The 131152-nt window shown below is 47.8% G+C and overlaps 16 protein-coding genes, 1 long non-coding RNA gene and 2 pseudogenes across 24 annotated transcripts; 14 read left to right on the top strand and 5 right to left on the bottom strand.

Moving 5' to 3' along the window:
* The first annotated feature begins 25993 nt into the window (after window positions 1–25993).
* Window positions 25994–28903, top strand: LOC112899721. The gene is made up of 9 exons (XM_025968299.1): window positions 25994–26612; window positions 26717–26868; window positions 27010–27105; window positions 27354–27416; window positions 27570–27638; window positions 27736–27838; window positions 27985–28056; window positions 28253–28341; window positions 28465–28903. The coding sequence occupies exons 1-9, from the start codon at window positions 26291–26293 to the stop codon at window positions 28615–28617; spliced, it is 1119 nt and encodes a 372-aa protein (XP_025824084.1). The 5' UTR covers window positions 25994–26290; the 3' UTR covers window positions 28618–28903.
* Window positions 28904–30274: 1371 nt separating this feature from the next.
* LOC112899722 (dCTP pyrophosphatase 1-like) lies at window positions 30275–32682 on the bottom strand. Its single transcript, XM_025968300.1, has 2 exons — window positions 32422–32682; window positions 30275–30693 (listed from the first exon to the last, which is right to left on the bottom strand). The coding sequence occupies exons 1-2, from the start codon at window positions 32608–32610 to the stop codon at window positions 30460–30462; spliced, it is 423 nt and encodes a 140-aa protein (XP_025824085.1). The 5' UTR covers window positions 32611–32682; the 3' UTR covers window positions 30275–30459.
* A 2340-nt stretch (window positions 32683–35022) lies between these two features.
* Window positions 35023–37217, top strand: LOC112899983 (60S ribosomal protein L14-1). The gene is made up of 5 exons (XM_025968672.1): window positions 35023–35159; window positions 35260–35361; window positions 36533–36662; window positions 36749–36861; window positions 36950–37217. The coding sequence occupies exons 1-5, from the start codon at window positions 35157–35159 to the stop codon at window positions 37007–37009; spliced, it is 408 nt and encodes a 135-aa protein (XP_025824457.1). The 5' UTR covers window positions 35023–35156; the 3' UTR covers window positions 37010–37217.
* Window positions 37218–46330: 9113 nt separating this feature from the next.
* LOC112901710 lies at window positions 46331–46897 on the bottom strand. The gene has a single exon (XM_025970679.1). It carries the CDS (start codon window positions 46864–46866, stop codon window positions 46381–46383), a length of 486 nt encoding a protein of 161 aa, XP_025826464.1. The 5' UTR covers window positions 46867–46897; the 3' UTR covers window positions 46331–46380.
* Window positions 46898–47804: 907 nt separating this feature from the next.
* Window positions 47805–52948, top strand: LOC112899611 (putative pentatricopeptide repeat-containing protein At3g23330). Of its 2 annotated transcripts, none has more exons than XM_025968146.1 (3): window positions 47805–49959; window positions 51438–51515; window positions 52085–52948. In XM_025968146.1, the coding sequence occupies exon 1, from the start codon at window positions 47891–47893 to the stop codon at window positions 49823–49825; it is 1935 nt and encodes a 644-aa protein (XP_025823931.1). In that variant the 5' UTR covers window positions 47805–47890; the 3' UTR covers window positions 49826–49959; window positions 51438–51515; window positions 52085–52948. The 2 variants fall into 2 exon arrangements, with proteins under 2 accessions (XP_025823931.1, XP_025823930.1); XM_025968145.1 differs by having other exon boundaries at window positions 47805–50168.
* A 367-nt stretch (window positions 52949–53315) lies between these two features.
* Window positions 53316–58260, top strand: LOC112899612 (casein kinase 1-like). Of its 2 annotated transcripts, none has more exons than XM_025968147.1 (14): window positions 53316–53848; window positions 53950–53990; window positions 54708–54777; window positions 54861–55009; window positions 55136–55231; window positions 55617–55687; window positions 56400–56461; window positions 56706–56769; window positions 56856–56940; window positions 57068–57194; window positions 57275–57348; window positions 57437–57497; window positions 57600–57697; window positions 57782–58260. In XM_025968147.1, exons 1-14 carry the CDS (start codon window positions 53773–53775, stop codon window positions 58058–58060), a joined length of 1353 nt encoding a protein of 450 aa, XP_025823932.1. In that variant the 5' UTR covers window positions 53316–53772; the 3' UTR covers window positions 58061–58260. The 2 variants fall into 2 exon arrangements, with proteins under 2 accessions (XP_025823932.1, XP_025823933.1); XM_025968148.1 differs by having other exon boundaries at window positions 53321–53848; window positions 57600–57694.
* Window positions 58261–61277: 3017 nt separating this feature from the next.
* Window positions 61278–71845, top strand: LOC112899614 (annotated as a pseudogene).
* LOC112899613 lies at window positions 67545–68475 on the top strand. The gene has a single exon (XM_025968151.1). The coding sequence runs from the start codon at window positions 67598–67600 to the stop codon at window positions 68237–68239; it is 642 nt and encodes a 213-aa protein (XP_025823936.1). The 5' UTR covers window positions 67545–67597; the 3' UTR covers window positions 68240–68475.
* Window positions 71846–71982: 137 nt separating the features above from the next.
* Window positions 71983–73766, bottom strand: LOC112899615. Its single transcript, XR_003230081.1, has 3 exons — window positions 73648–73766; window positions 72542–73508; window positions 71983–72448 (listed from the first exon to the last, which is right to left on the bottom strand). It is a non-coding gene; the product is annotated as an uncharacterized LOC112899615 (long non-coding RNA).
* A 282-nt stretch (window positions 73767–74048) lies between these two features.
* On the top strand, window positions 74049–78375 carry LOC112899609 (disease resistance protein RPS2-like). The gene is made up of 2 exons (XM_025968144.1): window positions 74049–74820; window positions 76006–78375. Exons 1-2 carry the CDS (start codon window positions 74191–74193, stop codon window positions 78169–78171), a joined length of 2796 nt encoding a protein of 931 aa, XP_025823929.1. The 5' UTR covers window positions 74049–74190; the 3' UTR covers window positions 78172–78375.
* A 145-nt stretch (window positions 78376–78520) lies between these two features.
* On the top strand, window positions 78521–82050 carry LOC112899608 (pentatricopeptide repeat-containing protein At3g09040, mitochondrial). Its single transcript, XM_025968143.1, has one exon. The coding sequence runs from the start codon at window positions 78807–78809 to the stop codon at window positions 81858–81860; it is 3054 nt and encodes a 1017-aa protein (XP_025823928.1). The 5' UTR covers window positions 78521–78806; the 3' UTR covers window positions 81861–82050.
* A 971-nt stretch (window positions 82051–83021) lies between these two features.
* LOC112901718 (protein disulfide isomerase pTAC5, chloroplastic) lies at window positions 83022–85756 on the bottom strand. The gene is made up of 6 exons (XM_025970687.1): window positions 85123–85756; window positions 84676–84771; window positions 84490–84582; window positions 83944–84187; window positions 83471–83508; window positions 83022–83365 (listed from the first exon to the last, which is right to left on the bottom strand). Exons 1-6 carry the CDS (start codon window positions 85654–85656, stop codon window positions 83264–83266), a joined length of 1107 nt encoding a protein of 368 aa, XP_025826472.1. The 5' UTR covers window positions 85657–85756; the 3' UTR covers window positions 83022–83263.
* A 1644-nt stretch (window positions 85757–87400) lies between these two features.
* On the top strand, window positions 87401–90639 carry LOC112899735 (beta-glucosidase 18-like). The gene is made up of 11 exons (XM_025968324.1): window positions 87401–87732; window positions 88139–88205; window positions 88455–88513; window positions 88596–88671; window positions 88763–88837; window positions 88915–89255; window positions 89353–89468; window positions 89559–89811; window positions 89915–90017; window positions 90115–90223; window positions 90318–90639. Exons 1-11 carry the CDS (start codon window positions 87595–87597, stop codon window positions 90496–90498), a joined length of 1518 nt encoding a protein of 505 aa, XP_025824109.1. The 5' UTR covers window positions 87401–87594; the 3' UTR covers window positions 90499–90639.
* A 1502-nt stretch (window positions 90640–92141) lies between these two features.
* Window positions 92142–95129, top strand: LOC112899734 (beta-glucosidase 18-like). Of its 5 annotated transcripts, none has more exons than XM_025968319.1 (11): window positions 92142–92426; window positions 92626–92692; window positions 92888–92946; window positions 93039–93078; window positions 93172–93288; window positions 93393–93733; window positions 93824–93939; window positions 94036–94288; window positions 94369–94471; window positions 94560–94668; window positions 94789–95129. In XM_025968319.1, exons 1-11 carry the CDS (start codon window positions 92283–92285, stop codon window positions 94967–94969), a joined length of 1530 nt encoding a protein of 509 aa, XP_025824104.1. In that variant the 5' UTR covers window positions 92142–92282; the 3' UTR covers window positions 94970–95129. The 5 variants fall into 5 exon arrangements, with proteins under 5 accessions (XP_025824104.1, XP_025824105.1, XP_025824108.1 ...); XM_025968320.1 differs by having other exon boundaries at window positions 92146–92426; window positions 93035–93110; window positions 93214–93288; XM_025968323.1 differs by lacking the exon at window positions 92142–92426 and having other exon boundaries at window positions 92665–92692; window positions 93039–93110; window positions 93214–93288.
* Window positions 95130–102548: 7419 nt separating this feature from the next.
* LOC112900008 (beta-glucosidase 16-like) lies at window positions 102549–107366 on the top strand. Its single transcript, XM_025968704.1, has 12 exons — window positions 102549–102744; window positions 102930–102996; window positions 104060–104121; window positions 104234–104309; window positions 104768–104842; window positions 104976–105063; window positions 105181–105433; window positions 105592–105707; window positions 106047–106296; window positions 106385–106487; window positions 106590–106692; window positions 106869–107366. Exons 1-12 carry the CDS (start codon window positions 102604–102606, stop codon window positions 107080–107082), a joined length of 1548 nt encoding a protein of 515 aa, XP_025824489.1. The 5' UTR covers window positions 102549–102603; the 3' UTR covers window positions 107083–107366.
* A 160-nt stretch (window positions 107367–107526) lies between these two features.
* Window positions 107527–111404, top strand: LOC112900009 (annotated as a pseudogene).
* Window positions 111405–111578: 174 nt separating this feature from the next.
* Window positions 111579–121211, top strand: LOC112900007 (probable inactive beta-glucosidase 14). Its single transcript, XM_025968703.1, has 13 exons — window positions 111579–111710; window positions 112645–113043; window positions 118207–118273; window positions 118384–118442; window positions 118653–118728; window positions 118822–118896; window positions 118980–119067; window positions 119146–119398; window positions 119544–119659; window positions 119757–120012; window positions 120178–120280; window positions 120605–120713; window positions 120813–121211. The coding sequence occupies exons 2-13, from the start codon at window positions 112756–112758 to the stop codon at window positions 121021–121023; spliced, it is 1701 nt and encodes a 566-aa protein (XP_025824488.1). The 5' UTR covers window positions 111579–111710; window positions 112645–112755; the 3' UTR covers window positions 121024–121211.
* A 3125-nt stretch (window positions 121212–124336) lies between these two features.
* Window positions 124337–128595, top strand: LOC112899831 (beta-glucosidase 16-like). 2 transcript variants are annotated; one of them, XM_025968455.1, is made up of 12 exons: window positions 124337–124766; window positions 125192–125258; window positions 125894–125952; window positions 126097–126172; window positions 126329–126403; window positions 126526–126613; window positions 126725–126977; window positions 127076–127191; window positions 127296–127545; window positions 127645–127747; window positions 127906–127966; window positions 128093–128595. In XM_025968455.1, the coding sequence occupies exons 1-12, from the start codon at window positions 124650–124652 to the stop codon at window positions 128307–128309; spliced, it is 1482 nt and encodes a 493-aa protein (XP_025824240.1). In that variant the 5' UTR covers window positions 124337–124649; the 3' UTR covers window positions 128310–128595. The 2 variants fall into 2 exon arrangements, with proteins under 2 accessions (XP_025824240.1, XP_025824239.1); XM_025968454.1 differs by having other exon boundaries at window positions 124487–124766; window positions 127906–128014.
* Window positions 128596–129125: 530 nt separating this feature from the next.
* On the bottom strand, window positions 129126–130608 carry LOC112899832 (uncharacterized protein At4g13200, chloroplastic). The gene is made up of 3 exons (XM_025968457.1): window positions 130231–130608; window positions 129988–130142; window positions 129126–129486 (listed from the first exon to the last, which is right to left on the bottom strand). The coding sequence occupies exons 1-3, from the start codon at window positions 130388–130390 to the stop codon at window positions 129331–129333; spliced, it is 471 nt and encodes a 156-aa protein (XP_025824242.1). The 5' UTR covers window positions 130391–130608; the 3' UTR covers window positions 129126–129330.
* Window positions 130609–131152: the final 544 nt, after the last annotated feature.

Raw genomic sequence — 131152 nt, 5'->3', positions numbered from 1 at the left:
GCGGGGCCGCCGTGGCAACTGCGAATCATGCGCCCGGTAGACGCTAGCGCGCACGGGACATGTACCAGAACTTCAGTTCGTTTCTGCGTGTAACGCAGCTGGGAAGGATTTAGCATGGCATGACACCGCGCACTGACTAAATTTTTATGCCTTGCAACAAATTGGTTTCAGTTGTCATATACATACTCACTGAAATATACATGGGATAGATTGAAGTTTAGTATACGTACGTCCAGAGAGACACTCCTTATCCTGCTACTTCTTTCGGTTAACAAAGGGTAATTGTAAATTTCAGAGGAAGCTTATTAACTCGGTTGCATATGTAGAGATGATTAAAAGAGTTGTACGTATCTAGTGAAAGGAGGGGCTTCTCCGACATGCATATCCACCAACAAGCCAGCCTACTAAAATTTTCAACCTTTATATGTAACTCTTGTTTTCGTTTTTGTTTGGGGCATGCACAAGTCTAATTTGACATAATGAATATATAGGATAATTTTTTGCAGGTACATTGTAGGATTATTGCCTAGTAAGATTCATCCTACAAGTAGCACAAACAACACATTCCGATTTTGGTAGCCATAGTACATTTGCTTATTAATTAATTAATTAATTAATCAACACATCAAGAAGATGATCTGTAGTACATGCAACAACAACACGGATCAAATATCTCCTATCAGTGGATAGATACAAACTAAAACAACACGGGCAAGGGAAGAAAATGTGTTGCAATAATGTAACCTTCTTTTTTTTTACAAGATCAAACCTTGATTGCATTGGCCACCACCTTAGTAGTATAGCGTGTGCATCTACAAATGGGATTTGGATGAAGTGAAGCTGCACGCGTACGTATAGGGCCCCATGCATATCGAAAGCGTGTTCTAATGATATGTGTATGTACGTGCATGTGTTCATCTAAAAAAATGATATCCAGTTTGGAGTAATAGTGCTAACCCAACTTTAAAATGGATATCTAATGACCATGACAAGGTATCCATCATGAGTTCATGACTACACAAACCCTGGTGCATTCTTTGTGGGACGGATGCTGTAAATTGTTGTATGTGTCCTTGACTGGGGTATCCATATTTTAAATACCCCATTATATGTGGACCCATATATTAAATAAGGAGAGTAGGATATAGTTAGTCCATTTTGTTGTCTAATGTGCCATCTATAAAGATGCTAACTAAGTAACTAGTAGTTGCCTATGTTGCCCGAGATGTACTTCCAATGGACAGTTACAAAATGATCTCCTAATTTAATATGGTTCCATGTTTAATAGCTAGCGGTGTAGTGTTAATGTCTAAGTGGGTCTTGAGTAGGTTAGATTGATAATCTTAGTATAGCTTGCAACATTCTTTCTTAACTTTCCTCCATGCAAGACACTCTCTCTCTTATCTAGGTGACGACATCTTATTGGAGACGCACTTTGATATAAGCACAATTAATCAATTGTTGCCTAGTAGTCAATAAGAAAATTATACATTCACTCGTACGTGTCTTGTTCTCCATGCATATAAAGCAAACGGATAAGAGAGCGAGAGGAAGTACTTGCTTCCAAAAACATTGAAACATTGAGATGTGGCTAGATTCAAGAAGAGATCAGCGAACCTGTCTCTTCATGCACGCGCGTGCATGGACACCTCGATTACGTGCTCTGATCAGGTGGACGAATGATTAAGCCGGCCGTTCAATCGGCTGGGTTTTATGAGCATCAAGAACGAACAAAGTAAGCTGCATATGGACTCATATGCTGTCATCATTATTCCCTGGTGCCGTACAGCATGTACAGGAGTAGATCAATAATACATTATTGAATCGACTATAGATTTTCATCAAATAATGTCGATGACATTGGGCAGTTATTATGTGCAGAAGACTTTTGGTGCAACTGCGCAGGGAGCTACAGCAACTACTGGGCATATGGACGATCAAGTTAACTGAACCAACCAGAATCCAATGCAAAGAACTCCATTTCTCCTGCGAATTGTTGCGATCATGCATGTTGGCAGCGCCATGATCCTTATTACGACGCTACCGCCAATGATTTTAGACGAGAAAGTGAGATTTGCGTACTTAACAATCAAGGAAAAAAACCCTAAACATTGTACATAGACCCATTATGCCATGTTTGTGATTTTGTTGATTGTGTGACAACATAGTCAATAGGACTAATGAGTTTGTGAGTTTAAGTTTGTAGGATTTTTAGATTCCATGGATGGAGTCCAATCTATATACAAGGTTCAGTATGATTACAATAGCGGGTCGGTGCTTTGGTGAGTTAATATGACGATCAAGTGAAGAAATCATAGTAGCTCCGGTTGAACCGATACTGTAAGAATGGAGACGTCTATGCAATAAGGAGATGACATGGCAATCAAGTGAAGAAATGATAGAGACACCGGTTAAACCAGCGGTGCAAAAGAAGACGTCGGTGCAAGTGTGTTGTGGTTACTCGGTACGTATATTTTGGTGCAAGCAAAGTCTTCAACACCAGTTGAATCGACGGTGCGTCGGTGCAAGGCGTCGGTGTAATGACGTCAGCTGAGAGTAAGGCATTGCTGCCTTGCATGCTGGTTCTTGAGTGAACCACAAGTTGTATCTCATTATGCCGGCCCTTTAGAGTCTTCATAGCTTGTCGGCAAGTCATCGACCCTCCGGCTTGGTGTGGAGCGGTGACGATGGCTTCATGCGGGGGACGTGGAGACCCCCTTCCTTCATGGAGAAGCTTCTTAGTGGATATGGTATCGAGGTGATCAGGGACTTGGCGAGATCCTTAGTGGCGAGTCAAGAAGAGTCCCGGAAGAGACTCGATGACTGAAAAGCAATACTCTGAGTGCTTCAACAACATGAACTAGGGATGGCCTTGTGCCTACCGATACTACGGGATAAATCTTTGTGTTTTGCTTCCCCTCATTCTCTTTCTTAAAGTTTCCGCATTTCTTGATGTATGCCTTTACATTCTTAGTGTAGTAGGTTGTAAAAAATTTTAGGATAAGATTTTTACAGTAGTTGAACCCTAATTGCACATCTAGATAATATATTTTAGCTTATATTTTGTGCTAACTAGTTTGAGCTATAGATTAAAGTTTTAGAATTGCCGAATTCACTCCCTCCCCGTCTTAGCCTACGAGCTCAGATTTTTTCAAACATCGTGATCGCGGTCAACAAACCAATCCTGAGAATCGGAGAACGAGCTCATGTAGCTCGAAGCATGAGTAAACGCGAAATGATGGAGAAGCGCCATTTCCGCAGAGCAATCAGGAAGGAGAAATCTTGATCTGGAACACTTTGGGGGGGTCCCGGCCACGTACATCATATTCGCAGCTGGAGCAGGTTGCTGATGCAGAAATCAGGACGATGGAAGAAGGCCCTACGGCCAGATCAGAATAACGAGTAGTGCCCTTGGTCATCAAGAAGAACAATGTGAATCTCTCGTGGACGGTTTTCGCTTCTGGAAATAATCGTGATCTGAATTTCCAATCCGGATTGATTGGCCTGGCTAGCTGCAACAGAGAATATCATGAGCGCGCGCACAGTGGTCGGAAAGGATGTGTGAACATAAGTGGATATGTGTTGCAATGTCGGTTTTCATGGTGTGGCGAAATGCGAAAGCTATCATGTCCATGGAAAAACTTTTGTTTCTGATCTCCCATAAGGATAGATCTTCTATGTTTACATGTCTTCACATACTGTATCTTTGAATATGATGGGTGATAAATAGATCAGCTACAAGAGAATTATAATGCTAGCTAGGATCTTGTCGCGAACATGATAGAAACGATGATATATGTCAGAGCATGAACGAATTGCCTATTTTATTCTCATCGGCTCAATGTCTGGTATCAAGATCAGAAGTCTAGAGGTTGGATCTTGGCTAGAACCTGATCGGGGCCGGGGAGCTTCCGCATAATAGTTGGCAACAATGTACCTCAATAATATCATTAGTTGTAAGCTCTCTTATTTGCTTTCTGTGAAAGCAGGAGGTCGCTCTGTTTCTAAAAATAAAAATTATCATTAGTTGCATGCAGATGACGTACGTATGATCCGGTGTTGAAGTTAAAACAGAATTTTAGACTGGGTATCAAACATTTGTTCCCTGTAGTTACAAATAGTTATCATTTTAAACAGCCATGCGGTCTCCAAGCTACCACTAGGTTATATAAATCAAAATATAGAAAATTTATAAAACCATACTTTTGGAAACAAATCCAGTCATACCATTTTCTTTTTTTCCCTCAAAAACGCCGTACCATTTTCAAAAGCCCTTCGAAAATAAATTTTTTTGAATGGTCACCGGGGGAGAGCATCCCCACCTGAATTATATTGATAAGGTGTGGTAGGCCACGGATCAAAGACCTCATTTTTGAAAGGGAAACGAGGCAAAAACCCTATATCGCTCGGTTAATTTGAGGAAACCAGACTAAAACCTCGACAACGACCTAGCTAAACTGGATCTAAACCAACAGCGAGCCCAAATCCAAATACAAGGGCAAATTTGTGGCATAACCACGAATAGAAAAACACCACACCCCAGCATAAGAGTGAAATTGTGGCATAACTACTTGTAGCGACCATACGCCCTAGCACAAGAGTGAAAATATGGTATAACCACTGATCACACTACTACGCTAACAACAACTAGCTAACAACAACTAGCTAGCAACAACTAGCGTAACAGAAGAATCATCTGGAGGTTGCTAGCTGCAGTTCACATATCGTGCGAAGTGCGAAGGTGGACAATGGGCACCTCCTCTCGCGCCGGGCGCAGTACTTTCGCTGCACAGCTTTTGTGTTTTTACTGCAGAATCCGAGTGGCGGTGTGGAAGTCAAAATGACAACGCCTCCATCGAGAAAATCGGCACCCTTAGACGTCGACGTCGTCGCTCGTTGGTTGAGCTAGGCTTTCGCCGGCGACTCCCACAATCCGCAGACGTCAGGCATCCAGCGTTCGCGTCGGCCCAACCTCCCCTGCCTGAAACCCGACCAGGTGCCGCACGTCCCATTGCTTGAGCTAGCACTGAGGCGCACCTTCTTCCTGAGGGTGAGAAGCAGCACGCCTGACCTGAGTCCGGCCATCGCGTCCCGCTGCTTGAGCCCACAGCAGCTCGCGCGAGCAGCAAGAGAGATAGCCGCACCCGTACATGCCTCAACGCCGTCAATGGCAGCCGGCCCCTAACCGTCCCCACGCCTCGCAGCAGGAGGCGATGCCGGCACCCTAGCAGGGCTTGAATCTGCCCATCCGGACGCCGGATCTACCCTTGAGGACGCCGGATCTGCACGACCCATGCAAGGAGGAAGCCCCGCCCCGTAGCTGAAGAAGCTTGCAGCTACGTGTTGACTAGCACACATATTTTAAAAGGACAATTATTATTTGTGACAGGAGGAAGTAATAGTTGATCCGCAAGTGACGCGAATACCCTCATGCTGGATACTCCAGTGATCCAATCAGTAGTGGATGTCGCCGTTTTATTCGGAGGAAACACTACTGAGCTAGTAATAATCCATTTTGCATAAGGAAAGGGAAACACAGGTCCGACATCCATTTCCCTCGCCAACAACCGCCTCTCATCCTTCAGCAGAACTCAATAAAATCTCAGCTGATGAGCAAGCAGCCAAGGCGACGGCACATTCCGAGCGAGGGATGGAGCGAATGATCCCGGACGGAGCTCGCATCCCTATCCCTCCGCAGGATGCATGCCCTCACTCCCTCAGCAACGGCTTGGCTGCTATAGCCCATTTGGCAGCCGCGGGGCCCGGCGCCGGACAACGACGGCCAGCCTCAGCCGCTGCCGCGTCACGGCAAGCCAAGGCCTCGCTCCAATTCCGACTCGATCGTCTGAGCGGCGCGTGCGTGCACAGGACCACTTGCACACCGGCGCTTCTGTCACGAGCAGGGGACTGGCACGGACGGACACGCATTAAATTATTGGCGCGCGCCGGGAACGCGGCAAGCGAGGGCCCGGCCGGGAGGCCAGGGGCTCCATGATTGGAGGGGCCCTCGCTCGCGGCGCGCGGCGCGCCATCTGGATCGACGAGAGGCGGAGGGGCCCCGCGGCTGCCATGTAGGCGTGATGAGCACAGGCGCAGCGACGAGCTAGCTAGCTGCTTGGGGTTTAATTTGTTTGGCCATGGAGTGACGGCTCCGTGCTCTCTTCCTTGCGGCAACCGGTTTTCGTCGGGTGTGGTGGGTCTGCGGGACGCGCGCCGCCGCCGGTCGCCCTCCGATCGTCGGGAGCCACCAGAAAGGGAACAACCGCGCGCGCGTCACCCGCGGGGCCTCGCCGTGCCCGGGTGTCCGACTGCGATTTGCCTTCTTGTCCGAACCCACACACTAGCTAGCACACAGCGATCGAGCTACTGGATCATGGAAGGATATATCCGGAGCCATGGAGTGGTGGACGAGTTGGCGCTCAGGGCGTTTCGTACAATTATATGCAAAGCTCATGATACCCGCAACGACATATCTCGGATTCGTACGAGATCTGAAATGTCTCGAGGAAACTAAAATGGCAAAACTTTTGCTGCTCCAGAGTCTAGATTCACATTATGTATTTTTCAAAAAGACAACTGATGCAAATAATATTGAAAAGAAAGCTATATATGGTGACGATTTGACAAGGATTGATGGTCTAAGAGCATCTCAAGTGGTTCTCCCAATAAGATACTATTCGAATGTTCCAATACCACTTTTACAGACTATTGGAAGAGATACTTTTATAGTTCCCTAACAATCTCATCCCAACACAACTAATATGTTGGGAGAGCTAAAATTCTCCCCTTATTTGAGAGGAGTTGGGATAAAATACTGGTACAACCCAATAATTATTAGGGAAAGGGAGAGTTTTGGGGAACTGCTGGAGTACACCTTCTTGTCAATATTGTTAGTTTATTAAGGAAAGAAAGACGACCGGAGATGCTCTAATTGGTTCAGAACCATAGATGGACTGTAAGTTTATATGGGTAGATTGGATATTTGGAAAGGTATTTTTTGACAGTAACCATTTAAAAAAAAAACAGCTTCAGCATGAATACACACAAGGTCTTTTTTTTTTCAAGAGGATGAAGCAGACATACAGGATTATGGTGAATAGATAGTAAAGTAGAAAAAGTATGCGTGTGTGATGAAAGTTGAACAGGAAAACTACTAGGTGATTCATTGAAAATATGTTTACAATTTCTGTGAAGTAACAAAAGGGTAATATAATAAAGGAAACTAATATTATAGTCCTATCATAAACTCTAGAAAATCTACGAATCAGCAGCTAAATTGGCAAACTGAGCTTCCGTATTTGAGTTCTAGACTCCGTAAGACTAATTGTATTTTCATGGATTTATTCCTAGTACGGTTTGTGTATATAAATGATTGTGTTTATACCTCTAGATTTCCTTTTCAGCATAGAAAATATGTTTTTCAAAGAAAAATAAAAATTACAATAAATGGGAAAATTACCATGACTATTGCAATCTGCAGAGTTATATTAGGTGGAAATAGATAGATAAATAGAAATGGAAAGGCCAAACAGGTTAAAGGTAAAAAAAAATCCTTGCATTTGCCAAGAACGGTATACTGCATTAGTGTTTGGATAGGAAGTATTAATATTTGAACTTCAATATTACCTATTAATTTTGGATGCTAGTCATCTTGACAAAATTGATGAAAAAATTGGTTATTAATGAAGAAACAGCTATTTTATCATGAGCATTTTTGCTGCTATTTTAGGAATTGAAAATAGCAGCAGAAGGGCAGGTGTATTTTTTTTCATAAGGACGGACACCATAACTGACCATCACTTCTTGATTCTTTTTTTTTTTGCAAGTTATGACGTATTCCTCTGACATGATCTTGGACTCTAATCTGAATTTCATCGGATCACATCACTTTTTGTATTGAACATGAAAAGTATATCGGTAGCTCCTTCATGTTTTCTCACTCCATCAGTTGATATGAAAGAAGATATGGCTCCTTTAATTGTTCTCCGTGCAAGCTTGTTAAGTATAACTAGCTAGACTACAACTCAAGGTTTTGAGTATAAGTCGATTATAACTCAAGATCCACGGTTAAAATCATTTGGGTATGGAAAGCTCATAAATGCATTGGATGGTTTGAGTGCATGGTTGTACTTTGAGTCATACTCAAAGCATTTTGTCAAACCTAGCTAGCGATTAATGCAATTTCTCTAATTTAGCATGACTTTATCAAATAGATGAAAACATATACTTATCATAAAAACATTACCTTGGCCTTTAAGAAAAGCTTTGAAGGAATCCTGTTTGGCAGAGCTTATTTCGGCTTTGGCTTCACCCTTTTTACGCAAATCGAGACACTGTAGCATGAAGCTGCTAAAATTTTGAAACGAATCAGGCAGAAGAGCTGCCAATTATATTAAAAGGAAGAATACACCCAGACTAGGTATAATGACAAACAGAACAACAACACCGGCCGGTTAGATTGGGACATCAACATGGCCGCACAATTCAACTCGACACCACTCAAAACCCCACGCCACACCACCACAAAACCCGGAAGAAAGCCGCCAAGTAGCCCTCATCACAAGCATTGTCATCACTGACGATGTCCCACGCCAACCAGGCGCTACCATGCAGGACTGGCCGCCGCAGTCCGCTGCAAGGCAAGAAGCTATCACGACTCCTCCGCCATGCCGCGGTCGCAAAGCCTCTGCTAAATAAACTAGAAGTCGGGTAAAACCACTTTTCTTAGCTTTACCGGCAACTAGTGAAGTCGTTTTGGGAGAAACTTTTCCAAACGGTCCTAGTGAAATTGATCGGGTTTATTTTTATGGTGATGTTATAGGTTTACAATCTAGTAATTCATCGATATATATCATTATTCTTCAGGACCCCAACCCTAGAACATTATTATATATTTCATACGTTTTCGAGTCATATCCGTCTCCTAGGCCTGAAAGCTAATCCCTGGTAAACGGGGGCTTATCAGTTATCAGACAGCAACATGGCTACCAAATAAACCGACAGGTTGTGCTATGCACCCGCGCGATGGAACTGGCAGCCTGTTAAGCAACCACTAGCGCATGCATGCTGAGTTGCTGAGGCAGACAGAGCCTCTCGATCGCTATCCCGTCACGGGCTCCTGTTCCCAAATAATGTTCCCACACATACACACACTAGTGGGCAGCATCAGATCTCACGTCACTACTACTAGCTCTCCGGCCACTGAAAACGATGTTCTTCAGCTCGACATGCAGCGCTAGCAGCTGGAGCATGCAGCAGCACAGTCACTTGCCATCGCGCCGTTTATTTCGGCTCGTTCCCCTGCCGCACCTGCATGGTCCTTTTTTCTTTCTTGTGCTAGCTCATCGCTATATTACGTTATCCTTCGCGCTAATGGCAATTGCCTGCGCTGCTTGAGCTAAGGATCTGGTTACGCGACAGATTATCGGGTGATTGGTAACATGATCGATCGACTCGCGACACGGCAGGATTCTGCCACCACTAGCTAATAAGCTAGTAGGAGTAGCAGACTAGCTAGCTAGCAGCAGCTACCCAGTTGATCATTCCAAAAGGGCAACGGCGATCCAGTAGTCGTGGACGGAGGAGGCTCCCATAATTGTGGCGACGACGTGGATGGAGGGGTAGCAGCATGAGATGTGTACGTACTAGCTAGTATACTCTTAAAGCGTGTACCGGTCTCCAACAATGATGTAGAACCATGTATTATTGAAGTACAAGGCGATAGCATATATATAGTTTTTCTTCAGGCAAGTACAAGCTAGTGCATAAGTTAATAACGAGTGTGTGTGTCTCTCTCTCTCTTTCTCTCTCTATATATATGGAAAATCCATTCTACACGCACTTGTAGATACTCCCACATGTGTATCTCATAACGTAGGACGTTTCTGACTCAACGAAGAGCATGTAATATATAGAACAAGTTTTATCATAATTATATAATATATATACGACGAGTTTTATCTACACTCGTGTAATATTCCATGTTAGAAATTATAGAGATTGTTTAACAAAATTTGGGGATTTCAAAAATTTTTGTGAATGGACTAGATTTGAATAGCTATTGCATCTTACTTGAATTGGATTTTCGAATTTGTTTGATTTCTTTGTGTGAGATTTGAATTTGGAATGGGCATTCAAATTCAAATCTAAACTTCTAAACCCTAAATACCCCCATGGGCCACCAGCCCACGCAACCCGAGCCCATCTGCCTTCTCTCTTCTTTCCCCGTGCGCGCGAACCAGCCCACGTGAGCCGGCCCAGCCCATACCGCGAAGCATTTCGCTCTCTCCCTCTTCCTTCGCCCGGGGCAGCTGACGGGCGGGACCCACCCGTCAGCTTTCCCCTTCCTCTCGCCCGCGCCCTCTCCTGGCTCGCGTCGCTCCGCCCCGCGTCGCCGCCGCTCCCGCGTCGCGACAGGAGCCGCAACCGCCCGCTCCCTTTTCTCCTTTCTCCCCCGGCCGCGGCCCCGCTCCCCTTGCGTCACCTGGCAGCCGCGCTCCCCTGTCCCCGCTCCGCGACAGCCGCCGCAACCGCCCGCGCGCGCTCCCCTTTTTCCCCCGCGCCTCGGCCGCCCGCGCAGCCGAGCCCTAACCCTAGCCGCGCCATGGAGCCGCCACGCGTCCCGGCACGGACGCCCAAAAGCCCAGCCGCCGCCGGTCCCAAGCCCTAGGACCGCCCCATAAGAAGCCCTCGGCCACCACCCCGGAACCCTAAACACCTGCGCCATTTTCCCCAATCCGCCGTCGCACCCGAGGAGAAGTGAAGGGAGAGGAGGAGAAGGAGGAGAGGAGCCCGGAGGACGCCGCCGCCCGGAGCTGCGCGAGGAGGAGGACACCGCCGCCGCACCGGAGCTTCACCGAGCCGGCGCCCCGATCGTCCACGTCGACGTTGCTGCTCACCCTGCATGGCATCAACCCACCTGCCTCGCCTCTCCGCAGCCCCAAGTCCCCTCTTCCTCAGCCCGCCGGTGAGCACCACGGCCGCCGCCCTTTTTCCCTTCCCCGCTGCTGCCGGCCGAGCCGATGAGCCCTCTGTAGGAGCCTTAGGGACCCCCGCTCCCCTCCGGCCGCCGTGCCACTTTTCTTGCGGGAGCCCGTCGCGCCGCTGCTCACTCCCGCTGCCGCCGTCGCCCCTCGCCGCCGCGTCGTGCCGCGGACCCGGGCCGCCGGTGCTCCGCGCACGGCACGGCCACGCCGCGGCTCTGGAAAACCAGAATCCGCGCGCGTGCGCGCGCACCACACGCACACCCGAGCCGTGCCCACTGCCTTGGCCCCAGCTTCGCCACGTCCGCGCCGCGGCCTCGCCGTGCGCGTCCACCCCCGCGACGCGACCGCAACGTCGCGTTCGCGTCGCGACCCGGCCGTTGAGGCCTTTTCCCGAGCACCTTTCGGGCGCCACACACACACGCACCCATACACTCGCGTCTGCTGCACCGGATCCCGCAGACGCTGACGCCTGGGCCCGTCCAGTCGGAGAGGAGAAGGAAGCGACGCCGCCGGCCCGCGAGGAGGAGAAGACGAAGAGCCAGCCCAGCCAGAAGGAAAGAGAGGGAGAAGAGAAGGCCCAGCCTGTGGAGGAGAGGAAGCCGGCCCGCGAAGGGAGCCGAGCCGAGTCAGCCGCACGCCCAGCCAGCCCACCTGCCGGGCCGGCCTGCTGAGCCGCAGGCCGAGCCGAGTTTCGAGCCGAGCCGAGCCTTCTGGGCCAACCAAGCCGGCCCATCACCCTTTTCGGCCCAAAACCGAACCGTGGCCTTTCTTTTAATTGCCACCTGACCCGAGGGGCCCACCTGTCAGCCTCGTGCTGAGGCCGACCAGTGGGGCCCGACGCCCGCTGACCACAGCCCCCTTGACCATTGACCGTTGACCGGTCAACGTTGACCGGTCAACGCTGACGTCAGCAGGGCCCACTGCTGACGTCATCACCCGGGACCCCCTCTGCTGACGTCATGATGACGTCAGCATGCCACGTGGCACGCCCTAGTGCTGCCACGTGTCCCTGTTTTCAGGCATGTTTTTCTGAAATCCTTTTATTAATTTCAGAAATAGATTTTTCCTTAGAAAATTCATAATAAATTATCCGGACCTCCGAAAATTATGAAACCAGTTTCATAATTCTTCTAAAATCATGAGCCACCTGATAGAGTAGGTTTTGTGATGATTTGGATCTTATTTGCAACCTTTTGTGCACTTTTGCACTTTGGACCCTACTCTTACTCGTATTTACGAATAGGACCCGTCCGCGAGGAGCTGACCGACGACCAGGACTACCCGGAGACTCAGGAGGACTTCGAGGAGACGCCAGGTTCACGCCCATCTATGAATTGAACTCCTATTAGGCATTTGCTTGTAGATATGCTATTGCTGTATGTGTATATATATATATATCGAGACAAACCTGCATGGCCTCTTTACGATCCTTACTCCTTGTCAACCCATCTTGAATTGTTTATTATATGTTATGCCTTGTAAATCCTTGAAAGTGTATGTGTGGGATATGGGTGGATAGTCTTGGCGTGTGTGAAGAGGTTCCCATCAGGAGTTGGTGATTAGGGCTTAGCCGGGAGTGGGCGACCCAACTCGATCGTGGATCGAGGGCTTGGGGTGTGTATCTTGGCACACCCTACGGAGTACCTGTGGCGGGTACAGTTTTGTTTTCGTGTGAGGTGTTTGGGGCACCCGTTAAGGGTGCAGTTGCGGACCACCGTGGTGGATACGCGTGTGACGAAGATGCCCGCTCCGGCAGATAAGGACCGGGTGAGAGTAACCATGACTTGTGGGACTTTGTAAGCGTGCACACCACTTACCCATTATGAGGGTGGGCCCGGTCCGGACTTAGCAAGCGCGGTACCAAGCCGGTAGGAGGATCGAGTATCGGTGCAGGGGAAGGAGGTGCTGACCTCACGTTCCCCGAGACGCAGGGGAGGCTTCACAGTCCCGGGGCGACCTCTCGCGGGAGGATGCGCCCAAGACCCAGGAAAGCCGGATGGTGCCGTGGCTCCTATTTCCGTTTCGTAGACCGGTGTTTCGTATACTAGTCGGCTGATCTCCGGCTAGTGTCGATTCGAGTGGGACCAGGTGTACAACCCCTGCGGGGTGAAAACTATACGTATAGCCGCGTCCTCGGTTATGGACATCCCTACTCCTCTGTTGCTCTTATTAGTTAGTGTTACTCATGATCTCTACCTCCCTCTAGAATAATGTCCTGCCAGGGGGCAGTTGAGATGCGGGGAGAGGGAGTCCTCGCATCGACTTGGTGGTGTTGGAAGGTGTGTGTGACCGGGAGTCCGGAATGCCGGAAGGGCCCGAGTCAGGAATGAAAGGAGATGTGTATTCTTATATAAATTATATTGCATGCATAGGGAAACCCCCAGCTTTACCCTTGAACTCTGTTATATCCGTAGTATAGACCACATAAAGCTTGCATACGGATGGTGACGTGAACCTATCCTAATCCTTGGGGATAGCCTGGTACGATGCAGGATCCGACCCGGAATTCGACCCCAACGACGACGGATGGTACGACTGAGGCCCGAGCTACGCTCAAGTCGCCTGTGGAGGTGGAACCCGAAGATGGAGGACGGCCGAAGACCTAGCTACCGCTATGCGCTTTCTGCTTGTTCGATTTAGCCGAAAGGCTTGTAATAAATTCCGTACTACAGATCCTCTGGATTTATGTAATAATTAAACCCGTGAATGACCTCTTATGAGTATGACTGTGATATTATGCCTGAAATGAGTTCTGTATGTGATAGCGCTTGATCCAGGGACTATCACGACGATACAGGGAGTCGGATTCCTCGATTCAGGAATCCGGTTCATTTCAGTTGGTATCAGAGCCATGCTTGACCGTAGCACGAGCCTTAGACATGGTCGGTAGACTTAGGGAAATCTATACGATTCCATCCACTTATTATAATACCTTGGACTATTTTCCGTCGACACCTTGACTCAGTTTTCCTCCACTCTTGAGTTACTCTCTTACCTACGCTGACTCAATTCTCGCGTTCCTACGCAGGGTAGCAACCGCGATGGCAACTACGATGGAGAGCGTGACCCACGACCTCGCGCTGTACGAGGAATACCACCAGAGAGGCGTCTTCAGGTGGTTCGAGCGGGTGGTGGAGCACATCGGCATCGACCTAGCCTACATCAAGCTTTCCCTGAAGTCGACCACCGCTCCCCCATACTACTCCAAGATGGCCACGCTCGTCGTCTTGCCAGACCCCGCAGTGCCCGCCTTCGGGGGCAAGATGATCCGCAGCTTCGGTGTACTCACCGAGACCGCTGTCCAGTCAGTCGCTCGGAAGATGACGATGGAGCTGCTCGCCCAGTTCTGGCAGACCAAGTTCGCCGACTCCTCTTTCCGCCTGCTACCTCGGTCCGTCCTACCCAATGAGGATCCCGAGGCCGTCTACCTGGAGATGTACTCTGCCCCGGTTCAGGAGACCGGAGGGGACCAGCCCATGATCCACACCACCGGCTCTTACCTCTACGACCTGGACCACCTAGCTGTGAACCTCTCCTCGGAGAGCGATCAGCTACACCTGGGTTTCTACGATAGTGTGAGGCACATCTACGTCCTGCAGCACGAGATTCAGGGGTGGAACCAGCTCTACACCACGGCTCAGAGAGAGGCCCGTCGCAACCAAAGGAACTACATGGAGGCGCAATTGATGCGTCAGACGGAGACCCAGCTGAGGACGGCCGCCGAAGCCAAGCTACTCCAGACCGAGACCGAGCTCCAGAAGCTCCGGGAGGAGAAGGCCGAGTGGAAGCTCAAGGAGAAGGACTATCTCGACACCATCAGCAAGCTCAAAGACCGAGCCACCGACAGTGAGGCTGAGTGCCGCCAGCTGCAGACTCAGGTGGACGACCAGCAGGACTTCATGACCCTGCACGGTTACTTCGAGGCCAAGACCGAGGACCGGGTGAAGGAGCTGGAGACCCGGCTGGAGAGGAACAAGAAGAACATCGCCTTGCTGACCCGCACCGCCGTGTACCTCCGCGACAAGGCCGCACGCGCCTTGCAGACGTGGGAGATTTCCGACTCCATCCGCGTCGACGAGATCCACGAGCTGAGGAATCAGCTACCCGAGGAGAGACAGCCCCTGGTGAGGAAGGAGGATTTCAAGCTCATCCCCACAGAGCTTCGCCTACACCTGTGCCCCCACGAGGAGATGCCGCCCGCGATCGAGACCGAGGAGGTGGTGGAGGCCGTCGCCGCCATCGACGCCATCTTCCCGGAGGACTACCCAGAAGCGTACAAGCGCGTGCTGACCTACAAGAAGCCACGCGTCACCTTCTATTAGGGCGTGAGTTGGTGTCTTAGGTAGGAGTAGGTGTAAGGTAGGTAGCCGCCGATGGTCCATTCCGGCGAGAGATTCTCATGAGTCGTGTTTTGAGCCGATGTCATGTTTCCGGCTAGCGTCCTATGATGTCGCGAGTCTAGGTAGACACGATAGGAGTCACCACTCTTTTGTAAACATTCACGATGTATTCTTAGAGTGTGAGTTGGGGGTGTTATCTTGAAGGCTTTCGTGTTGACCTCGAGATAACACCGATGATTCCTTGTACTGCCTGTTTGATGTCTGAATGGATGGACGTTATGACTCTTCATTCTCGCATTATTTTGTTCGATCATTATTCTCATTTTAAAACATTATTGCCTTTATTCTTGCATTTTTCTCGGATAATTGGCATATTTGCCTATGTGTGTATTCTTTTATTTTGGGTGGTGAGTGCCGGCGTTTACGCGAGAGAACTTCCCCCTTCACCCTATACAGGAAATGTCGATCCGGAGGTCTGATCGCTTGATGGCTCGTTTCGAGCAAGCCGCCCAGGAGGAAGCCGCAGCCGAAGCACGCGGACGAGGTCGCCCGTTTGGCCGTGGGCGCGGACGTGCTGCCCCAGCACGTGCCCGGCAGCAGGGCGTGGAAGAGGCAGGGGACCTGCCGCGGGTGCCGCACCCCGCGCCTTTGGAGAGGCACGCCGTGGAGACGAAGCTGGTGAGGAGGAGGTCGATGAGGAGATCGACGCTGAGCCAGCACAGCAGCCACCGCCACCACCGCCAACACTCGCAGAGATCATGGACAGGCAGACGCAGCTTCTTCAGCGCCTGGCCGAGTTAGTCGACCAGAGGAACCATGGGGCCAACCGCCATGGCCCGCCCGAAGAGGACCTCCAGCGCAAGATCGAGAGGTTCATCCGCCTGAAAGCCCCGACCTTCAGCTACGCCGAGGACCCTTGGAAGCCGATGACTGGCTGAGGGTGATCGAGACCAAGTTGGACCTCACCAACTGCACCGACGAGGAGTGCGTCGCACTCGCCGTCCACCAGCTTGAGGGTACCGCCAAGTCGTGGTGGGACAGTTACTGCGACTCCCACCATGACCCAGCACACATCTCGTGGGAGGAGTTTGCCAGGGCGTTCCGTGAGCAGCACGTGCCCCGGCAAGTGATGATCCAGAAGGCTCAGGAGTTCCGTACCATGACCCAGGGTACGATGAGGGTGGAGGAGTACGAGCGTCACTTCACCAAGATGATGAGGTACGCTGCAGATGACACCAACACCGAGGAGAAGAAACAGTTCTGGTTTCTTCGAGGACTGCACCACGGCATCCGTCAGATCGTGACGGGATGCGAGTACCCATCCCTTCGCAGCTTGGTCAACCGTGCCATTGCTGTGGAGAGGGAGAGACTAGGATGGGAGGACCGTCAGCGCAACAAGAAGCGCCAGACTGACCACCAGGTACGAGACCGGCCCTTCCAGAAGACAAGGAACGCGCCACCTCTGCCACCGAGGAGCGGTTTCCGTCCTGGCTCCAGTCAGCCGAGCAGGAGCTTCGGTGGAGGAGGCAACCACTACTCCAGCAACAGGACCCACGGAGGACAGAACCAGGGAGGAGGCAACTACCACCGCCAGCAGCCGGCACAGAGGACCAACAGTGGCTCGACGCCGTTTGTTTGCTTCACCTGCAACAAACCGGGCCACAAGTCCTATGAGTGCCCCGAGAAGAAGACCTCGACCCCAGCTCGCGCGCCTGGCTCCACCGGCAGGCCCGCTCAAGCTCCGCGCTCCGCAGACCGTGGCCGCCTCACCCACCTGACTGAGGAGGAAGCCCGGGATGCCCCCGACGTCGTGACAGGTGAGTATCTTATCAACGGCTCTAAAGCCTTGGTGTTATTTGACTCTGGAGCCACTTGCTCCTACATCTCTTCTAAGTGTGTTGCACAAAAATCCCTTCCGATGACCCCGAGAAGCCATCCTATCATCACTAGCTCCCCGCTGGGGGATCATAGGTGCACATTAGCATGTAAAGGAGTGAAGATCATGATTCAGGGACTGCCATTCACAGCTGACCTGACAGTACTGCCGTCAGAAGGGATAGATGTTATTTTGGGAATGGATTGGTTGACAGCACATAAGGGTGTCATCTCTTGCTCACCCAGATTGGTGACCCTGGAACACCCTAGTGGGAAGAAAATCGAGGTGGAACCGTTGAAGTCTCGAGAAGTACCTCAGGTGTACAATCTGAACAGCTTGGAGAAGAGGACACTCAAAGATGTACCAGTGATTTGCGAGTATCCCGATGTGTTTCCCGAGGAGCTACCTGGCCTACCGCCGGACAGGGATGTCGAGTTCGTGATTGACCTTGTGCTAGGGACGGCACCGATCGCGAAGCGACCCTACCGCATGTCCGCGGAAGAACTCACCGAGTTGAAGAATCAGTTGAAGGATCTGCTGGATAAACAATACATCAGGCCCAGTGCATCGCCATGGGGATCACCCGTGTTGTTCGTAAGGAAGAAGGACGGAACCATGAGGCTATGCATCGACTACCGATCGCTGAACGCCGTGACCATTAAGAACAAGTACCCGTTGCCCAGAATCGATGATCTGCTTGACCAGTTGAGAAAGGCCAAATTCTTCAGCAAGATTGATCTGAGATCCGGATACCATCAGATGAAGATTCGGGAAAGCGATATCCCGAAGACAGCGTTCGTGACCAGGTATGGCCAGTACGAGTTCACCGTAGTATCTTTCGGACTGACCAACGCACCCGCCTACTTTATGAACATGATGAACAAGGTGTTCATGGAGGAACTGGATAAGTTCGTCGTAGTCTTCATCGACGACATCTTAGTCTACTCCGAGACAGCCGAAGAACACGCTGAGCACCTGAGGGTAGTACTCGAGAGGTTAAGACAGAACCAGCTGTATGCTAAGTTCAGCAAATGCGAGTTTTGGCTAGAGAAGGTTGCTTTCCTAGGCCACGTGTTAACTGCAGACGGGGTTGCCGTAGATCCCGAGAAGATCGAAGCAGTGTCCGAGTGGCAACAACCGAAGAGCGTTACCGACATCCGAAGCTTCCTGGGTTTGGCAGGTTACTACCGGCGATTCATCGAGAACTTTTCCAAGATTGCCAAGCCCATGACCGAGCTACTCAAGAGCAACGTGCCGTTCGTATGGTCACCCAAGTGCGAAGCCAGCTTTCAAGAGCTCAAGTCCCGACTTACAACCACTCCAGTTCTCACTCTTCCGGACATCCGGAAGGACTTCGTAGTCTATTGTGACGCTTCTCGTCAAGGCTTGGGTTGTGTGCTGATGCAAGATGGCAAAGTTGTGGCGTATGCCTCCCGGCAGTTGCGGAAACACGAAGAGAACTACCCTACCCACGACCTTGAACTCGCAGCTGTTGTGCACGCCTTGAAGATTTGGAGGCACTACCTTATTGGCAACAAGTGCGATATCTATACCGACCACAAGAGCCTAAAGTATTTCTTTACTCAGGCAGAGCTGAATATGAGACAGAGGAGATGGTTAGAGCTGATCAAGGACTACGACCTGAACATTCAGTATCACCCCGGCAAGGCTAACGTCGTAGCGGACGCCTTGAGCAGGAAGCTCTATTGCAGCAATCTGCTAGTTCGAGAGGAACAGCCTGCTCTGTGCGATGAACTCGAGAGACTGAAGTTAGAAATAGTAGAACAAGGGCACCTGAACACAATGACAGTCAAGTACGATCTGGAAGATCGAATCAGGCAAGCACAGCGACGATGCCCGGAACTTCAGAAGCTCAAGCGAGCAATGCGAGACGGGAAAGCGACCGACTACCGGGTCGACAACCAAGGAACCATATGGCTGAAAGATCTCATATGCGTACCCCAGGATCAAGGGATCCGTGCCGAGATTCTGGATGAAGCGCATAACCCAAGTACGCCATACACCCAGGATGTACGAAGATGTACTAAGACCTGAAGGACCATTTCTGGTGGAACGACATGAGAACGGACATAGCCGAGTTCGTGGCTAAGTGCGATATTGTAGAAGATCAAGGCAGAACACCAGCGCCCTGCCGGTTTGCTGAAACCACTTGACATTCCCGTATGGAAGTGGGACGATATCTGCATGGACTTCATAACAGGGTTACCCCGGACTCTGAAGGGCAATGACTCCATTTGGGTAATCGTTGATCGCCTAACCAAAGTGGCACATTTTATCCCCGTCAAGACCACGTACCCCGTGAGCCGACTATCCGAACTGTACATAGAGAACATTCTGAAACTCCACGGGGCACCACGAAGCATAGTATCAGATCGAGGCCCTCAATTCACCGCAAAATTCTGGCAGAGTTTGCACAAATCCCTAGGGACTCACTAGATTACAGCACCGCCTTTCATCCCCAAACCGATGGGCAGACCGAGAGAGTGAACCAGATACTCGAGGACTTGCTTAGAGCATGTGTGCTAGCCTACGGGAGTGATTGGGAGAAGAGTTTGTCCTATGCTGAGTTCACGTACAACAACAGCCATCAGGCCAGTTTGCGAATGTCACCTTTCGAGGCACTTTATGGCAGAAAATGCAGAACACCGCTGATGTGGTCAGAAACCGGAGAGAGATCGTATTTTGGTCCAGACTCTATATTAGAGGCTGAGGAGAATGTCGCCAAGATCAGGGAGAACCTGAAATAGCGCAGAGCAGACAGAAGAGCTACGCCGACAAGAGAGGAGAGACCTCTCGTTCGAGGTCGGAGACCACGTATACCTGAAGGTGTCACCACTCCGAGGCACCAAGAGGTTTCATGTCAACGGGAAGCTAGCCCCGAGGTTCGTTGGACCGTATCCGATCATTCAAAGGATCGGAGGTTTGGCGTACAAACTAAAGCTACCAGAAGAGCTTGCTGGAGTGCATCCAGTTTTCCACGTATCCAGTTACGCAAATGCTTGCGGGTACCGGATGAGACAATACCCCCAGAGGCAGTGGACTTGCAGGAAACGCTTGAGTATGTTGAGTACCCCGTGAAGATTCTAGCCCGGGCAGATAAAGAGACTAGGAGGACCTCCATTCCCTATTGCAAGGTTCTCTGGAATAATCACACTGAACGGGAAGCCACTTGGGAGAAGGAGTCCGATCTGAAAGAGAAATACCCACACCTTTTCGAGGACCAGGTAAACCTTTAATCTCGGGGACGAGATTCTTGTGAGGGGGGGAGTCTGTAATTCCATGTTAGAAATTATAGAGATTGTTTAACAAAATTTGGGATTTCAAAAATTTTTGTGAATGGACTAGATTTGAATAGCTATTGCATCTTACTTGAATTGGATTTTCGAATTTGTTTGATTTCTTTGTGTGAGATTTGAATTTGGAATGGGCATTCAAATTCAAATCTAAACTTCTAAACCCTAAATACCCCCATGGGCCACCAGCCCACGCAACCCGAGCCCATCTGCCTTCTCTCTTCTTTCCCCGCGCGCGAACCAGCCCACGTGAGCCGGCCCAGCCCATACCGCGAAGCATTTCGCTCTCCTCTTCCTTCGCCCGGGGCAGCTGACGGGCGGGACCCACCCGTCAGCTTTCCCCTTCCTCTCGCCCGCGCCCTTCCTGGCTCGCGTCGCTCCGCCCGCGTCGCCGCCGCTCCGCGTCGCGACAGGAGCCGCAACCGCCCGCTCCCTTTTCTCCTTTTCCCCCGGCCGCGGCCCCGCTCCCCTTGCGTCACCTGGCAGCCGCGCTCCCCTGTCCCCGCTCCGCGACAGCCGCCGCAACCGCCCCGCGCGCTCCCCTTTTTCCCCCGCGCCTCGGCCGCCGCGCAGCCGAGCCTAACCCTAGCCGCGCCATGGAGCCGCCACGCGTCCCGGCACGGACGCCCAAAAGCCCAGCCGCCGCCGGTCCCAAGCCCTAGGACCGCCCCATAAGAAGCCCTCGGCCACCACCCCGGAACCCTAAACACCTGCGCCATTTTCCCCAATCCGCCGTCGCACCCGAGGAGAAGTGAAGGGAGAGGAGGAGAAGGAGGAGAGGAGCCCGGAGGACGCCGCCGCCCGGAGCTGCGCGAGGAGGAGGACACCGCCGCCGCACCGGAGCTTCACCGAGCCGACGCCCCGATCGTCCACGTCGACGTTGCTGCTCACCCTGCACGGCATCAACCCACCTGCCTCGCCTCTCCGCAGCCCCAAGTCCCCTCTTCCTCAGCCCGCCGGTGAGCACCACGGCCGCCGCCCTTTTTCCCTTCCCCGCTGCTGCCGGCCGAGCCGATGAGCCCTCCGTAGGAGCCTTAGGGACCCCCGCTCCCCTCCGGCCGCCGTGCCACTTTTCTTGCAGGAGCCCGTCGCGCCGCTGCTCACTGCCGCTGCCGCCGTCGCCCCTCGCCGCCGCGTCGTGCCGCGGACCCGGGCCGCCGGTGCTCCGCGCACGGCACGGCCACGCCGCGGCTCTGGAAAACCAGAATCCGCGCGCGTGCGCGCGCACCACACGCACACCCGAGCCGTGCCCACTGCCTTGGCCCCAGCTTCGCCACGTCCGCGCCACGGCCTCGCCGTGCGCGTCCACCCCCGCGACGCGACCGCAACGTCGCGTTCGCGTCGCGACCCGGCCGTTGAGGCCTTTTCCCGAGCACCTTTCGGGCGCCACACACACACGCACCCATACACTCGCGTCTGCTGCACCGGATCCTGCAGACGCTGACGCCTGGGCCCGTCCAGTCGGAGAGGAGAAGGAAGCGACGCCGCCGGCCCGCGAGGAGGAGAAGACGAAGAGCCAGCCCAGCCAGAAGGAAAGAGAGGGAGAAGAGAAGGCCCAGCCTGTGGAGGAGAGGAAGCCGGCCCGCGAAGGGAGCCGAGCCGAGTCAGCCGCACGCCCAGCCAGCCCACCTGCCGGGCCGGCCTGCTGAGCCGCAGGCCGAGCCGAGTTTCGAGCCGAGCCGAGCCTTCTGGGCCAACCAAGCCGGCCCATCACCCTTTTCGGCCCAAAACCGAACCGTGGCCTTTCTTTTAATTGCCACCTGACCCGAGGGGCCCACCTGTCAGCCTCGTGCTGAGGCCGACCAGTGGGGCCCGACGCCCGCTGACCACAGCCCCCTTGACCATTGACCGTTGACCGGTCAACGTTGACCGGTCAACGCTGACGTCAGCAGGGCCCACTGCTGACGTCATCACCCGGGACCCCCTCTGCTGACGTCATGATGATGTCAGCATGCCACGTGGCACGCCCTAGTGCTGCCACGTGTCCCTGTTTTCAGGCCTGTTTTTCTGAAATCCTTTTATTAATTTCAGAAATAGATTTTTTCTTAGAAAATTCATAATAAATTATCCGGACCTCCGAAAATTATGAAACCAGTTTCATAATTCTTCTAAAATCATGAGCCACCTGATAGAGTAGGTTTTGTGATGATTTGGATCTTATTTGCAACCTTTTGTGCACTTTTGCACTTTGGACCCTACTCTTACTCGTATTTACGAATAGGACCCGTCCGCGAGGAGCTGACCGACGACCAGGACTACCCGGAGACTCAGGAGGAATTCGAGGAGACGCCAGGTTCACGCCCATCTACGAATTGAACTCCTATTAGGCATTTGCTTGTAGATATGCTATTGCTGTATGTGTATATATATATATATATCGAGACAAACCTGCATGGCCTCTTTACGATCCTTACTCCTTGTCAACCCATCTTGAATTGTTTATTATATGTTATGCCTTGTAAATCCTTGAAAGTGTATGTGTGGGATATGGGTGGATAGTCTTGGCGTGTGTGAAGAGGTTCCCATCAGGAGTTGGTGATTAGGGCTTAGCCGGGAGTGGGCGACCCAACTCGATCGTGGATCGAGGGCTTGGGGTGTGTATCTTGGCACACCCTACGGAGTACCTGTGGCGGGTACAGTTTTGTTTTCGTGTGAGGTGTTTGGGGCACCCGTTAAGGGTGCAGTTGCGGACCACCGTGGTGGATACGCGTGTGACGAAGATGCCCGCTCCGGCAGATAAGGACCGGGTGAGAGTAACCATGACTTGTGGGACTTTGTAAGCGTGCACACCACTTACCCATTATGAGGGTGGGCCCGGTCCGGACTTAGCAAGCGCGGTACCAAGCCGGTAGGAGGATCGAGTATCGGTGCAGGGGAAGGAGGTGCTGACCTCACGTTCCCCGAGACGCAGGGGAGGCTTCACAGTCCCGGGGCGACCTCTCGCGGGAGGATGCGCCCAAGACCCAGGAAAGCCGGATGGTGCCGTGGCTCCTATTTCCGTTTCGTAGACCGGTGTTTCGTATACTAGTCGGCTGATCTCCGGCTAGTGTCGATTCGAGTGGGACCAGGTGTACAACCCCTGCAGGGTGAAAACTATACGTATAGCCGCGTCCTCGGTTATGGACATCCCTACTCCTCTGTTGCTCTTATTAGTTAGTGTTACTCATGATCTCTACCTCCCTCTAGAATAATGTCCTGCCAGGGGGCAGTTGAGATGCGGGGAGAGGGAGTCCTCGCATCGACTTGGTGGTGTTGGAAGGTGTGTGTGACCGGGAGTCCGGAATGCCGGAAGGGCCCGAGTCAGGAATGAAAGGAGATGTGTATTCTTATATAAATTATATTGCATGCATAGGGAAACCCCCAGCTTTACCCTTGAACTCTGTTATATCCGTAGTATAGACCACATAAAGCTTGCATACGGATGGTGACGTGAACCTATCCCAATCCTTGGGGATAGCCTGGTACGATGCAGGATCCGACCCGGAATTCGACCCCAACGACGACGGATGGTACGACTGAGGCCCGAGCTACGCTCAAGTCGCCTGTGGAGGTGGAACCCGAAGATGGAGGACGGCCGAAGACCTAGCTACCGCTATGCGCTTTCTGCTTGTTCGATTTAGCCGAAAGGCTTGTAATAAATTCCGTACTACAGATCCTCTGGATTTATGTAATAATTAAACCCGTGAATGACCTCTTATGAGTATGACTGTGATATTATGCCTGAAATGAGTTCTGTATGTGATAGCGCTTGATCCAGGGACTATCACGACGATACAGGGAGTCGGATTCCTCGATTCAGGAATCCGGTTCATTTCAACTCGCGTGTAGCTACTCTCACTGTCAGTATACCACCGTGCGTATGTCCGCATACTTATTTATTACTTTGAGTATGTTCATATACTAATTCTAACATACTTCAAAGGGATAAGTACGAAAAATTTTAAAAACACCCCTATCTTTTAAATATATCATAATTATACATTAGTACTAGTATATAAATATGAGTATGTCCATATACTCTAAGTATGTAAGTATGGTAACATATTTAAAGTATATACCATCACAGATGGTCTAGTATGATCACATACACCTTGTACGTACCTTTTGTTGGGTCAGATACGTCCTACGTCATGATTAGGTAAAAATGGTGTAGAATAAATTTTTCAAAAATATATAGAGAGAGCACGTGCGCGCATATATTTCTCATCCATCCATACACTCCGATCCGGGGCCAACTAATTAACCAAACAAGTTGGCAACATGCATGTTCCCTGGCCTCCTTAGGCTAGCTACCTGGCTAGCTCTACGTGTTGGGTCGGGCGTGCGGGCGAGATCCTCCGAGCTAGAGATGCCCCCACCCCACCGTGCGCGGTTGGAAACTTGGATCTCGTCTCCGATCGATCCAGATGATGTATCCAAACTCCAAATTAATTAAAGAGAGGCTCATAAAATGCAACTGGCTAACCCATGAGAGAGGGAATGATGAATGATTAGCAAACCAATCGAATCTCGGCCGGGGGTTAGTAGCGTGTGCGCACGCTCGAAATGGCGGCGACGTACGTACGTCATCACCAGCTTTGGTCTCGCGTGCAGTCCGATCCTGCCGTCGTGCTGCGTACCAGGACGGTAGCCAGGTGCGTGCGTGCATGGATCGGACGAGGGGCTAGCGGAGAGCAACGAAGAAAGTGCCATGTGTCACAGCTAGCTAGCTAGCTACTAGGTGCAGCGCAGTAGTGGTAGCACGCGTACGAAGATGCACACGACTCCTCGATGGTGCGGTGGAGCGAGCCATGGAGGATGGATGGCAACAGCAGGCCAGGAGCCCGCCCAGGATCGATTATTACTGGAGAGAGATCTCGATGGCGCTCCTCCGCGTCAACGATGACAGGCCTGGCAGATCGATCGATCGATCGATCACTTCAGGATCAGTCCATCGTCGTCGGGGCCCCGGCGCGGCGCCATCGACGGCATCCACTCGATTGATCGATCCAGTGCACATCGAGAGAGAACGAGCTGGTGCTCGTGGATCTTCTTCTCCACTCCCGCGGGCATAAATGGGCCGCGTTCGTTCTCAGTGGCCGCTGTTGTGGGCCATTAAGACGCTACCCCACCCCAAACCAAAATCTTTGGGCAAACAAACAGGCCTTAAAACTGGCCCGCTTTGCTTGGGCTGAGCTGGGCTGGTAGATCACCCCGACCGGCGGGAAGTAAGGAAGGAATCCTGGACCGCCCATCTGGCCCAACCAAAAAGGTTTGAGCCGGCCGGTTGCCGCGTCATCCGGAGCTAACCGGATGACCTTATCGCGTAGCGGCCGACGTGGGGAGCGCCGATTGGCGGCCGCAAATCGCCTCTCATCTGGCGCTGCCGCCGGCGGCGGCCACACGCCTCCCGCCACGACCACCAGTCACCGCCGCCGCCGCACGACGGCCTTGGCCACGCCAAGTAAGCGCGCGGTCATCGTCAAAACCAGACAAAGGGACGAGGAGGGGCAAACTAGAAAACTAACGGCGGCCGGTGGAAGAGAGAGAGCCAGCCCCGCGCCGCTGCCCATCATCGTCCACCGATTTGTTTCCTTCTTCCCCCGTCAATTCTATTGCTTATTTACTCCTCCACTTCGTCCCTCCAGATCATCAGAGGGCCACCGGAATAATCTATCCCGGTGGCGGTGATAAACAAAACACAAAGTATCTTCCCTGTCTGCCATCGCCAGCTCGCCCCCTCCTCATCTTCTAGTTCTTCCTCCTCGCGCAGCAGAGGGAGGCAGAGAGGGATTCATGGAGCTGGGGAGCCACCACCTGGCGGCGCACAGCTGCAGCTACACCACCACCTACACCCACTGCTCCGTCGGCTTCTCCCCGCGGGTCCGCGCCGGCGCCCGGATCCGCGCGGCGGCCGAGGGCGGCGACGGCGGCGGCGACCGGCGCCGGAGGGGTGCCAGCCTCGCCGCCGATGGCCCCAGGGTCGTCGAGGTCACCGCGGCCCCCGTCGCCGGCGGGGCGGCCGGGGCGGCCGGGAGCGCGGGGTTCCGGGCCCGGGACGCCGAGCTCGCCATGTGGGACAAGCTCGGGGCAGTCGTCAGGCTCAGCTATGGCATTGGTCGGTGCTCCGCCATCCCCGCCGCTTCATACAATCTCTTGCATCGCCACGGGCGTGCATGCAATCGGTTCATCCTCCTGACCAATCTGTCGATGTCTGGACAGGGATTTACGGTGCCATGGCGCTCACCGGGAGATTCATATGCCAAATGGCCGGGATAGACTGCACGGGGGGCTTCCACCCGTCGCTCACGGCGCTCGTCGAGGGGCTTGGCTATGCAGCTCCGCCAATCATGGCTCTGCTGTTCATCCTCGATGTATGTGCGGCGTCCTCCGCTTTTACAGCTCAGCTGGCCCCACTTCAATTCCTTTTAATTTGGTTTCTTATTTCTGCGTGACTAGTAATCTAGAATGCATAATTTGCTTGTGGTTTCAATTTAATTAATTTCTGATTGCAGGATGAAGTAGTCAAATATTCGCCTCATGCGCGCGCCATCAGAGATGTGGAGGATGAGGAGCTTCGCAGCTTCTTCTACGGCATGTCACCATGGCAGGTACTGTACTTATACATGAAGCACGCACGGTTAATTACTTTGTCCCTCTCAGAGATCTCCACGCGTTGCTATGAATTTTTTCCACTCTAGTTTCCAATCCTAAATAGATTGTAGCGAAACGAGGAAAGCGTAATTGCTCTAGTAACATTATACTCGATGGCGTTGTTATGGAGATTGGCTTGGAGCTCCATATTAAAATTAAGCCCAATATGAAATGGAGAGTGTATAATCATTTCTTACATTTGCAGTTCATGCTCGTCGTGACTGCTAGTTCAATTGGTGAGGAGCTGTTCTACCGAGCAGCTATCCAGGTATGTGCAGCCTGTCCAGTCTCCTTATGGTTATTAATTAACTGTACTTCCTTTGCAACTGTGTGAAGGAAACAGTAATCTTTTGCAAGTAATTGGCACATGCTTTTCACTTCATTTGCTCATATTGCTGAGGTGAAAAACACTGAATTGTAGGGAGCATTGGCTGATATTTTCTTGAGAAGCACGGAGCTCATGAAAGACGCTCGAGGGATTGCATCCCTGGTATGCCTTCAGCTGAACTGAGATGAAATTAAATTTTGTGATAATCCACGCCTAGCTAATATTGGTCTAAACTAACTGTATCGGTGCACTGATGCAGAGTGGAATTGTTCCTCCTTTGGTTCCATTTGCTCAAACATTCGCGGCAGTCATCACTGCAGCCCTCACAGGATCCCTCTACTATATCGCCACCGCTCCGAAAGGTGATCCATGTTCTACTGACAGTCCTAATTTGCATGTGCTATTAATTATTCTTTCTTTCTTTTTTCTAGCAGAACAATGGTATTCCTCCTGAAAAATAGTGAGCTATTTATGTGGAGTAACATATATATATTTGTTTAATTCTCAGATCCTACGTATGTGGTGACACCAGCCACGCGTTCACGCTCAGGGCGGGAGAACCTCAAGAAACTATTTGCAGGTATGTCTGGCTGTATATATATATATATATATAATCATTTGTAATTGTGCTGGTATATACAGTTGCAGAGTAGTTCATTAGAATCTGCTAGAGATATAAAAACAAGCCTCCAACTCCAACTGGAGATTAATATCAGCAGAGTAGCATATGCGAAAGTAGTATAACTGAATCAGCTTCGCTTTCGATGGATTTGCAGCTTGGTACGAGAGAAGGCAAATGAGGAAGATATACTCCCCGCTTCTAGAAGGGATCTTGGCTTTCTACCTTGGCCTCGAGTGGATCCAGGTATCCATAGTATATATAGTAGATCTATGCATGAATAATGGACACGAACATATTCAGCTTTGTGTTCAGAAATATGATTCACGAAACGACTGACAGTATCCGTGTGTGATGGGTACAATGCAGACCGACAATATCCTGGCACCTATGATCACCCACGGCATATACTCCGCCGTTGTCCTTGGCCATGGGCTCTGGAAAATCCACGACCACAGGAGGAGGCTACGGCAGCGGATTCAGCAGGTGAGAAGCCAAGGGAAAAGTTCAGGCACGTTGTAACTGCAGCGTTGCGTATGATCGACCGATCGATCTCAATCAGAAGACCAAGCGTCTGACAAGTTTTGATCCGGATAACCAGCATAGGTAATTAAGATAGGTACAAGATTGAGGGAAAATATATATGCTCATGTAATGTAGATAAAGTCTGTACATATGCTGATAGATATGCAGGATGAATCAATATGGTAGGAAGTAGTATAGTGTACGACTCCAAGTGTGTACTCCTATTGCATATGCAAGGGAAATAGATAGTCCAATCTATTTCTTTTTTTTTTTGTCCCTCGCAGTTGCAAAGTTGCATGTTTGATGCTTTTAAAGATGCATGCTGCACTGGATTTCCAAGGATAAAACAAGTGATTATTTGCATGTAAGGAAGGGAGAACAGAGGATGACTGACCAGTGTTCACCACTGTAAAAGATTGGCGTTTGACGATTGCTGTAATATTTTTTTTTCCATTGCGATTGTTGATTGATCACTCCAAAGGGAAAATGGTTCAGAATTTCCACCGTTCACATATTCTTGCAAAAAAAGAACTTTTACAAAGATTTACTCCCATGTAACAAAATACTCCCTCCGTCCTAAAATAAATGCACTTCTAGAGTTTAAAATTTATCCCAAAATAAGTGTATCTATGAATGGGACAACCTAACCCTAATTATTTTTTCTACTTTCTCTCCTCTCAAGATGCAACGATTACATCTTTATAGAGGTATATATGCAATTTCTCGCTAGCATTGGTCTCCGCACCCCACCTCTAGAAGTGTATTTATTTTGGGACCGAGGGTACCGTACAATGTAATGTTCAGGCCTATTTTTTTTAAAAAAAAAGATGAACCCCTGGCTGCCAAAGCCAGCAGATGTGCCAACCAAGCGTTGGCAGAGCTCGAGACAGAAAACTGAAATGGAAGCTACCAGAAACATGAATGTACGCTAGCACACCTGAGGTTCCAACTCCGACCACGTTGCATGCCTTCCAGCCCTGTTGCCGGCTCCGGAGCCCTGCAACACTTGTACTCCTACTAGGGCAGATACAAATATCTGCGTCACTTTCAGCTCCTGTAAGTTCAGTTCTGTCCTTCTAAATACTGCATGCATTATAGTTGCAGAGTGAACCTATATGCGGTCCAGTCCATCCTTAGCTTGATTGTTCGTTCATAAATATTGTAACGAACGATGGTTTAGAATAATGCTGCCTTTGTCCAAAAAAAATACTGTAACGAGTAGAAAGTGTCTAATCTCGCTTGCTCAGTTAGACTCGGATCTTTTTTTCCTTTTTCGAGACGAGTAGAGAAGATGACTGACGACTGCTCTCACTGTCTGGACTCCGAAAGTCCGAAGGAATGGAATGCGCCTGTTGGGCTTTTCTTTAGATAATAGAATGGGCCGTATGGGGCTGAGCCGGGCAGTCGGAAAGAAAGCCCGCTAAGCAAATGAGCTTTGCAGGCCTTAGTGGCAGCTGGCTGGCCTGTTTCTCTCTTTACTGTTCTTATCTTCCACACAATTTGCTGGTAGTCGCCGCTGCAGTTCCCATTCCGGCGTCCCCAGTCACCATCAGGCAGTGGCAGTCGTCTACGCATGCTCTTCGGTAGCGCCAACCCGCTGCTGGTTTCTTCCTACCACAGGATCACAGGCTCACAGCTCGTACTAGTGTACTACTTGTGTTCATCAGCGCATCCATTGATTATAGGTTCTGTTTCAGACACAACAAGGTCGACCAAAGAGCTACCGGACTCGCCACAAGTGTTCACCAACAGGAATGCTTCAAGCAACAGTTCGTGTAGGACCCTGGTGCCACCCCCAAAGCACCAAAGGAGCATGGTCGGTCGGCATTGCATCGTTCTTCAGGCGCCTTCCTTGGACGGCGCCGGGTACTTGGCGGCGTTCTTGACGATCTTCCTGGTGGCGGCGTCGCCGAGGTCGACGCCGCAGATGTCGGAGAGGCGGACGAGGTAGAGCAGCACGTCGGCGAGCTCCTCGCCGAGGTGCTCCTTCTCCGCCTCGTCCCAGTCCGCCAGGCCCCTGCGCACCTCCCCTTTCCACATGAACAGCTCCGACAGCTCCCCAACTTCAGCGATCTGCCAGGCGCAAGCAAAATAGATTCCCCCGTCAGCAAAAGGAACGAAAGGAAAAGTTCTTCCACTCCACAAGTTGTTTCGATCTGCTCTGTCCCAACTAACGAGAATGTGGTTCACGCCTTTTCAAAATCGGAAAGAAAAGCGTTCCAGACATAAAAAGAGCAACGGAAAGAAGAAGTGCGAATCGCATTCCAATATTCCATCCAGGTCCAGAAATTCCAGTCGCAAGCTGACAGTGAGCCTCACGTCTGAACCAGTATAAACACATCGGACAGCAGCGATCAGCGTCGACCCGACTCTCCGACGGCGACGCCGGAAATGAGCATCGACAGGGGGGGCGACCTGCGGAGCCCGCACCACGTGGCATCCAAGATGTGACGCATGAAAGCTGCATCCCCGGTTCAGGAATCAGGCCATGAGCAGTGAGGACACTGGTTACCTGTCCCGTTTCATGCCCCCATGAACCAATACCTGGACTGCATCATCTTTTCAGGAGCAGCGCGCTAAAAGTCCCCGGAAAAAATATCAGAGGCCGGCGAGCAGCTTTTGAGTTGAACGGGACAGGGAAATAGCTCGCGTCCCTGTCATTGTGGTAATGAAGCATCTGTACTTCTTGGCAGATGTATTGTTGTATTGGCATCACTTCAAGATCCATATACATCTGGGCAGCTAGGAGGTTGTGGTTTGTGGATGAAAGTTGGAAAAAAAGGAAGTGCCAAATCAACAGAAGGTACACTGTTCGCCATCCACATGCAAATTGTTTATGTGAGAGGAATAAATCGGATAGATCTCAAGAATCTAGTAGCACTACAAGGATGAAAAAAAAACTAATGAACGAAGAATCTTCTTGAACAGTTGGTCAAAAGAGAACGCATTTTTTACGATAATTTAGTCTGTAGAACATAATAAACTCAAAGATGCTACTAAGATAACAACTCAACGATGATGCCCTCGGAATGAAGCATCTTCTTATAACAGCCTTCCGCTAATCTAGTTCACTCCTTTTCACGGTTGGAGACATTGTTTATGTGCCCATGATGTTCTGGTCTTCTAGAGATGCTGACTGCTAACTGATGTGTACTTTTCTCTCGAGATGTGCAGCGTTAACCAAATATTTAATTGCAGCAGTAAGTAGTACTATCTATGGCCTGAAGTTACTATAATTCATAATCAAAGTTACCATGGATAATAATAACAAATATGCGCAAAGCTCATGGAAGTTTTGGACTGAAAAGTGAAAAAGAAGAAGACATGAGGTCACTCTGCTTTATGGTGCCATTTGTAAGTGCACGTATATAATTTAGAGCAGAAGATTATGCAAGATCACGCCTTGAAAGCTAAAGACATGCTTCTTTTCCATGATTTGTCATGCAATTTGCAGTAATACTCCAAACATGTATTGCTGGTTTTTTTCCATCTCCCCTATTTTTTCAAAAAGAAGAAAGACTCGATGGATTCCTGAAACCATTGATCGCTCAGTGTCGCAAGGAATAAGAAGCATATGCTTCCGTAGACTGAATATTGTGGGGGCGTAACTCTTGAGATTGTAGTAACTAACGAAAGAAACAGAGCCAAACCGGGGGAAAAAGGCGAGGAGACAACAGACAGAAAACCCTAAACTTTTCAGTCCATGTAAGGAGTAAATGTTGCCATGTTGGTGATAAACGCCAAGAAGAGGAGCGACAGAAGATCAAGCGGTGGCCGATGAGGGAAAGAAACGATGCGAACCATGGCGAGCAGCAGGTTTCTGGGGCTGTGGTACTGCTCCCAGTCCCTCGCCTTGGCGAAGTCGTTGAGCTTCCTGGACAGCTCCATCAGGCCCACGTCGCCGGCGGCTGCCTCCTCCTTCCTCCCCACCTCCTCCGCCGCCGCCATGGCAGCCGCCTTCTTCTCGATCCCACACTCCATCTCCTCCATCTCGGCGTCTACCCGGAGAAACCCTTAAACAAACAACCGGCCTCTCTGGTCTGGTGCTTCCGAAAGCAGAGGCGTGGGGGATTTATATACTCGCAGGCGGGCAGCAAAGTTGGCAGGGGATTAAACAGTTCGGGGAATTGTTAATGGCGGGCGAGAGCGACGCTAATTAGTGCCTTGTTAGTGGGCATCATCCAGCTTTGCTGCCTGGGAAACCACGGAGGGGCGCAGTCACTTGACGCCTGGGATACACTGGGCAGTGATCAAGTACCTACCATGCATGACCGGTTCAAATTTCTTCAATTCAATTTTTCAAATTGGCGCAAACAAATGGAGCCCATCTACGTGTTTGTGGCTCTGCACATCGCACGCGTTTGTCTTGTGTAGGATAGGACTATACCTATATATGCGTCGCTCGGAACAGACGACTGTGCCGTGTGGTTTTATGCACGTGCCTAAAAATATTTGTGCTTTTCACGGTAAAAACGTATCTCCTCCTGCCAGTGGCGAATCTAGGATGCGAATTTAGGAGGAATTTATTTTGCTCCTTATTCTTCCTCCCTTCTATCTTTTTCTTCTTCCTCCTCCTCCTTTTTTCTCCCCTCTTAATTTATGGTTGAAAATTGTTGGGAGGGCTCCATTGGTTGTACGGGGGTAGAGGGGCTGGAGCCACCGTGCACCCCCTTGGATCCGCCCCTGCCTCTTGCAAGTGCACTATGTGCTACAGTGTGGAAGCGGGTCCGGCACACATGAGACATCATCAGTTCATGAGCTTAGGCTATCTCCAGCGGGCGCCCCTAAAACGTTCTGTTCTCCAAATATAGAGCTTACTGTGCCGCTGCACAGCTCCATCGCTATCCTCCATCGGGTCCGGTAAAATGGAGGAGGACGAGTGCGTCCCGCACAGATGAAGGGGGAACCGGCCTCCTCCATCCCTGTCGCCCCTTCCGCGCGCGCGGGAGGAAACTGCCGGCCAGGGGAGGCGGCGGGCGCGGAGGAGGGGGCGGCGCGCGGCGGGGCAGGGGCACGGAGGAGGGGGCGGCCGCGGAGGAGGGGGCGGCGCGCGGCGGGGCAGGGGCGGCGCGGGGCGGGGCAGGGGCGCGGACGGCGGAGCGGAGGGGCGCGGGCGGGCGGCGGGGCAGGGGCGCGGAGGAGGGGGCGGCCGCGGAGGAGGGGGCGGCGCGCGGCGGGGCAGGGGCGCGGAGGAGGGGGCGGCCGCGGAGGAGGGAGGAGGGAGGCAGGAGGCGGGGGCGGGCGCGGGCGGCGGAGCGGGAGGCGGGGCGGGCGCGGGAGGCGGAGCGGGAGGCGGGGGCGGCCGCGGAGGAGGGAGGAGAGGGGGCGGCCGCGGAGGAGGGAGGCGGGAGGCGGGGGCGGGCGCGGGCGGCGGAGCGGGAGGAGGGGGCGGCCGCGGAGGAGGGAGGAGAGGGGGCGGCCGCGGAGGAGGGAGGAGGGAGGCGGGAGGCGGGGGCGGGCGCGGGCGGCGGAGCGGGAGGAGGGGGCGGCCGCGGAGGAGGGAGGAGAGGGGGCGGCCGCGGAGGAGGGAGGAGGGAGGCGGGAGGCGGGGGCGGGCGCGGGAGGCGGAGCGGGAGGCGGGAGGCGGGCGCGGGCGGCGGAGCGGGAGGCGGGGGCGGCGCGCGGCGGGCGCGGGAGGCGGGGGCGGCGCGGGCGGCGGAGCGGAGGGGCGCGGGCGGGCGGCGGGGCAGGGCGCGGGCGGAGGGGCAGGGCGGGCGGCGGGGCGCGGACGGCGGAGCGGAGGGGCGCGGGCGGTTGCGGGTGGGGAAAGGGTAGTTGGATGAAAGGATAAAAAATTGAGATCGTGGGGTATAGAAGATGGAAATAGAGGATGTTGTTGGAGTTAAATTTGGTATAGAGAATGAAGTTGATATGGAGGATGGATATAGAGGATGAGATTTAGGGGATATTGCTGGAGATAGCCTTAGTTGGATGAGCTGAAGCCTAAAGGATGAGTAGCAAACCGAAATGGAGGCAGGCAGGTACCGCAAGAAAAGATGCATGTGAGAGTAGTAGTACACACCTGCAGATTGGGTCAGCAGGAAGTCCATTTTGTTTGAGGCCATGACAATTCAAACTCTAACAAAAAAAAAAGGAATGAATGGTCATTGTTTGCGTTTGGTTCCAAAATTTGACTCTCATTTATTTGGATGTGCCAACATTTGCTTTGCTGCCTATGGCATGTCCGCCAGCAAACCGAAGTCTCAGACTCTGAACTGAATTGATTCGGCAGCCACCACCCTTTTTTTTTCTTTCGAGAGAGAGGAATTTGGCAACAAACAAAGGCCAGGCCGGCCCACGAAATGCGGCCATTCAAAGCCCAATCCATCACCCCAAAGAACCTCCAAGTACATACTAACCTAGATCGGACGGCTACAGTTCCTCACCCCAAGATCCATCGGCTCACCCAGAACCAATCCCGTCGGCTATATACATCTGTGTCGTCTAAACCCTTCCCTCTCCAGCCGCACCCCGCCTCGCCGCCTCGCTCGCTCCCGCTTCGCCGCCGCCGCCGACCACCCCCCCTTGCCGCAAAAATGGTACGGTGGCCTCGCGACATCCCCCCGGCAGCCTTGTGGTTTTGCCCTTCGTCTGGCGTCGGTCGCGTCATCTAATGGTGCACGCCCTGTGGTTTTGCAGCCGTTCAAGAGGTTCGTGGAGATCGGGCGGGTGGCCCTGGTGAACTACGGCAAGGACTACGGCCGCCTCGTCGTCATCGTCGACATCGTCGACCAGAACAGGGTGAGTTGAGTCGGATCTCTCGTAGTTGATATGCTTGGGCTGAGGTGTCGATACCGGTCTAGGTGTTCGGATCGTGCCGTAGTTTCATGAGCCCTTCCTTCTCTGGTGCGCACGGGCGTTGTATTGTTGATCACTAGTCGCTTGAGCGATCGGGGCAGGGCACATCTGGAGTGGTTGCATTAGACACGTAGCTCGCCCTGTTTACTGATCCGCGCTGTATAATTAGCTGTTATGCAAATTTCTGCAGTACAAGTTTCAACAGTATCACTGTGGCACAGTTGGCACTGCAGACTTTGGATATGGTCTGTTTCGAATCTAATTAAGCTTCTCATGAAAATGGTTGATCGACCATTATCCTGTTCAATCTGTGCTCAGTCTTTTAAACGAATGCTTGTGGAATAGCCTTACCTTACTCATCTTAGTAGCCATTTCAACCATTTTACTTAATTGATAGCAATATTCACTGTCTAGTGATGTATTTAATCATTTATGCCATTTGTAGTTAAGCTGCCAAGTGAAGTATATTCTTTTACTACCCCAACAAATCGTCTGAAACTTTATCATCTTTGCCGCTGAGCCTTACCATATGCTCTGACTTTTGTGAGTGAACACCATTTTTTTTCCGACACCATTGATTGTATGCCAAATATTAATGTTTTGTATATGATACATCGATGTTTATTGCAATGTGTTCTGTCATGATGTGTCCTTAATAAGTGACAAACCAACATGTAGCAAGTTATCGTGCTGATATATATGGAGCTGCTGAATGTTGATAGACAGATATAGGATTAGTGGATAAATTCTTTTCCTTCAACTGCAATTTTACACGATACCTTGTCATTGAGACATCAATGTCAAATCAGGAATTGCCTCTTGATTGGTCGCTTCCTTGCAGAAGGAATCAACTTGTTTGTACAAGTCCATTGTTTGTTCGGTGATTATTATTAAGATAATCCATCCATTGCATCATTTGAAATATGTGATAGTGTTGCGTATATTTAGTGTTTGAACTTGTTTCTGATAGAGCTCTGCTTATTGTTTAAACATTATATATTTTTGTCTGGCATGACATATTACTGGCTTTTAGTTTCCTGGTAGTCATGTATATATATTTATTTACTAACAGCTGGTGATGGAAGATTAAAGCATCTTTTCTGTCTGATATTAGGCCCTTGTGGATGCCCCCGACATGGTCCGTTGCCAGATGAACTTCAAGCGGCTTTCCCTGACTGATATCAAGATTGACATTAAACGTGTTCCAAAGAAGACTACATTGATTAAGGCAATGGAGGAAGCTGGTGATTAACTGTTTCTTTCACCATTTTTTCAATCTATATGTATTTCACTATGACCGCTGTTTAAATGGACAATATCCTGATTGCAGATGTGAAAAACAAGTGGGAGAAGAGCTCATGGGGCAAGAAGCTGATTGTCCAGAAGAGGAGAGCATCACTCAACGACTTTGACAGGCTCAAGGTTATGTTGGCGAAGATCAAGGTTTGTCATGCATATATTCTCTGAATTGTTAATTTCTGTACTTGACTGCTTATGAACTTACCTAATGCTATGATTTTGATCTGCGCAGAGGGGTGGTGCTATCAGACAGGAGCTTGCTAAGCTTAAAAAGGAGGTTGCTGCTGCTTAGATTGCTTTGGTGGTTTAGATTTTGGTCGGCTATGCTTCAGTATCTGAAAAAGGAACATGTAATGTGCGAATTACTCCGACGGTTTATCAGAGCTTGTCAAAATGATAATTTCAAACATGGCTTGTTTAGAAATTTTGCCCAGATTGCTTTCTCTGAATCTGAGATAGTTTGACAATATGAAAGATATCTGGTGCTACTGCTTTATTTCCTCGTTGCTTGCCACCTTGCCGGGTGCCTGTCGGTTGTTACTCATGTTCGGCGTTGCTGCCTTAACTTATGGAATTTGCACTGCGAGTCCTGTTGGTTTTTACCCATGTTTGGCGTCGGTGCCTCAACTTGCGGAATTTGAAATGCCCGTCCTAGTGAATGGGATAGAGTGATGTTATGCTCGGATGGATCCATAAAAAAGTTGTTTAAACGTCCAAGGTTTTTTTTCGTTTCTTGTAAATTATGAATCCCATCCTGTACTTTTGGGTGCTATGCGGCAAATTTCCTGTTGCGACGACACGTTTTTCGTGCACTTGTTTTTATTTCTACACCACAAAACTACTTAATTAGGTCTCGCAGACCGTCATAGGCATTGTGGTGGGTTTGGATCAAACTCAAACTTGGGCCAAGCCATATCAGGCCTGGGCCTGGCCAGCCTGCTGGGCCGTGTCCGGTTCAGGGCTTCCGCTTTCTTCTCAGCAGGATCCAAACATTCAAACAACATTGCTCCAGACAGTATCGATCCGACCCGTTTTCAATTTTTTTTTCATACTATTTACCAGGACATATACTCATCAAATTCCTGCGTCCAAATAAAATCGTAATCTTAAACGTTCAAGCGAGTCAGGTGCACATCCAGATTATTACTTTACTTGTTGCGCACAAATTTCGCGCTCGCGGCGTCGCCGCCGCCGAAGCGGCCATGGAGCACGACTTGGAAACAGGGTCGTCGCCGTCGCCCGCACCCGCCGCCGCCGCGATCAAACCCGAGCTCGTGATCGCGTGCACCTTCGTGTCAGCAGTCGTGTTCATCGGGGCTTTCATCGCTTTCTACCCGCAGGCCGCAGGACACCCTGCTCCCCACTTTCTCCGTTGACGTCGCCGCGGGCTTCGACGGGCTCGACGGCGGCGGGCCGGCGGCGAACGCGACGACGAACATTTTGAATCTTGATTTGTGTTTCTTCACGCTACAGTACAAAACAGTACTTACATAGTATCACTATAGCACCATTTACTATAGCGCGGAGCTCGAGCCGTTCCCGGCGAAACCATGCCAAAAAAAAAACCCTTACGTTGCCTTCCGGCGCCAGAAAGAGGAGGTCACCAGCGGTGATGTTCCATGGTTTAATTTGGACCTAGAAGACACAGGCCCATGGCCGTTTGGAGTGGTGCTCCTCGTCCTCGGACGTGAAACGGATGCGGAAGAAGCCCGATTTGACAAGTTTCGCAGTACAATCTTGACGTGATCGATCGATTTGACCGTAGTTTCGCGGTAGGACCCTAGGACAGGAACTGTCCGGTTTGAACTCCTCTGAATAACCGATTCTCGTAGCTACAGGCCTCTGAATCCTAAATGAACTCTGCATAGTCAGGATTCCTGAATCAAATACGTTCGATACCCAAGATCGGTTAACTATTTATTACGTCTATTATTACGCTTGCCATGACATCCTCAATTGCTAGGAGTATAGCGGCTTGCACATCCATCGAGCAACCATGGACGCACGGCTCCTGAGCGGCCGGAGCGACGACGAACTTCCGTCGCACCGGGAGGAGGAGCCTACGAGCACGGCGATCGCCGTTGCTGCATTTATTTCCCTGGCCGTCCTCGCGTGCGGAGCCCTGCTCCTTGTCAGCCTTCTCGCCTGGGGGATCTTCATGATGCTGACTACCCGGCTGCCGGTGTTCTCTGTCACCGTCGACAGGTTCGCCGGGCTCGAGGACCGCGTCCCGCGGGCGTTCAACCTCACCCTGGGCATCGACAATCTGGGCGGCGAGTACGACGTCTGCGTGGGCGGCGAAGCGGTGGTCCTGTACGGAGGCGTCCCTCTCGCCGTCGGCCGCGTGGAGGAGCTGTGCGTTCCGCGGAACGGTGCCGCCGACCTGGCCGTCGTCGCCGCGAGCGGAGGTGTCGGGGTGCCCTAGGCACTCGCCGAGCTCATGGCCGGCGAGAAGCGCGCGGACGGCGCCGTGCATGCGGAGGTTCGTGTTATCTCGGCGAAGCACAGCTGGTTCTTGTCCTCCACAACAGCGTTGGAGAAGGGAGCGGCGCGCCCGTACCCGTGCAAGAAGTCTTCATTGGTCGACGAGTCTGACGGCGTTAGGCCAGATAGCAGTAGTGGTACACCTGGCGCCCCGCTTTAGTACAGCACGCACAATTAAGGTATATCCATGGTGCAAAAAGGGTTGGCATGTACACCCTCCGTAAAAAATACAATTTTAATTTATCCTAAATTAAACCATTATAAGTTATCAAATTTATAGAGAAGAGTACCAATATTTATGGTACAAATGATCATCATTAGATTAATTATGATATATATTTCTATAGTATACTTATTAGCCCACGTTCAATTCTATATCTTTCTATTATACACCTTAGGTGCAGCTACACCTAATTAATTACTGAATAAATTTTCAGTAATAACTACTACATGTGGTTACTGACCCTCTTTTACCGAACATGATTCAATAATACGGTAACTTGGTTCACTATTGACTGTTGGGTGTATAATAACCGCTAAACCTAGGGTGTTGAATAATATACTCTACCTAATAGATGTTACAAATGTTGATTTTATTCTCTATAGTTTTGGTCCAACATAAGAAAATTTGACTTAATTGTATTTTTCAGGACGGAGGGATTATACCTAATTTCTATTTGTTTTTATTGGAACAATTACTCTTATTCCCTGACATGCCTAATTAACCATTTCTTCTCCTTTTTTCACTCATTGTCTCTGCAATATTGAAGTCTAAAAAATTGAAGCCCCAAATGCTCCTTCTATAGTCACATCTAACATGTATTCTTTCGAAATATAGGAGGGGTGAGCACGTTCATCACCCATATGAATATATGTATGCACGGCTTATCATATCTTGATATTTTTTTTGATGGGATCATATCTTGATATTGGTGAAGAGGAGTACGTTGCATATATTAATTGAGGGTAAATCTTATGAGAGAGGGAATATATGAGGAGGAAAATATGTTTGATGATGGAGAACTTCACTTCATGTACGACAGTGCATATGATGAGTTTGAGACAATACATGATTTGACACCTTACTACAAGCTACTCAACCAACTCTTCCGCTACACCCTGTATCCTAAAAGTGGTGATTCGGATAAAATCTTCAATTATCCAAGAACTTGCTTGCTAGGATGGCTCCCAACGAGCACGAGTTTAGCGTCTTTTACTTCATTTGGGAGAAAATCATCATCTGATCTGTTTTACCGAAGAAAGGCTGTCACTATGCACCATACATCTTTACCATGATCAAAGAAGTGACCGGTGTAAATATCTTGACCGACAAGGGCCATCAAGTATACAAGTCTAAGAAAGGTCAACTTCAACGTCTTCTCAAGCTTGGAGCTCATGCACCTCGCTGTTCCGCTCAAGGACCATCACATGCTCCTAACTCTCATAGTCCATCTAGCTCTCAAGATCCCTCGAGCTCCCATGATCCTCCTCCTCGTGCCCCAAAGAAGAAAGAAATTCTAAGTTTCATCTCTCAAGGCTTATTTGCATGCTTCAATGTGGGTCGTCACAGTGCACAAGAAATCTATAACCATAAGAAGCATGTGGATGAGCAGCTCCTCAAGATTGAGGTGAGACAAAAGGAAATCATGACCAAGTATGACATGCCTCACTCACCTCTTCGTGCTCCCATGGACTTTCCTTCTCCACCGACTCTTTACAAACCTTAGGAAGAGATGGGTGGATATTCCATGATATTTGGGGTTCCTCAAGATGATGAGAATAAAATTGAAGAATACTTAGGTGGCCATGAGGAGTCGGATGAGAAAGAAGAAGAGGATATTCCTGCTGCCGGCACACCCACATATGAGAAAGATGAAGATGACAACGATGATGACGAGTAGTGGTTATGGAAGGGCCTCTCTTTTTTGGCGCTTGATGCCAAAGGGGGAGTGAGCTTACCATAGGCGCCACTTGGGATGGATTTGGGCCACTTTATCTATCTCAGCTTCATCGTTGAACGTGCTTGTGGACATGTGAGACTTGTATTTGTGTAATGTGTGGTGTGCCAAGTGAGACTTTTAACTTTATAAGATTTATTTGAGATTATCTATGCTAGTGCGATCTTATAACCTTATTGCTTTTGTGATGCTCTTGACTTGGTGCTTGTTTATTTCCACTTTATTGTTGTGATATATCTTGTCACATGCATCACGTTGATATTTATCATACATTACACTCCACGAATGCAATAATATAGAAAAAATCTTTCTTAATATGTGCAAATGGCATTTGAGGCAAACTTTTGATTTTATCTTAATGAATGCACATATTAAGGGGGAGTTCAACTATACGATTGAATTTAAAATATTTTATTAAATTTATTGCGAGCCTTAATTGTGTTGTCAAGAATCATAAAAAGGGAGGTTGAAAGTGCAATTGGCCCCCTAAGTGGATTTTGCTACGGATGACATATGAAATTAAGAAGCTTCCTTAGTGGAAGTAAACTTCGGGGACAAATCTCTTGTGTCTTGTGCTTATTGCATTTATTTAGTTAGAGTTTGTTTTATGCTGATCTACGTACTCGAGTTGTTGTGCTTGCAAAGATCACCTGCAGAAGTCTCATAGTATCATTGTGCAACTTTTGATTCAGTCAGGTTCTGCAGTTTCAAGTTTAATTTTAAATTTCGTATAAAAACTTTTCTTTTGTCGGAAGTTCCAGTCCAATCTCGGAAGTTCTGATCAGTCGGAACTTCGTACATAGTGTCGGAAGTTCCGACAGATTTAATTGTTTAGAAGAATTTTTTAGATTTTACAGTTACGCCTATTCACCCCCTCTAGGCATCACCAAAATCCTTTCACCGTCATCGCATCTCCGGACGGCGGCCCCGCTCCCTGCCGTCACTGCTCCGGGTGCCGCCCCCGCCCTGCTCCTCGCCGTCCCAGCTCGAGTCAGCACCCTCGCCACTCCCCCGCCGTCGGAGCTGCGGTCGGCGGCCCCGCCCCCGCCTTGCTCCCCGCCTTCGCTGCTCCGGGCGGCGCCCCTGCCCTGCTCCCCGCCACTCCCCCCGCTGTCGCAGCTGCGGTCGGCGGCCCTGCACCCGCCATCACAGCTGCGGCCGGCGGCCCTACACCTGCCGTCACAGCTCCGTGGATCTTGGAGATCGCATCCATGGTAAGCACATCTCCTTTCCCACACTAGTTCTAGGGATTTATGCATATGGGTTTTTGATTGGATTTGAGTAGTTCATGGCTAAAAGTTGGATGAGCGTAGGTAGATGCATGGGTCCGAGTACTTGTATGTTGCTTATTGTTGGAGTAATTTTGATAGTATAGATGGATAAAGGGAAGGTTTTAGATACCAAAATATTTTGCCAGATATGCAAGGAAGAAACTCTAGCTGGGAATAGGCTAGGGACTATCTTGAGTACTATTGAGTTCTACTGGGTACGAGAACCTTGAGGTTTTTTCTATCACCAAACGACACTACCCATATGGAAAATTGAAGAATAAATGGGATGATTTGAAGCCACAGTATAACTTGTGGTTGGATTTGAAGAGGGCTGCAACCGGTCTTGGTTACATGTTGTAAGGGGAACAATTACAGCAAGTGATGAATGGTGGGAGGAAAAGATAGCGGTAAGTAAAACTGAAAGTTGTTTATTTTTTTATCCTTCAAACACAAGTTCTGATAACTAATACATAAGACTTATCTTTTAGGAAAATAAGAAATATGCAACCTTTCGTGAAGCATCTATGGAGAACCTAGATGAGCTTGAAGTTATGTTTCAACACATCAATGTCACGGGTTTATCTTCGGTCGTTCCGAGAGTTCAAAAAACTACAACTCCCATTGAAATTAGTGATGATAGTAACGAGAATGAAAAGAACAGACATATTTCACAGGATGCTAAAAAGGAAGGAAAACGCAAAGCAAGTGATGTTGACTTTCCTTTTAGCCCAAAGAAGAAGTGTAGAAATCCTATGGTTAACCGAGTGTCATGACTTATCAATGTGCTGTCTGCTAGTAAGAGAAAAAATGAACAAAAGGTTGAAGATAACATCATAGAGCTTATGAATCAAGCTGTGAAAACCGTGCAGTGTTTCGTTCCATAAAAACTAATGAAGGAAAGGTGGCTTGGCTGAAGAGGATGTATGAAGAGAGGAAAAAGAAATAAAGTAGTGTCACTCATGTGTATCCTTTGTATATAATGGTACCCTTTTTATTTCAGCTGCATTTATGTAATGCTATCTTTTTATTTGCTGAACCATTTGTTTGTTCTACTGCCATTTGTACGTTGTACTGCCTTTTTATTTCCTATTGGATGTGCTAGCTAAATCATTTTGTCCTATTTTTTAGATGAGCACGTCAAGTGAGAGTGAAAGTGATGATTCATCTAGTAACAGTGAGAGTGACAGTGCTGACACATCAGAATTATTGGTAGCATCAATAGTCACTCTCATTGCTATGGTTCCCAGTGAAAAATATCTTGGGAAAAGAAGGAGACATCCTCCTCGCCAATTTGAGTATCAATGGGCCATGGATCAGCTACAAATCAATAGAGATTGCTACAACATGTTCCGTATGAATCTTCCTGTTTTTGACAGGTTGCATGAAACATCCCACCGGTTGTTTCATTGTAAGGAATGCACAAAAATAATTCATCATCAGATGATGTCGATATGTGTGCATTTCATGATTTTATTGCGCACTCCTTGATGGCAGATAGAGGGTAATACAGTTGTGATGGTGCATAAATCATTTTGTATGTAAATAGTAGCCCGTTGGTATTTTGTATGGCTTGAAAAGCGCTAGTCATGCTTGGGATGTTCTTTTGTGTAAGCTCAATGAAACAATAGAAATAGTATGATTATATAAACTAATTTTACTATTTAATTCCTTATTTTAATATGAAATATTAAATATTAAGCTATAAAAAAATAATTCCAAATTGTTCGGACCAATCATTACAGTTCACAAGTAATCATGCGTTTATTATACCAGAGGGTATTTCAAACTTTCCACTCCTCAACTCAGCACCTAGCTATCCAAAAGCTAGGTTACCAAATAGACCAGCTCATCAGACTAGCAGATTCTCTGACCAACAGCTCTTCAGACTTGCTAGCAAGTGAGCTTCCAGCTTTTTGGCCAAAGACAGGCCGCCGGAAGCCAGCCCGCCCTTCTCCCCCAACGCCGGCAAGGGCGTCGGAGGATTTGGGCCGGCCAAACCCGCAACTTTTGGGAATAAAAAAGGACCGCAACTTGGCGGACGAGATCGATTCAGTGATTCAGTTGCAGAAGTCGTTGTTGTGTCCTGCGTGCCGGCCCGCTTGCATTATGCAGACACGGGAAGCTCTTTATCAAAGCTTTGTTCCCCCAGACTAATTTTCAGATTGCTTGCCGAATTGTCAAATAGTTTGTTTCGTTGTGTCTTTTTTATAAGCATTATCTTTTCTTTTGTCTGCCCATCCTAGAATTCTTGGAATTCTTTGTTGTTGCCGGCATGTGGCTATTTTTTTCTCAATTCCGTAATGATGCGTTATAACCGAAGAAGCAACCCCATGAATAATGCCTATAATAATTGGTGAATTAATATTTCATAGTCCGAAATTAATCATGTATAACTTTCCTCGTTATTAATGTTTTCGCCGTTAGGGTATATTTGGCGACACCACAGCTGGCACCCCAGGTCTTATGCGAACTCACGGACCACAACACGTCCGCACCTCCATGTGTGTCGGCAATGTAGCATGCAAAAGTTGCTATTAGAGCAAGTATAATAACAGGCTGTGAGTAGACTGAATGAACTGAGCATATGAGAGGAGAGAGAAGAAGAAGCGGGTTATAAGTTTACAACAACGAAGAAATTTTGTGAGAGAAATAAGTAGGCAATGTATAAACCTTCTAAATTTGAGATAAAGAGCTGTTTAGATGGTCTGCTGGAGCTAGAGATGGTCTGCTGGAGTTGCTCTAAGCCCACCACCCTCGAGAGAGGAGCTAAGGCAACCATAAAACCAAATCCCAACTGCCACCAAATTCCAATAAATTCAACATCGATCTACAAGAGCGCGTGGACTAAAGGGGTTCCTCGGTTGGTGCTATCAACCGGGACTAAAGGGGTTCCACGGGTTATTTTAAAAGAAAAGTATTCCAAGTAGAATCACATGTGATGTGTAGGTGGGTGATAATAAATCTATACGCGAGGCAACAGGTCGCGGGTTTGAGTCCCGGATGTGGGAACCGGGACTAGTGATCGGTTCTTTAATCTGAATTTACAGTCCCGGTTCCATAACTAGAATTATTTGTAGTTCCAGTTTCGTAACCGGGATCTAAGCGGGTTAGAAAATGGAGCTAAGCTAACCGGGAGAAGGAGCCCATAATAAGCACGGCGTTTGTCGTTGCTGCATGGATTGTCATTGTCGTCCTTGCCTGCCTAGCCCTGCTCGTTGTCAGCGTGCTCGCCTTGGGGATCTTCATGATGCTGACTACCCGGCAATTTGGGTGGATTAAAATTTAAAACAGATAAGAAAAGCATAGTGTTCTAGGCTTTTCTAGCCTTCCCTAAAATTCGAGAGCACTGGATGTTTGCCGCAATTTCTGCTCGGATGCATGCCTTCCCTACATGCAGGTTTACCAGCTTGGTTAATCTGATATAAACAAGAACTTCGCCTACAGATTTTGTCAACGCTGCAATAATGTAATGTATGACTAATACTATACGGCCAAAAACATGCACTACCTCACAAAACTTTGCGCACGTTTGGGTGTTTACTAGATGTTGTCATTCCTCTCACATGTCACAGCAGCCTGCCTGAGCACGCTCTCTGGGGTTCAGATCACAAGAGGTCCAAAGCAAACGGGGAAGCAGAGAGTTCAGATGTAGGCATTGGGTACCCACCAACAGGCCAGCGTGTAGAGTGAGGGCAACGATACATGGTCGACGACATAACAAAGAAAAACGAACGTGGAGAGTAGTGGAATTTGGGGCAAGAAATCCAGAGTTTTAGATTTGAATTGAAACTTTCGCTAAAAGAAACTCTGGATTTGGGACAAGAAATCTTGATTTGGAACTGGAAACTTGCAGATCGGAAAGGATAAACATTCAACCTGAACAAAGAACCTCTCATTACAAAATTATTCGCTTTGGATTACAATAAGCGTGCAGTTGAGGCCCAGAAGCTTTAGACCTCAGAGCCAGTGAAAGCTCTACACCGCAGCGGTTGTAGCGGCAGTTGAGGCCCGGCAGCTTTGCACCACAGCAGGACGGGGCTGTGCGTCTCCTCGTCACGGTCACGGAACAGCCTAGCTTCCACGGCGAACTCCGCGGCCCCCCAGCGCAGCTCGGTCTCCAGGCGCCGCCTCAGGCCATCGGGCAGCCGCACGCCCACGCCCCGCGCTGCCGCGCCGACCTCCGCCGTGCTTCCTCGGCCCGGCGCACCAGCCCGGCACGCGCCCTTCTCCCCCACCGCGACGCCGCCGTAGGACACGGCCACGCGCCCGTGGCTGAAGCAGCTCCCCGCGGTCAGCCGGTCGTTCGCCGCGTACAAGGTGAAGTTGAACTCCGGCGAGAGCGACGGGGCGCCGCCGCCGGCGGGCTGGACGAAGCCGTGCGCCGCGGTGAGCGCGGGGGAGTAGGCGTCGTGCCGGGGGCTGTCCCACGTGGCCATGATGAAGGGGAACAGAAAGCATCGGTGCACCCAGGGCTGCGATGCGAGCAATCAAGCACGGGATTAGCATGTAAATTAAATCAGTGCCGTTAAAGCAACTCGACAACATGTGAGAAAGCAGAATCGTACCGAATCCCGTTAAAGCAACTCCATGCTTGCCTGTACTAGTTGAGGGCGAGATCAAAGATTATTAATTGCTGCAGTATTTATCTAGACAACAGAACAGGATTGCTCCAAACGAGACTAGAAAGCTTGTTAGACATGGACATATACCCTGCGCAGCAGTCATGCAACGGACGGGCAACAGCGCCTCCTCCTCCTTTGGCATGTATGGCGTGTATGACCAGGATTAGATCAAATCCCTGATATCTCTCTCCTGTAAACTCTCTCTCGGTTGTACCATCTCCTATATATTTGCCTAATGGCCAATGGAAAGCTTATTGCGGTGAATGCCAACGTGGCAACGTGAAGTAACCTTCAAAATATTCAAGCTGGCAGTCTGGCACCCATCGTCTTCCTCACTTGTTAAGCATTCTCGCTCGCGTGAGGCTTTCTCCAACAAGAATAGCCATTTTTGGCTAGCCATTTCTAGGAATGGCCATCGTCTGGGAGTGGATTATGCCATGCAAATTCTGCAGTCTCCAACACGGATAGGCATAAGCAAATGCATCTGTACTGAACGGTATATTTTATCCAGTGGACGGCTGTTTTGGCGGCACAGGGCTCTCTTCCGCGTCGAAGGGGGAAGCTCTGGGTGCTGACTGTTGGTCTGCGGCAGGATGCGTCGAGGAGAGAGGTTATCCATTTTTGCGTCGTCTCTCTCCTCCAAGCCAAAATGCCCTCTTCAAATGCACCGTCTGTTGGAGACGGACGCCTCTCGCTACAGTGCACCAGCACACGCATTTTTGCGTTTGACTGCCTGTTTGCGTTTGACCGAAACCGCGAGCGAGAACTCCGGCATCATAGTCATAGCCCGCATCCTGCCTCCCCGGCCGCGGCCGCGTCCACAGCATCTGTCGTCGTCATGTCCATCGCCGCTGCCACCTATGCACCGTCGCCACCTCCGCCCTCTTGGGTTTACCATATCCGCGTGGCCGCCGCCCAGGGCCACTTCCGCGACGCCGTCTCCCTCTTCCTCCGAATGCGCGCCTCCGCCGCGCCGCGCTCGTCCGTGCTGGCCTCCCTCCCCGCGGCGCTCAAGTCCTGCGCCGCCCTCGGCCTCGGCGCCCTCGGCGCCTCCCTCCACGGGCTGGCCATCCGCTCCGGCGCATTTGCCGACCGCTTCACCGCCAACGCCCTCCTCAACTTCTATTGCAAGCTCCCAGATTCGTATCTCCACCCCTCCGGTGTGACCACCGTGGATGGCACGGGATCACCGACCGCATTGGAGAGCGTGCGGAAGGTGTTCGACGAAATGCTCGAGAGGGACGTGGTGTCCTGGAACACTTTGATGATGGGCTGTGCGGAGGAAGGGAGGCACCAGGAAGCGCTGGGATTGCTCAGGAAGATGTGGAGGGATGGGTTCAGGCCTGACTCGTTCACCTTGTCCAGTGTGCTGCCAATCTTTGCGGAGTGTGCTGATGTCAAGAGGGGCATGGAGGTGCATGGTTTTGCTATCAGGAATGGGTTTGACAAAGATGTGTTTGTTGGCAGTAGCCTGATTGATATGTACGCAAATTGCACTCGGACGGATTACTCTGTTAAGGTGTTCGACAATCTCCCAGTACGTGACCCAATTCTGTGGAACTCCATGCTTGCAGGGTGTGCACAAAATGGTTCAGTTGAGGAGGCTCTTGGAATATTTCGTCGGATGCTGCAGGCTGGAGTTAGGCCTGTGCCTGTGACTTTCTCAAGCCTCATACCTGCTTGTGGCAATTTGGCGTTGTTGCGCTTTGGGAAGCAGCTGCACGCATATGTGATCCAGAGTGGGTTTGAAGATAATCTGTTTATATCTAGCTCCCTGATTGACATGTACTGCAAATGTGGGGAAATTAGCATTGCCCGTCGCATCTTTGACAGGATGCCTTCACCTGACATTGTATCATGGACCGCTATGATCATGGGGTATGCAGTGCATGGTCCAGCAAGAGAGGCTCTTGTGCTGTTTGAGAGAATGGAATTGGGAAATGTGAAGCCTAATCATATCACCTTTCTTGCGGTTCTGACTGCATGCAGTCATGCTGGGTTGGTGGATAAGGGCTGGAAGTATTTCAATAGTATATCAGATCATTATGGAATTGTTCCTACTCTAGAGCATTGTGCAGCACTTGCAGATATCCTTGGCCGTGCAGGAGAGTTGGATGAATCATATAATTTTATATCTAAGATGCAAATAAAGCCAACTGCAAGTGTGTGGTCCACATTGTTAAGGGCTTGCAGAGTCCATAAAAATACTTCATTAGCTGAGGAAGTAGCCAAGAAAATTATGGAGCTTGAGCCAACGTGCATTGGATCTCATGTAGTTTTATCAAATGTGTATTCAGCTTCTGGGAGATGGAATGAAGCAGCACGCCTACGGAAATCTATGAGAAATAAGGGTATGAAGAAGGATCCAGCTTGCAGTTGGATTGAAGTGAAGAATAAACTGCATGTGTTTGTAGCTCATGATAGGTCCCATCCTTGGTATGATAGGATTATTGATACACTGAATGTTTTCTCAGAGAAGATGGCACGCCAAGGATATGTGCCTAACACAGAGGATGTTTTCCAGGATATTGAAGAGGAGCAGAAGAGATATGTGTTATGTGGTCACAGTGAAAAACTTGCTGTAGTGTTTGGTATTATAAGCACACCACCTGGAACCACAATTCGTGTGATGAAGAATCTCCGAGCCTGTATTGATTGCCACACAGTAACAAAGTATATTTCAAAATTAGCTGAGAGAGAGATTGTTGTGCGTGATGCGAACCGTTTCCACCACTTTAAGGATGGAAACTGTTCCTGTGGGGACTTTTGGTGATTGGATAACACTTTGGGATAACATATGTTTGTGAAATGAGTTCCTACTGCATGCTGTCTATACTGAGTGTGGGCAACTGATCGAAAGAAGCCTTCCCAATCTACAAGTGTTTTCCATCATGACAAGGATATAAGGTATTTGCATATTTCTGAAATTTTAGTGCAATCCCAAGCAGAACTGAAGGTTGCCTTTAGTTTAGAAAACCAAGTCAGTTGGTTCATAATGAGTCAGTCAGTCTCATACTCTCTTTTGAAGACTATAGTGAGTGGGGCTAAAGAGGACAGTAAGCACAATTGAAAGCCATACACATCACCATGTGTCTTGATTCTTTGAACACATTAGGGTAAACTTACTGTTTTTACAATCAAATGGCTGCTTTTTCATGACATAAAATTCAGCTGCAGTGTGTTCCCCACATAAACCATTTTTGCTCACAAATTTTAGTTTCTTCTCAGTTTGAGGATAAAAAAAATGTAGTTTCTTCTGATTCAGGTGCCTTTTGTTGTTTTGTAACTTCCATTAACCTACTAGCTAGGGTATGCTCCATTCCTGGAATTATTATCTTTCATCATTGAATCATGGTCACGGTCATGGGTCACCTAATCCCACACCTGCATAAGAATACATTAAGTTACGGGTACGTGAAGTGTGTTTAATTAGTTAATCATCCAGCCTTGATGTTGTTGACTATGGTGAAAATACTGAGTAATACCTGTTACTTTGATTGCTTGTATTGAATGTAGCACAACACTCATACTTGCAATCATTTGATTGAGTGAGCACCCTGCAGCAATCTTTGCTGAATCAAGATCTCTGATCTGCTGTTACCTTGGTCTAATCATTCTTTGAGGAGTTATGTGTATTTCGTTCCTCACATGTCTGTCCTATGCTGCTATCATCATAACTCTCAGCTTCTTCTCATGTATTACCATATGTTCATAACCTTTACCAGTTTCATGTTCTTCAACCTCTTCAAATCATCATTTGGATTTGGACTCTAAAATTTTTCTTGCTATTTCATCTGTCAAATTAGCTGTTAAAACTTAAAAATAACAAGCCCAAAATTTTTCTTGCTATTTCATCTGTCAAATTAGCTGTTAAAACTTAAAAATAACAAGCTGTTAAGTTATTAAAATGTTTTTTTTTCGCATGCTAATGTTGTTCATTCAGTTTCAACCAATACATGTATGCTTTAGCTAGCACCTGACTATCCAACACTTAATTAACCAGTGAAATACTTGCTACGAAAGCACGGCTCTTGAACTATTTCAGACATCCTTGTTAGAACTAAATTATATGTATATAACAGAATCTAGGAATATGGCATTTGGCTATAATGCCTTGAAGGCCATTTTATCAACTTTATCTATATATTTGGGCAAGTCTAATTCGTCAACCTTTCTAGTGCCATTTGATTGTAATGACCCAGCAAATAGAATGACAAATCAACAGCTAGAAAAGATCTTTGCAATATGAGGGTGAGGTTTAACTTACTGTTCTTTTTTAGCCACTCATTTTTTTACCGGCCTTTTGTACTTCCATGTGATATCTAACAGCATAAGTAAATTCTGTTTGGTCAAATGTCTTAATGATTATCTTGTTTTCATTGCAGCTGTGGTTGTAACACCGCATGAAGATTATATACAAGTCTACAGGTCTGGCATGACAAGTTGCAACATTTATCCTTCAGGTATCAATCAAACTTGTACGAAGCAGCAGATCCTCATCTCAAGAGACTTTAGGAAATTGTTAAATCATGCATGTATTGAGCATATTACTCTCTGTCTCTCTGCATACCTCAACTGAAAATTAGATTTTGAGTAACTGAATCTTATGGGGCCATCATATTACACAACCAAATCATTCACATGACCCTGCACAACTGGAGAACACAAGGAAACTTTATATTGGAAAGCATGCTCTGGTTTCTTAGAACTTGATTCCTGTAATGTCAGTTGGTGTCCCCAGCGTGGTTCGGCCTTTTGCAAAACTCTGCTTTATTAATTTTTCAATAGCTGGGCGGTTTTTCCTTTGTTCGAAATATTGGAAATCATGCGCCACGTTATTATTCAAGGGCACTTCACGCTAGCATTTCTAGGATGTGGAGGTGGGATCCATCACTAGAACGCAAAATGGTCTGATCTGCACCTATCATTGAGCACGAATGCCGTGCCTTTGCTTGAAGTCTTTTCAGGCAAATGCGTCCTTTTTGTCTCGGAAAGTAACATGATTGCACTCATCTCCCTTTCATGCTTACAGGGCACACCAATTGAGCAGCCCGTGGTGGACGCCCATGATTCTGGGCAATAGCAGCACATTCTGGACTCTGGGCAGCGCCATTATTTCTCCTTCTTTCATCATGGAGCCACCAGAGCAATGTACTGTCTCTGCAGTGTAAAACCGCAGCATCAGGAGCCAGGTCTGAACGGCATGTACCGATGCTGAACTTTTATCGCAGGACGCAACTTCTGCAGTGATCCGGCAATCCGAGGTTGGAGCGCCGGGCACAGACGCAACCGGTGCGTGTGGATTCTCCTCCTTCCGGTGGGCATGCTGTGGCCTTCGCAGCTGTAGCTGTACTCGGCACGAGCACGCCATGAATGGGTTCATTGATTCCTCGTTATGAATCTGGGACCATCCAGCCCCATGTGTAAGTACCCAGCCAGCCCATATTGCTTACAGCGGAGACTACAGCTGGAGGTCGCGTTAGTCCAAGATCCAGCTGACTGATGTTGCACCGCCTCGTCGGCTCGTGGCCGCTGGTGTGAACTGAAACAGAAGCAATGCCTCATCGTTTTTTACAAGCTTGTTCTCTGCACAGCTAAAATTGCTTCCTTGATTAAGGCCCTGTTTGGAGGAGCTAATTTCAAGTGCTAAAGTTTAGATGGCTAGACTTTAGCCATATCCTGTTTGGAGCCATGTGCTAATTACATGCTAATGGAGGGGCATTAGCACCTATTAGCTGCTTCTCCCCATCTAATGTTTTGCCCATATTTTTGAAGTTTGCTAAACTGTAGCACTCTCATTAGCACTCCTGTTTGGAGGTGCTAATGCTAAAGTTTATCAATTTTGTGCATTAGCACTAGTCTCCAAACAGGCCCTAAGCTTCTTTACCACTGACAAGCAGTACTAGCACGAGCCGGGAAGTAAGAGGTGTGGTGGTCGTTATTTTGTACTACTATGAAGAGGCGAATGCTGTAAAGTATAGTTGATTTTTGTTTTGAAAGTATTGTTGAATTTTATTATACATGCAGCACTACTTGCTCGGTACACGTATGCATACTTTTGTACGCAACGACAAGTGACAAGGACGTGACAACCCATACGAAAAAGGCCGCCCACGATGGCAGCTGCTGGCGTAAGACGGCGGAGGGCACGGGATTTGCGCAGGCGTATAATCCGGAGGGGAGCACGAATCGCAAAGCGAAAAAAGCATCCCACTCCAACACTCGACCCCGGCTCCGCGGCTCCGGCTCCTATCCCCTCGCCTCCATTTCCCAATTCCCACCTTCCCCGCGCCGCGCCCCCGTCTTCCTCCCTCCTCCCTCCTCCCCCCGACACACCTCTTTAACTCGCCTCCGCTTCCAAAAAATTCTCCAGTTTGTTTAATCCAGACGAGGAACCTCCTCGCCCCGGATCTCTCCCCCGCGAATCCCCAGGCCCGCTCGCCGGCCCGGCCGGTCCCCCACGATCGGCTCCGTCTGCGTCCCCGGCGGGAGGTTGACCTCGCGTTGCTGCGGGGGCCTGGCCTCGCCGCCGCCCGGCTCGGGGGCTCGGCGGTTCGGCGGTCGCTTTCGGGTTCGGTCCGATCGAGGCCAGCGTTACCGTGGCAATGCGGTCGGTCCGCGGGGCTGTTTGAGGCGCGTGGCTGGGATCTGGAGCGGAGCTCTCTGTCGGTGTGGAGTCGGTGGTGGGCGTAGCGCTAGCGCGCGCATTTGGCTGCCGGGATGGAGCAGGTGGTCGGGGGGAAGTTCAAGCTCGGGAAGAAGATCGGTAGCGGGTCCTTCGGGGAGCTCTACCTCGGTGAGTTGGTCGCTGGCTGTTTGCGTTTCCTTTGTCTCCGGGTGTCCTCTGGTGTATGCATGCCTCTGATTTCTGACAGTGCTTGCTTGATTTATTTGCAGCCGTCAACGTGCAGAATGGTGAAGAGGTGGCCGTCAAACTGGTATGCCACGAACAACTTCCCGTGCTATTTTAGTGTCCACAGTCCATGTCTAGGTGACCAGTTCAGAGTTAGGAGTTCACTCCAGTTGTAGTAGTAATTTGCATCTGAAGTTAGACTAATCATTGCTACGTCTCCTTGCTAGCATTATGGCGTATTAGGAGATGGGCAATTACGGCAAAGAGTTTAATGTACAGAAATGATATGTATCCAACATTGTCTATGGCTCTCGCTACAAATTGTCAACAGTGAGACCTGGGATTCTGGAAATAATCTTCATACTTGTGAAATGAATCATTTCTAACACACAATATAATTCTGGAGATAGGAATGCTAATTTGAGTCAATGAACCTGTTGTAGTCCTTAGAAGTGTATCAATGCTGAAAAGCAGCTGTGGGATGTTAATCTCTTGTTTGTTCTGATTCAATGATTCTCAAAGTTAGATTTTAGTTTCTATGGAGTAATGTTTTCTCTATGTATGCTAAACTGAATTAGTGTGTTAACTGACAATGAATACTGCTTGGATGCAGTAATATCAACAGTGGCATATCAAAGTACCTTTTGGCACATATATATTCAGTATATCTTCTACTTTCTATGCGACTGATCATTTTCAGAAGAACTTGATTTTTGGCATTGATATTGTTTGTCACCCTTAGTTATTATTAGGAATCTAGGATTGCCTGCTCACCTTATTTTGTGTGTGTATAACTTTTTAGGAATCGGTGAAATCACGGCACCCTCAGCTTCACTATGAATCAAAACTGTACATGCTTTTGCAGGGTGGAAGTAAGTGTAACCACAGTAGAAGTTGGTTACTCCAATTACACTGGCCCTTTATTGATTTGTTTCCTTTCTGCTCTGATTTGAAGCTGGGATTCCACATCTGAAGTGGTTTGGGGTGGAGGGGGAGTACAATGTCATGGTGATTGATCTGCTTGGTCCAAGTCTGGAGGACTTATTTAACTACTGCGGCAGAAAGTTCTCCCTCAAAACTGTACTAATGCTTGCAGATCAGATGGTGAGTCTATCTTACAGTTCTATATTATTCTTGTGTTTTTTTTGGTCTTCTTGAAACCGCATACTAATGTAATGTTAATAAGTTCTTCACTTCGCTTGTGATTGATCTTCTTGGTATTGGATACAGATCAGTAGAGTAGAGTATATGCACACAAAGGGGTTTCTACATCGTGATATCAAGCCTGATAATTTTCTCATGGGTTTAGGGCGTAAAGCAAACCAGGTTTGTACTACTTTTGCTAAACCTTACTAAGAATCAGTTTTCCTATTGAAAGCATTCTGTTTACCAGTTGGGCAATGTCAAATCAAAACGTTTTGCATATGAAACACTTCGGAATGTCTAAGTGTACATTATTTAAGTATCCTACTATTTGATGTCTAATGATAATGGTGAAGTTGAATGATGTAAGGAACCATGTTTCTCATTAATAACTACTTTGTAGCGTAACAATCATATCAAGTAATAGGGGTGATTATGCTTTCAAGCGAAATGATTATTAGTTTTCTGAAATTGTATAATGTTGTCAGTTGTGTATCCATGGATAGAGAAATGACTAGTTGTTTTCTGGCAAAGTTACCATCTAAAAACAGTTGAGCATTGTCCGCAGGTATTTGTCATTGACTATGGCCTTGCGAAAAAATACCGAGACCTCCAAACTCATAAGCACATACCATACAGGTAAAGGAGAATTTATGCCTGTAAAAATTATAAAGGAACTCCTATCTCAGCATCTTGCAGTGGGGATTGTTCAAGTGTACTATCCCAATTAGATCCTATGGTTTAGTATCTGTATTCATGTTCTGACTTTCCTTAATGTATTTTTGATAACATTGGCATTTTTACATAGTTTACACATACGATAAAGTTTTTGTGGTGTATTGCGATGCAACAGCTTGTTAACAGTTTATTACATGAATAAGTTCTTGGTTCTAATTTTCTAAAGCCTACCTGAAATTCAAATTTTGGGTTAATTGTACTTTTGGTTCTGGTCACTCTACTTCTAAAAGGTTAACCTGGTACCTGGCTTGGTAGGAAACTGTTTTTCACTGTTTTTAACCAAAGCGGTTGAGTTGGTTCATATAAGTAGCATGAATCACCAAGCTTCTATATATTCTCTCCTTGACCATGTCTACATTGGCCACTCTGCCTTGCTACTGGCTGATATAACTTGCAGGCCAGGGTCAGCCAATGGCATCGTATCTTGAACACATGTAAGAATCAAATGTTAAACATTGTAAACGTTGCTATATGGATCCGCACCAACTTTTCATTTTTGTGTGTGTGTGTGAAGATTCCTGCTGCTACTTTCCCCCCTGAGAGCTTTAATCTTTTCTAAGCTTCTAGGTGTTATGTTTTAAAAAGCTAGCATACTTTCTTTGTCATGCCGCAGGGAAAACAAAAATCTCACTGGGACAGCGCGATATGCCAGTGTAAATACCCATCTTGGAGTAGGTGAGTTTATGGCTTGTAAATAAGATATGTACTACTATATCATCAGTATCTGAACATTAAATGATAGAATTAATGGGCCAGAGGGAACAGGAAGACAAATATCGTGAACAATTTAAATCTCATGAAAACCTGAAACACTATACTTGACCTTGAACTTGAAGTCAATCAACTGTGGACTATTCATCCACAAATCTGGAAGCCTTGATAGATGAATTTGGATTAATCTTTCTTGTTTTCCTTCCAGAACAAAGCAGGAGAGATGACCTGGAATCTCTTGGTTATGTGCTGATGTATTTCTTAAGAGGAAGGTGAGATACTATTTCTCCTCTAGAATTTCTTGTAGTTTTTTTTGTGCACCCTTTAAATTTTCTTTTGTCATCTTGGAATCCCCCAGCCTTCCTTGGCAAGGTCTGAAAGCTGGCACAAAGAAGCAAAAGTATGATAGAATCAGTGAAAAGAAAATGTTAACGCCAGTTGAGGTAATTGATTCTGTAGATCAAGGGACAATGCGATGCAAAGTCCCCATGACCCCGTCACTTACTATGCTGTTCAAACAACACATTTCACCAATTGTTCACAACAATAACATGCCAAATTTTTAAGCAGGTCCTCTGTAAATCATATCCAACAGAGTTTACTGCATACTTCCATTATTGTCGATCCTTACGATTTGAAGATAAACCAGATTACTCCTATTTAAGGAGACTCTTCCGTGACTTATTTATCCGGGAAGGTATGGTTAAACATTAAAAATGTATAATTGATTCTCCTTGCACCTATATTGTTGACGTGGCTAGTTCTGGATACATGCAGGGTACCAACTAGATTACGTATTTGACTGGACCATTATGAAGTATCCTCAATTTAGAGATAAAAGCAAACTTCAGGTACATATGCTTTCATTTTTCCCTGCCATTCATTAAAAAGCAATGGGATTTCCACTGTGCTGACGTTGCATTTGTTCTTGGAAACTAGTCTAGCGGCAAGACTAGTGGGTTGGCAGGCCCTTCTGCAGAACGGACTGAGAGAACTGCAGGTCTGTAAATATGTGAGCAGGGAAATAATTCAGTGGAATTCACTACATATTTTTTTATTTATGACTTGGCACACGACATCCCTGACAGACTATTTTCTGCAGCTGAAGCTTTGTTTAGAAGAACTGGATCTGGTTCCGGTCACAATAGAGAACACACCAAGCACAGAAGTCTTCTAGAGTCCCTGATACCATCCAAGGTGGTAAGAAGTTTTGCTGTTGTTTACCAGCTAATCAGTCCTACAGTGATCAGGGAAGATCTTACCACTATATCTTGTGTTCTGTAGGCTGTTGATTCAGATAGAACAAGGCCATCATCATCATCGCGCAACGGAAGCACATCAAGAAGAGCCGTCCTTTCATCAAGCAAACCAAGCTCTTCTGGAGATCCAAGCGACCCAAACCGCACGGGCCGCAGCCGCCCATCAACTACTGCCCAAAGGGCGCATCATCTGGGTGGAGCTGAGATCAGGTCCTCGTCTTTATCGAAGATCGGAAGGTCTTCACATGATGACGCTGTCAGGAACTTCGAGCTGCTCTCAATTGGCGCTGACAGGAGAAAATAAGGAACTCACGAAATGGGCTTAGGGTCTGGACTCTGAAGATGAGGATGGAGTGCTGGGGTGGTGTAATGGCTTCTGAGCAGGCAGCTCCCAGGATTTGTATGTTGAAAAGATTCTTCTCGAAATAAAAGAGATTATGTAACTTATGAGACTGTTTCCCAGATCTGTGTTACCCCAATCTAATAGACGAGCTACTAGCTAAACATGCTGTCCTACATAGCTGCCTGTGGATTCTTCCGTACAGGAGAACAGACGGTGAGACAACAAAGAAGGTTGATGGTTGCCACGAGCTACAGGCGCCCGTTTTGCAAGTTCCGCTCTGAAAAGTGGTCCGCCATCTTCATGGCCGTCTGCAGTGGCCGATTGCTAAGGCCCCGTGTGAGAGTTCATCTACAATCTATTAAGATTTAAGAGTTTCATGGTAGCTAGATTTGTTGCTTCTACGTCACCGTATACGATTCATGCATGCATGTAGAACAGCAGACAGTGAGACAAACAGGGCTGATCATCGCCATGGGCCCATGGTACACAAGTCACAAGCAATTTGTTTTGCGCTGAAGAGTTCGGTCGTCAGTAGTTAGCAAATTCATGGCCGTCTGCCCGTCTGCCGTCTCGGCCGCCGCGGGGGTCGACGACCTGGGAGAGAGCTCACCGAGTCTGCAGAACGGCGTCTGGTTTTGTGCAGGCCATCAGCCTCCGCCTCCGCCCGAGAGGGCAAGGATCCAGCATCGCGTTGCGTCCGCTCCGCGGCAAGGTACGCGCCATGAAGCTCGGAGCCGACCTCGAGTTCGACGGGCGAACGGCGGAGAGCCGCCGAACGTCGAGGTCGAGCAGAAGCCGCCGTTTCACATTATGCTTGCCGTTGCCGAGATCAAGCCTGCCACCGATCCGGTGGGGATAGAAGATGGGTGGCGGAGGCTCACGCGTCGGGAACCTGCGGCGGGCGTGAGAGCTCTCCGACGAGGCGGCGGCGACGGCGGCGCGCCGCCGCGGCAAATTGGGGAGAAGGTCGCGACAGAGGGCTGCCCTAAAATTGGATCGCGATTAAAGTTGCGATCCGATTTAGGGAGGTATGTGTAAATATTTTTCAAATATATTTACAAAATACCCTCTAAATTGGACTGATATATTTTCAAATTTGCCCCTCATTAGCTCAAACCATCTTCCTTCTCTCTCTCTCGCTGCTCATGGCCCCCATTCCCGTCCAGCGACGGCAGCCTCGTCCTCACTAATGTACTCCCGCTCCTCCTCTCCTCCATCCCCTAAACCTAGGTTTCCGCCGCCGCGGCCCATCTTCGTACCACCGCCGCGACGCGAATGGACATCATGGAGATCACATCGGACGCTATTATCGCCGGAGGCTGGGATTGTGGCCGGCGCAACAGAGTATTGGCCTGCCGATTTCCTCTCAAGATGCCCAGATCTTGCCGGCGATTGACATTGACGAGAATATTCCGGCAGCTCGAAAGTACGATAAAATGAAGGTCAATTTGCAAGGATCAGTACTTGCAGCCGGAGCAGATGGGGGTCTGGATTGCGTGCGTGGAAAAATTGCTGAGGCCCTAAAATTGGATCGCGATCGCAATCCAAATATTTACATATGCCCCCCTAAATTGGATCGCGATTAAAGTTGCGATCCGATTTAGGGAGGTATGTGTAAATATTTTTCAAATATATTTACAAAATACCCTCTAAATTGGACTGATATGTTTTCAAATTTGCCTCTCATTGGCTCAAACCATCTTCCTCCTCTCTCTGTCGCTGCTCATGGCCCCCGTTCCCGTCCGGCGACGGCAGCCTCGTCCTCACTAATGTACTCCCGCTCCTCCTCTCCTCCATCCCCTAAACCTAGGTTTCCACCGCCGCGGCCCATCTTCTTACCACCGCCGCGACGCGAATGGACATCATGGAGATCACATCGGACGCTATTATCGCCGGAGGCTGGGATTGTGGCCGGCGCAACAGAGTATTGGCCTGCCGATTTCCTCTCAGGATGCCCAGATCTTGCCGGCGATTGACATTGACGAGAATATTCCGGCAGCTCGAAAGTACGATAAAATGAAGGTCAATTTGCAAGGATCAGTACTTGCAGCCGGAGCAGATGGGGGTCTGGATTGCGTGCGTGGAAAAATTGCTGAGGCTCAAATAAAGGATCCTCTTCGGCTGAGCAATGGGGAAGAAACTTGAGTGACAGGCCTTGGCCTGTGCAGAACCAGCAGATGAAGGATGCCACAGCTCTGAAGATTCAGTATTTCTTCTTTGCCGGTAATGGCACCTGAACAGGAGAGGAGCTGAAGGCTACGATTGTGCCTCGCAGGACCTCTGGCTTGTAAACTTGCCTTCTTACGCAAAAAATGCAATGAGAATTGGCACACTCTCGTGGTAGTTGAATTAAGAGAAAAGGGCTATGATTGTGTGTTGGCTTGGTTTCAGCTGAAAGATCAAAGTTGAACCTGTAATGTGGAGCAATATCGTTTACACAGCTTTATATCAACCTATAATCTAATGAGAGTTTCATCGTACTAGCTAAATTTGATGTCCTACATACACCACTGCATAGCTCATTGTGCTACATACATCGCTGCACAGGGATTCAAGTGTCCATGCAGAACAGACAGCAAGACAAACAGGGTTGATCATCGCCATGACTCCACGGTACACAACGAATTTGTTTCGGCGCTGAAGAGCTCGTTCATCACTTGTCAGCAATTTCATGGCCGTTTGCCCGTGCAGTGTGCTCTGTGCAGAACGGCGTCAGGGGTTTTGTGCAGGCCATCAGCCCGAGAGGTCAAGGATCCAACCTCTCTTCGAGGGCGCCTCTGCTGCGCACGCCCGCCTTGCGTCCTTGCGTCCGAAGCACCGGAGGTCCACCCACCTCGGGGGCCGCACGGCGTAGCTGTTGCACGTCGAGCAGACAGCAGAGGGCCAGAGGCTGCAGGTCCCAGAGGAAGCGCGATGAGGTCGGCGCTGTGCGAGATGGAGCTTGCCACTGAGCTGCGGCGGGCGGGAGAGCTCTCCGACTGGACGGCGGACGCCGCGGCAATCGGGGCAAAAGCGCGCGGCAGAGGGCAGAGTTAGTCAATGACAATTTTACAAAAAGATCCTGAAATCGGATCGCGATTATTAATCGCGATCCACTATTTATACATATCTCCTAAATCGGATCGCAATTATTAATCACAATTCGAATATTTAGATATACCCCTAATATACCCCCTAAATGGATCGCGACTATTAACCGCAACATGAATATTTCAATAGTTCCTGGTTTAGCCCCGGCCATCTTCCCCGCTCGCGGTTGCTCGCGGCGGACCGCTCCTGTCTGGTGATGGCTGCCCTCGCGAGTGGACTCCCGCTCGTCCTCCGTCTCCGTATCCCTCTTCCTATGATTTTCCGCCGCCGCACCCCCATGCAACTCCGTACCTTCCACCGCTGCGAATGGGCATCATGGTCATGCAGTCCAACCGCCGTCTGCAACTCGAAGAAGAAGACGAGGTTGACGGAGAGGAGGTACATGAAACGGATGGACGGCTGGAATGGCGTACGGTTGGGAGAATGCCAACCAACATTACACGCAGACGAGATGAATCTCGGAGGTGTCGTTGGAGGATGGGATCCTCTGGGGTTGTGCAACCACCGACGGCGCACGCAAGGTGTTTGACGGATTGCCTCTTCCAGATCAGCTCCGCCATGCCGCCGTGGACGCGATCAGACACCACTGTACAAGCCTGCCACGGCTTCCGTTGCTTCGGCCACCATCAAGGTCTGAACCTTTTAATTGCTGTGTTGCCCCATCCATTCAGTTCACCGCGTGGCGTCTCGCCTTCGCCTCCGCACTGCATACGCTTCCTATGTAAGCTTCAAGTTCAAGAACTCTGCTTTTCTGCAGATTCCATGTTCACCTGCTACAAGCTCACCGCCGTCTCCAATGGCTGGGGCGATCAGCGCGGCCGGCTCGTGCCTGGAGGCTGGAGCCTCTGTACATATGTCTGGAAAGCACAGGCATGCTCGACGCGGCGGCCCGGGAGGTGGCCGCGTTCGCTCGTCAAGGCCCGGGGTAGCCTGCCTGCAGGCCGTGAAGACGACGGTCAGGGCCGGGGTCGCCGCGGAGGACAAGCTGAACGTCTGTGATCCTCAGGTGCAGCTGTGGTTCAAACGTGTCGACAAGCTGGACGAGGTGATGAAGCTGATCGAGAAGGGAAGGGGTTCAAGAAATTCGGGTTCAAGGCTTCAAGCCCCCACCTGAGATTGTTGACCTCTTACCCCAAATTGAGACGTTTGGGGTGGAGAGCATGCTGAACCAGCTTCATGATCTGCTTGAGAAGGGCGAGTTGAACATAATTGGTGTGTGGGGTCAAGGAGGCGTTGGTAAGACAACTCTCCTCCACGTCTTCAACAATAATCTTGAGAAGGCCCACAACTATCAGGTACTACCCTTCACTAGTTCAGAACAGGAAGCTGAAAAGAAGAAGAAGAGCTTGAAGAGCAGCTGACTGCCCAATAATTCAGAGCTCTTGAGCTACGAATACTCGAGTGTGTACTAGAATGTATGTTGAAAATGAGAAGATTGCTCTTGAGCTGCAAATACTTGACTGCCCAATGAGGGAAGGAAAATGAGAAGATTGCCCCCGAGCCCCTGAGGAAAAACACTTGTTTCTCTCCCTGTCTTCCTTGGGAATATACGATGTTGCTGCATTCATGCCCCAGAGGGGGGAAAAGGACCTTGTTCATGAATCAGTCACCAATTCGGCAAAGTAATCAAGAAAGGGAATAGCCGGATCGCAATATGGGTTGATCGTCAGCTCACCATTCACGCCACAACTCAGTGGCTGCTGCCTGTCGATCACGATCGGCCCCTCTGTTCTCACCCTATCAGTGTTCCAGCTGAATCCTGAGAGGCAGCCAAGAACAGCATGAGTGCTGCCGGGCGCGCATGGGAACATGTACTGATAGCCATCTCCATTTCGATGAAGCTCACTCGCGCTGCATGCATGTAGCAGTAACGCAGGCGGTGTAAGATTCCAAGTCATAACGCTTGATCATAAGTGAATGCAGGTTTCCTAAAGTGAAAATCTTAGCAGGAATTCCTAAGTGAAAAGGCTAAATTGCAGCGCTCCTTGAACAATTTAAGGTTTTCTTTCTTAACAAGTTTGCATGTCAAGCATTTCTGTTTTCTTTTGTTAATACTAAGTTTGTTTAGCTTAATTTAATTCCACTTTCGGACATTAACATAGACGGGCAATGCAAGCCAGATTTTTTTTGGATACTTGCAAGCCAGATTCTTTCATCTAGCTTGCCTACATTTTTCAGCTAGCACTCGACTACAGCTACAGTAGCAGCTAGCAGCAGATCAATGGAGGCCAGAAAAAGAAAGGAACCATATCCTTGCGACCTTGCCCAAGCAAGGGGTGACTCAGCACACTTATCTCACTCCTCGTCAGCTACTGCTGCTGCTGGGCATCCTCCTCAAGCTTTCCCTCCTTTCCCCTTCCCCCTCCCAGGCTCCCAGCACCACGCCACCACCATGCATCCATCCATGGATTTCCTCTCAAACACAGCAGCGGTTCCGGTCGACGGCACGCCATGGAATCCCTCCTCCCGGAGACACGAGAGGAGGGGTCGCTGTCCGTGTACGTTCGCGACGAAAGCGAGCAGCTTGGTCGCTGTACCGTACGTCGTCTCCGGTGATGGACCGGCGGCGGGGCGCCGCGCGGGAGTTCGAGGACTTCGACCCAACCGTGGAGTGGCAACTGCCCGGGGAGGACCAGGACGTGGTAGAGATCTCGCTGCCGGGGTTCCGCAAGGACCAGGTGAGGGTGCAGGTGCCAGGTGGACAACCACGGCGTGCTCCGCGCCACCGGGGAGCGGCCGGCGAGGGGAGGGAGGTGAGCGCGGTTCAAGAAGGACCTCCGCCTCCCGTCGGGAAGCTGCGGCGGGCGGGAGAGCTCTCCGACTGGACGGCGGCCGCCGCCGCCGCCGCCGCGGCAAACGGGAGAGAAGCTCGCGGCAGACGGCAGACTTCGGTCAATGACAATTTTACAAAATGACCCCTAAAATCGGATCGCGATTATAATCGCGATCCGATTTAGGGGGGATGTGTAAATATTTCCAGATATATTTACAAAATGTCCTCTAAATTGTATTGAAATGTTTTCAAATTAGCCCCTCGTTGGCTCTTGCCATCTTCGTCCTCTCTCTCGTTGCTCATGGCGCCCGGTTCCCGTCAGGCGGTGGCGATGGCGACGGCAGCCTCGTCCTAGCGAATGTACTCCTCCTCCTCCATCCCTAAAACCTGGGTTTCCGCCGCCGGGCCCCTCGTACCACCGCCGCGACGCTAATGAACACCGTGGAGAATTGGAGATCACATCGGAATATCGGAGACCGTTGTCGAAGGAGAGAGAGGGAGACTGTACTGGATCCATGGGCTGGCGCCGCGGAGTATCGCCCTGCTGGTTTTCTCCTAGGATGCGCAGATCTTGCTGGCCATTCGCATTGAAGAGTATCTTCGATCAGGCAGCTCGAATGCATTGACAGTACGACAAATTGGAGGTTAATTTGCAAAGATCTGTATTTGGAGTTAGAGCGGATGGGTCTCTGGATCGAGTGCTTGGAGAAATCAAGTTGCTAAAGCCTAAAGGATCTCTTCGTCTGAGCAGTGGGGATTCGACTTGCAGGGAAGGCAAGCCTTGACCTGTGCAAGAACCAGCTGATGAAGAAGAATGTTTGAGCTCCGAATCAGATTCAGTATTTCTTCTTCGTCTGGTAATTGCACCTGGGGAACAGGAGAGGAGCTGAAGGCTAGGATTGTGTGTTGCTTGGCTTTAGCGGAAAGATAAAACTTGTTAACTTGAACTTGTAGTATGCTGTTCTGAATGTGAGTTATGATTGCTTTAATCTAGGAGTAGTTTTGGTAGCTAAAAATGCTGTTCTGCATCATTGCAAGTATGATCCATCCACGCAGAAAGCACACCGGTCAACGCACACCGGCCGGCTGGTCGAAGGATATCTGTCGGAGCTGGGGCGGCACATTCGCGCCTTAGGCTGCGTACGGCATGGCATCATGGTCTGTTTGGGACTGAATGTTCCTCGAGGCTCAAGGCACCCACATTCAGAAAACAGAGGCGGAACATGCTTTGTTTATTCCTTTCATGTAGCGTACTATGTTTTGCACGGTAGCATGACAGCGTCGCTAGCATAAAGTCAAGATGCTAAATTTTGTAAATGGAAATAAATTGAAAAAAAACTGTCACAAGCAATCCCATTCTGACCAAGGGTGCGTTCGTTTTCCAGGGTCTAAATTTTAGACCCGTCACATCAAAGAGAATCTTGTCATTTAGAAGTATTAAATAAAGTCTAATTACAAAACTAATTGCAAAACCTCAGGGCTAATTCGCGAGACAAATCTAATGAGGTATATTAGTCCATGATTAGTGGATGATTACTGTAGCATCACTATGGCAAATTATGGATTAATTAGGCTCATTAAATTTGTCTCGCGAATTAGCACCCATCTGTAAAAAAGTTTTGTAATTAGACTTTATTTAATACTTCTAAATGATAAGATTTTCTTTGATGTGATGGGTCTAAACTTTAGACAGCCTAGGATCGAGAGCATCCGGTGCAGATGGTTAAGGGCTTGTTTAGATCCCTTCCAACTTCCAACTTTTTAAACTCTCTCCATCACATCAATTTTGGGACACATGCATGGAGCAGTAAATGTATGTAAAAAAAATAACTAATTGCACAGTTTAATTGTACATCACGAGACGAATTTTTAAGCCTAGTTAGTCCATGATTAGATAAAATTTGTCAAATACAAACGAAAACGCTACAGTAGCAAAAAGTTCCAAAAGTTATAAAGATTTGCGATCTAAACGGGACCTAAGATGGCATGTATCTGAGTCAGATAGTACAGTGTGATAGTACATGAATGGATAGATGCTACGAGCCTATGATGTGTACCTGAATCAGAACTGACTAGGCTAGCCTATGCTTGCAGTTGCAGGTAGCTTTTGAACGGCAAATGTCGTGCATTGGGTCAACAAGAAACGCGTCTGGATGTGGGTCTGGATAAGAGGGGTGTGAAAACAAAATAAAAGAAGGGATTCGCCAAATAGGGCTACTAGAATTTCCAACAATGAAGCAACAGAAGGAAAACAAAGAGGTTTCACTACACTATAGCATACAGGAACTACTATTGCTCCAGTCAAGTCAACCAGAAGTACCCTGCACAAAACACATAGCTTGCTTAGTAGATAATAAAGCGATCTACTCAGTAGGTACCATACCACCAATTAGAAAATCAACTTATTTTCTGTAATTCGTTGCTTTTGGTAATGAAATTTCGGGCTCGCCCGTTCTGGAAAAAAGGAAAATCAACTTATTTAAGATGGAGAAATTTAAGAACAGGTATTGTCAATATGATCAATCTCATCACTGTGATGTCTTAGCTGGCAAATGTGATAGGCCCAAAATATCTGACTAAGGGCCTGTTCCAATCCACTAGAGCTAATAGTTAGCTGGCTAATAAATTGTTAGCTGGATTAGCTGACTAATTATTAGCTGGCTAACTATTAGCTGAGGGGTGTTTGAAACTTGTAGCTAATAGTTTGTTTTCAAGAGGTAAATATCCTTATTATCCCTACTAGTTTATTATTTTTTTTCATCATTTTGTTAGCAATATCCAACGCCAAAGAGGCCAAGTAGTACAGGCCGTACGTGCCATGTGCCCATGGAGGTGGAAGGGTATTTGGGTCATTAGCGCGTTATTAGTTGGTTTTAGCTGGGTTGGACCAGCTAGTAAACTAATGGTTAGCTAGGTATCCAACTAATAATTAGCTGAGCTATTAGTTGGCCCGTTCTAATTTTCTCAGCTAAAATTAGCAGCTAATTATTAGTTTTAGTGGATTGGAACATGCCCTAAGTGACTAATCCATAAGGCTAGACCTCCAGTAACAAAATGATGTTCAGTGTAAAGTATTAAAAACCCAAAGTCCCATCCACGTTTAATCCTAACCATCATTTTCTGAAAAGCAAGTGCTATGTATGATGCGTGTACACCAGTTCTACTTCTACCTCATGAAAAAGAGCGTATTTCCATTGACTCAAGGGTTTTAGTAGGCTATTGGTTTTTCTAGTGTAACAAAAAGAATGCAACTATTATCCCCAAATTAATAAAACATTAATTCGCAAGTATCCACTTTTCCTGTTCCTCATCACATGCGAATCTTGGAGATAGACTGCTATTAGTTGACAAACTGTGTCCTGCACCTTCCACGAAATAGACCCCCAGGTCTCAGTGTTAAGTCAAGCACCTTGGCGAAGTTGTGAGCTACAGGAAGCTAATTTGGAAGGAACTTTCCCATCTTTTCCCCTGCCCTTGGTCCCACTCTTAAATTGCCAGGTTCCCAAACTGAATTGAAATGAAGCCCACAAAAGGTGTTGTGGAAGCATAATACAGGGTCGTAGACAGTATTGCATACCTCCCTGTTGCCTCTTCTTTCCAGAACTACTCCTTGTTCCTTCTTTGCCACAATTTCCATGGCCGAGCCAAGCATGATCTGTGCTGCTTTGCAGCCTGTCATTTGTGGCTTTATCAATGAAGCAGGGGTGCCTGCAGCCACTGCAAAACGCTTCTCATCTTTTGCCTGCATCAAGCGCAAACACAGACTCCTTAGAAAAGCAAGGGAAAACCTGCAAGCTATTAGGAAGGTGGTTCAGGGACAAGTTGATCTCGAGACCAACCACCTCAATGAGTGTGATCCTCGAGTCAATTTGTGGCTTAGAAGGGTAGCCAGTGTCCGAGGTGATTCCATCGACCACGAATATGATAGATTGATGCAGTCCTCCTGGTTATGGCGTTCAGTTCTGGGCCTTGGGAAACGATACCGTCTTGGCAAGCATATTGCCCAGATGCTAGAAGATATTGCTGAGCTAATCGAGGAAGGGAATCAATTTAAAACATTTGCATCCAAGCGTTTGCCAGATTTCGTTGAGGAGAGACCACAGACACAAACCTTTGGCATCAAGCCAGTGCTAAGAGATTTGTGGAAATCATTTGAAAGCACTGATGAGCCCCCTCTTTTTCTTCTTGTTCCCGATTCACTACTAAGCAAGTTCGAACGAATTGACTATTCGTGTGATAAATTCTTTGAGTTAACTTGCTATTTTCATGAGAAATAAAATTGACAAGTCGAAGTTGGAGATTATCCTCTTCTTGCAGGAGATCCTGCGGGAAAAGTGTTGCTAAATTTCTCCCTTCGTTCATTTGATATGCGACTGCAGGTCGAACCAAAACAAAATACTTTTCCTTGCTTTTGAGAATTTTTTTTCGTTGAACATAAACCCAATTTTTCCCTTTTTTTATTCCTTAGAATCTTTTTTTTCTCTTTCTGGTGGTATCAAACTGCCACCTAATATCTTATCTGCCTCTTCAGGAAAATGAATATCTCCGGAACATCATCGGAGTGTGGAGCCCAGGTGGCGTCGGGAAGACAACACTCCTCAACAACTTCAACAATGAGCTCAAGGCATTCAGCAGGGATTACCAGGTAAATATCTCTCACAAAAAAATTGCCGACAGTTTACATATAGCACGAACAGTTAGCTAAAGATTCCTATCCGGTTTAACAGAAACTAACTGAATGACCTACACATTACATGACTCGTCTCTGTTTTTTTTACAATTTAGAACGAAATTTGCACTGTACATCCTAATTTTCCCTTCTATAGCTTAATTTTTGTATTTCATACTTCATATCTTCCTCACGCAAAGCCCTATGCCCCTAATTACTTACTTGAATCGTTAACATTCGGAGTTCCACTTGAGTTGTTAAATTAAAGTGACCCAAACATTGTTAATATTCAGACTTCCATACACAACTCATTGTTGACCTAAAAACCTCTTGGTTTTCTCACATAATAGCTAGACTTGTATAAGCACGGCAGCACAATTTTAAAAATGGTCAGAATGTGGTAAATTCCGTGCAACTCAGGTGTAGAAGTACTGCTATGGAGAGGATGTGCTCTATAGCCCATAACCTTGCAGCAGTTCAAGATCTAACTCAATTGCATCCACAAGATAAGAAAAAGACAAATACTTACTTGAAAGTGAGATTGATCATTTGTTGTCCGGATAAATGATCAGTATTATGTATTTAGCCCCCGGATCTCTAGCAGATGCATACACCTCGAATTTATGGCTAGAAATTTAGAATTGCATAAATTCTAATGCACATGTCAGGTGCTGTTCGTTCAAAAACAACATGGTTAGAATTGCATTTCATCAGTTGAGATAATTAAATTTGCATTTTAAAAAGAGAAAACTTCCTGACTACAAACTAATTCTTCCCTCTATTTACATCATACCCATAAATCCAAAACTTTAAATTTACCAACTGCAGTTTAACTATATCCTAATACTTTTTCGTTGGCACAATAACTTTGCTAGGTGGTGATCATGATTGAGGTGTCCAACTCTGGAACTCTAAACAAAACAGCAATCCAGCGCACAATTACTGACCGCCTTGGGTTACCATGGGATGACAGAGAGACAGAGGAAGCTCGGGCGAGGTTCTTAATGAAAGCACTGAGCAGAAAAAGATTTGTGATTTTACTATATGATGTCTGGAATAAATTCCAACTAGAGGAAGTTGGGATCCCTACCCCTGATTTTGATAGGAAAAGCAAACTGATTCTCACATCACGTAATGTGGACGTGTGCTATCAAATGGGAGCTCAACAGAGCTTGATCAAGATGGAGTACCTAGAAAAAGAAGCAGCATGGGAGCTCTTCCGAAGCAATTTGAGCACTCAGGCAATTACAGCCATTGATTCATCTGGCCCCAACAATGTTGTAAAAGAATATGCTGATGCAATTGTCCACAGCTGTGGTGGTTTGCCACTAGCACTCAAGGTAATAGGGAGAGCAGTGGCAGGGCTAACAGCACCAAGGGAATGGATTTTGGCAATGCAAGCAACCAAGCATGACATCAAGGACTTGGATGGAATCCCAGAAATGTTCCATAAACTGAAATATAGTTATGATAAGTTGACACCAACACAGCAGCAGTGCTTCCTGTATTGCACCCTTTTCCCTGAATATGGTTCAATTAGAAAAGATCAGCTTGTGGAATACTGGATGGCAGAAGAATTGATACCTCAAGATCCCAACAGAGGCCATCGCATAATCAGTCGCCTACTCTCAGCATATTTATTGGAGAGCTGCGGATCTGATTTAGAGGTGAAAATGCACCATATTATTCGTCATCTGGGATTGTCCCTTGCAGTGCAGCAAAAGATTGTTGTGAAGGCTGGAATGAACTTGGAGAAGGCACCACCACACAGAGAGTGGCGAACAGCAAGAAGGATATCACTCATGTACAATGACATAAGGGACCTTGGTATCTCACCTGAATGCAAGGATCTTGTAACTTTACTGGTACAGAATAATCCTAACTTGGATAGGCTGAGTCCAACCTTCTTCCAGTCCATGTCCTCTTTGAAGGTTCTTGATCTTTCACACACCAGGATTACAGAACTTCCTTTCTGTAGCACATTGACAAAGATCAAGTATCTCAATTTGTCTAACACATTCATTGAGAGGCTTCCTGAAGAATTCTGGATGCTAAAAAAACTAAGACATCTAGACTTAAGTGTTACCAAGGCACTCAAAGAGACCTTAGACAATTGTTCCAAGCTATACAAGCTAAGGGTGCTAAACCTCTTCCGAAGCAACTATGGGATTCGTGATGTTAATAACCTGAATATTGTTCCTTAAGGGAACTGGAATTCCTTGGGATCACAATATATGCCGAGGATGTGTTAAACAAGTTGACAAATACACATCCTCTAGCAAAGTCAACACAACGCCTTAGCCTCAGGCACTGTGAACAAATGCAGTCAATCCAAATATCAGACTTCACACATATGGTGCAACTTCGAGAGCTCTATGTTGAATCATGTCTTGACTTGATACAACTCGTTGCTGACCCTGACAAGGGAAGAGCTTCTTGCCTGGAAGTTCTCACCATTGCTAAACTCCCTGCCCTTCAAACAATTCTAATTGGATCTTCGCCTCATCACTTTCACAACCTCATAGAAGTAACAGTATCTCACTGCCAAAAGTTGCATGACACCAGCTGGGTTCTGAAGCTGCATGCACTTGAGAAGCTTTCTATCTGTCATTGCCACGAATTGGAGCAAGTTGTTCAAGAAACAATCAACGAGGTGGACAACAGGAGAGGGGTGATTGAAGACAGGTCAATTCTGAGATCTGGAAGAATTAATGGTTTCTCTGAAGAACAGGAGATACATGGTATGGAAGAAGATGCAAATAATGAACATGTAAATGGCTATCAGAATAAGACCGAGAATCAGTGGATCAAAGATACGCACCATGTGGACTTCCCAAAATTGAGAACAATGGTCCTGACAGACCTGCCGAAGCTGACGGTGATATGCAATCCAAGAGACTTCCCTTATCTTGAGATTATTAGAGTGGAGGGTTGCCCACGTTTGACAACGCTTCCATTGGGTCAAATGTATGACTGCCCAAAACTAAAGCAGATTTGTGGATCATATGACTGGTTGGAGAAGCTAGATTGGAATGTCAAGGAGATAATGGATAATAAGTATTTCATTCCCATCAAAGATGAAGACTAGCACGCTGGTGAAACTATTTAGACCACCTTAGTACATGTACAGTGCATATTACTGAAAATTTCCTGTTCAAGGTCTAACTGCATATTTGTAAATTTATTTATTCTACTCATGTGTTCAAAGTCATAAATAAGTGGCTTTTCCATGAGCCTATTTGTCTATTTCCATACAAACTGTACATATTGTACACAAACGGTAATGATTGTATATCTTGCACATGGAAACTGTACAGACTGTACATGCATTGTACTAGCACAAATTTGGTATCCAAGCCAACTGTATATAATGTTAAATTTCTCAGATGTCAATGCATTTATCCTTCATATTCATGCAGGTTTGCTTCATATGCTTTGTGGCAATTGAGCTGATTAACCATCAAGTTACCCTCTAAAATTTCAAAAAGAGCAACCTCAAACACAATAACCATTAGTGTAGCTCAAATCTTGTTGAGTCCCTTGTGTCGGTAAATTGTTCTTTAACGGGAGAACCAACTGCATATCCGCGCACAAATCTTCCTTAATGAGCTGTATGAAACAACCTTGGAAAGCAATGAAAGCTCACCTTCCATTTTATTCTTTCGAAATAGCAAATAACACATGCAAAGATACATCTGGAGATACAATATGGACAGCAGCTTGCCAGAATGGTTATCTACGCAGTGTGTCATACCGTGATGTTCTCCATGGACGCAGCATTCTCTAACTTGAAATGAACAAACATGTCCTTCATTATCTGTAGAAAATAAAGAATCAAATGGTTCTCTATATCTGGTGATTGGTAATTGATGAGAGCAATCATATTTGTATTTGTCCCCAGATCGCTGACCTTGCAAGGCAGCCTCCAGCTGGAGCTCCCGCACCTCCACCGATGAGATCCCGTAGATCGCCTCACCAAATCACCAAATGCGGTGGTGGACGGAGGTAAGGGAGAGACAGCAGTTCAGATCACTAGACATGGAGGGGGGTAAGCTAGCCGCGACGCGTGCCTTCGCCTTCGTGGTCGTGGAGGGGGGGCCTGGGGGTGTAGGGTAAACTGCGGCTCATGGTCGACGGAGTAACAAGCTGTTGCTGGCGCGGAGATTCAGCGGTGAGATTCGGGGCAGGCCATCGGCCTCCCCGCTGCCGGAGGATTCAGCCTCTTCTCGGACCTCCTCCGAGGCGCGTGGCGGCGACACTGCCGGTACCAGCCCGGAGGCGGCGAGGCGAGGCTGAGGTTGGAGCGTTTCACTGCGCTAGAGGATATCAATGAGGGGCGGCGGATACTGCATGCCGGCGAGCTGCAGCGGCCGGCGGGTGAGTTCACCGGCGGCCGCCGACCTGCGAATCTGCGACGGAGCTCGTGACGCTATTGGTCGTTAAAGCTAGTTGACCTCGGTCTGAACCGCACACGCTAGATCCAACGGCTAATAGTATCCCACATCAGCATGGACTGCAGTCAATAACAGTTTTGCAGAAGAACCCCTCAAATGGATCGCAATTATTAATCGCGATCCATATATTTACACACATTAATCGCGATCCGATTTAGGGGGTATGTGTAAATATCCGATCCAAATATTTAAAAAAGAGCTCCCAGTTTTGCCCCGGCCATCTTCCCCGGCTCCCCGCCCTCTCGCGGTTGCTCGCGGCGGCCCGTTCCTGCCCGGCGTCGGCTGCCCTCGCGAGTGGACTCCCGCTCGTCCTCCGTTTCCGCATCCCTGTACCTCTGGGTTTCCGCCGCCGCACGCCATGCAACTCCGTACCAGTACCCACCGCTGCGAATGGACATCATGATTATGAAGGCCAATCGCCGCCTGCAACTCGAAGAAGACAAGGTTGATGGAGAGTGCATGAAACGGATGGACGGCTGAAATGGCGGAACGCATGAAACGGATCGTGGCAAAAAGATCCCGTCTACATGTACCGCCGCCCGCCAGTGGCTGTTCCACAAACCTGCGGGCGGAGAAGCCACGGCGGAACTTCCAGGTAGGTACGCCCACTCGTCCGTGCGCGCGGGAGAAACGACGCCGCACGCTAGGTGTTTGACGGATTGCCTCTTCCAGATCAGCTCCGCCATGCCGCCGCGGACACGATCAGACACCACTATCCAAGCCCGGCACGGCTTCCGTTGCTTCCGCCTCGGTCTTCTTCTGAAGAAACGACGAGGAAACTCGATCGCCCGGAGTGTTCTGCTTCGTGCGTCCGGATTGAGCTGGTGGATCTTGTCTCCTCCCAGCTGATGACTTTTCGCAGCCCCAAAACCGACTGGCAGCATGCGCGTGGATATTTTCTTCGCAAGACCCGACATATGCCAATCACCATCGGGGGCTGAACCGTCTGCCGTGTTGCCCCATTGACCCATTCATTCCGGGCACCGCGTGGCGTCTCGCCTCCGCACAGCATGCTCCTATATAGTAAGCTTCAAGTTCAAGAACTCTGTTTTTTCTGCATATTCCATGTTCACCTGCTACTGCTACACGCTCACCGCCGTCCCCAATGGCTGAGGCGATCAGCGCGGCCGGCTCGTGCCTGGAGCCCCTGTACGGATGCCTGGAAAGCACAGGCATGCTCGACGCGGCGGCCCGGGAGGTGGCCGCGTTCCTTCGCGTCAAGGCCAACTGGGACGATCTCGAGAAGGGCCGGGATAACCTGCGGGCCGTCGAGACGACGATCAGGGCACGGGTTGCCGCGGAGGAGGATAAGCTGAACGTCTGTCACCCTCAGGTGCAGGTGTGGCTCAGGCGCGTCGGCGAGCTGCGGCGGGACACCATCGACGAGGACTACGGCAGCCTGTTGAAGTTCTCTTGCCTCTGCCAGTGCACCGTGCACGCTCGTCGCCGTGCTTGCATCGGCAAGCGTGTTGTGGAGGCGCTGGAGGAGGTGAAAAACCTGACGGAGGAAGGGAGGCGGTTCAAGAAATTTGGGTTCAAGCCGCCACCAGAGATCGTCAATCATTTACCCCAGATCGAGACGTTTGGATTGGAGTCCATGCTGACTCTGCTCCATGATTTCCTTGAGAAGGGTGACTCCAACATAATCGGTGTGTGGGGTCAAGGAGGCATTGGTAAGACAACCCTCCTCCATGTCTTCAACAACGATCTCGAAAAGAAGGCCCACGACTATCAGGTGTAATTCTGGTTCCTCAAATTGCAACCTACTCCTCAGAATATACATGTATGATGTATCTGTTTGTTTGTGTGTTTTTTTGGGGTCAGGTCTGCTTGTTTGTGTTGCTCTTTTGGATTGCTTGCATAAGATTGTTTCAATGATAAAATGATGGTGCTTCATTGGTAGTATTTTCAGAATGATATGTAGAATGAACAATATTAAACTGCAAGTCTTGTTTCAGTAATAGTTGGAAGATGCTGTTGTTCTTGTACAGCCAAACGAAATCTAACATTTGTAGGTGTTCAATAGTACTAGTATTTTGAGATTTCAAGAGTACTAGTTGAAACTGAAGATATGTAGCTTCGGAAGTAAATTATGGAGATATACGCGAACTATGTAGATGGGAAGAAGAAAGTAACATTATTATTTACAGCGTGAAATGAATGTTATTCTTTTGTCTGTAACAACTTTTTAAAGGTTCCTTTGAAAAAGTATATAAAAAAGTTCCTTTGAAAGATATTTTGGAACAAGATGCAATTGCAGCAAATATAATGTCAGTCTTACTCTTCAGAGATTTTAAATATTTTAGGCACTGTTCATAACTGATCTCTATGTTTCGTATACATGACCTTTTTTTCTAATTCCTCGTAGACTTATTTAAAGCTAAACACGTCACTAAGCATTCATTCACGCTGATTAAGTGAAAATAGATGAATGAATGAGTATAATATGTATAGATTTAGCAAGAATCTTAGCAAGTTGGATCCTGTCTCATGCATAAGTTCAGTTTGTGAGGTTGTGTGCTGCTTTTATATCTTACCCTGCTAGTTGGGAACCCTGGCAAAATACGTAGTGCTGCAATCTGGATCAAACTTAATCTAGTATGTTATAGTTTCCTTTCAAGTGTATGGATGTGTTTGCTCCCAAAAGGTTAGTTGGTCATAGATTAAACAAAATATAATTGTTTGCTAGAAGATGATAGATGCTGCCTGAAATATTATGTTTATTTGTTGACTAGATGCAAGTAATGCTTTCCTAGATTACCAGACATATTTAAAAAATTGTACTTGTAACTTTATATTAAAGTGGGAATTGAATCATTAATTTTTGCATATTTGCATGCTGAACTTATACATACTCTCTCAGCATTTTTATGTTGCATTTCAATCATGTTAACAAATTACTTTCAATTGGCTGTTCCAGGTTGTTATATTTATTGAAGTATCCAATTCAGAGACACTGAACACAGTGGAGATACAGCAGACTATCTCCGATAGGCTGAATTTGCCATGGAATGAATCAGAGACAGTTGATAAAAGGGCCAAATTCTTGGTGAAGGCTCTATCCAGGAAAAGATTTGTGGTGCTGCTTGATGATGTAAGGAAGAAATTCCGACTAGAGGATGTTGGTATCCCAACTCCAGATACCAACAGCCAAAGCAAGCTGATCCTGACATCACGTTACAAAGAAGTATGCTTCCAGATGGGTGCACAGAAGAGCCGGATTGAAATGCAGATTTTGGATAATGATGCTGCCTGGAATCTGTTCTTGAGCAAGCTGAGCAACGAGGCTGTTGAGTCTTTAAGCTCCAACAATACTGTTCGGGAGCGTGCCATGGAAATAATCCTAAGTTGTGGAGGTCTTCCACTTGCACTCAATGTCATTGGAACCTCTGTGGCAGGCTTGGAAGGGCCAAAGGAGTGGACTTTAGCTGCGGATGCAATTAACAACAATATGTACAAGTACAAAAATGATGGTGTGGATGAAATGTTTTATCGGCTGAAATACAGTTATGACAGACTCACCGCCACACAACAGCAGTGCTTTCTGTACTGCACTCTTTTCCCTGAGTATGGATCTATTAGTAAGGAGCAACTGGTTGATTATTGGTTGGCTGAAGGTTTGCTACTCGATGATTGTGGAAAGGGTTATCAAATAATCCACGATCTTATTTCAGCATGCTTGTTGCAGACCAGTGGTTCAATGTCATCAAAGTTAAAAATGCATCATGTAATCAGGCATCTGGGACTTTGGTTGGTTAACGAGACAGATCAAAAGTTTCTCGTTCAAGCAGGGATGGCTTTGGATACTGCTCCATCAGTAGAAGAATGGAAGGAAGCTACAAGGATCTCCATCATGTCTAATGACATCAAAGAGCTTTCTTTCTCACCACAATGCAGAAGCCTCACCACATTATTGGTCCAGAATAACCCAAAACTGGATAATCTGGGTTCGGAATTTTTCAAATTTATGCGCTCTTTGACAGTGCTAGATCTTTCTTATACTGCAATAACATCGCTTCCAGAATGTGAGACACTGGTTGCATTGCAGCATCTCAACTTGTCACATACACTCATCACAAGATTACCTGAGCGGCTGTGGTTATTGAAAGAGTTGAGGCATCTGGATCTGAGTGTGACTGTTGCACTCGAAGATACCTTGAACAATTGCTCCAAGTTACTCAAGCTTAGGGTGCTTAATCTCTTTCGCAGCCACTACGGAATTCATGATGTTGATGACCTGAATCTGGATTCCCTAAAAGCACTGATGTTCCTTGGCATCACTATTTATGCAGAGGATGTGTTAAAGAAACTGAACAAGACCAGTCCTTTGGCAAAGTCAACATATCGCCTGAATCTGAAGTACTGTGGAGAAATGCAGTCGATCAAAATCTCTGATCTCAACCACTTGGTGCACCTTGAGGAGCTGTATGTCGAATCGTGCTATGACCTGAACACACTGGTTGCCGACGCTGAGCTCACGACTTCAGGCCTGGAGCTCCTAACGCTCTCAGTTCTTCCTTCACTGGAGAATGTCATTGTTGCACCAATGCCACATCATTTTCAGCACATCCGCAAGCTGGTCATTTCGAAGTGCCCCAAACTGAAGGACATCACCTGGGTCCTAAAACTCGAAATGCTCGAGAGGCTTGTCGTAACCCATTGTGATGGGATGCTGAAGATCATCGAAGAAGATAATAGTGATGGGGCAAAGACAATGCTGGATCATCTTTCTGAAGAACAAGAGGACAATGCCGTTGCTGAACATTCTGGGGATGAGCGGAATGGTGACGGTAAAAGCGTTTGCAAGAACGAATTAAGCGAGGGCAAAACACGTATTGACTTCCCGAAATTGAGATTAATCGTATTGACTGATGTGAAGAAGCTGAGGAGTATTTGCAAGCCAAGAGATTTTCCCAGCCTCGAGACCATCCGGGTGGAGGACTGCCCGAATCTGCGAAGCATCCCTCTGAGCAGCACGTACAATTGCAGGAAACTGAAGCAAGTGTGCGGTTCAGCTGAATGGTGGGAGAAACTGGAGTGGGAGAACGATGAGGGCATGGATGGCAAGCTCTTCATTCCAATCTGACAGGGGTCCTGTTTGCTGCAGCTCTTGCATCGTTGGCAGGAGGCTTCGTTCTGTATTTGCAGTTTGGCATAGATGCGATGCGATGCAAGATATTTGTACAAGTACATGTACATTGCTGAGTTTACAAACCTGTACATAATATGATTCATTCATTGCTGTAAATATGTGATCAATAAATTGCAATTGTTTACTTATTCTGAAAAAAGTTCTCTTTTTCTTTCTGCCCTAAAAAAAGTTCTCTTTTTTCTTTCTGCCCTAAAAAAAGGTTCTCTTTTTCCTTGCCGTTTTGTCGCTAGATGCACATTACCTGATTTTGTTGCTCACCAAACGAAGGTGAATTCAGCAAACATATGCTGTTCATCGGTCGGCAACTGGCAGCCTGCACTCGGCACGGCAGACGCGCAATTTAACCTGCCGGAGCAGCGGTCCCCTGCGTGTTGCCGCACCGCAACGCGCCGAAACCGAGCGGCTCGTCCCGCCGCGCCGCCCGCACCCCCAGTCCCGCCGCAGCCAAATACGCACGGCGAGTCCACGGCGGACTCGCCTCGCTCGCATTGCCATCCATCAACCGACGCCGCGCGCGCTGAAGCCCGACGAAACTGAACATCACATGCGGCGGCCGCGGCCGTGCGCCCATGCGTTCCGCTTCCGCAGCGCTCCTCCGCGCCGTGCCCAAGCCGAGACCCGAGCGTCCGCCCCTCCGCTCCTCCCCCGCCTCCGCGGGCGACCCCGACCCCGAGGCCTACTACGCCAGCCTCCTCGCGTCCCTCGCCCGAGATCGCCACGCCCGCCACCCGTTCGACGCGAGTCCTCACCGAGCCCACCCGGCGCGGGCGTGCGGGGTCGTGCACGCGCGGGTCCTGCGCCTCGGGCTGCCGCTCCGGGGCCGCCTCGGCGACGCGCTCGTCGACCTTTACTGCAGGTCCGACCGCACGGGCGACGCCTGGCGCGCGCTAGGATGCTGCCTCGGCGCGCAGGCGGCGAGCTCGGTGCTGTCCTGCCACGCACGGTCGGGGTCTCCGCATGACGTCCTCGACGCGTTCCGCGCCATCAGGTGCTCCGTCGGCAGCCGGCCGGACCAGTTTGGCCTCGCGGTGGTCCTATCCGCGTGCTCCCGGCTGGGCGTTCTCGGCCATGGCAGGCAGGTGCACTGCGATTTGGTCAAGTGCGGGTTCTGCTCCAGCGCCTTCTGCGGAGCGGCGTTGGTGGACATGTACGCAAAATGCGGCCAGGTCGCCAATGCTCGGAGGGTGTTCGACGGGATCGCCTGCCCCGACGTGATATGCTGGACGAGCATGATTGCAGGATACCACCGGGTTGGACGCTACCAGCAAGCGCTGGCTTTGTTTTCTAGGATGGTGAAGATGGGCTCTGCCCTGGACCAGGTAACGTGCGCTACCATCATTTCCACTCTTGCAAGCATGGGCAGACTGGAGGACGCACGGACTTTGCTGAAGAAGATAGATATGCCAAGTACAGTTGCTTGGAATGCTGTCATCTCAAGTTATGTGCAAGGTGGACTTGAGAATGAAGTGTTTGGCCTGTATAAGGATATGAGGAGACATGGATTGAGGCCAACTAGGTCCACTTTTGCGAGCGTGCTAAGCGCAGCAGCCAACATGGCAGCGTTTGATGAAGGCCAGCAGGTACATGCAGCGGCAGTAAGGCATGGTTTGGATGCAAATGTTTTTGTGGGCAGTTCTCTGATCAACCTGTATTTGAAACATGGCTGCATATCTGATGCAAAGAAGGTGTTTGAATTCTCCACTGGAAAGAACAATGTCATGTGGAATGCGATGCTTTATGGGTTTATTCAAAATGAGCTGCAAGAAGAGACCATTAAAATGTTTCAGTATATGAGGAGGGATGACCTTGAGGCTGATGATTTTACATTTGTGAGTGTCCTTGGTGCATGCATTAACTTGGATTCCCTTGACTTAGGAAGGCAGGTACACTGTATAACAATCAAGAACTGCATGGATGCAGACTTGTTTGTTGCTAATGCAACACTACATATGTACTCAAAACTTGGAGCAATTGACGTTGCAAAAGAACTGTTCAGTCTCATTCCATACAAGGACAGTGTATCCTGGAATGCTCTTATAGTTGGACTTGCACAGAATGAGGGAGAGGAGGAAGCAGTCTATATGCTCAAAAGGATGAAGCTCTGTGGCATAGCACCAGATGAGGTGTCTTTGGCTACTGCAATTAATGCCTGTTCCAATATTCGAGCTACCGAGACCGGAAAGCAGATTCATTGCGCATCCATCAAGTATAATGTCTGTTCAAATCACGCTGTTGGCAGCTCTCTGATTGACTTATACTCCAAGCGTGGAGATATAGAATCATCTAGAAAGGTTTTGGCACAGGTAGATGCAAGCAGCATAGTCCCAAGAAATGCGTTTATTACAGGTCTTGTGCAGAACAATAGAGAAGATGAAGCTATAGAGTTGTTCCATCAAGTGCTAAAAGATGGTTTCAGACCCTCTAGCTTTACATTTACAAGCATTCTTTCTGGGTGTACTGGCCTTATCAATTCAATTATCGGCAAACAAGTCCATTGTTACACACTGAAATCTGGTCTTTTGAATCAGGATACTTCCCTTGGCATCTCTCTTGTTGGTATATATTTGAAGTGCAAATTGCTTGAGGATGCAAACAGACTCCTAAAGGAGGTGTCAGATCACAAAAACCTGGTTGAATGGACAGCTATCATCTCAGGGTATGCTCAAAATGGTTACAGCGATCAATCGTTGGTGATGTTTTGGAGAATGCGCGGTTATGATGTTCGTTCAGATGAGGCCACATTCGCAAGTGTTCTGAAAGCTTGCTCTGAGATAGCAGCTCTTGCAGATGGAAAAGAGATACATGGCCTCATCATAAAATCTGGATTTGTTTCTTATGAAACTGCCGCCAGTGCCCTCATAGACATGTATGCCAAGTGTGGGGATGTAGTCTCCTCTTTCGAAATCTTCAAGGAGTTGAAAAACAAGCAAGATATCATGCCATGGAACTCCATGATTGTTGGTTTTGCAAAAAATGGTTATGCTAACGAGGCACTTCTTCTCTTCCAGAAGATGCGAGAGTCACAACTAAAGCCTGACGAAGTTACATTCCTTGGTGTTCTAATTGCTTGTTGCCATGCTGGTTTAATTTCTGAAGGCCGTAATTTCTTTGATTCTATGAGCCAAGATTATGGGCTAATGCCCAGAGTAGATCATTATGCATGTCTCATCGATCTTCTTGGACGTGGTGGTCATCTTCAAGAGGCTCAAGAAGTTATTGACCATTTACCCTTCAGAGCTGATGGTGTGATCTGGGCTACATATCTTGCAGCATGTCGAATACACAAGGATGAGAAGAGAGGAAAAGTTGCAGCAGAGAAACTTGTTGAGTTGGAACCACAAAGGTCATCCACATATGTGTTCCTTTCAAGCTTGCATGCTGCGGCTGGCAACTGGGTTGAAGCTAAGGTAGCCAGAGAAACAATGCGAGAAAAAGGAGTGACAAAATTTCCAGGATGTAGTTGGATCACTGTGGGAAACAAAACAAGCTTATTTGTTGTACAGGACACACATCACCCAGACACTCTGAGCATCTACGAAATGCTTGGCAATCTAACTGGAATGATTAAAGATGACATAATTGAGGAATATGATCAGCTTAATTTGTCTGGAATGCTTGCTTGAGGGATGATGGCCCTTTTTAACTTATATCCGGCTAAAGGAGTATGGCCTTGATTAATCTTTTGGCTTGTCAAGGACCTAATAAGTATATGTTTGATTGTTTAGGTGGGGAATTTGGTAACGTTACATAGTATTTGTAATACATTTTACCAAAAAAAAGGTTAATTGGATCATGCCATTACAATTGTCCGAATTCAGATCTGCCATTATAATTCGTCATATTGGAACCGTGCCATTGCAATTCTACAGTTCTTCGAAATACACCATTACTTACCTCTTCAATGTGTTTCTAAAAATTTTTGGATCAAAATGCCCCTGGTCTTCTTCTTCCTCTCATCCCCTCTCTCCTTCCTCTCTCTCTCCATGGCGTCCGGCTCTCCATGGCAGCCGGCAAGCGAAGAGAAGCCAAGCTCGCCGCTCGGCTCTCCATGGCAGCCGGCAAGAGAAGCCGGACGCCATGGAGAGAGAGAGGAAGGAGAGAGGGGATGAGAGGAAGAAGAAGACCAGGGGCATTTTGGTCCAAATTTTTTTAGAAAGGGTAAGTAGTGGTGTATTTCGAAGAGTTGTAGAATTATAATGCCACGGTCCCAATATGACGAATTGTAATGGCAAATCAGTGAACTCGGACAATTGTAATGGCATGGATCCAATTAACAAAAAAAACATATGAAAACAGCCGTAGTGTGTCTGCAGTGATATCCCCCATCAGTAAAATGCCATATCAAGGAAATCATAGTCTTTTCCCCACTGGGCACTGACCATACTTCATTTAGTTGACTGCTGAAAGAAAACTACTTTTTCATGCACTTGTGGTAATAAAGCAACGGGTTTGCACTGTACAAAGAAGAACAACCTACAGTTAATCACTAAGATATTTAATCAGAAGTACCATATTTTACATATTCCTTCCATGATATAAACTCACTGGAAACTTTGTTCTCTAAATAAATATGTTTATTTTCAGGATTTATGCTACAGCTACAAGTTCAATTTATGGTACACATGTAACAGAAATTATGTTTAAAGCACTAACCTAATGTAAACTGCATAGGTGGCTAATGACTGCACACTGCGAAACTGAAGTAGATGATACAAGTCCAAATAGGGAAGAAAACCAACATAGCTTTAGAGAATATCACAAACTTTTGTAAAGAGATTATGACGAGTGAAATATTAACGGGCATGTTAATTTTAGAAGCCTGATTTGAGAAAGCAATTGCCTTACTTGTCAATATGTTTCTATCTCCTATTGTACAAGAAACAGTATTACAATGTCGCTATGCCTCAGCTTTTTGTAGGATGACAGGTCATCCAAACTGGCCGTGTGAATGCAGTCCTCAATTGGTAGTATATACACACGCGGTTATGCATGCACACAAACAAGGCACAATGTCCCTCTAAGTCACTTAATTTGCCATTACTTTCTTCCCATCACAAACATCACATAAAATGGAGCCAAGGCCTTCACAGTATGGGCACTTCGTATCTTCACCAACCCACTCCAGAAACTGCATTTAGAGAAACGTTAATTTTGAATGCATTCAGATAGGAATGATCAAAATTTAATTTGATTTGGTGGTGCGATGAATTTATGAAGCAGGAATCTAACGCACCTGTGGTTCGATGTTTGGCTCTCCTGTCCCATCACATTCTGCAGGAAGGAAGAAAAACATTGATCAATAATCACAGAATTGGAGACAGAGTGCTGCAGGCCAATTTTCAGTATATTACATGTCAACAAAATCAGGGGAATAATAGTATTCAAACATAGTTTTCACATGGAAATTGCCTATTGACTTACTGTACATCAGACATCAAATAGGGGTTCAGACAACATTATAGAGTGAGGTAGCCTGGAACCGGTTATATTATTTTTAAAATAACTTGTCGATCTTGCTATAACTCGAACAGAACAAGAGCCACTTGCAAATTACTGAAGATAATTTCTTGGCAGAAACCTTTTGGATCATGGTTTTTAGGGTTCTAGAAGGTGTACCAGCTCATACATAAAATATGTTTTCCCTGACCATGGAAGGTTGATATGCAGTGCCCTAGTAACATCAGTGAAAGGATTTTGTTTTAGTACCTAAGCACATGAGGCGGCCTTCACCTCTACAGGAGATGCATGTCTTAGCTGACGCAGCAGTATCGGTGCTGCCTGGTTTTTTCTTCTGTGTCAGCCTGGATGGGTCCTCCCACCTGTTTTCACCAAGAAGAAACACTCTGTTCTCCGAAACCCCTACCCCTGAGACACCATTTCCAGTAACCACAGTCTGTCTAACCTCCGCGATTCCTGTTACAGTAGGAACAGCTGCTCCGTTTGTGCCATCCTGCAAGAAAATCGAATATCAGCAGCTGTGCACACCAAGTGTCGTGACTGCAATACTGAAAACGCTGCCTGAAGTTTCTCCATGTACACAGTTACAGGAGGCAAGCTCTTGTATCGCAGAAGTTTTCTAGTTCTGAAACTATTTACTTGTGATTTGTGTGTTTGTATATCAGAAATCTCTAGGAGCAAGTTTTCGAAGGACACAAGTCAGGTAGACGTGCATAAATTTAAATTGAAATCAGAAATGCTGCGACATTGGTCAGCAGCATTTGGCAAAGCATATATTCATGCAGGTAAACTCACTTTAGTTTTCCCATCGTCCCCAGTCTTGCCTGAGAATAGCCTCTCAAGTAGCTCCGAAGTCATCACTCCGTCCTCTGAAGTCCCTACCGTTGCCTGAAAGATAAGCGTATGTTGACTCATCAGGTAACATGGAAATTACATGGTTCAATTCAGTCGTAACAGTATGAAGCTTGAAGCAGTACTGACCTGCCATGTCCTGACAGCTCGCTCCGTGCCAGATGAGAAGCTGGAGTACTCCATGTCTTCCTCGCCCGAGTAAAAACCGAGCTTTTGCAGAGCTTCCTGCACATGGCAAAAATGCACTTAGTTTTGCACCGGAGATCAATCTTTGCTATGCAATTGCAGGATTGATGTATCGGCAATTCATGACAGGTTTCTGACAATTTATTTATTTTTAAAAAAAAATCTAGGTTTCTAACAGTTTTGAGGCTGCTGATTTGATTTGAAACTCTGCAAATCGTACACCTAAAAACTGGCAGTGTAGAGCATTGCTACCAAGCATAGGCTCAGCGAAGGGCCAGGGACCAGGGTGCGTCAGCTCAGCTCCGCGCATCCACGCACCCACCGAGACACACACACGTCATCATGTAACACGAATCCTAGCCAGAACGAGAGGCCCGCGACGACGCTCACCTGCATCGCGCGCACGTCCTCGCCCTCGGCCCCCGTCCTCAGCGTCCTCCTGCTCTTGCCGGCGCCGGCGCCGCTCCCCGCCTCGGCCTTGGCCGCCGCCTTCTTCTCCTCGACCACCACTACCTCCTTCCTCACCTCGACCTCGACCTCCTCGACGAGCGCCGGCCTGGGCTGCGGCGCGGGCACCGCGGCCGGGGGCGCGGGCGTGGCCACGGCGTCGACGGCGTCCGCGAGGTGGGGGTGAGTCCCCTCGAGCGCGCGGAGGCGGAGCCGCAGCGCGGCGACCTCGGCGAGCAGGGCCTCGCGCTCGGCGCGCCAGCGGGACTCCTCGCGTAGCCAGCGCTGCTCCTCCCGCTGCCAGCGCTGCTCCTCGCGGAGCCACCGCGCCTCCTCGCGCTCCTCCCAGGACGGGGACGAGCCGCCGGCGCGGGCCGGAAGGAAGGCCGCGGCGCGGCGCGGGCAGGGACGCAGGCGCGGGCGGTGGAAGGAGGAGACGAACGGGAAGGCAGTTGCCGCGCCTGCGGCGGTGATCATGGTCGGGGAGCAGCCGAGCAGGCGGCGGGTCGCGGGGAGTAAGCGAGCGGCGAAGTGGCGGGGCGGGAGGAGATTAGCCGTGTGGATATTTCTCCGTCGCGGCGGTTGATATTTGCCGCCGGCGCCTTCGGATGGAAACGCCAGGCAAGGCGTGTGGCCTCGCGCGCGCCGGGCTGTATGACGGGCCGAACAGAATCCAGCTTGGGCTGGTCTTATGGGCCGATACGGGCCTCGCCCAGTTCCTCGTACAAACCTGGGCCGACTCACAGCCAATCAGCCCAGAAGAGAAACTGTAACCGGGACTGGACATGTGCCAATTTTGCAGAGAGAGAAAAAACGCGTCGATTCAACTCGTGAAATGGAAAATCTGGCGTGTGGATCCTCTGACCAGACCGCTGATTTTTGTGGCGATGTGCACAGGGAAGTCACGACATCGTGGTGAATTCCTTTGCATGCTCACGTGCCAGTTGCCACGTTGGGCGCATACCATCCTCAAGAATGCAAGAGAGTTCGAACAAGCAACCAGTAGGAGAAACAGCGAGACGGTGTGCGTTCCTGGATAAGAAAACACGCCCGATTATCAAACGAGCTTTTATCTTGCGAAGAAGAAGATTGAGCTCTCCTGACGTGGAGACGCCATCCAATCCCAATCCCAATCCCCTGCGGATGTATCGGCACGGCCGGCCCTGGGCTCGCCTGCAGCACGCCCCCGCGCCGCGGCTCGTCGTCGACCGGCGACGGCGAGACGCGCACGCCTCCCTCCCCCGTGCGTCGCGTGGACGGTAACAGGCTACCTTCCTCCGTCAAAACCGTACCTCTGGTTCTCCGGGCAAGAAAGAAAAAACCCCGCGCATCGCCATCAGCGTCGTATCCGATCCGTCAGCATCGTATCCGATCCGCTAGGTAACATCGCGTTGAGATTTGGCCGGAAAGCACCCCGGTGACTGCTGCTTTTCACCGCGCCCCGCGCCACAAACTACCTTCTCGATCAGCGGCTGCCTTTTTTCACCGCGGCCGTACCGACGGATAGCCTGAGGTTTCATGTCGACTACTCTTGAGTTTTCCACCCCTGAGCCATCATCGTTGGGACACGACGCGACGCGAGCGAGCTGGGAAACAGTGGGGGAGAAGCGAGGTGATTTTTCTTGCTGATGAGGGGATCGATCGATCGAGCTGAACGGAGAATCTGCACCCCTCGGAGAGGAAGACGAAGAAGGAGGAGGGGACAGAGACAGAGACATTTGCTTGCTGCAGCTCGCTGCCTGCAACAGTAGACTAATGTCGTCGATGCAGAAAACTCCGCGCGCGCCCCTACGTGCGAGAAGGTACTAGCGTGTGGCTGTCTGGAAAGGGGCGGCAAGTCAGAGCGTTTGAATCAGCTTCTCACGAATTTTCTCGGTACGGTTTCTTGTTGCGTGGCGAAACGAGACGGCTGCCGATTAGTTCCACGCAGGATTATCCAGTAGATCGATCGATCGCGCATTCGCGCTGCTTGCATCGTCTTCTCTTAATCCAGATAGCTGCCACGCCCAGTCCTACTGTCCCGGCCGATTCGCCTTTTCCAGCGCACCGGTGCTGCCGTGCACGCAGCAGCCCGGCCGCCACGCATGCGCAGAGGGTGCGGAGGGCGTCTCGGCACTGGCTGCAACCTTGGCTTTTCCATGGATCCCAACAACAACCAGCACGCCCTCGCTCAGACCAGACCACCCACCACCTCACCCTATAAATATATATATAATCCGGCCGGCTCCGAAAAGCGGATGCAAACCGTCAAGGAGATCACATGAAAACGCCGCGCCCCCCCGTGTCTCCAAAATCTGAAACCTTTCTGGTGGCCGGCCAACGTTGTACTTGCATAGCCAGAGGGCAAAGTTTCTAGCAGATATTCCTCCTCCCAGGCCATAGCATCCAGCAGCTAGCAGCCGGAGAGAGAGAGAGATGGCAGGCGGCGAGGCATGGCGGCCGCTGCTCGCCGGCGCGTGGCTCCTGTGGCTTCTTCTCCCGTGGGCCTCGGCCGTCCGCCGGAGCGACTTCCCGGAGTCGTTCCTCTTCGGCACCGCCACTTCCTCGTACCAGGTGATCGCCCTCGATCTCCATCATCTTCTTTCTCAGTACTCATCAAGCTCTAGCTTGCCTCAACCTTTTGGCGCACACTTACGGGCTTGGCTTGGCCTGCGGTGGAAGCGAAGTGTACGTATGGTTGGACACGAACGCGTGGTCTGTTCTGTCATTTCTTGATGAGAAATTAGTGTGAGACAACACAAGGGTGGAATCGCATTCGCGTCGTCCTGTCGTTATCTGGGCTGGGATCTGTGCCTCTTTCATGGGCTTCGTTTGGGCTCCACCTGATTCCAGGCCCATGTGCTGACTTAGAATTTTGTTGTAGCTCAAACTGTGGTGAAAAGAAATGCCTTTTTTTTCCCTGTACAAGAACCATGCTTATATAGTCTTCGCTTTTCTTTTTTCTTTTTTACTTTCCTAGATCGAAGGTGCGTACCTCGAGGGCAGCAAGAGTTTAAGCAATTGGGATGTGCTTACTCATCTACCAGGTAAGTCATCAACTGAAGTATTTTTCCCCCTTAGTGAGCAGAGCGCCCTCAACTTTTGTTACACGTTGACTCGAACCCGGCTGGTCAGTTAAAAACTGGTGATTATGAACCTACAGTGATTGTCAGTTCTGCAAGACTGTATGCAGTATTGTGCTGCCCCTTGTTCTGTCATAGATTGCAAGCCTCAATACCTACTAGTCTGCCATGAATTTGCAAAGACGCATATCTGAAACAGTCGTACGTTTTTAGGGAGAATCAAAGATGGAAGCACCGGGGACATCGCAGATGATCACTACCATCGTTTCGAGGTGCGAGTTATTCGTATGTCTTAAACTGTTAAAGATCCATGTCTTAAACTGAACTGATAATCTATCCTGCTTCGTTTGACAGGACGACGTTGAGCTGATGCACTCTCTCGGCACAAACGCCTACAGGTTCTCTATATCATGGGCCAGAATCCTTCCAAGTGAGCTCTATGCCGAAAAACTTCTATTACTTTCTCAATCGATGGAACCTTTTTCTGAACCTGAATAAAATGTTTCATTTGCCGAGGGCAGAAGGGAGATTCGGCAAAGTGAACCCAGAAGGCATCGAGTTCTACAACGAACTCATCGACTCACTCCTGCTCAAAGGTGTATATCTCCTCTGAATTTCTTCAATGCGTAGCTGAGAGTTCCGAATTCCGACTCATTTTTTTTCTCTGGAGCAGGAATAGAGCCGTTCGTCACGCTGACCCACTACGACATCCCGCAAGAGCTGGAGGACAGGTACGGGGCGTGGCTCAGCGCCGAGATCCGGCGCGACTTCGGCCACCTCGCCGACGTGTGCTTCGCGGCGTTCGGCGACCGCGTCAAGTACTGGGCCACCTTCAACGAGCCCAATGTGGCCGTGCGCAAGGGCTACATGCTCGGCACCTACCCGCCCGAGCGCTGCTCGCCGCCGTACGGCTCCTGCGCCCGCGGCGACTCCGGCGCCGAGCCCTACGTCGCCACGCACAACGTCGTCCTGGCCCACGCCACCGCCGTAGAGATTTACAAGAGGAAGTACCAGGTATAACCTAACTGATTGACAGTCATGAGTCTGATGTGTAGAGCATCAGACAATGTTAAGTCAGTCGTTCATACCCTGCTTTGGTTGAAATCTTCAGAGCAAGCAGAAGGGCTTGATCGGCATCGTCATGTCCACCACCTGGTACGAGCCGCTGACGGACGCACCAGAGGACCGGCTGGCGACTGAGCGGGCGCTGGCCTTCGACGTTCCATGGCAAGACACCATCTGAACTTACTGAACTGACAGCGGAACAAACATGTGTTCATGTGCTTAATTTGCAGAGATTTTTCTTACTTGCTGCAGGTTTCTTGATCCAATAGTCTACGGCGACTATCCTCCGGAGATGCGGCAGCTCCTGGGCTCCCGGCTGCCGACCTTCTCGCCGGAGGAGAGAAGGAAGCTGGGTTACAAGCTGGACTTCATCGGCGTCAACCACTACACCACCCTGTACGCCAAGGACTGCATGTTTTCACCAGGCTGCCCGTTGGGGCAGGAGACCCGGCACGCGCTGGCGGCCGTCACCGGAGAGAGGAACGGGCGCCCCATCGGACCTCCAGTGAGTTTGACATGGATCTGAGCTGAAAAACTTAAAGTGCTAACTAACTCGTGCCTAAATTCATCGTTCAATGCTCGATTTGATCGTTGTGCCCATTGTGCAGACAGCGATGCCGACGTTCTACGTTGTCCCCGAGGGGATAGAGAAGATTGTCACCTACATCATGACGAGATACAACAACCTGCCCATGTTCATAACCGAAAATGGTACGTCTGTTACAGCATTGGTTCAAACTTGAATTGCTGTTCATGTTCTGTTTCCGTCACGTTCAGAGTTGTGACAATTACTCGAAAAATTCAACAGGTTACGCGCAGGGTGGAGATGGTTATGCCAATGTCGATGACTGGCTTGACGACCAGGGCAGGATACAGTACCTGGACGGTTACCTCACAAAACTCGCCAAAGTTATCAGGTCAGTTGCATTCCAAATTTCACGGCTTGATTGATGACATGGAACAACTGTGTGTTCCCTGTTCCCAGCTAACAATTTTGAGCCAAACTGCTAGGGACGGAGCTGATGTCCGTGGCTACTTCGTCTGGTCTCTCATCGACAATTTTGAGTGGTTGTATGGGTACACTCTACGGTTTGGACTTCACTACGTGGACTACCAAACGCAGGAAAGGAAGCCCAAGTCGTCAGCGCTGTGGTACAAAAGATTCCTCCAAAGTCTGCACGAAGCTCAATAGAGGATTATGCCTTGTTTCTAAATCTTGAAAAGTTCGAGACCCAACATTGTGCTTGCTCTTCACCAATAATTTATGAAACCGAAGAGCTTGATCCTGTATATACTGATTAATCATGAATAAAGCGTCCCAACTTTCCTAGCCGTCCCATCATGTCACTGTTGATAAGGCGTATATGGTCAAAGGGGCTTGTTGAAGATGAAGACCACCAGAGAGTGTAGAGTGATGCCCATCCTGAGGTTGGTGGCGGGGGAGGGGAGAGGAGGCAGGCGCCCGAGCTATATGTGAACGGGGAGCCTTTTGGCAACGTTGGAGGCCGAGACAAGGGGCCAAGGGAAGTATTTTCCCTAACACGTGGCTATATATTTGTGGTATGTGTGTGGGTAGATTATGTGCACATACAAGTCACTTTCTAATCAAGGAAAAAATAAACATGTACAAACAACATGCTTTATTCCTTAGGTGGAGCTATGAGAGTGGATCCAAAATAGGAACATGATTTCCTAGTCATAGACATCAAATACAAGCTATATTTATATGAAAATAAAACTATTTTCCTTCTTTCGGATCTGCACTGTTACAAGAATCCTATGTGAACCTCACTCAACGTGCATGATATAATGCACTTGCAGCTGCACATCTACAGGGGAGTTTTAGCTCGCTTTGGTCTTGGTGCCCGTCCTAAATACGCTGATCAAAGGCGGATAGAGGGAGTATTACAATGACAAGGATGCCAAGCTTGAATATTCTCTACTAATTTTCTATAAATTTGGTTACAGTTGGATAAATTTAATTTAGGATAAATCTAATATGACATGTAAAAAAATAGAGAAAATATGAAACTAATGGTATAGATAGAGGTCCTCGAAACATTGACCCACCTACCACGCCTGCAGTTCTGGTTTTGTTCCTCCCATGCAAACATACAGCATAGTAGCAAGCGTGGGTTCCTTGGGTTGGGGCGAAACCACCCCCATCGGTCCCAACAAGATGCAATTTATTATAGCATCTACAGTGTGTTCACGCTAGATTTGATGCTTGAAATGTTGTGCCCCAGATGATGCTCCGTTATTTAACTTTTGCGGTGTGCAATCATCAGCTGTGGGTCCCACATGTAATAGCGAGTAAATGAAAGGAAAAGAAATCCTCATGAGACTGTTGGCTGTATGCGTCCATGATAAGTACTTCTTTAATCACTGGGCATTGAGACTCATATATATGCTTGCTTCGGCGCCAGAAAAATTTCAGCGATGCAATGGCAAAAAGGGTGTCTACATCTTCTCTCCCCTAAAGGTTTGTACAACCCGTCTCTGCAGCTGTCTTTACAGCCGTCTCTAAAGGTCTTTTTGCAAAAAATCCTTCCATCGAGCTCTTGACGGAGAGATGGGCTCTGGCTCCGCGCTCGAGGAAGAAGAGACGCCAGCATCTTAGGCTGTACCTAGTCGGGTAAACTTGATGTATTTATTAAGAGACAGCTTTTAGAGACTTTGGATTGTATTTAGATGTCTTTTACATATCTTTTGTACCTTGAAAACTGCCCAGGGTCTCTGGGGTTGTACATGCCCTAACCAGAGCATCGTTTTCTCACACGTTGTGGATGGTAAAGCTGACGCACCCACCCTGTCCTCAGACCGTCGTGTCGCCCTATATATATACACATCACCGTAAAGCAGATGGACGCCGGTGCAGGAAGCACATCCATCAGAGGCCATCGAGTGGTCTGTGGACGAGAAGAGCCCGAGCGGCCTCTAGATCTTAGCATTTGGCGTGCCTTCACCAGCTGACACATGGCAGGCAAGGCATCGCGGATGCGGCAGGTGGTCGCCGTTGCTTCGCTGCTGTGGCTTCTCCTTCTCCCATGGGCTTCGGCCATCCGCCGGAGCGACTTCCCGGCGTCCTTCCTCTTCGGCACCGCCACTTCCTCGTACCAGGTGAGCCGCCGGCCGGCTGCCATCTCTCTCTCTTTCCTGGGACCCTGTATGGTAAGATGTAATTGCAGGTAGCATTGAACTTGTGATGTTGAGTGACTCGGATGGGAAATCAGTGGAGAACATGGATACAAAAAGTCGCATTTGCGTGATTCTTTTTTTCTATAAACCATGCTGATATGACTGTTTTTTTTGGCTGTAGATCGAAGGCGCATACCTTGAGGACAACAAAAGTTTAAGCAACTGGGATGTGTTCACTCATGTGCCAGGTAGATCATCATCAGCAAAAAAAAATTTCAAGCGAGAGCAGAACTACTCCACTCTATTAAGCTGAACTGGACAATTGAAGTTGTTACATGGAATTAGTAGAACAAATGACACGATCAGCAGTTCAGTACCCGTTACTGCGTCATGGATTGCATGTCTACATAGCTGAAGAAGTAGTAATAACTTGTTTATCTCAGGAAGTATCAAAGATGGAAGCACCGGGAATGTCGCGGATGATCACTACCACCGCTACGAGGTGCGCATAGTATACAGTACTATGAGAGCGTACTGAGAGTTTTTTTTTTCTCGTGAACCTGAACTGCCCCAATCTTGTTTCCTGACAGGAAGACATTGAGCTTATGCACTCTTTGGGCACAAACGCATACAGGTTCTCGATATCTTGGGCCAGAATTCTTCCAAGTGAGTTCTAATAAGCACTAAAGCCTCAATGATCCTTCTCAACTGATGAACAATATGTCAGCTCATCTAAACGCAAACAAAATGCCTCGCTTGCCGAAAACAGAAGGAAGGTTTGGCGAAGTTAACCAATTAGGCATCGAGTTCTACAACAAAATCATCGATTCCCTCCTGCTCAAAGGTATGGATGTAAGCCTGTAACGCTGTACCTGAATGAAGTTCTTCAGCTGTCAGCACCTTGTCAGTACTTGCCGTTTCAGCACATCTTTTTTTTGGCTGGAGCAGGAATAGAGCCATTTGTCACGCTGAGCCACTACGACATCCCCCAAGAACTAGAAGATAGGTACGGAGCCTGGCTCAGCGCCGAGGTACAGAGAGATTTCGGCTACTTCGCCGACGTGTGCTTCGCGGCATTCGGCGACCGCGTCAAGTACTGGACCACCTTCAACGAGCCCAACGTCGCCGTGCTGGCGGGCTACATGCTCGGCACCTACCCGCCGGCCCGGTGCACGCCGCCGTTCGGCTCCTGCGCCCGCGGCGACTCCGACGGCGAGCCCTACGTCGCCACCCACAACGTCATCCTATCCCACGCCACCGCCGTCGAGCTATACAGGCGGAAGTACCAGGTACCCGACCAACTTAACTGATCGTCGCTGCTGTGACTGTGAGGCGCCTCGTGCTCGTGATTCACACCCAGTTCTGGTTGAGATCTGCAGAGCAAGCAGAAGGGCTCGATCGGCATCGTGATGTACACCACCTGGTACGAGCCGCTGACGGACACGCCAGAGGACCGGCTGGCGACTGAACGGGCAGTGGCCTTCACGGTTTCATGGTAAGAAATCGTCTGAACTGACACCGACGGCCGAACTAATCGTGCATGTGGATGTGAATTGTGATCTTAATTTGCAGAGGTTTTTCCCACCTGCAGGTTTCTTGATCCAATAGTCTACGGCGACTACCCGCCGGAGATGCGGCGGCTCCTGGGCTCCCAGCTGCCGAGCTTCTCGCCGGAGGAGAGAAGGAAGCTGGGCTACAAGCTGGACTTCATCGGGATAAACCACTACACCACCCTGTACGCCATGGACTGCATGTTTTCGTCAGGCTGCCCGCTGGGGCAGTGGACCCAGCATGCGCTAGCGGCCGCCACCGGAGAAAGGAACGGAGTCCCCATCGGACCACCAGTAAGTTGCCATGGACAAAGATTGAAGCTGAAATGCTACCTGACAAGATCGCGCTTGAGATCGCCTGCCCTTCTGTGCAGACAGGGAGGTCCATGTTCTACGTGGTGCCTGACGGCATAGAGAAGATGGTCACCTACATCATGAAGAGATACAACAATTTGCCGATGTTCATCACCGAAAATGGTAGGCAACATGTGATGTTCGTTCATGCTGTTCTGTTTCCCTCACGTTCAGAGCTGTGAGACAGTTGCTCATCCAAAAAATCATACAGGCTACCCACAGGTTGGAGAAGGTTATACCAATTCCGAAGAATGGCTTGACGACCAGGCTAGGATACAGTACCTTGATGGCTACCTCACCAAAGTTGCCAAAGTTATAAGGTCGGTTAGATCGTCAAATCTCTTCCTCTATATATATGATGCTATGAATCCATTTTGCCAACTTACATGGACAGTTTTTTATTAAAAAAGAAGGAGAACATTTGAGTTTTAACTTGCCAGGGACGGAGCTGATGTTCGTGGCTACTTCGTGTGGTCTCTCGTCGACAACTTCGAATGGCTATATGGATACACTCTCCGGTATGGGCTGTACTACGTTGACTACCGAACACTGGAAAGAAAGCCCAAGTCATCGGCGCTGTGGTACAAAATGTTCCTCCAAAGTTTACATGAAGATCAATAGAGAGGGGGCCTTATTTAAATCTTGATAGAAAAGCTAGTGTGGTTTTTTGAAGAAAGAAAAGCTTGTGTGTGACGGCTGAACATGCTGGCTCTTCAGTTTATGAAAACGAAGAGCATGATAATATAATCCTGAATAAACTGCCACCACAGTCGCCAAATAATTACTGTCACCTCCCCAGAACAAAAGTATACAGTACTCCCTCCAATCAAACAGCGACATGGTCACCGAAATGCCATTTTAATTTTAAACTAATATTTTTAAACATATTAAAAAAGATACAGCAAATGTGTAACGTTTTGAAAGTGCTATTAAAGACAAATCTAGCTAGCCATACCATTTTTAAAAGCTAATTTGAAATATTCAGATAGAAACCGATGTTCAAAACCAGAATATGTTGACGACACGCATCCCAAAACGACAGATATTTAGTGGATGGAGGGAGTGTATGCACCACCATTACAATAACTCACATGATTAGCGGCTATGTCAAGAAGTGCAATGGACGGTTGCTATGACTAACCCCAGCCGTGCGTTCTAATCTCCCCCCATGGGAGCCAACCATCTGCGCTCGAGCTCAGCTCCAGATTACCCCTCACGGAGAGGAAGCAGGACGACTCGCGCCGCCGCCCACCGAGAGAAAAAAAATGGCAACTTGAAGTCTTGAAACCACGCCGGCGAGAACCAGAGCGCGCGTGCCACGCACCCGAGCTACGAGCTCTAGACCGCGACGCCACCGTTCATCAGTGTCGCTGGTTGGTGTCGACCGGCGAGATGGCGCCTCGGCGACGGGACCCGTGTGACCCGTCGTCCATCGAGCAGGCTCGTCCTGGGCACACAAGTCAGCCAGCGGATCCCTGGGCATCGCACACGTCGCCGCTCGGCTGCCAATCAGCTGCTGCCTTCTCCGGCGTCAGAGAAACTGCCTGGACGAAGCGAACCGGGGCGGCAGCCGGTAGCGTGACAGCGAAACCGTGCCCCGTCAGTCACCCACCAGCCACCACCATTCGCGCTGACAGCGCCGGTGCCGTACGCGTGTTTCGCCTGCTAGCCCTGACTAGTGGCGCTCGCCCTGCCGCCCACGGTTGCTTGCCGGCCGGTTCCTTGCGCGGGCGATGCACTCTGCTCACGAGTCGCGACGACTCGCCATCACCGGTGCAGCAGGTCTCCTGTTTCTTGGCAGCAAGCAAGCTGAGCCCTCGTCGAGGCGGCAAGCGGCGCGCGCGTGTACGGCGTGCCGTCGTCATCGTGTCGTGTTCTCTTCGCGGCATCGACCTGTACAAAGTGGAGCCGGCATGGCCAGCTGCTTCTGTTGGAGCTTGATGGTGTTTAAGGGAGTGGGTTGAAGAGGAGCCGGAGGGAAAGCGCTGGAAAACGGCAAGGCATGAATCAATGGAATTTCCATTTATACAGGATCTAGGCAGCTGTAGACTCTGCGGTGAAACTAGAGAGAAAATCCTGTCAGTTACCATGTTGGGCTAGAACCTTTCTTGGGCCTAAATCAAATTGGAATTGAAATCCAAACTCACTCTCCGAAAGTCCGAATGGTCTTCGACGGACGATGTTAGTCGTCACCTATCTGTATTATCCAATTTAAGAACGGCGCTGCTAGCTCGGACGTTCGATGGGAATCTTTCCGTCGGACGGTCCGTTGTAATACAGGGAAACACGATGTACAATACTAAGATTGAGCTTTGCAAATGGCGGGAACATGGCAGCCAACCTGTCTTAGTGTCCTGCAACCATGGCATCGAACCTCTCGTAACGCGAATAAGAAGAGCCTGTTGTGCAGGTCAGCGGCAGCTACGCACAGCAAGAGCTACTGATCGCTCTGCTGTGGGAGCCGTGTGGCATGACCACTGGAGCTTCACCAGCATCTATCACGTGCGTGGGCTGAATGAGTGAGGGCAGCAGCTTCTCGTGGAAGGAACACGCAGAGAACAGGGACTGAAATGATAGAAACGTGAAGGGTTAGTCGCGTGGTGAGGGCATCATATTCCATGTCTTTTTGTGCGAGCCCGCGCCCGATAATTTTACGGCGCGTCGGACAGCCGGATTGGAGCATTACCGATTTAAGAATCTATATAAAAAAATCCGGATGTCCGAGTTTACTAACTATGTCATAAAAAAAGTACTGTACTTATTGTAGTAGTATACGAACTCCTTTGGGTAGGAAGAGCACAGAAAAACGGAGCCTTCGTCCCCTACTGTCGTCACTCGTTTCCATCATGTTGTCACTGTCGCTTCATTCAGAAAACCTCTCTTTTTTTTAGAAAAAAGAAAAACCTTCACCAAGGAAACAGAACAGAAGATAGTGGCTAGATTCATCCATGTATCTATCGGTTATATTAATAAAGAAATATTAAAAGAAACTACCACGTCCGCCGAGAGGGTCTAGAAATTCACACGTTAATCTTAAAAAGAGAAGGATTTAAACCGTTGGATTTTATGAAAATCTAACGGTCTAATCTAATCGAAAGAGTCCATGTCAAATCCGACTAATAAATATATATAAATTTGAAAATTTAAAATTAGCACATGGTTTCTACGAATTGGGAAACACAATAGTTACATAAAAGGTAACTGTGTTTGGTTGACTAGTGTGCTTTGGTTGACTGATGTGCTTGCATATGGACACCTCGTGATTGCATATGGACACCGCCGGATTTTATAAAGATCTAGCGGTCTAGATTTATCAAAGAACCATGTGAACTACGACTAACAATACAATATATAATTTCAAAATTTTAAAATAAATAAAATTAATATATCAAAAATATATAGAAAGCCAAATTACTGATCAAAATCTTCTGTGCAAGCATACAAGAGCGGAGTGCACTCACGTGAGACATTGGCCGCGATACTTCACATGCAAATCAAGCCAAAGCCAATCATCAATTCACTATCACCCATGGTTTGTTGATGATACGAGGAGTGACACGATAGACAGAGAGATAATTAAGTGATGGTGTAGATACAGAATGCTCGTCTCTTTTTTTCCTTCCTTTTATCTTCTTCTTCCCTGTGTCTCCAGCAGCCGGCTCCACCCCCCCCCCCCCCCCGCTCGCTGCCCCTTCCACCGCCGGCCTCCACCATCACCTGCGCCTGGCGGCGACTCGCTGCCGCGCCGTACCACCCCACCCTTCCTAACAGCTGCCATCGCTCACCCCGCCGGCAACACCCATCATGGGTCATCCACCACCTGGCCGGCGGCGCCATCGCAGCTGACCTCACCGCCGGTCATCCCTTCTAAGTCCACCCTCCTCTCTCCCGAGTCCTAAGCATAGGCCTCACACCACATGTGACGGTGTTCACTAGCAACGATTGCAGCGAACATTCGTCAAATAAGATTTTTGTGGAAAATCAGATGTCATGCTCCAGGCTCTCAGCACATCGAATGATCCATTACAGGATGCTCAACTTACTAAATCGTGTAGCAACAGGATGCTCAACTCACTAAATCATGTAGCATTCGGCTAAATTAGCACTTAGCAACTCATGCCCATGTATTTAGCAATATATAATTAGCAATTAGTGTTACGGAGTACAGGTGCCAGAATTTAAAAATAATGTTTAGTAAGCAAATCATGTCCATGTATTTAACAATTAGCACTTCGGGCATCACTTAACTGCATGCGTTCGTAAACAAGCGAGACTGTCGCAGGCATAGCAATTAGTATCACTTTGCAGCAGCATTCGATCAATAGTCTTGAGCTGAAGAGTTGAAGACCCCAGCGTGTGCTTGGCAATACAGAATCATGTGCGAGGAAAAATAACTCCCCAGCAACGCGCAACGCACCAAGTTTTGGGATAAAGCAAGCTTAATTTTCTTTAGTGTAAACTAATTAGAAGAGTCCATATCAAATTTAATAAAGATAAAATGATCTAAACTAATAAAAAAGATTCCATATCCAGTTCAAGCTAAAGCTACCGCGTGAAAAAAGAACCTGGATTGGCCTAAAATATATGCATCTACTTGGAAAGGGACCGGTGAAGGAATAAGGCCTAAAATATTGTCTACAAAAAGATCCTCTAATCAGTTATAGATATATGCTCTCCATATTTAGATTACTGTCTACATAGTCCTCCTGTAAAATGTCATCTTAAACATATAATTTTTGTGAATGCGAGTATATAATTAGACACTGCTAAAAAATATACCAACAAGGTATCAAATTAGTGTTGTATATGCTATACAACAATTAAAGCTTACATATTAGACTTAACAGAGTAGTACAACAGTGGAAACTTGAGACATACGGCTCACGTAAGCAACCATTTAAGAAAAATATTGTACTGCAAACAAACAAACACCTTACGTACAATTAGAATAAATACTTTGCTGCTCCCTAAAATATTTTACAGATAATATTAACCCTCCTCAAAGATGCTAAGAAAGGCATCGGCACTGTGCCAATTGAAACATTACCTAGCTGATTAAGTCGATAGCCTATAATACACAACAAATTATTCCAACAGCCACCGCCGCTGCTCCACTTTGCTCAGAAAAAAAAGCAAGTTCTAACACATAATCTAAACTCAGCAACTAAGTCGAACTCCATAGTGAACTTTTTCTAGGTGCATCGGACGTGAAATACACTAATCGATTTCAAATGTGTGTTTCTCTTTGCTTAGAAAAAAAGCAAGCTCTGACGCATAACCTAAACTCAGTAGTTGAGTCGAACTCCATAGGGAACTTCTTCTAGGTGCATCGGACGCGAAACACACTAATCGATTTTAAATGTGTGGAGGAAGAAAATGGCAGAGGGAGAAATCGGCAAAAATAGATGGAGAAAATGGAAGTGAAGAAAAGAGTTACGCACAACAGCAAAAATATATCTGGAAGTATTCATCGCCTAGACGACACAACTCTGAAGTGAACCAATTATGCAGTCAGACTAAAAATGTACATTAACCAATTGTGAAAAAAAAATACCAATAGGTTGGCCTGAATAATGAAATAATATAAAATATATATTAATATAGCATATATATAAGTTTTGCAATAGGTGAAAATAAATAAATAAAATATTTTTTGACCAAAGTTAAAAGGAAGCCCCAACCTATTTTTTAATATAACTTTTTATATAATCTATGTCTGTTTTTAGTTCACTCTCACTGGAAGTCAGATCTAAGTATGTTAAATACTACTGAGATGCTCTAACAACCAACTAGGATAACTAGACTAGATATCCTTTCGCTAAATAATAATCAAATTATTGCAAGGCGCAAATTGAAGTCCAGCATCTAAATTATAAATTGTAGGCTTTGACAACATCACTAACACATAAATATATTTAATAACCACATATAAAAATTTTGAAAAAAAGATAAATGTGTATTCAAGGTGATCCTATATACTATTAATCACTCAGATATTACGTGCTACAATATGCACACATATTTAAGGTGACTTAATATTCAATTTAATCCTCAAATTTAGATATTGCAAGCTAAAGTATTAAAATATGCCAACGTGATACGGAACAAAGCAAATTAAAAATCAAATCGATGATTGATATGAATGCCTATACACAGAAAATTACGAGTAGTATTCAACCAAAGTGAACCAGAGGTAAATAAAATACCAAATACACCTCTTCAGTTAAAGTAAGAAAAAATATATAAATAGAAAAAACTAGCTACCCGGGCTATTAGCGCGGACCACCTTGCTAGTTCGAATCATCTGGATGATTTGCCTACCCGAAAATTCTCTACACTACAGGAAAGGGACGCATGCAGACGAAAAGTCTCTACAGGAAACAAAACGTCTCTTTTCTACACTGACAATTCAGGGAGCCGGCAACGTATAGTTCTCTTACGGCTTCGTAATAGAGACAGAGAAGCATCAAGGCCTTGGCGTTGTTACCCTGTAGACGAATCTCTGAACATTTTCTACTGTTTCTGTACAGCAGGGAGAAGTGAACGAAGCAACACGCTCTCTGAATTTGTGACGCTTGCCAACAACTTAACAACTAGTACTACTTTAGCGTAATAAGGGACGTTTACGGCTAGCGAGAAACAATGATAGCAGCATGAGAGTATTGATGTAGTTGGTAGTTCTGTATCTCGTGTTGATATTGGCTCACAGGACAGTAGTCTGCACCGTGCACAAGTGAAAACAGAGTAACATTCACAACTTCATCTTTCTATTGAACTGGTCAAGCTCAGCTGTTCATCCTTGCAGTAGAATTAAAATCTGACATGAACAAGTAACCCAATTGGTCCATGGGGTCCGTTGCTGCAACCTTCGCTGCTCCATCGGAAGGGCCAACGCAATTAGTTCACCCTTGCTGAGATCCTCTATCACCGCAAATAATGATTATGCATGTGCAAGTGCCAAAGCATGCAAAACTAACTTTACCCATGTGCGAAGCATGTGGTTTTCCTCAAGCATGGTGGGTAACAAAGTTTGGACCTTGCGTGATTATAATTAACACTAAACAAGGGCAACCTTAGCCGCCATTACCTGCGGAGCATGAACCAACCAACCCATTAGCCGTGTAATCTAATCCGCCAACCGTCCATGTGCTCGCGCTCAGCTCCAGATTCATACCTCCACAAGTCCAACCACACCCCCGCACCCCCCAAAACAACCCCACATGCATCGGAGAGGGGGCCGGGCCACTGGTCCGCCGCCGCAACAAAACGCCCACTTGAACCATCGCCCCGGAGCGGAGAACCACCGCCGCATCCTCCAAATTAACGGATCGCCGTGACCGGCCGCCCCATCACGAGGCCCCTCGGCCGCGGCCCCGGCCCCGGCTGAGACCGCGACGCCATCGCCATTCATTGGAGTGATTGGTTGGTGGCGACGGCCGCCGATGGGCGCCCCTCAGCTCGCCCTGTCGGTCGCGGACGCGTCTCTGCGCACGCACCGGACGCCACGCACGCCGGATCGCACATGTCAAGTTGTCAACGGAGCCCCTGCGCGTCGCGCACACGTCGCCGCTCAGCTGCCCGCGCAGGCAACTCGCCGCCGCCGGCGTCCGCCGATCCGGCGCCACAAACATGGACGAGCAAGCCGGGGGTTGGTTGGTGGTGACGGCGAAACCTTCCACCAAGCGGCCCTGCCTGCCCGTACCAATTGAACGGTCAGGCCAGTGTCGCTGTCCATCCATGGTTGCTTGCGCCGGCGCCGCACCGCACGGAAGGCTACCGATTCTCTGGGCCAAGTTGATGCTTATCTAGGCCGCGGCGCCCAGGATGGATAATCTCAGCTGGAATTTCCCCTCCGCGTGCGCGGCGCGGGCAGCCGGTGCCGGCGACACGGTCGCCCGCCGCCCGCCGCGGCGTCTCCCCGCTCTTGGTTCGAGTCAAGATCATGTCATTGTCACGTGCTCCACGCGTTCCGCCGGCCAAGCGGCGCGCCCGCTGTCGGGTCGAACGGATCATCGGAAGTCGGGCGTATCGGATCGGCCTGGCCGGCCGGGGGACCCGCTCGCGCCTCTCGCAGAACAAGTGGCCACCCTCACACTCACGCACACATGGGTCGTCGCGTCTGCGCGCGAGAACGTGCCGGGTCACACAGCGCAGGGATCTCGCCCCATCGAGCTTTTATATAAGCGGCGCGCGAGCACCTGAAGCAGAGGCAGCCGAAGCTCTAGTCCGTCCCGCACACCCCCACCGAGAGCGAGATGGCCGCGGCGAGAACCATTGCCGCCGTGGCGACGGCTCTGGCGGTGGTGGTGGCGGCGCTCGCGCCGGCCGCGCGCGGGGTGGACCGGAGCGAGTTCCCACCGGGGTTCCTCTTCGGCGCCGCGACGTCGGCGTACCAGGTGAGCGGCCGCGTCGATGGCTTTCCCTCGGCTGCTAGCGTCTCTCTCTTTCCCCTCCTCTGCTCTCGCCGCGCGCCTCACCTTGGCTGAAGGTGGGGGAAGCGGTGGCGCGCGCCTGTGTCGTCTTGCACGCCTGACAAGTGTTCGCTTTCTTCGGTTCTTCCGCTGCCGGCCGCCGCTGCCAGATCGAGGGCGCGTACCTGGAGGACGGCAAGGGCCTCAACAACTGGGACGTCTTCACCCACACGCACTGTGAGTCTGATTGCTTGAGCCATTTCTCCGTAATAACCTACTGCTCGATTACTTCTCTCCTTCTCATCCGTAACAACATGAACATGGCCATTAGTAGAACTTCCAAGAGAACTGAAGATCAGAGCTTCCGTCCCTGCTCGTGCTCGGTGACTGGCAAATACCCCATAACACCACCCAGTTTCATCAGAGCTGTCCCGGCAACCTTCGTTCAGAAATTCTCTCCCTTTTTTCTGAAGAAAAAACCTTCACCCACCCAAGAAACAGAAGCTAGAGGCCAGATTCGTCCTTGTGCTCCAATCATGTGGATGATTTACCTACCCTTCCTTGCTGAATGGAGCGAATTCTTTGCATGACAGGGACGCATGCAGGATATTTATTTTTAGATGACGCCGACATTTTCAGAGGCTTTTGCGTAATAGAGACACAAAAGATCAAGCCCCTTTTCAGCGCTCTCTCTCTCTCTCTCTCTCTCTCTCTCTCTCTCTCTCAATCACTGTCCAGAGAGGATCACTGCTGATGTGACCGTGGCGTCAGCGCCACACCCACTGCTGATGTTATCCTAGCGTGTGTTTAGAGGATCACATCAAAAATAATCTTATCATTTAAAAGTATTAAATAAAATCTAATTATAAAACTAATTGCAGAACCTCAGGGCTAATTCGCGAGATGCATCACTGTAGCAAATTATGGATTAATTAGGCTCATTAAATTTGTCTCGCGAATTAGCACCCATCTGTGCAAAAAGTTTTATAATTAAACTTTATTTAACACTTCTAAATAATAAAATTCTCTTTGATGTGATGGGTCTACAATTTAGAGGTTAGGAAACGAACCACCTTTATTTCATTATTTGTTCGCGCTCGATCATCTCATTCTCTCTTGGGCAAACCTGTCGTGCTCATCGGTGCCCTGAATCTGTCAGATTGCCGCTGCCTACCTAAAATTTTTGGAGCGGCTCGCAGGGCATGCGTGGCGATAATTCATTCCCTCGCGAAAGAAAATAGTGATGATTTGTTCAGTAGTGCCCCCTGCTTTTCGCTCAAAAGTTTCTACCCTTCCGCAGCTGGAGGGATCAAGGACGGACGGAACGGGGACGTGGCTGACGACCACTACCATCGCTACATGGTACAGAGAACCTCCAGATCGCGCAGAACCACCAAGCAAACTGACCATCGACGACGGCCAGTTCGCCATTTTCAATGTGATGCGTTCTGATTCGTTCTGAACTTGCGAGCAGGGAGACGTGGAGATCCTGCAGTCGCTGGGCGTCAACGCGTACAGGTTCTCCATCTCATGGGCAAGGATTCTACCAAGTACGCCAGGGTTAAAACTGTAGCTAAGGGTCTTTTTAGTTCCCAGGCTGTAAACGTAAAAAAGCCGTAAACGTAAAATTTTCAAAAAAATTGAAGTGCTAAATGAAGTCTATTTACAAAACTTTTTACATGGATGGGCTGTAAATCGCGAGACGAATCTAATGAGTCTACTTAATCCATATTTTGCAACAGTGATGCTACAATAACCATCCGCTAATTATTGCTTAATTATGGATTAATTAGCATCATTAGATTCGTCTCGCGATTTACAACCTATCTTTGCAAAAAGTTTTGTAAATAGACTTTATTTAGTACATCAAATTAGTAAGATTCTTTTGCAAAAAGTTTTTTACGTTTACAGCTACGGGAACTAAACAGCCCTAAATTAGTAGGCTTTGCATCGGCGACTGCTCGATCGATCGGTTCCTGATCGGGATGTGTGCAATGCGTTCTCGTAGGAGGCAGGCTTGGCGGCGTCAATCCAGATGGGATAGCGTTCTACAACCGCCTCATCGATGCCCTCCTGCAGAAAGGTAGCCTGTCCCCGTCCTCCCAGAGCTCGCATTTCACTTGAGACACTGAACACTGAACATTCCTGTACTCCGATCGCCAACGTGGAGCAGGCTCAACGGTTTGATTTTCATTTTTGTTTCCTGTAACGATCAGGGATACAGCCGTTCGTGACGCTGCACCATTTCGACATGCCGCACGAGCTGGAGGTCCGATACGTTGGCTGGCTGGGCGACGGGATCCGGTATGGTTCAGCTCTGATCCTCTGCTGCCTCGATCCAGTTCTTGCGGTAGTTTCAGAAACCCGGCGGCAGTTTCAGTGGTCACGAGACTCACGACCTTGGTGACAACTGAAATTCAGGGAGGAGTTCGAGCACTTCGCGGACGTGTGCTTCGGGGCGTTCGGCGACCGGGTGAGGTTCTGGACGACGTTCAACGAGCCCAACCTGTACACCAAGTTCCAGTACATGCTGGGCACGTACCCGCCCAACCACTGCTCCGCGCCGTTCGGCAGCTGCAACAGCGGCAACTCGCACCGGGAGCCCTACGCCGCGGCGCACAACATCATAATGTCCCACGCCGCCGCCGTCCGCGCCTACAAGGAGAAATACCAGGTGACTGTGCAACCTACTCTGTCAGTCTGTCGCTGTTCATCAGTAGGAGCTACTGCTTTTGTGTCTGTGAACTGTTGTTTCAAACGACTTTCAGTGGCTGGGGGGAGAATGCTGATACATTTGTCTGAAACATTTTGATGCATGTGTGTGTTGTGAAGGCAAAGCAAGGTGGCTCGATCGGAATTGTGATTGCGATGAAGTGGTATGAGCCGCTGACGAACACCACGGAGGACATTCTGGCGGCACGACGAGCAGAGTCTTTTGAGCTAGAGTGGTATGCCATTTTTTATTGTTTTCCCTTTCCCTCCCTAAATTCAACATGCAGTACCTAAATTTCTCGTTAAGTACTAGATTCTTTTCAGAATGTCTCCTTCTCGTTACATCATCTTACATTCTTGTTCATATAAACCTTACTTAATTGCCCAACAAAAGAGAGAACGTAGCAAGTGAGGATTAGTATTTTGATTATTCAAGGACGACATCCAAAGCCACAAAAATTTCCCCACTAGTTTAAACATGTCATGCATCCAAATGCAACAAATATATTCTGCCCCTCTACTGTTACTAATTCCTACTAATTTATAGACTACATTTGTATGAAATGTTTTTTCAGGTTCTTGGATCCGATATTCTTTGGCGATTATCCTACGCAGATGCGAGAGATCCTAAAATCGAACCTACCAACATTCACCTCGGAAGAGAAGAAGTTACTCCAGTACAAGTCTGACTTCATCGGGCTAAATCATTATACAGCGATTTACACCAAGGACTGCATCCATTCCCCGTGCGACCTTAGTACCTATGAAGGGAATGCGCTTGTCTTCGCCACCGGCGAAAGGGATGGAGTGAAGATAGGGGGAGATGTAAGAACTACTTACCATAGGCATTAACCTTCTCGTATATATACATTTACTTGGTTGTGTTAAAACTGACGAAAATTTAACCTTATAGACTGCGCTCGTCGGTTTCTATGTCGTCCCGGAAGCCGTGGAGCCAGCTATCATGTATGTCAACCAGAGATACAAGGACACCCCTGTTTACATCACTGAGAACGGTGAGTTACCCAAGGATACCCTGGTCCAGCAGACTCCAGGCTCCCTGAAGACTGAGTGCCCCTCTGCATTTCTTTCCATGCTGAATGGCCATGTGTTCTTAGGTTACTCGCAGTGGAGTGACGTCAGCAGGGAGGAGCTGATCAACGACGTCGAGAGGTTGAACTACCTGCGGGGCTACGTCACGTACCTATCCAAAGCAATCAGGTGACCCTGATCTACATCTATCTATGATGCTGTTCTATCTAAAAATTTATGATCTCTTTAGTACAGTAGCATTTACCACGGGTGCTCTGAAAATTCAGAAGCTATATATGAATCGGCCTGATTCCTCTTACGAACAGCAGAAAGTTTCCAATTCTCTCTCGTTGTGCTGCGCGCAGGAACGGGGCGAACGTGGGGGGCTACTTCGTGTGGACGCTCCTGGACAACTTCGAGTGGACGTTCGGGTACAGCGTCAGGTTCGGGCTGTACCATGTGGATTTCGACACGCAGGAGAGGACCCCTCGGATGTCCGCGAGGTGGTACAGGAGCTTCCTCACGGGATCCGCCGCCCCGACGACGGACGGAGCGCAGGAACGGAGAGCGGAGTCATGACGCTTCTTCCAGCGATCGGACGCAGATTGCAGTACAGACAGACGCACGCAGGTCTCTGAAGTCTGAACTCGTGTGCTCCTCGTCAGAATGTCTGTGGCGGTGGAGTACTGGTGTATAGGTGGAAATACTACTGGTATTAGTAGGAATTGTATGTACGGGCCTGCTGGATGGAGTGGTGTTCCAGGCTTCCGGAAGGCCTGGAGCTCACTGACGCGATGTACATGTATGTATATGCGAAACCGGGAACACGATGTGCCGCGCCTGATGAAACAAAGGCTTTCGAATCTGCTGGAGATGGGGGCACATGTTCAGACGATCATGGCTATTTCAGGCGCGAGGGGCACGCGTGTTCAGTTCAGTCTCTCTTCCACTGTCGTCGTCACGACCCAACGCGTTGCACAGTTGGGCGTCGGCGTTGAGCACACGCTCCATGCTTCAGCTGCCTTGGCACCAAACAAAGGCTCACGGGGAGATGTGGCATCGGAAATAAACGAGGGGGACAGGTCCTCGACTGGTGAGAGGTCCCTGGCCCAATCGCATTCGCACATGCCCGCGACCGGCGAGGCCCTGGCACACAGTTGCGTCCTCACTTGTCAGGGCGGGCCGTCACGTGCCACCACCACATCCACACGATGAGCCATCTGATCCGCGTGTAGGCCGCTTGCTCGTATGAAAAAGGAGCGCTGGAAGAGCTAGCGTGAGAGAGAGAGAGAGAGAGAGAGAGAGAGAGAGAGAGAGAGAGAGAGGAGAAGCTCGGCGTCGGCGGCGAGAGAGGGCATGGCGGGCGAGCTGGTCGTCTGGCTCGCACTCTTGCTCGCTCACGAGCTCCAGCCGTGCCCGGGCGCGTCGGCCGTCGGCCGCGGCCAGTTCCCTGACGACTTCCTGTTTGGGACCTCCACCTCCGCGTAACAGGTACGTTGTGCTGCCGAGCAGTTTAATTTCTTCTCGACCTGTGTGTTGTGGTCCTGAAACATGCATGCGTGGAGCTTTCTCGCAGTGAAGTGCAGGCCAGTGGCTGCAGTGCAGGCCTAATCAGTGGAAGCAACTGCTGATGGCTGAAATTATTGCCGTTGGGGTTTTTCTCTAGCTAGCTCGCATTGGTCTTGCTGTTCTGTAGCAGTGTGTAACAGTGTAACTAGTGTTGATACTATTTTCTGGTGACTCTTCAGATTGAAGGCGCGTATTTGGAGGGTAACAGAGGCCTCAGCAACTGGGATGTATTCGCTCATAAGCCAGGTGAAAACATCATAATTTCAATCGCTATAAAATTTTAATCCCCGAGTATCTCCTTTGTTGTCAAGTTGGTTTCCTTTCTTCATCTGTGTTAACATTTTTGTTTTCTCAAATCCTTAATAATGGTCTCAGGTACAACTGAGGATGGAAGTAATGGTGATACTGCTGATGATCACTATCATCGTTACATGGTAATAAGCTTCTCCTTCTTTTTCGAAATGCAAATAGTATCAAAGGAGATTCTATTGGATGATTGATGTGCAAAATGAAAGTTTATACCAGTTAATACATTGTTCAGATGGAGCTTCCTATCTATTCAACTACTTTGACATTTTTAAGTGTGTTTCTACTTTTTATGCTCCAGGAAGACATTGAATTGATGCATTCCTTGGGTGTCAACTCATACCGATTCTCCATTGCGTGGACAAGGATTCTACCAAGTGAGTCTAAAATACATGACTTGCTTTTGTAAGGAATTTGTTATTGCCTTGGAAAGTTGGTTATTGAACAAATGCTATTTTCGTAATTAACTTCTTCCTGCAGGAGGTCGATTTGGACATGTTAATCCAGATGGTGTAGCATTCTATAATGACCTTATTGATGCACTACTGCAGAAAGGTAGGGTTAAAAGAATTTGTGCAATAATGGGGACACAATTTGGAAGGTATGGAGTTGCTAACGACATCCATTAATAGGCATACAACCATTTGTAACAATATCTCATTATGACATCCCACAAGAACTAGAAACACGATATGGCGGATGGTTGAGCCCGGAAATTCGGTATGTTTATTGATGTGGCATAAAGGTGCCTTATATTCCTTGATTAGTTTATATTTGACTTCTAAGTACCTTACAGGAAGGATTTTGGGTACTTTGCAGAAGTATGCTTCATGATGTTTGGTGACCGAGTAAAATTCTGGATAACATTAAATCAACCAAATTTGTTCTTGAAGTTCGCTTATATGGATGGATGGTACCCTCCTGGTCGCTGCTCTACGCCATTTGGTAATTGTGCCTTCGGGAATTCCTCAATAGAGCCATACATAGCAGGTCATAATATGATATTGTCGCACGCAAATGTAGTCAGTGTTTACAGAAAAAAAATCAGGTATGAACCACAATCCTCTGGATAATACGATATTGTCATCCCTTATCTCTGCATATGAATTATTAATTTAAAAGGGAACATCAGTTGAAGCTTTCTAATAAAATGTTTATGACATAAACCTATGATATCTTCACCATTTGCTAGGGGAAGCAAGGTGGTCATATTGGCATTTCTATGTGCTCAAGATGGTATGAACCGTTCCGGAATACCACAGTAGACATCTTAGCAGTTGAACGTGCTCTAGCTTTCAGCGGTCCATGGTACTACCTTTTTCCTTAGGGCAGTGATTTTGTATAAAACTAACACTCCAATGCAAGTAATGATTATTCAACATCCTCATCTGTTTATATATGATAGGTTTCTGGATCCTATCATTTTTGGTGATTATCCTACAGAGATGCGTGGGATCTTGGGTCCAAAATTACCCGATTTCACGTCACAACAGAAGAAGAAATTGAAGGCTACAAAATTGGATTTTATTGGACTCAATCATTATACAACATTATATCTGAAGGACTGCATCTCCTCTCCATGTGAAATAGATCATGTTGACGGGGATGCTCGAGTTTTTAGTTCAGCAGTAAGAGATGATGGAGTACCTATTGGTCAAGTGGTAATACGTATTGCCAATATTAATTTATTTGATCTCGGAATAGGCCATTAGCCTAGTGGTAAGGAGGCTGCTTGAACCCGTTACCCACTTGGGTTCAAGTCATAGCAAAGTTAGAATTGAGCTCAATTGATCATTCCCTTCGTTAGTGAGTGCTAAAGTTTGCAGCCAATTTTGAAAGCAACAGGGGAAAAAAACCTAATTCATTGAAGTTATGCTTGAAGGGAGTAATCAATTATAATTGGTGGTCGCAATCTCATTCATGCAGACAGGATCCTCATTCTATTACTCTGTTCCTGAGGGGATGGAACGAGTGGTCATTACTACAAAAAGAGATACAATAACACACCAACGCATATTACAGAAAATGGTATGAGATCAAGGAATAAGCGAAGCCTGGTGCCATTCCTTTTGTTCAAATATGTAATCTCTCACTAGCTTTCGGTACACGCTCTGCTTTGTAAAACTGCTGAACCTGTGGTTTTTTTGAGCTGCATGAGGCTCCATGAAATATATTTGGTGGGGATCCTCTCCCCCCGTTTCCCTCAAAAACAGAAAATGGTATGGCTCTCCCTGTCAATTCTTTCTGTAAGCTAGAATAATCATTAGTCAGAATTTTGTATTTACAGTGTTATATTATTTTTATTTGTGCTGTTGTGCAATTTGAATAGTTCACTGGTTAATTTAAAAAGTTTAGTGCTGTTATGCCACTAAACTAATAAGCTAGTTCCTGCTTGCTCCTGCAATACATATTGTTGCCACATCACCGATACAGTTTATGTGATATCTAGCATGCGCTCGCATTTTTTTTTAATTTTCAGGTTATGCTCAAGCAAGCAATGGCAGCATGGCTGCCAAGGATTTCACCAACGACACTTAAAGAATCGATTACATTCATGACTACCTGACCTTTTTATCCTCAGCAATAAGGTACTGGTACTTTGCTCAACTCTGACCAGTTCCAAGAATGTTTTAGCTACAGAAAAATAGGTCATTATGCCTCCTGCCATCTACCAATCTTTTTGAAGGAAGGGAGCTGACGTGCGTGGCTACTTCCTGTGGTCTTTACTCGATTGCTTTGAGTGGACTTCTGGGTACACACTGAGGTTGGGGCTCTACCATGTCGACTTCAAGACGCTGAAGAGGACCCCTAAACTGTCGGTGGAGTGGCTCAGGAATTTCCTTGAGGGCTCGCTTGTGGGGACAGGGCCCCGGAAAGGAAATTCCCAGCTGAAGCAGTACACCGCGCAATGATCCATGATCAGTTTTCTCCTTGCCGGATTGCTGTGCGGGTGTTACCGTGCCTTGTGTCCAGGGCATGCTTGCACTGAATAAAATTGGGGGAAATGCGCCTTGTTCATTTTGTCATTGAAGAAAATCCAAGCAGTCCGCCATTGAGTGTAGGCTCTTGTGTTTGGAAAGGATGCTTCCTTCTTAAGGGTGTGTCGAGTTTGGTTGTTTGGGTATCGCTGCAGGTCACTTATTAGGTATCGCTGCTTGCCAGCGCTCTAGCTACTGCCCATTTGACACCGGAAACCATTGCCGAAACCGTTGCTCCGTACGTGTAGGATGAATTTCATGATGAATCAGATGCAGGACCGCGACTGGCCGCCCGAAAGATTATGGGCATCCATCCGAACGACGCAGCCACGGGGCCAAGAGATTAAGTGATTAGTTCTCGGCCACGAAGCACCGATACTGCACCGAACTACAGTATCGGTATCTCAATACGTATCCGATACTTCGATACACCGATACTCCTCCGATACCGTATTGGTAAAGTATCAGAAAATAAGGGCAGAAAAATAAATAAAATTAATTCCGATACTTATTCGATACACTTCGATACCTCTTCGATACTTTATGGCCCATAACCACTCATTTTGCAGCCGTAGACTCAACAGCCCAGTTCTGCAGCCCGTTCATGTTGTTGACTTATATAGGGAGGATCTTTTGACGTGGAGGTGGATTAAGACCAATCTTGGGGGGTGTTCGTTTCCGGGTATCTAAATTTTAGAGGGGTCACATCAAAGAGAATCTTATCATTTAGAAGTATTAAATAAAGTCTAATTACAAAACTAATTGCAGAACCCTAGCGCTAATTCGCGAGACGAATCTAATGAGGTATATTAGTCCATGATTAGCGAACAATTACTGTAGCATCACTGTGGCAAATTATGGATTAATTAGGCTCATTAAATTTGTCTCGCGAATTAGCATCTAGCTGTGCAAAAAGTTTTATAAACAGATTTTATTTAGTACTTCTAAATAGTAAGATTCTCTTTGATGTGATGGGTCTAAAGTTTAGATAGGAGGAAACGAACAGACCCTTGGTCTTGAAGTTTCATTTAGTCTAGCTATGCAGCTAAATGTTACTTGCTATCTCATATTATTAGTTATTTCTCTTTAGAACTTTATTGCAAGAACAAAATACTATGTTGTCTGGAATGTGTTATTTAACCATGCTTTCTTTAATTATCTTTATTGTTATTTTTATTTTTATTTTTTATATTTTTGGAGTTTTGGTGTATCGGAGTATCCCTATTTTTCGTAGCTGCCGTATCGCCGTATCGGAGTACCAGTATCGGAGTATATCGGTGCATGGTAGGTTCTCGGTCGGTGTCCGCCAGCTACCACGGCCACAGGACAGGCCATCCGCCGCCGCGTCGCCGTCGCTCGTCCGCGCCCGAGGGACACCGGCCGGACGCTGGAACGGGAGATGTTACATTCATTCAGCAAATATCCCGGACATATAAAGACGACGAGCATCGCATACGGATGTAAGTTGAGAGCAAGACACACAGAGGGACCGGTCGGGATCGGAGGAGGTGCGGTGCGGCGGCGCCGGCGGTGGCAAGAGGAGAGGAGAGGATCGGAGATGGGGGGCAAGCTGGTGGCCTTGCTCGCGCTCGTGCTCGCTCACGGCCTCCTGCCGTGCGCTTCGGCCGTCGACCGCGGCCAGTTCCCCGACAACTTCCTCTTCGGGACCTCCACCTCCGCCTACCAGGTACGTCCGGCGCCTGCTTCTTCGTCCAATCTCTAGCCCCGCCTTGCTTCTTCCACCTCTGGGCATGGAGGGACGAACAGTGCGCCGCCGCCCATTGCCAGGATCATCCATAAACTCAGCTGATCGAGTCTCGGACCCGTTCAGGTTCAGCCAACGGCAACGGGCCTCAAACAACGTTTAAATAAATTGGGCTGGATGTAGTCACCCAAGCCCAACAGGAACTGGCCCATTTTATGTCGGCCGGGATGAAGAACTTTTCCGGCCCAATCTGGGCCCATCCACGCACCGGCTAGCAGCTAGGGCGGGGATTTTTTTTAAAAAGGGGATAAAAAAAAAACAAAATTCGAAAAAGGGGTGCCAGTTGGAGAAATTTAGGGAAATGGGTGCCTCCCGCCCGCTGGGAGGGCGGAAAGGGGCATCCCGCCCAACCATAGGGCGGGATGCTCAAAAAAAATTTCCAGGGACCTCTTCGCGAATAAGAAAACTTTTTTCATTCGCGAAGTGGTCCCTGAAGGAGGCCTCCCGCCCGGCCACTGGGCGGGATGCCTCCCGCCCGGCCACTGGGCGGGATGCCACCTGGTCCTGGTACATTGTTATTTCATGTGTATGTGTTTTCTGGCTTCCAAAATTCGTAACAATTCACAGAAAAATCCAAAAATAGCAAAACTAGTTTTTTTAGAAAGTAGATTTCAAACTCTATAACTTTTGTTAATGGAGTTTAGTTTGAAACAAAATACTTTTACTCCTATTTTAAAACTAAGATTAAGAAAAGTTTATACATAACTTTAGAATTTCATGCTTTGTTGTTTATGAAGTTTGGTATGACTATTCTATAAACTCTAGGTACCTTTGTGCAAAGTTTCAAACTCAAATTTAATATAAATTTAACTTCTTTTGTCTTGAATTTTTTAAATTTGAAATGTTAACTAAACCTAATTATAACCCTTTTCTAATTAAAATCTATTGTTATTCTCTAATGTGATATTATTTAATATCTAATATATAGTCAAAGTTCTAAAACCTATAAAGTTGTAAAACCTATAATCTTATGCTCGTGGCCCATTTTTGTTATATTTTTTCTTAGATTATTTGTTTCAGAAACTATTTGAAATTCAGAATTTTTTCAAATATAAGATTCATTCGCCATACTCTTATGTATGCACATAAAATTTTAATTCAATTTTCCAAAGAAGATTACGGTATCTAAAACTCGTACGAAGATAGTTAAACGATAACGTTTGCAACGTAGAATCTAAATATTACGATAGTACAATACATGAAGCCATTTAAAATAAAATAATATGATAATGAACATTACAAATATTACAAATACATGAATCCAAATATTGTGTCTTCAGTCAATGCGGCAAATAATACAAATACGTATCTAGGTCTGATAGAATCTCAACGCAGCAAATATTACATATGAGCAAACAACGTTTAAATAAAATTACAACTAAATGATGCCTGATGACGTACTAGCACTCGATCGGCGACGTCTCCCACTTGTTGATGCAACCGGAGGTCTTCCATCTGTAGCATCACCTGTAGGGCCAGCTTCAGCACAACTGGGGCCAGCATCATTGGTTGGACAACGTTTATACGTGTGTCCAATCTGATTACATGCACTGCAGCGTTGTATCCTCGGACGGAGCTCTGACTCATCCATATCATTACGAATACGCCGTGACTGACGGCGTCCTCTCTTAACCCGTGATGATCTTGGGTCTGGAATATAGATAACAGGATTCGCTGTCTCAGTGAACGATCCAACCAAACGGAACCCATAGATCTCATACTGCCAGGTGCTAGCAATTGTCTCCTTTCTGAAGTAATGTGAAACATATATATCGACAGGATGTCCAATATCTGCACAAGCAGCCATTACATGAGAACAAGGTAAGTGCAGCAACTTGGGCCTCATGCATGAGCAACAACAAGTTCCATCGAACTTGAGAATGCACTCCTTTACAGGAGTTTGACGTCTCATGCCATGTCGCGCCCTATCTTTAGGAGATACCTCAAACTTGAGCTCCTGTGTTCCACATTGCCGTACATGGTGTAGCCGGGCGCTTTCTGCCTTCTTAGTCATGTATTCTGTTACCTTGAATCCAAAATTTCTGTCTGGATCTCGCATGTATACCTGATTTTTATTGAACCGCTCCCGAAAGTAATCGGTACACCCGCGGACAATGAATTCAACAATTGCAACCAGTGGAAGCCCACGAACACCTCGCAGCACCCAATTGTAAACTTCGGCGAAGTTGGTGGTCATTATACCGTATCTTGCACCATCGGTATCATAAAGTAACGCCCACTTCTCCTTAGGTTCATTCTCAATCCATTCAGAAAATTTTTTCACCGCTGACCCAGATCTTCTGCGAGTACGTGCAGTATCTGTTGGCAAAGAGCACAAAGCCTCTGCTTCATCCTGTGCAGTTATGTTTTTTGATGCGTCCTCGGCTCTTTTCTTCCCGGTCAGTTCATCAAGTTTCTGCCACTGCTTGTTAAATTTTTGCTGATTCGTTTCCTTGCATAGCCTCTTGAACATATCCATAAGGTGCTTGTTCTTGAATTGCCTGAAAAAGTTTGCACCGATATGCCTCATGCACCACCTACTGCGAATATCACGCCACTTGGGCGGCTCTCCGGTCTCCACACACCCCTGCTGCAAATCTAGAATTGCCCTCAGTATGCCGGCGTGACGATCATGAATCAGGCAGACATCTTCCCTATCCCGAACGACTGCAAGCTTAACCCGTTCCAGAAACCAGTACCAACTGTCTGTGTTCTCACTCTCAACAAAAGCAAAAGCAACAGGCAGCAATTGATTGTTTCCATCCACTCCAATAGCTGTCAGCATTTGCAATCTATACTTTCCTGTGAGAAAGGTCCCGTCGATGCACAGGATAGGCCGGCAGTGATGGAATGCGTTAATGCATGGACCCAAGCTGAAAAAGACCCGCTGCAATATGTGGGGCGGACCTTCTCCTCTGTCTAGAGTTTTCAGGTCATAGTAGCTTTCAGGATTTCTCTGACATAGGACGGCCAGCATTCGAGGAACATTATCATATGCAGCCTCGAACGTACCAAACCTCATCTCCAACACCTTTTGTTTTGCACTCCACGCCTTACTGTATGAGATGGTATACTTGTACTTTTCCTGAATGTACCTGATAATAGACTTTGGTTCATATGACAAGTTCTCTACTATCGTCCCGTACATCTCATTTGCGATGTATTGCGACGTGAGGTTGCGATGGCTCTTCTGCACCCCAGGCAAATGACAAGTGTGCTGAGTGACAATGGAGCATTCCCAATAATCTTTCCATTTACCCTTGTAGGCATGCACCCGCCATGGACAGCCATCCTTCACACATACCACATCGTACTTACGAGATTTGCACTCGACTGTCTTAAACTCTCGCATAAGAGAGAGAGACCAGCACTTAACAGCTTCCTTCACCTCTTCAATTGAGTGGTACCTTGCACCCTGGATAATTTCATTCTCCCTGCAATCCGAAGGCCAGCTACATCCGTCATCTACGACAAGATGACTGAAGTCGCTGCTTACCCAATCTTGAGACACATCATCGTCGTCATCAGACGAATCGGCATTCATTGCTTCATCCAATTCACGTTCTTCGTCTTGCAGCTGTTCAACAATAAAGGGTATGTTCTCCCCCTCATCAGCCACGCATTGAGGTGCTGCGGTGCCACCTGCCTCAATGTTTGCCTCCTCGACTTCTTCATCAATATTTTCATCCCCCGGACCAGCTTCAATGTTTATCAAAGGAGGGTTTTGGTGCACACTGACAAGGAGTACCAGTGGCCACTGCCAATGACTTGCATTTTGCAGATAAGTTAGCCAGTCCTCGTTGCTTGCAAGTGGCATAAGCTCCCAGATCAAAGCGTGAGTGGTACGATTTATGACGTATTGAACACTCACAGTGTGTGTCTCCTGATTAATCCTTAGTCCCCTCATTAACCAGTTGCATAGGGATTCAAATGTCCTCTCGTGCGGTCTGGTAATTCCTCTGACCGCACAGTTGAATTCACTTAAATCTACCCCATTCGGCCCATAAATCACATTTCCTTCTCCGTAATATATACTGAAAATACCCTTCTCGGAAGACATATCTGTCAATCATTAATAAACTAGTTATACTACATATTAATACACAACGAACAACGATCCTAAATTTCAGCGACTCTCAGATTATATTTTACAGATTCTAAACTATTCAGATTATAAATTATACTAAAAACAAATGAAAATACTAAAACTATTCAAAACATAACTACTCTAACAAATATTTCCTAAATTATAGTTATTTTCAAGTACTTATATGGCTAGAACGAGAATATACCTCAAAATCGACGCGTGGACAGGGCTTCGCCGCTTCCTCTTCTCTCTTCCTCTTCTCTCTTTCTCTTTTTTCTGATTTTTGCTGGATAAAATGGCATTTTTGGGGCAGGTTGGGGTTTAAATAGCCGGTGGGGGGGACCTCCCGCCCGACCAAAGGGCGGGATGCCTCCCGCCCGCTGAACGGGCGGTACGCGTGGACATCCCGCCCTTTGGTTGGGCGGGATGCCCTCCCAGGGACCTCTTCGCAAATAATTTATTTGCGAAGAGGCCCTCGGGTGACATCCCGCCCTCTGGGTGGGCGGGATGTCCCGGGCCCCACGCGTCCCGCCCGTTCAGCGGGCGGGAGGCACCCATTTCCCTAAATTTCTCCAACTGGCACCCCTTTTTCGAATTTTGTTTTTTTTTATCCCTTTTTTAAAAAAAATTCCTAGGGCGGCGGGGCGCCGCCGGCCGCCGGCACACGCTGCAATCTGCTGCGGCGGCGACCACATGAACACACGCGTTGAAGCGGAACTGGAGCGCGTACTTCGACTCTGTTCGTCCTCCAATTCGAAATGAAATGGCGTGCTCCCAGCCCTATGCAAGTAGGAACAGTTTTACATGGTATTAGGGTCACAAGGTGGAGGAGGAGGGCATCTGAAAATTTGATGGTTGAAATTGGACAGCACAGCCTATAGTCAGTGGATGCAACCGCTGAAAATCCCATCTTTGCCGTTTATTGTTCTCTTGGATTGGTCTGGTGTTCTTTCACGTCTGTTGATACTTTTTATTATTTTTCTTTTGGGTTCCTTCAGATCGAAGGCGCATATTTGGGGGGTAATAAGGGCCTAAGCAATTGGGACGTCTTTGTCCACAAGCAAGGTGAACCAATATAACCAGTTTCAGTCTTGTTGGAGCTTCTTTCTTACCATTTTTTTTTCCTGTGGTGTTTCCTTCTTCTTTTTCCCCGCCTTCAACCCTAAACGGCGCAGGTGCAATTGTGGATGGAAGCAATGGTGATACTGCTGATGATCACTATCGCCGTTACATGGTAGGTCTTTCGCAAAATGCAAAGCGTAGTTCCTTCTAAATACCAAAAAGTATGCAACATTACTTTTATTTGCCTTCTAAAGTAATGTTGCATTCACAATAAAAGTAATTCTATCGAAAGGGGATTTACCAGTGATGTTGTTGTAATGTTCCTCTATTAAATAGTAATTCATTTAATTGTCTGAGACTGGAGATTTTTTCTCTGCTCTAGGAAGACATTGAACTAATGCATTCCTTGGGTGTCAACTCGTACCGATTCTCCATAGCATGGACAAGGATTCTACCAAGTGAGTTATAGCGCTTCAACTTGTACACTTGCTTTCTTATGGAATTTACTATCGCTTTGGAGAGATATTATTGTAATCAAAAGCTTTCTCCAGGAGGCCGATTTGGACATATTAATCCTGAAGGTATAGCATTTTACAATGCTCTTATCGACGCTCTTATTGAGAAAGGTATATATTCAAGGATTAGTAAATATGCAATGGTAACATAATTTTGAAGATACGGAATTTATAAATCGAATCCATATAAACAGGCATCCAACCGTTTGTAACAATATCTCATTACGACAATCCACATGAACTGGACAAGATATATGGTGGATGGTTGAGCCCAGAAATTCAGTATGTCAATTGTTGTGACCTAAGATGCCTTTTATTTATCTACTATTTGGTTTATTTTGCCTTCCAAATACCTTGTAGGAAGGACTTTGGCTACTTTGCAGAAGTATGTTTCAAGGTGTTTGGTGACCGAGTGAAATTCTGGACTACGTTGAATGGGCCAAATTTGTTGACAAAGTTCAGTTACATGGATGGATGGTACCCCCCTGCTCACTGTTCTCAGCCATTTGGGAACTGTGCCTTTGGAAATTCTTCAGTAGAGCCATACATAGCAGGTCACAACATGATACTGTCCCATGCAAATGCAGTCAGCATTTACAGAAACAAGTTTCAGGTATGAACCATGGTCCTCTGTGATGCAATGATAAGATCACCCTTTCACTTCTGCACATGAGTTATTTAATATTGAAAGCGGGTTGAAGTGAAGATTTTCAGTAAATCTTTTTTACAATAAACTCTATGGCTTTGCCCTTTGATAGGGGAAACAAGGTGGGCATATTGGAATTACTGTTTCCTCAAGATGGTATGAGCCATTCCAGAATACAACAGCAGACATCTTAGCAGTTGAACGGGCTCTCTCTTTCGGTGGTCCATGGTATTTTATTTCCCCTTAGAGTGATGACAACGGATACAAAGAACGCTTCATTTTTTAATCATAAAGCATAAGTGTACTCTGCATGATTTTGTGTTAGGTTTCTGGATCCTATAATTCTTGGTGATTATCCCTCAGAGATGCGTAGGATCTTGGGTCCAAGCTTACCTGAGTTCACATTGAAGCAGAAAAAGAAATTACAAGCTACAAAATTAGATTTCATTGGACTAAATCATTATACGACATTATATATGAAGGACTGCATCTTCTCACCTTGTGAGGTGGATCCAATAGATGGGGATGCACGAGTTGTTAGTTCAGCAACAGGACATGATGGTGTACTTATTGGTGAAGCGGTAAACATATATTTCCTGATATATTAATTTATTTGAAAAACATACAGCCTGGTAGGGTGAGGCTATTTAGCCTCCTTATCCACCCGGATCAGGGAAGACCTATATGAAAAACATGAATGGAGGAATGGCAATTGGTAATTGGTGGTTGCAATCTCATTGATGCAGACAGGATCGCCACACTTTTATTCTGTTCCATATGGGATGGAGCAAGTGGTCATGTATTACAAACAAAGATACAATTACACACCAATATATATCACAGAAAATGGTACGACTTCTTTTCATCGATTTTTTTAAAGCTATGACAGTCGTAGACAAAAAATTGTAATTGTATTCTTTTGATCAGTCATATTTGAATGCCAAGCACAAACACCACTGTGTTATGCTGCTACACTGCCAAGACTGTGACACTTAATCTGAGATGTAACTAAGGATCTTTCTTTCCTCACATGAGAAAGAAAGAAAAAAGAGAGAAAGAAAAGAAACGAAAAACACATTTGGATGCCTAGATAGTTTCATGATTTTTTTTTCACAGCAAAATTTAGTGTATACATCGTCTAACATATGATGTGCATACTTTGTAATTTTTTAGGTTATGCTCAAGCAAGCAATAGCAGCATGTCTGCCGAAGATTTTACCAACGACACGCGAAGAGTTGATTACATTTGTGGCTACCTCTCCTTCCTAGCCTCAGCAATAAGGTACTTAACAATTGTAACCAGTTCAAGGACACACTAGCTAGATTGCCTCATGTCTCTGAAGAACACTGAATCATGCCTCCTGTCGTTAACTTTTTGAAGGAAGGGAGCTGACGTTCGTGGTTACTTTGTGTGGTCCTTGCTGGACAACTTTGAGTGGACTTCCGGATACACGCAAAGGTTTGGGCTCTACCATGTCGACTTCAAGACGCTGAAGAGGACTCCAAAGATGTCGGCGAAGTGGTACAGGAAGTTTCTCAAGGGATCAATTCTGAGAACGAGGCTCCGGAACCAAAATTCCCAGTTGCAGTAGTACACGCACTGCTTAATCCATGAGCGTTATCTCCCTGCTAGCTGTATGTAAATGGTACATGGTCTAGAACTGTGAACATCCAGCTCACGAATTTGTTCTCATGTATATCTTGCAAGCAATGCCTTATGAGGTGTGCATATTTGCATTGAATAAAAAGGGAGCAAATGAGTCTTGATTTTCTTTCAAAAAAAATCTTGTGAAAGAGTTTCTGTCTATTTGGACAGAACACAGGCATGGACAGAGGCACAGAGCGCACAGGCTTGAACAACTTCACCCGTCGATCTCCTCAATTGCGCATGTTTGTGCGTAGTGTTCATTGGCCAGCGTCTTGCCTCACAAGACCAGACCACAACTAGATGGCGCAGTATCCATGTGCAGGTTGTTTCTTTGACGAACATCGACTCGAAGTTGCGGCCAAATTGAAGTTGGCATTGCTTACAGACGCAACAGCTAAAAATATCTGCAGCCTGTCCATGATCCCAGCACGATTTAGACGAGAGGTTAGATTAGATTGGTGAAAAGTCTCCTGATGGAGCGTCGCATTAAAAGTTACTGTACAGGCTGCAGATATTTAGCTGTTGCGTCATTGCTTGACATGTCCGACGACTGGAATCTACAAGTGTCCATCAGCAATCTATACCACAGGCTGTACACGTATGGTCGATCTCTAGGCCGTGTCACTCGCACGTTTCTCTTTCGGTGTGCCTCGCATCCAATGAAGTCCACTCCAAAGGACGGCAGATGGACAGATGGTTGAATACTTGAATATTAGACGGAAGATGTTATAGTCAGAGGAGGACAGAAGGCAAACAAAGAAAAAAGGACATTGAAAAGAGAGGAGCGAAATCCCACATCTGTTTTAGTCTTTTAGATGGCTACGAGACTCAGGGTGTGTTTGGTTGAGCTGTGGATTTCTGAAAATCTGATTTCTGGAATCAGCTGTGGGAAAGCTGCTGTGTGGAATCAGCTGTCGGAAAGCTGAAAGCTGTTTGGCTGAAACAGCTGTCAGCTGTGGGATTCTGTGAGAAATGTCAGTTTTGCCCCTGAGACTGTATAGGACTGTTTATATGCTGATTAATCGTAAGGATACGTAGATGACCGTTTTGGAGAGGAAAGTACAATAATTAAAATTGTTTGACATATATAATTAATACAAAAGATATATAGATCCACATCGACCTAACTAAAATATTATCTTCAACTAATCAAAGCATTAGCTATGTTATCACGAACAATGTTCATGGTAACCTCATTCTCCTCCTCAATAATTTCATCCACTTCTAGTTGCGCCACTTCTGGTTCCTCGGTGTCATCCTCATCTCGCGGCATATAGTTCTCATCTTTATCACATTTGTCAAACGCATCATCTCGTAACGCACTATCACGAATGAAATTGTGCAATGCCATGCAAGCCATAATGATATGCGCCTGCGTACGAGTTGAGAAACTTGGCATCGACTTCAATATACGCCACTTTTGCTTAAGGACTCCAAATGCACGCTCAATTACATTGCGAAGGGATGAATGCAAATAATTGAACATCTCATATTTCCCTTGAGGTGCTCGCTATCTGCGAAGACGAAATTCGGGTAGATAATATGTACTTCCTTTATAAGGAGCAAGATATCCGGTTCGGTTCGGATAACCGGAATCCACAAGGTAGTATTTGCCTAAAAAAGAACACAAGTTAATGACATATACTTCATGACTTATACTTCAAATAATACTAAAGTATACACAAACTTAGCATTTGTACCTCAAGGTGGTTTCGGAAATTTGTCACCAAAATTTGTTAAGGCATGATTGAGGATCCGTGTGTCATGTGCAGAGCCCGGCCAACCAGTAACCACAAAAGTAAACCTCATATCAAAATCACAAACTGCTAGAATATTTTGCGATGTGTACCCATGCCGACATGTGTGGTTGACAACATCCTCTGTAGGTACCGAAACTTCTACATGTGACCCATCTAAGGCTCCAATAGTATCTTTAAAATGAGGCCAGAAACGGTTTTCTCTAACCTTTGCATGCTCGGTACTGAAAGTAGGATCCCTCGGTGTGATATTATCTTTTGCTAATTTTCTCAAACATTTCAAGACTTCCTTAAATTTAGTGTGAACTGTCCATAGGGACCGAACGAAGCGGTTTTCAGCTTGAGAAAAAGATTGAGGTCCTCCAACAATCCATAAAAATATTGCTAGTGACTCCACAGATGAAACATTGCTTGTTGACTTTAAACCGTAGTTAGCGACAAGCAAATTATGAAGTTCCCAGAAAACCTCAGGAGTCATCCTAAACATCTTGTAGAAATATCTAGGGGCAGCTAGGCACTCTTCGACCCACTCAATTCCAGATTGTTGAGGATTTCTGTAATCATTTTTATTCAAGTACCTTTCGGATAGTGGAGGGGAGCTCGAGGACGCATACCTGGATCCGCCCGCCGTCGTCGGAGTGCACGATTGGATTTGGATTTCGCGCGGATCTATCTGAGAAGGCAGCCTATGGGGGCGCGGCAGGGGGCGCGGCGGCGGGCGGCGGCGGGGGGCGCGGCAGGGGGGTGCCGGCGTGGAGAGCCGCCCGGGAGCCCTGTCTTCTTCGCTAAGCACGCGCGGTCGGGAGAAGAAAGAAAAAGAACGAAGCGGTGCGTTGTAACGGATGGCAGGCGGGTAAATACATGCGAGAATCGGTGAAATCTGGGGTAGCGAGTGATTCGTGAAGTGAACTGCGGGAATCGGCAGATTTATGGGAATCGCTGCAGCCGTCCGACTCCTTTGGTTGGGAAGCTGATTTTCTGGAAGCGAATCTGCTGCCGGAATCAGAACCAAACGGAGCCTCAATTTTCATGTCTTAGATTGTGCCAAGATTTATGATTTAGGATGGTACTATATTATTAGGCAAGAAAAAGTCAAACATATTTTATAGCCTATTAACACCTGAATATTTCTTTGTATTTTTTCTGCAAAACACGGTACATATGCACATCCTCACCAACACGTATCCACGCTCACCTCAATCAATGTACGCACTTAAGCACATCCAAAAGATTGATGAAGTTATCACATGTGCAGATTTTTTTTCTCAGAATTCTTTCAGAATCAATCAATCAACGGGGGCCCACTGAAAATGTCGCTGAACCTTTAAGCGTGATGCAGATCCCTCTCCTACAATTGTGCAACGTGCTGTTGGCACATTGTTGGTTGCCAGCTGTGCATCCCCTTTCGGCCCTCTGCCGTACGGATGCACAGCAGTACAGCACTGTGAAAGAAGCTTGTATTTTAATCTCCCCGGGACTGTTGTTAACTTGGTCAGTCTTCTTGTACCCGGTCTGAGTAGTCATTTTCTGCTGGTTGCAATCGCAGTCGCAGCCGCAGCACAGTGCACCTACACAAGGCCCGAATCGTCGCATCGTTCTCTCGTCCATCTCTCTAAAGGCTGAGTGAGTGCCTCATTATTGGCTATATATCTGATTTTTTTTAAGCAAAACTTCCAAGAAACTGTACGCTTTTCTGCTGGCTGATGACGACGCTTATTCTCGACACTTTGTGAGACGACGGACGACGGCCCGGCCGCACGGAAGGAGTGGCCGCGAGTGCGAGAGCTAGGCTCTAGCTAGGCTGCCCGCAGCCATGGCGCGTCTCAGCTGCCTCCTCCTGATCGCTCTCTTCGTCTCCTCCGTCGCCGGGCTCAGGCGGAGCGAGTTCCCGCCGTCCTTCCTCTTCGGCGCCGGCACCTCGTCGTACCAGGTACGGCGCCGGCTCCGGCGAGCTCATCAGCTGGACACGCGCGCGTATGCATGTCGTCGTCATAGTTTATATTGGATCGATTGAGGGGCCTGCCTGACCAGTGATGGCCACCATTTTTTATGAATTTACAAATTGGAGGCGCAAGCCAGATTCTTTCGACCACCGGCTACTTCATCTTATCTATGAACTATGGCCGTGTCTCTCACTCTTCTTCTGTGGCTAGCCTCCAACTGGGGAGAAGTAGATTTTGTAGCCCCTTCTGCTACTAAATGGAATTGTAAGCTGTAGCACCTTTGAAAAAAAAAAAGTTGATTTTGCTCATTTGGCCATGCATTGCTGCTGACCTTTGGATATGTGTACTTTCTCCTCTACTTTAGTTCATTTTATTTCTCTATTGCGAAGACTCTTGTACATCCTTATTTCAGATCGAAGGCGCCTATCTAGAGGACAACAAGGGCCCGAGCAATTGGGATGTCTTCACTCATATTCAAGGTGTGCCAGCTGATAACTCTTAGTTATGATACAATGGCCTAGGCCGCCCAAAACACCTCAAAGTTCAGTAGAACCAAGCGATGACCTTGAATAGAAGTAGCTTATGCTTAGCTAAGTGACATTTAGAACATGTGATTCTTGGAGAAAAGTAGGTAGTCTTCGTTGAACACATGATTCTAAGCGTCTTTGTTGCGATTTCTTTGAGAAGAAAGCGCCGATTGCCCGGCCCATTGCTCATACTTTCCTCTGAGCCATATGCTTTCAGCTCCTATGAAAACTGCACCGGGCATAGCCTCCAATTCTTTTCGTCTCTCATGTCTCGTTCCGTTAGAATAGTTGTGCCGTTGTACCAGGCCACTCACTCACAGAGGATCTGTGATTCTGTGGTAATAATAACGTGAAGCCAACACTGGAGCTCACCCAGCCAGTACCTAGCTAGGACAATTCTGTGCTGGAAACAATGAATCGTATCATTGTTGGTAGACTCAATTCAGGAGGTAGCTAGCTGTCTTAATACCTGTACATGACTGATGGCAACAAGTGCAGCTATAGCATTTAGACGTGCGCTTAGACAATCACAGGCCCGCTTGATTTTGTTGGCTATCTTAATCTTGCTGCTGCTACTCCAAAACCAGGAAAGATTGTGGATGGAAGCAATGGCGATGTGGCTGTTGACCATTACCATCGATACTTGGTAAGCATCAGAAAGATCAAAGATCTTCATCAGTAGTAATGCATTTTGCAGCCATGCATAAATAAGCATAAGGTGCAGGTGTCATCAGCAGTTCTCTCTAAGAATTAAGAAAAACAAAATCTCACTCTAAGTCGGCATTGACAGGTGGACACGGAGATGATGCATTCACTGGGCCTCGACTCCTATAGATTCTCATTGTCCTGGTCGAGAATACTTCCAAGTAAGCTTCTCTACAGAACCTCATGAGTTATACCGACCAACTGTCAACGCCTTTGGACCTACCTCCCGGGTCAAGAACGCAAGGGTGATCTTGCACAGGACTATTCTTTGTACTACCATTTTAACTTGTACTTACCTTTTGAATGGCCCTGAACAGAGGGTCGCTTTGGAGGTGTTAATCCAGCAGGCATCAAGTTCTACAATAACCTGATCAACAGTCTGCTACAAAAAGGTGGGCCTTCTTTGAAGCAATTTGATCAGCTCCCACCACAAATATGCCACCCTGCAAAAGAAAGCAAACCTTCAATTCAGTCTCACTAATCTGGAGCCTGGTACTCCATACACTCGGAGCAGGAATACAGCCATTTGTGACCATCAACCATTTTGACGTACCCAGGGAACTCGAAGAAAGATATGGCTCCTGGCTGAGCCCTGAAATGCAGTAAGCACATATAGCTTCTCCTTTGCAGTTTCCACAAGAATTTTCTATAGATCTGTCACTGCCCGAAGATGCAGTAAGCATATATACGGATGTTTCTGCATTTCTCTTCAGGGAGGACTTCACCTACTTCGCCGACCTTTGCTTCAAGATGTTTGGTGACCGAGTAAAGCACTGGACTACGTTCAATGAGCCAAATCTTATGGTGAAGCTTGGATACTTCAGTGGCAAATACCCACCCAATCACTGTTCCAAGCCATTTGGGAAATGCGCTTCTGGGAATTCATCAACTGAGCCCTACATTGCAGCACATAACATCATATTAGCACATGCAAAGACGGTCAATATCTACAGAAAGAATTACCAGGTACAAAATACACATGGATTAAAAGGGAGGGGGGACTAACCATGTGCTGCCTCTGAATTTTGATGCAAGTTGTTTTCACTGTTTTCGATCCTTCTCAGGCCAAGCAAGGTGGCTCTGTTGGAATAACAATATATATGAGATGGTACGAACCTCTAAGGAATATCACAGAGGACCACATAGCAGTAAGCCGAGCTCAGTCATTCGAAGCTCCATGGTATCAGTTGCAATTCTATCATAGTATATTACTATAATACTATCAGAACTAACTTTTGAGTTCTTCATGATTGAATGCTAATATGATGTTGTATCCTAACATAGGTTCCTCGACCCCTTGTTCTTTGGTGATTATCCTCATGACATGCACCAAATCTTAGGCTCAAACTTACCAAAATTCACAGAAGGAGAGAAGCAGCTACTGAAAAAACAAATTGACTTTGTCGGAATAAATCACTATAAAACATTATATGTCAAGGATTGCATATTTTCTCCATGTGATTTGGACAACTACATTGGTGATGCTTTAGTTTCTGAATCAGCTGAACGAAATGGGATACCCATTGGAAAACCGGTAAAAATTGGACACTGTACATTGCATTCTTCTATGCAACAAGAACCCCACTTCCAAATTGATCTTGCATAAATTAATACTGCAAAATCAATATTGCAGACACCAGTTGAAAACAACTATGTGGTTCCAAGCTCTATGGAGAAGTTGGTCATGTATTTAAATCAGAGATATCAAAACATACCTTTGTACATCACAGAGAATGGTGGGTTTGGCAAAAAAAAAAGCTACATATTACATACAAAATATATGTATTTCTTTGAACAATGATTCACTTCTATGAATATTTATTTAGTATACTTGCAGTACGACAGTACCATGATAATATCTGTACGGACCCCTTGATTCTCTTTGGTCTTTCAGGTTACGCCCAAATAGGCAATAGCAGCACCACAGTGGAAGAATTATTTAATGACACTGAAAGGTTAAGTTACATTCGTGACTACCTCACTTACTTGAGCTTTGCAATAAGGTAGTTGCATTTCTCAATTATTTTTTCATGTGAACTGCTCTGCAGCCAGATAATAACATGTTTGTTACCTCTCCGCAGGAAAGGAGCAAATGTTAAAGGTTATTTTGTGTGGTCTTTGATGGACAACTTCGAATGGCTCTCTGGTTACACCATAAAGTATGGTCTTTGTCATGTGAACTTCAGGTCACTAAAACGAACGCCAAGATTGTCTGCTAGATGGTACAGCAAGTTTATCAAGGGTTCCGAACAGATAGAAATGGCCTCTGAAGAATCCCCTAAGCATGTAGCTTCCTAGCACGGAAATACAGAATTCCCAATGTCCATGCTTGTACAGTAGTTACACAGGAAATTACTTTGATAAATTTCCTCATTCCCATGTATGCTCTTGCCCAAAACTCAGCTATTTTTTTATCAAATATGCCTCTAGAAGGAGTTTACTAATAAGAAGCAGAATACATATTTTGACTATCCTCCTTTCCAGTTCAGAAGGCCCACAACGTATGACTGCTGAAATAGCAATTATTTGAGGATGATAACAAGATAATTGCATTTCTATGACACAGTTACCTGCAGTTTGTCTATGTCCTGGTTTTGGTGAAACAGTGAAACTCGAGTCATCAAAGACTGAGAACTGAGAACATATTGCCAGTTCATCTGCAATAACTTGCACACATGATTTGTGGCTATCTGCATTGAAAACCTCCATTAAGATAGGATTAATTCAGGGAGACTGTATTCATGAATGATACGAATCCATTGAATGCACACATTAAATTAATCAATTGCTTGCATAATCTTGTCCATGTGCATAGTAACTAAATGGAAGTCTGTGAAACAGTACCTCAGTGTCTGACATTTGATAGAGCGAAGATATAAATTCATTTAGAAGGACGTGGGTTTGCACACTCCCATGATTCAAGTTATTTTGTTGATCAAATCACTCTTACATATCTCCTCTGAAGCTTTTGCAGCAGAATCCTCATTCAAAGTTATAAATAGCATACACCAAGACAACCACCATATCCTGTTTTCAAGGCTTTTGAAGCTGCGTTTCTTAAGAATGATATTGCATATACTCAAACATGCATATTGGTTACAGATGGCAAAGTTCTTTCTCAGATATGAAAGTGAACTAATGTATACCATTCCATTCATATGAAAAGTTGTCCCTTAGATTTTTAACTGAAATGCTAAATTGCAAAGGCTATTTAGATTGATACATATCAGGTGAGAGTCCGTACAAACTTTTCGTTTGCTCATGGAACTGCATCTACATACAGCAGCAACTCTTCATCACCACCAAGAAGGCTATAGGACTATTCTGCCTGTGTGGGAGTAGCAGGGGGACGCGACGTAGGTGCAGGTGTCACAATTGTAGCTGAAGGGTCCCTTAGAGTCTTTGGCCCCTTATCATCAGTAACTTCTGTTGCAGCTCTCTCCTTAGCTTTTTGGGCTCTCTGAACTACCTCCTCCTGTATGTATCATGTATGTATCATATCCATAAGAGATTTTAGTAGCATGTGTCATAAAATAAGGTTTAGAGAAAAAAATGAATAGATGGTAGTTTCAACTGCATGTCCTGCAGAGGCCAGTTCGATTATGTGATATCTGAAAACAATCCAGCATCCTTTACCTTGGGCATCCAGCATGTATATTACAAAGTTTTCTCTAAAGTCTAAACAATTATTGTACTAGAACAATCCCTCTGCAGCCAATTTGAGATTCAGATGCTTAACTAGTTAACTGCATTTAGGAAACATGTCTAGTTTTAGGCTTGTTATGAAGCTATGCTGCACCAGTTAAGCAGTTCAATGCTTATTCATTCTGTACATTCACATGCATACATTCTGGTATTCCAAAACTAAAACACGCACGCATCACAGAGATGTCAATTACACATCACCACGGGCAAAATGTAAGGAACAATCAGTAGAGCACTACCCATCAGGAGTGAGGAGCGCATCGCGCAGTACCTGGAACTCCTGCACCTGCTTCTGCTGTTCGGCCTGCCACTGCCCCACGACGCTGAACACCTCGCCCACCACCGACTCGACCCGCTCCGTGAGCGCCTCCGCGAAGGCCTTCCCGAGGAAGAAGGCGTCGAGGACGGCCTTGCTCTCGTTGTCACCTGCGCGACACCACCAGCAAGAGGACACAGTGAAGCCCCAGCTCGAGTCGGATTGCCCACCTGCTTCCCACGTGGACTAAAAGGGTACCTGGCTTGGGCTCGGGCCGTGAACCGCCGCCGCCGCCGCCGCTACTCCGGGCTGCGAATCTGGGGAGCCTTCTGGTGGAGGAGGGGGAGGCGCGGCGGGGGCTTGAGGAGGGGAAGGGGACGCAGCAGACGGGGGAGAGGGACGCGGCAGGCGGCGCCATGGTTCTCGCCTCCGTCTTCGGGTGTGTGTGCGCTTTCGTGGAGGTGATGGGGTTCTCTAGCAGGGCGGGGATGGGGGTTGGGTGCTCCGTGCTCGAGGCCCCCGGCTGCCACCGGCGGACGCGAGGCCGAGGATTGGGCGGCGGTCACCGGTTGGAGTGGGGATCTCTGAGGACACGCACAGTTACATGGGGGGAGACGGTTGGTTGGTCACGAGTCACGACCACCGCGCTAACGATCCGCAGCGGCCGAGCCCAGCTGCTGCCACGCCTCGAACAGACAGAGCCAACCCCTGGCCTCGCTGATGGTTCAAGTTCTCAACCACACACGGCCTGTGATTGCTCGAGACTGGCCCACGGGCCGCTGCCCCCGAATTCCCTCTTCTTGCCCGTTATCGTCCACGGACTCCTGCCAGCCCACTTGAGCGGGCCACGGCCCACGGCCTCTCCCGCTGCCTACCGCTGGCCGCCGGCGGCCTTGCGCGACCTCCGGCCGTCCTTCCCGTATGGTTGGCAAGGATTTTTTTTAAAAAAGGGATAAAAAAAAATTAAAATTCGAAAAAGGGGTGGCCGTTGGAAAAATTTAGACAAATGGGTGCCTCCCGCCCGCTGAACGGGCGGGAGGCGTGGGGCCCGGGACATCCCGCCCACCCAGAGGGCGGGATGTCACCCGAGGGCCTCTTCGCAAATAAATTATTTGCGAAGAGGTCCCTGGGAGGGCATCCCGCCCTTTGGTTGGGCGGGATGCCCCGGGCCCCACGCGTC

Source organism: Panicum hallii, chromosome 7 (assembly GCF_002211085.1).
Source record: "Panicum hallii strain FIL2 chromosome 7, PHallii_v3.1, whole genome shotgun sequence".
Taxonomy (NCBI): Eukaryota; Viridiplantae; Streptophyta; class Magnoliopsida; order Poales; family Poaceae; genus Panicum; species Panicum hallii.
The sequence above is the reverse complement of the archived record's forward strand: the minus strand, read 5'-3'. Positions and strand labels throughout refer to the sequence as shown.

Coding starts and splice junctions, on each gene's coding strand:
- LOC112901718 (XM_025970687.1), bottom strand. CDS start 85,656: ATGATCACCGCCGCAGGCGCGGCAACTGCCTTCCCGTTCGTCTCCTCC. Junction 84,772..85,122: donor AGGACGTGCGCGCGATGCAG/GTGAGCGTCGTC, acceptor TGCCATGTGCAG/GAAGCTCTGCAAAAGCTCGG. Junction 84,583..84,675: donor GAGCTGTCAGGACATGGCAG/GTCAGTACTGCT, acceptor CTTATCTTTCAG/GCAACGGTAGGGACTTCAGA.
- LOC112901710 (XM_025970679.1), bottom strand. CDS start 46,866: ATGGCCACGTGGGACAGCCCCCGGCACGACGCCTACTCCCCCGCGCTC.
- LOC112899832 (XM_025968457.1), bottom strand. CDS start 130,390: ATGGCGCCGCCTGCCGCGTCCCTCTCCCCCGTCTGCTGCGTCCCCTTC. Junction 130,143..130,230: donor ACGGCCCGAGCCCAAGCCAG/GTACCCTTTTAG, acceptor GGTGTCGCGCAG/GTGACAACGAGAGCAAGGCC. Junction 129,487..129,987: donor AGCAGGTGCAGGAGTTCCAG/GTACTGCGCGAT, acceptor TGATACATACAG/GAGGAGGTAGTTCAGAGAGC.
- LOC112899721 (XM_025968299.1), top strand. CDS start 26,291: ATGGAGCTGGGGAGCCACCACCTGGCGGCGCACAGCTGCAGCTACACC. Junction 27,839..27,984: donor TATCGCCACCGCTCCGAAAG/GTGATCCATGTT, acceptor TTTAATTCTCAG/ATCCTACGTATGTGGTGACA. Junction 28,057..28,252: donor CCTCAAGAAACTATTTGCAG/GTATGTCTGGCT, acceptor ATGGATTTGCAG/CTTGGTACGAGAGAAGGCAA.
- LOC112899831 (XM_025968454.1), top strand. CDS start 124,650: ATGGCGCGTCTCAGCTGCCTCCTCCTGATCGCTCTCTTCGTCTCCTCC. Junction 125,953..126,096: donor ACCATTACCATCGATACTTG/GTAAGCATCAGA, acceptor CGGCATTGACAG/GTGGACACGGAGATGATGCA. Junction 128,015..128,092: donor TACTTGAGCTTTGCAATAAG/GTAGTTGCATTT, acceptor ACCTCTCCGCAG/GAAAGGAGCAAATGTTAAAG.
- LOC112899735 (XM_025968324.1), top strand. CDS start 87,595: ATGGCAGGCGGCGAGGCATGGCGGCCGCTGCTCGCCGGCGCGTGGCTC. Junction 88,838..88,914: donor CGACTCACTCCTGCTCAAAG/GTGTATATCTCC, acceptor TCTCTGGAGCAG/GAATAGAGCCGTTCGTCACG. Junction 89,256..89,352: donor TTTACAAGAGGAAGTACCAG/GTATAACCTAAC, acceptor TGAAATCTTCAG/AGCAAGCAGAAGGGCTTGAT.
- LOC112899612 (XM_025968147.1), top strand. CDS start 53,773: ATGGAGCAGGTGGTCGGGGGGAAGTTCAAGCTCGGGAAGAAGATCGGT. Junction 54,778..54,860: donor CATGCTTTTGCAGGGTGGAA/GTAAGTGTAACC, acceptor TCTGATTTGAAG/CTGGGATTCCACATCTGAAG. Junction 57,195..57,274: donor TGACTTATTTATCCGGGAAG/GTATGGTTAAAC, acceptor GGATACATGCAG/GGTACCAACTAGATTACGTA.
- LOC112900007 (XM_025968703.1), top strand. CDS start 112,756: ATGTTACATTCATTCAGCAAATATCCCGGACATATAAAGACGACGAGC. Junction 113,044..118,206: donor CCTCCACCTCCGCCTACCAG/GTACGTCCGGCG, acceptor GGGTTCCTTCAG/ATCGAAGGCGCATATTTGGG. Junction 118,729..118,821: donor ATGGACAAGGATTCTACCAA/GTGAGTTATAGC, acceptor AGCTTTCTCCAG/GAGGCCGATTTGGACATATT.
- LOC112899608 (XM_025968143.1), top strand. CDS start 78,807: ATGCGTTCCGCTTCCGCAGCGCTCCTCCGCGCCGTGCCCAAGCCGAGA.
- LOC112900008 (XM_025968704.1), top strand. CDS start 102,604: ATGGCCGCGGCGAGAACCATTGCCGCCGTGGCGACGGCTCTGGCGGTG. Junction 105,064..105,180: donor TGGCTGGGCGACGGGATCCG/GTATGGTTCAGC, acceptor ACTGAAATTCAG/GGAGGAGTTCGAGCACTTCG. Junction 105,708..106,046: donor GAGTCTTTTGAGCTAGAGTG/GTATGCCATTTT, acceptor ATGTTTTTTCAG/GTTCTTGGATCCGATATTCT.
- LOC112899722 (XM_025968300.1), bottom strand. CDS start 32,610: ATGGAGGAGATGGAGTGTGGGATCGAGAAGAAGGCGGCTGCCATGGCG. Junction 30,694..32,421: donor GAAACCTGCTGCTCGCCATG/GTTCGCATCGTT, acceptor TGCGCCTGGCAG/ATCGCTGAAGTTGGGGAGCT.
- LOC112899609 (XM_025968144.1), top strand. CDS start 74,191: ATGGCTGAGGCGATCAGCGCGGCCGGCTCGTGCCTGGAGCCCCTGTAC. Junction 74,821..76,005: donor AGAAGGCCCACGACTATCAG/GTGTAATTCTGG, acceptor TGGCTGTTCCAG/GTTGTTATATTTATTGAAGT.
- LOC112899613 (XM_025968151.1), top strand. CDS start 67,598: ATGGCCGAGCCAAGCATGATCTGTGCTGCTTTGCAGCCTGTCATTTGT.
- LOC112899611 (XM_025968146.1), top strand. CDS start 47,891: ATGTCCATCGCCGCTGCCACCTATGCACCGTCGCCACCTCCGCCCTCT.
- LOC112899734 (XM_025968319.1), top strand. CDS start 92,283: ATGGCAGGCAAGGCATCGCGGATGCGGCAGGTGGTCGCCGTTGCTTCG. Junction 94,289..94,368: donor GAGTCCCCATCGGACCACCA/GTAAGTTGCCAT, acceptor CCTTCTGTGCAG/ACAGGGAGGTCCATGTTCTA. Junction 94,669..94,788: donor AAAGTTGCCAAAGTTATAAG/GTCGGTTAGATC, acceptor TTAACTTGCCAG/GGACGGAGCTGATGTTCGTG.
- LOC112899983 (XM_025968672.1), top strand. Junction 36,663..36,748: donor TAAGGCAATGGAGGAAGCTG/GTGATTAACTGT, acceptor TCCTGATTGCAG/ATGTGAAAAACAAGTGGGAG. Junction 36,862..36,949: donor TTATGTTGGCGAAGATCAAG/GTTTGTCATGCA, acceptor TGATCTGCGCAG/AGGGGTGGTGCTATCAGACA.